Raw genomic sequence first — 132941 nt, forward strand, 5'->3', positions numbered from 1 at the left:
TAAACTAAAAAAACCCTGTACCCATTAAGCAGTTTCTCTCCACCCTCTCCTCCTCAGTTTCTTTTTTTTTAAATTGCTGTTGTTATTCTTGAATTGTAAGAGCTCTTTATATATTCTAGATACCAGGCCCTTATTCAGATATAATTTGCACTAAGGTACTCTCTGCCTCTATGGATTTATGTATTCTGAATGTTTCATATGAATAGAATAATACTATATGTGACCTTTTGTATCTGGCTTCTCTTACTTAACAAAGAGTTTCCAAGGCTTATCTACATTGCAGCATGTGTCAGTACTTCATTGCTTGTTATGATTGGTAGTGGTCCATTGTCTGTATACACCATCCACCTTTAGTTATTTGAGTATTTCCACCTTTGGGCTATTGTGAATAGTGCTACTATTATTCTTGTACAAGCATTTACCCGAGTACCCGTTTTCAGTTATTAGAGGTATATATCCAGGATTGGAATTGCTGCATCAAATGGTTTTTAAGGAATTGTCAAACTATTTTCCAGAATGGCTGAACCATTTTACATTCTCACAAGAAATGGGTGTGGCTCTAGCATCTCCATAACCTCACCAATACTTGTTATTTTAGGTTTCTTTTTCTTTTTTAATCTTTTTTTTTTTTGGAGGGGGATACCAAGGATTGAATTCAGGGGCACCCAACCACTGAGCCACACCCCAGACCTATTTTATATTTTATTTAGAGGTAGCATCTCACTGAGTTGCTTAGCACCTTATTTTTGCTGGGGTTGGCTTTGAACTTGAGAACCTCCTTCCTCAGCCTCCTGAGCCCCTGAGATTACAGGCATGTGCCACCACGCCTGGTTTGTATTTCTTTTTTTAAAATTACAATCATCCTACACAGGACTGCCCTCAGGTGCTGTGATAAGTTCTCAGTTATGACGTTTCAACATAGTTTCCTTCTATCTCTTGACTCTATCCTCTGCTGGACTGGCAGGTTTCACTTCCTGAGTTCAAGTTGTTCACAGAGTCCACATCATCTGTCTATGCCTGCCACCCCTAACTTTCTGACCTCATTCCTTTGGCCTCTGTCATACTGACTTCCTTTCTGTTCTTCAAACATGACTAAGATGTTCCTGCCCCAGGGCCTTTGCACTTGCTATTCCTGTGCACCCTTTCCCCTGATGTACATATGATTTGTGCCATAACCTCTTCTAAGACTCTAGTCACATAAAACCTTCATTGTGAAGCCTTCCCAAACACTCTATTTAAATTGTAGCCTAACCTTCTCCCTGGAACTTCCTATTCTGCTTTATCATTTGTCTTAGCCACACTGAAAATGTATATATTCCTTTATGTGTGTGTGTGTGTGTGTGTGTGTGTGTGTGTGTGTGTCCATTTATTTTTCATAGCTCCCATTAGCACACAAATTCCATAAGGGCATGATTTTTTTTTTTTAATAGTGGGGTTGAAATCTGGGCCCTTTACTTCTGAGCTACATCCCCTGTCCTTTTTAGAAATTTTAAATTCTGAGACAGGATCTTGCTATTGCTGAGGGTTTTACAGAGTTGCTGAAACTGGCCTCAAATTTGCAATCCTTCTGCTTCAGCCTCCCAAGTCACTGGGATTACAGGCATGTGCCACTGTGCCAGGAGAGGGTATAGATTTTTTTAAAAATATCCCTAGAGATGCAATTCATATGCCATACAATTTACCTTTTATAGTGTACAATTCAATGGGTTTTAATATAATCAAAGATTTGTCCAACAATCATCATCATCAATTTTAGAATTTTTTTTACCCCTCCCCCCCAAACCCCATTCACTTCTCCTTCTTGCCTTCCCTAGGCAACAGAGAATCTTTCTGTCTGTAGAATTCCTTATTCTGAACGTTTCAAGCCATTGGAATTAAACAGTGCATAGCCTTTTGTGACTGGTTGTTTTCACTTCCCATCATCTTTTCAAGGTTCAAGTGGCAACACATATCAGTACTTCCTCTCATCAGTAAATCATATTCCATTGTATGTACATGTCACATTTTATTTATCCTTTAATCAGTAAATGAATAGGATAATGTTGCTATGAAAAGTTATAGAAGTTTTTATGTGGATCTGTGTCTTCAGATCTCTTGGGTACATACCAAGGAGCAGAATTTCTGGGTCATACGGCCACCTTACTTTGACCTTTTGAAAAACTGTCAACCATTTTTCAAAACTGCTGTACTTTTCTACTAGCAATGTATGAGAGTTCTGATTTCTCTAACACTCATTCTCCAATACTGACACAGAACTTATTTTCTCCCTTTTAGATGACGTCCATCTTTGTAGGGGTGCAATGGTATCTCATATGGTTGGGAATTGCATTTCCCTAATAAGTAGGATGCTGAGTACCTCTTCGAGTACCTCTTGGACATTTGCATATCTTCTTTAGTGAAATGCTTGTTCAGATCCTCTGCCCATTTTTAAATTGTGTTGTCTTGCCATTAGGAAGTCAAACAGCAACAAGTGCTGGCGAGGATGTGGGGAAAAGGGTACTCTTGTACATTGCTGGTGGGACTGCAAATTGGTGCGGCCAATTTGGAAAGCAGTATGGAGATTTCTTGGAAAGCTCAGAATGGAACCACCATTTGATCCAGCTATTCCACTACTCGGTCTATTCCCTAAAGACCTAAAAAGAGCACACTATAGGGACACTGCTACATCCATGTTCATAGCAGCACAATTCACAATAGCAAGACTGTGGAACCAACCTAGATGCCCTTCAATAGACGAATGGATAAAAAAAATGTGGCATTTATACACAATGGAGTATTACTCTGCATTAAGAAATGACAAAATCATAGAATTTGGAGGGAAATGGATGGCATTAGAGCAGATTATGCTAAGTGAAGCTAGCCAATCCCTTAAAAACAAATGCCAAATGTCTTCTTTGATATAAGGAGAGTAACTAAGAACAGAGTAGGGAAGAAGAGCATGAGAAGAAGATTAACATTAAACAGGGATGAGAGGTGGGAGGGAAAGGGAGAGAGAAGGGAAATTGCATGTAAATGGAAGGAGACCCTCAGGGGTATACAAAATTACATACAAGAGGAAGTGAGGGGAAAGGAGGGAAAATATAAGGGGGAGAAATGAATTACAGTAGAGGGGGTAGAGAGAGAAGAGGGGAGGGGAGGGGGGAGGGGGGATAGTAGAGGATAGGAAAGGCAGCAGAATACAACAGACTCCAGAATGGCAATATGTAAATCAATGGTTGTGCAACTGAAGTGATTCTGCAATCTGTATATGGGGTAAAAATGGGAGCTCATATCCCACTTGAATCAAAGTGTGAAATATGATATATCAAGAACTATGTAATGTTTTGAACAACCTACAATAAAAATTAATTAAAAAAAATATTAAAAAAAAATAAATAAATTGTGTTGTCTTTTTGTTACTGAGGTATGAGACTTCTTTACAATGACTTGAGAATATTTCCCCCATTCTGGAGGTCATTGTCTTACTATCTTGATGGAATCTTTGGAAGCACAAAAGTTTTTAATTTTGATGAAATTTAAAATTTTTCTTTTGTTGCTTTTCTTTTTGGTGTCATCCTAAGAAACCATTGCCTAGTCCAAGCTCACAAAGATTTATGCCTTTTTTAAAATGAATTTTATAATTATAGCTCTTACATTTAAGTCCATGATTTTTCTGTATGGTGTGAGGCAGCTGCTCCATTTTATCCTGATGTTTGTGGATATCTGGTGGTTCCGGGACCATTTATTACAAAGCCCATCCTTCTCCATTGAGCACTTTGGGAATTCTTGTTGAAATCACCCCTCCACAAACACGCATAGTTTTATATCTGTGCTCTCAATTCTATCCCACTGATCTATGAGTTTGTCATTATGCTAGTACCATAGTGTCTTGATTACTGTAGCTTTGTAGGAAGTTTTAAAGTCTGGAAATATGAGTCTTCCAATTTCATTCTGATTTGGCATTTCAGAGACCCATCAATTCCCTTATATAAATTTTTATTTGTTTTGCTAATTGCTATGCCCCTGGAGTCTCACACAGTGCTTTTAGGGTGCATAGTAAGGGGTGAAAAAGTATTATATGAACCAATGAATATATTCTCACAAAAATAACAACAATAATTAGATATCCTGTAAAATAGATATCTTAATTTTTTTTTCTGCTTAGCTTTCTTTCTCTATATTTGTCTGGAAACAGCACTCTCACTTTCTCTGGGGAACTGCCCCTCCCTTAGTAACTTCATGTTGTTCTTTGTGGGCTCCCAAGCATAGTATCTAATACTCCTGACCCCAGAAGAAAGCATATAATTCAGCCCTGGCCAATCTATCCCATCCCCTGCCATACTCTAGTCTTGGTGTAAGCCTGTGATTTGAGCCTGCTAATAGGGTTCTGGGATCACTCGTTTTAAGGAATGAACCCAAACTGTAGGAGACTATAATCCCCACTAGACTGAGAAGCATGTGAAACAAACAAGACCACCACCATAACAAAACAAGTCAAAACAGGTTGAAGAGAAACAAGACAGAGTCCTTTGAGTTCTAGTTTCTGTATCCTATTGACACTACAATTGGATTATCTCTTCTGAATGTGGCAGAATTCTTTGTTGCACATGACAAATGTGACTCTAGTTAACTCATGCAGAAGAAGAATTCGGGGGAAGGACATTGGGAGCTTGCAGAATGCAGGGGAAGGTTGGAACCCCTAGCTTAAGCAAAAACCAAGCAATTCAAATCCTGCCCTAGAAATGGTCTGCTTAGGATGTTACCGCTGGCAAGTCCTGCACCATGCTGGACCCTGCTGTTCCTGAGTTCCCTGCTTTGCCATTGGACTTTGCAGCAGGCGAGTGACCATCTCTATTCCTCCTCACACCTTTAGTTATTCTCTTTAAGACAGAAATTCCTAGGCAGGAGCAGTATCTTTTCTAATGTGACCTCCAGTCAGCTGCCAAGACCCCTCTTAGTGCCAGGGATAGTGCTCAATAAATATTGGTCAGAAATGAATTACCTCTGCTTTGGTTTGTTTCAAATTATGTGAGCAAAATTAAAAAAAGAAATTACCCTAACTTTTAACCTAAGGTATATAGGTCGAACTTTAGCCATTTATAACAAAAGAGATCTGTTATGGTTCAGATATTAGGTATCCCCCAAAAGCTCATGTGAGAGACACTGCAAGCAGGTTTAGAGGTGAAATGATTGGGTTACAAGATCCTTAATCCAAATAGTGAATTAATCCCCTGATAGGGATTAACTGAGTAGTACTGAAGACCGCTAGGGTGTGGCTGGAGGAGGTGGGTCCTGCGGGGTGTGCCTTTAGGTTTATATTTTGTGCTTGTTCAGTGGAGATTTCTCTCTCTCTCTCTCTCTCTCTCTCTCTCTCTCTCTCTCTCTCTGTTTATATTTTGTACTTGTTCAGTGGAGATTTTTTTTCTCTCTCTCTCTCTCCCTCCCTCCTTCCCTCCCTCCCTCTCTCCTTTTTTTATTTGTTTTAATGGCAGTAGGATGCATTTATGCACTTTGATATACCATACATAGATGGGATATCTCTCAGCTTCTTGGTGTGATGTCTTGAGCTGCTTCCCTCTGACACATTCTGCCACCATGATGTTCAGCCTCACCCCAGAGCCCTGAGGAATGGGGCTGTCTATGAACTGAGACTTCGGAAACTGTGACCCCCCAAATAAACTTTTCCTCCTCTAAAATTGTTCTTGTCATGTCTTTTAGTCATAGCAGTGAAAAAGCTGACTAAGACAAGATCTGACTAAAGGAAACGAAAATAAAAGTAACAGCCTCCACAATGCATGGAAAATAACCAGTGCTAGAACAAGTGCTTCATGCACTGTACTGGGTTCTTATGCCACTGTAACAAATTGCCACAAATTTAGTGGCCTTAAATAGCATGCAGTTATTGTCTCATCATTCTTCTTTTTTTTGTCGGGGGCTACTGGGGATTGAACTCAGGGGCACTCAACCACTGAGCCACATTCCCAGCCTGTCTCATTGAGTTGCTTAGTGCCTCACTTTTGCTGAGGCTGGCTTTGAATTTGTGATCCTTCTGTCTCAGCCTCCTGAGTTCCTGGGATTACAGGGATGTACTACTGTGCCTGGTTGTCTCATGGTTCTTGAATCAGAAGTCCCAAGTGGTGCAATGGAATCAACCATTTGACCCAGTTATCCCGCTCCTTGGCATATACCAAGGGAATTAAACTCAGCACACTACAGTTATACGGCCACATCAATGTTTATAGCAGCTCGACTCACAATAGCTAAACTATGGACCCAATCTAGGTGCCCTTCAACAGATGAATGGATAAAGAAATTGTGGTGTATATCTATCTATCTATCTATCTATCTATCTATCTATCTATCTATCTATCCATCCACACACACACACACACACACACTGGAATATCACTCAGCCATAAGAAAGAATGGCTTTATGACTTTTGCTGTAAATGGATGGATCTGAAGACTATTATGCTAAGTGAAATAAGCCAATCCCCAAAACCCAAAGGTTGAATGTTCTCTCTGATATGTGGTTACTAACACACAACTCAAGGAGGAGAGGGAAGAACAGAAGTTCACTGGATTAGACAAAGGGGACTAAAAAGAAGGGTGGGGGTGGGTGGGAATAGGAAACCCTGGAGAATGAATCAGACATAACTTTCATATATTCTTATGTGAATACGCCACCAAGGAAACTCCACATCATGGGATCCTAATTAGGATAAGTTATACTCCATGTATGTATTATATGTCAAAATACACTTCAGTGACATGTTTATCTAAAAAGAATAACAACAAAAAAGAAGTCCCAAGTGGGTCTCACGGACTCAAATCAAAGTGTTGTCAGCACTACCCCTTTGGCAGCTGCAGGGGGCACACTGCCTTCCTGCGGGGGTTCTGGAGCTGCCTGCATTCCTTGGTGCATGGCTCCTCCAGAGATCACCTCACTCTGACCCCATCACATCCCTGATGCTGACTCTCTTGCCTTCTTCTTTCACTTTAAAGGACCTTTGTGGGGTTGGTGGTGTTACTGTGCCAGCCATGGTTTGAATGTATGTGTCTCCCCCAAATTCACACATTGAAATCCTCCCCCACCCCATATGGTAATATTGAGGGTGAGGCTTTTAAGAGGTGATTATATCATAAGGGTGGAACCCTCATAAATGGGAACAGTGTCTCATAAAAAGGCTTGAGGAAACTTGCAAGGTTCTTTCTGTCTTCTGCCTTTAGGGGACACAGAAATTGGCTTTTATGTTCTTTTTACTCTTTCCACTGTGGGAGATGTGGCAAGAAGGCCCTCACCAAACACTGAGCACTGGTGCTTTGATCTTAGACTTTTTACCTCCAGAACAGAAATGGTGCATTTCTGCTCTTTATAAATTGCCTAGTCTAAGGGCTTTTGTTATAGCAACAGAAATGGACTAAGACAAGGCCCAATTTGGGGCTGGGGTTGTAGTCAGTGGTAGAGCACTTGCTCCACATGCATGAGGTCCTGGGTTCAATCCCCAGTACCCCATAAAATAAACAAATAAAAATAAAGATATTGTGTCCATCTGCAACTAACTAATTAATTAACTATACACACACACACATACACACACACATACACACACACACACACACACACACACACTCAAGGCCAATTTTAGAGATAAGGAAATTTTGCCCAGAGAGGTCCAAGGTGAGTGGAAGAACCCATGTTCAATCCTTGGCAGCTTTGTTCCAAAATCCGAGTGTGAATGCTTTTTGCAGCCCCTTCCCCTGGTTTCTAGAGTGTTGGTGAGAAAGGTAAGTAACCAGCAGATAGAATCTGGTAGATGTGTCATCTCTGCATCCTCTCTTCTGATGAACTGCAGAAAGAATGGCAGAGATTTTGGGGACCCTCGTAACCCAAGATACAGCAAAGAAAAGCAACATATCTCTGATTCTTATTCCCAAATGCTGATTTATTCTGCAGACCCATAGGGGTAGTCTAGGTCTCCGAGCCAGACTCTGGCTTATTAAAAAGGGATATGAATCCACAAAGCCTCAAACACAAGTTTCTCTAACAAAACTTAGCAGCTGGAGATGCAGCAGGAAGCTGAAGGGCTTCAGGCCCTGGAGTCAGAGGAGAAGGCTCTGCCCAGAAGAGGCTGCCCTTTTATATGGTGGCAACACAAAGACTAGTGGGAAAACAGACTTCTCTCAGTGGACAGAATCACAGAGGATTTCAAGTTGCCTGACTCCCCGCTACAGCACCCTCATAAATATTAAACACAGACTGAAAACCAGTTTGAACATTCAGCTATAGACTTGCAGATCTGGAAAGTGCCTCATCTCAAAGGCGGCCCACTGGCTCTCAACATGCTGAGGCAGAATAAAAGCTGCTGACGCTTTTCCTTATGGAATCAATCCCTCTAGCTATCCATAGTCAAATTCTAGACAAATAAGAACCAACTAACCACATAAGCATCAGCTTGAGACCACATATGTCCAGGGCCAGTGGAAACCCATGCATGAACTCAGTTGGTGACAAGAGATGTATAAAAGAGGCACCCTGTCCCTCCATACTTCATCAATTTGTCCAGCCATGGTGGACAAATGACCACCAGTAGAGATTTGGTCAACTCTTGGTTCATGAAATATTAATAGAGTTTCTACTCTCTGCTGGAGACAGTGATCATTCATCAAGGACAGAGCTCTTGTGTTGAAGGTGAGAGTAGAAGTTTCTAAGGAAACTTCTATAAAGGATGGGGCCTGGCAGAGATAATGAAGGCTGGCTGGAATAGGGAAAGGACAGCCAAATAAGCTTTGATCTATGAGCTAGGACTCTCCTAATTGCAAGGGACAGAAACCTAACTTGAACAACACAGGGGGATGTTTTGCTATGAGACAATCCTCTGGAAGATCAGGGCATCAGTGAATGGAACCAGGGACTAGAGAGCCATTGACAAGGCCATTTCATGGGCTGCTCCCTGCGTCTGGAAAGCTCTTTCTTTCCACTTGACTTATCTACTACTCACAGTTCATGTGACTCCAGTTACCCCCTCAGGGAAGCCTGCCCCTCCCACCAACTCATCTCTCTGACTGGATCATACCCTAGAGTTTCAGTTGGTCTAGTCAAGTCTTCAAAGGAAACCAGAAAAAGGTGACCTGTTTGGAGGATAGTGCCAGGGTGTGAACAGGGTGGGAAAACATAGCTTCACACCAGGGCTCATGGCATGATGGGCAGAGTCAAAGTGGGATTTGGGCCCACCTGCCCCCTTATCTTGTGCTCCTATGTGCATGTATAAACTGAACACAGTACAAACTGAACACAGTAGCTGAGCCAGAGTTTCTATTACATGCTCTCTGAAAAACTGTACCTGTTCTCCTTACTTACTGATGCGGTGGCTTAACTTTGCTTTCAGGATTATTTAAGGAATGCCCCTGCAAGCTCCTAAGACCCATGAGGACAGCAACCAAGACTGTGTTGGCTTAATGGGTCATTCCTAGAGCTGAGTGCAGTGTCTGTCACATCAAGAGCCCTTGTTTTATGAATGAATGAATGAACAAGCAAATGAGTGTTCTGTTATTTCTCTAGGACTGGCTTCTTCAATGAGGTGGGGGTCACAGTTGCTGGCAGCTAGGAGTTCACAGACAGAAAAGGCTGCTTTAATTCTAACTTTAAATTTTTCAGGGAAGGAGATAAATCAGCCCAAATGAGATCACGTGTGCACTGGGAGTGACTGGCATTCCCCAGCCCAACTTTGTTGGATAAATGGCAGCTGAGCAGTTCCCCAAAAGAAGAGGGGGTCCTTCCCAGTGAAAAGGGGGAAAGATAAACAGAAACAACTCCTGGTGTCCTCCAACCACCCCTAGTGTGACGTGGGATGGTCACTTCTGCGTCTTTGTTTCCTCATCTGTGAAATGGAGGAATGTGCCAAGCTTACCTCTGAGATGGCCCGGCCCCAACATTCCATTCTCTTTTGTTCTGGTTCTGGTTCTGTTGCCAAATTCTATTCTAGTGCTTTAGGCAACAAGTGGAAAGAGACATGACTGTGGGCAGCCTCAGTCAAGGAAGGCTTAATGGAGGTGAGTTTTAAGAGTTGTATGCTGAGAGGGATGGGGGAATTCTAATGGTGGAGAGCCTGGCTTGGGGAAGAGCATTGGGGGCTAGTGTGGAGCCATTTGTTTGTTAAAAAGTCTTTTTTTTTTTTTCTGGTAGATACCTTTGTAAAGGGTAAAATCTTAACTTATCTGTGTTGTCCCCTGAATTAGCTTATGCAAGAACACCAAGCCGGTCATCCAGGAGGATCTGAGGGGATGCAACGTTGGACAGGCAAGTTTTGATAAGGTCTAGTTAGTCCCAATAGGTCCAGAATAGAAGCTTCTCTAGGGTGAATGACTCAGGCTGCTCTCCTTGGGGTCTATACTTTTCTGGAGGTGTTTTGTGCTCCAGTAGAGTGTTTATGTTAGTCAGTTTTCTGTTACTATAATGAAATGCCTGAGATAAAAATGAAAAAGGTTTATTTTAGCTCACAATTTTGGAGGTTCCATAGCATGCTCAGTTGGCCCCAGTGCTTTGGGCCTGTGGCGAGGCAGAACATATTGTGGCAGTACCTGGTAGAGCTAAACCACTCACATCACGAGTCAGGGAGAAAACAGGAGAGAGGAAGAGCCCAGGGTCCCAATATTCCCTTCGAGGGCACATCCCCAGTGACCTAAGGACATCCCACTAGGCTTTACCTCCCCAAGGTTCTAAAAGCACCTTCCAATAGCGCCACTTTGGGGACCAAGCCTTTCACACATGGGCCTCGAAAGACATTCAAGATAAAAACCATAGCAAGGTTACTCAGGGACTCAGGGAAGGAAGAAGTGTCTCCATTTTGTGATGCTAAAAAGACATGAGGCTTTTCTTAAACACACACCTGGTCCTAAACCTTTCCCAGCATCATTAAGTCTTGGCAGCTGTCTGGCTCCCTCTAGGTCTTCATGCTACCTACCCCTCTGTGGCTTTTTTCAAGGATGCAGCTCAACTCATCTCAGTCTTCTTTAGCTTATTAACATGGTTAGGGAATAGACAGTGCAGTTTGCCTCATTCACTAAGGAACCACAGTGAGGAGCTCTGGGCACCAACAGTGAGGAGCTAGAAAAGGAGAACTGACAAAGAGGGTGTGGGAGGAGGGGAGCCAGGGGCTGGTGCCACCGATGGTGGCAACTGTTTAAGCCTGCAGTGTCTGTAACAACCCTCTGCTACTCTGCGCTCCACTCTTAAATGCTCCTGTGTGGTCTTGTTTCTGGTTCCTCTAATCCACTTAACAAGGAAGAGAGCAAAGGCCCATACCCTGGAATTGGGGAAACTGTGATTCATGCTGCCACTAATGATGGGCAGAGAACACAGACTCACCTTGGCTCCAAGGACTGTACATTACTGGGACTAGAAAAATAGACACAGTTCCACATCTAAAGACTTGGAGTGTGTGAGGGAAGGGAGACGGAAGTGGGCAAGCAACACTGTAAAATACTATACCAAGCAGCAGCATAGCACAAGTGATTAAAAATACAGATCTGAAGCCAAAATGTTGGGTTTGATTCTCCCAGTTCCACCACTCACTGGCTGTGTGACGTGTAAAGTAAGTAAGCAACTTACTTTACCTATCTGTGCTTCAATCTCCTCACCTGTACAATCAGTTTTAAAAAAGTTCCTACCTTTTGGGATTGTTAGAAGGATTAAATGAGTTAACATGGGTACACTCAGAATGGTACCTGATGCAAAGTGAGTGTTCTGGGTTTGCTGACATATCTCTCCCCAGCTATCTGTAGATCTGATTGTTTTAAAATGTGAATGGACGTTTCGAACAAACTCAGGTTGTGGTGATAGAGCTTTGAAGCCAGAAAAAGTGATGTTGAGGCAGAGGGATGAAGGATAAAATGCAAGCAGTCGCTGGGACTCAGAGGTGGAATTTCAAGGTGACTGACTGTACTCAGGGCTGGGGAAGTGTGACAGTTGGGAGGCCAAGAGTGTGTGCATGGTGATGGGGGGACATTACTGGGCTCAAGAACTGATCAGAACCTGGGCTCAGGAGGTGAGAGATGGAAGCACTGAATGGGAATGAAGGCAAAGGGAGGCTGACATGGGAACCTAGAGTCTAGGTCCGTGTTTTAGGCAGCCTTTTCACTGTCGTGATCAGAAGACCTGGCAAGAACAATTTTCAAGGAGAAAACTTTTGCTTCTTTGGTGCTCAGGGTTTCAGAGGTCTCAGTTCACAGAAGGCTGACTCCATTGCTCTGGGCTGGAGGTGAGGCAGCACATCATGGTGGAAAGGTGTGGAGGAGGAAACAGGTGGACGTGGCAATCAGGAAGCAGAGAGAAATTGCTTTGCCCACCAGGGACAAAATATAATCCCCAAAGGCAGCTCCCAGTGACCAGCATCCTCCAGCCATACCCTAGCTGCCTACAGTTACCACCCAGTTAATCCCTAAAGGGATTAATGCACTGATCAGGTTAATGATCTCATTACTTAATCATCTCACCTCTAAACATTCTCTCATTTCTCTTACATGAGCTTTTGGGAGGATACCTTATATCTAAACCAGAAAAAGCAGTTTTCCCTAGGACCCAGTGTTGAACTGGAGGTGAAACAAATTGAGGCAGAGATGAAGTTTGTTCTTGGCATCTCCTCTTCAAAGAGCATTCCTCTTCTCTTGCTCCAAGTGCAGTACCTTCACACCACTCTGAAGATGTTGTTCCTGAGTTCTGCCTTCCTCCTCTGCTCACCTCATACACTGGTTCCCAATAAAATTCCCATTATTTGAGTGCAGGCTTAGATGTCTGCTGAACTCAGGGAAAAAACTAACAGAGTGGAACTAATCTTCCACTAACGGAATTACTGAGAGCCACTGACTATTGCTGAAAGCCCCTGGATTTTAAAAAGGAAATACTTGCTCACTCCAATGAATACCTAGTGCAAGGGCCTGATGGGGTGGCATGGTTGGGTTGCTGGCTTTTCATAGAAGATCATCATTTCAATGATCTTAAAGAAAGGGGTCTGTGATCCCATAATGTTAAGGGCATTCGCTTTAACCCATCTTGACCAAGGCAGGGTAACAGAGCAGAAGGGTAAGCATTCAGGTTAGTTGGAAGAAAATATTTTTCAATAAGGTAAGCTAGTGATTTTTGTGTGTGTGTGTGTGCATGTGTGTGTATAGGTGTGCATGCCTGCATGTGCACATATATGTATGTCTCCAAATTCCTTTCTTTTTCAATGTTGAAGCCATCCATTTTTCTCTTAAAACTGTTTAAATTCATTGCTCTCCTCCCACTAACATGGCTCTGGTGGTAGCTTCAATACGGGGTTCAAGGGTGAGTGTTGGGAGGTGTGAGGTGACTGAGGCCGCTGTAACCAGGTTGTAGGGACTGGAATCTGCTTAGTCATGACATCCCATATACTCTTCCTCTCTAGAATAGGAAGTCCTTACTTCCATAACCTGTTCCCATCACCACGGAAGTGAGCATAGATTTTCCACAGTTCCTGTCCTTCTCTTCCCTCCCCCTTTCCTACTGCTGTCTGCCTTCTCTATCCACTCTCCCAGAATGCTTCACTTTGCCATAATGAGATGCTCAGCTGCGGAGTAGCCACTGACGTCTGGAGATGGATGGGGTCTCCTGCACTGCCCTGAGAGGGATGTTGAAAAGACATTGTATTCATGGAAGCAGGCTAGAGGAGGTGAGGAGAAATGAAGAGCCTGACAACACACAGAAGCCATTGTCCAAGTAAAATGGTTATTCTTTCTGTCCATTCCCTCTAGCTGGAGTAATTGAAGCAATGCTATATTTATGGAAGCCACCATAAAGGTCATGCATTGTTTAGATTCAATTGGAAAATTATACCTTCTGAAATGGAATTAAATGCAGCATCATTAGGACTTGATTAGCTCGATGAGTAAGGTGAAAATACCCAATTCAGAGAAGAACATGTGATAATGAGTGAATATATTTTAATTCAAATACTCTGTTAATTCTCGAGGCAGGTGTGATTTCCGTAAAGTAAAAGGCCCTGGGTACAAAGGAAAAGAGTTTAAGCATCCTATAGCTGTGCCAGAAAAAAAGATTAGCAAAAAATTAATGCTATCCTGATAATTATGTACCAAGAAATTTTGAAAGTTAGTTTTAAAAATAAATGAAAATTTCTTGAGAGCTAGAAGTAAAAAAAAAAAAAATCGTTGTTAAACGAAATTAAAATTGAAACACTAATATCGAATCTAATTAGAAAATCCCTAGTTTTTCAAAGGGATCCCTTAGATGGTTACTTTATAAAGAAAGAAAGCAGAATTATCTAGAAAATTTTAAAAAATGTGCACAATTTTATTTGGAGTTTTCCCTAAGCGGGAAAATTAGTCAGGTGTACCTCAGGGGCTTGCATTATGTTCACAAGGGAACCTGGAAGCTCCTGCATTCATTCCTGCTTCCTCTTCTACTCTTATAAATGCTTTTACATATTTTATCTTGTTTAGCCCTTATTCATCCCTTGAGGATATTATTCCTATTCTTATAGAAGAAGGAATTGTGGCCCAGACAAGTTTAATGCCTTGTTCAATGGTTGTAAGTGTAGGGTCTGCATCTTAATCCAGACTAGCTCAAAGGCAATACTTAAAGACATTTGCCTTCACCTTGGGCATAGCAGATTAAAAATGCTTTATGCTCTCAGAGAAGGGTAATATTACTTCAAAGTACAGGGAAGAGAAATTATTCTTTATGGGAACACAATGTGTCTCTATTCACTTCAAGTCCCCTGTAATTTACTACAACATGTTTACTTTTTTAGGATGCCATCTTTCTATATTCATAGGAATTTTCCATATTTGTCTGAACTCCCAGAATCAATCAGTCGTTGTTAAGCTATTTTTCAGAGAGTTTGAATGATGCAGTTATTAATATGGGGCGCACAGCTTATTTCTATGTAAAGTCTCATATTTCGGCTTCGAACTAGGCAAATTTCACATTGGTGGCATGTCCTGGTGAAGGATGCTTTTGCATCCTAACTCAGTTCACTGTAAATTCTAAAATCCAGGCAAGAAGGAAGCCAAGTAATCAAATATAGTGACCATGGAGTTATGGGGCAGTTTAGAGGAAAAGCTTTGTGATGGGGAAGGGTTTATTGCAGAACGTGATGGAACTGTAGTGTTACAACAACAACATTGCTTATGCAGCATGCATTGGGCATTAGTATGTGCCTTATTATATTCATTCATCTAATGTGCACAATGTCCTGATGAGGGAGAGCCTATCTTTTTCACCATTTTGCGATAAGGACACTGAAGCACAGAAGCAATTTCTTCTTACATGGAGGAGCAAACAGGATCTTCACCCAGGCCATCTTGTTCCAGAAGGACTATGTTCTGCTTCTGAAAAAAAATGGCAAAAGTGGTCCACAGGTTCAAATGTCTAGCAAAGAGTTGCCTTTAGAAGATTCGTCTCCATTGCATGTATTAAGGTTTTTATTTGGGGATACAGTATTGCCCCCCAAGGGAGTCTGATGAAAAAAAATGTAAGTCCCATTAATGTACACTGTAAGTCCACATTACAGGAAAATACAAATTTTAGAATTTTAGTACTGATTGTAAATAGGTCACTTCTTGTGCTAAAATTCACTTTTCTGATCGTTAGGGTAAATAAGACAAGTGGGGGGTGAGGCGGGGAGGAAACTAATGAAAGAATTAGTATAGTAAAGGATGACAGCAAATGATGCCATATTTTCGTGGGCTGGTCACTGCCAGTGTGAGGCAGGGATGTCCTTGTTGGTACAATGAAAAAAATGTTTACCTCTATTCTCCATTCACCTGATAATTAGGACATGTATATATGCAGATATTTAAAAGCAAAACTACATATGTCATATGTAACAACAAATCCCATCATTTGTACAACTGCAATGCACTAAAAAAAAAAAAAGTGAAAGAGAAAAAAATCCAATTCATTGAGAACCCAACTTACAATAAATACATAAATAAAAGCTAAAAATAAAAAGTGAAACCAACAGTTTTATTACCCTTGTAGCATCTGGCAAGTGGCTGTGTGCAAGACTGTTTTATGATATATGTGAAAAGCAACATGCTACAGTGGCATTCTTTGTTATTAAAAGCTTAAAAGATGCAACTGGTTCTCAATAACACAGGCCTCATTGGTTAAAAGGTTAATTCCAGTAAGGCTGAAGAGGCTGCCCCTTCTCAGAGAAAATACCAAAGGACAGAATTTACTACGTTCAGCAGAGTCTCATTAGGTACCCTGGATAAATAATCTCATTAAGAACATACCATAGAGTAGAGAGTTGCTGTTGAAATAATGTCAAAAGAGCAAAATGAAGAAGGACTTAGAAATCTGGAAGCAATGCTTCTAACTCACACTTTCCATAATATATAGTTATTTATCTACAAAGACCTCCAAGAGGCTAAATGTTCAACCTGGTAAGAGGCCTGGTTTCATTAACTTTTAAAAACACCTTCATATCTATGTTCTTGTATTTTATAAACAAATCTCTGAGTTCTGTAGGGCATATTCTAACCTGATTAGAAAGAGAAAGAACCAAAGCCCAGTAATGGAAATATTACATGCAGGAGTGGCTACTTAGGGGCACTTTTACTTTTTAGCTGGGTGGTGAGTTGCTGGAGCTCTCTAAGCCTCAGTTAACTGATCTGTAAATTGGGGATGACATTAGTATCCCATTGAGTTGTCATGAGGTTAGGTAGAATAGTTTGCAAGTAAAGCAAATGAGGTTAGGTAGAATAATGTATAAATAAAGTGCTTATTTTGGAAAACACTTTAAAAGGTTGTCATTTTTATTTCCATATCGTGGATACTGACTTCGACTGACTTTTTATAATTAGAAGAATTCTACACAATTAGTGAATTCTATATAGTATGTCTATCTCTGTCTCTCTCTCTCTCTCTTAAAATCTAACTAGGGATTTAACCCATAGGGCATTTTACCATGGAGCTACATCCCTAGCCTTTGTTATTTTGTATTTCGAGACAGGGCCTCTCTGAATCACTCAGACTGGCTGTGAACTTAGGATCCTCCTGCCTCAGCCTCCCAAGTCATTGGGATTACAGGTGTGTACCACTGTGCTGGCTTCCACACAGTCTTTTACTGTAATCTTAGGCTGCATTAATTTCTCCCTGCTGGGTATTCTTTCTTATTCTCTATAAATCTTCCCAGAGACACATTTATCTATATGTCCGAGCAGACCCAATTTCATTTCAGCCTTGAGGGCTATGCTTTCTCCATTTTTGTACTCCAAACCCAAAAGCACACTATAGTGGGATTTATCAAATTTGGGGGAAAGTTTAAAATTTGAAGAGGGCTGGTGCTGTAGCTGAGTGACAGAGCACTTGCCTAGCATGTGTGAAGTATGGATTTGATCCTTAGCACCACATAAAAAAAATTAAAAAAAGAAAGGCATGCTGTCCATCTACAACTACAAAAAAAAAAAAAAAAAAAAAAAAAAGGATTGATTGAAGAGCTCTGCTGTTCTTTTTTCTTACCAGATTTTCCATATAGAATTCTAAGCTTAGGGTACTTCAAAATATATATGATTAAAACTAATACCATATAACTAAAATAGGAAACTTCCTAATAAATTAGATATCGGTTAACACGAGGTAACTTTCTTTAATAAAGCATTACGTTAAAGTAGTAACCAAGTGAAATGAAATGGCATACCTGTATCCCCAAATCTCTACCTATCACATCTCAAGATACTCAATTATTAATTCTCTCCTAAATTTGAATATAAATGCACAGAAATATAACATTATTATTTTAGTAAGCCTCCCCTCAGGGGTTATTTAGAAATACAACCAATGAGAAAATTGAAATAATGTATATTATTCAATATATTATATATTGAAAAAATTCCTTATTTACATTTTAAAAGGTGATATTCCAAATAAGAAGCATAGAAAATGCTGACATAAAAACTTTCAAATAGGAAGAAAGAGTTGATTGCCTATCTTTGGAATTTGAAGCTTTGATATTGGACAATATGGTGTTGCAGCGAAAGACCTGGATCAGGAGATAGGAAACTTGAATTTTTGAGTATGCTTTGTTATTTACTAGTCAAGTGACTTGGATTAGACATTCAATTCCTTTGAACCTCAAGTCTCATTTCTTAAAATAAGGAAGTTGGATCTGATAGTCTTCAAGTTTCCTTCCAGATATACAATTTCACATTAGTCAACATTCAGTTCACTTTTAGGAACAATTACCAGTGCCTGCTATTTGAAAGCACCATACTAGGTACTAGGGAAATGAAAAGATAAATATACCAAGTTTGTTGACCTCAAAAGTATATAATATGGGCTGGGGGTACAGCTCAGTTGGTAGAGCGCTTGCCTTGCATGCACAAGGTCCTGGGTTCAATCTCCAGTGCCACACACAAAAAGTACACAATCTTGTGGATTATTAAAATGCCCAGGTAATATTTGCAGGGCATTATATAGTCATTTTATTATACTGTTTCATTATTCATAAAACATGTGGGGCAGTGAAACTCAGCAGACTGAGAATGAGCTCTGCCTCTCGATCCTCAGGCTGTACCTGATGTATGTACCTCAAAGATCTGGCTACTCTAAGTCTGTATTTTATTTGAAAATAATTATACTGGCTCAACTGAAAGGTATGTTGAGAAATAGCAAAGGTTGTCCATTCTGTACGTTTTTATGGATACCATTTATGCTTCAAAGGAGGGCTAAGAGCTAGGAAAATATCAGCTGGCAGATCCTTCATATAGCTTAACCAGTATACAATTATAAAGTTTCTGCAAATAAGTCAATATAGTAACTGCTAAAACAAGTTATGGGCTTATTTTAGTTTAGAAGTGTCAAGAAGCAAGCCCTTTTCTATGCAAAATATTATGTCTCAGCCTTGAAACACCATGATAAATAGTAAAACAAACAAAAAATTTAAACAAATATTACACTTACCAAAAATTAGGACTTACATAAAATATATATGTTTTATTCCCCGTGTGTATATTAGGCTAAAACAAACGGGATAAATAATGCAGGAGCAGCATGCCTGCTCAGATTAAGGATAGGCTTTGTTGTCCAACAAGAAACTATCTCAGAATCCAAAGTTACTCATCTCTGTGGGGCCTAGCTGAAGTTCTATCATATATAGAGATGCTCTATGAAAGATTCTTGTCTTAAGGAGGAACCTTAAGTAATAACTTCAAGTAAAATTCTGAGATTCTGTGATTAAGCAAAGTATCTGAATGATAATGAAAGAGATAAAATCATAAGAATGCCATTGATTAAAAAGAAATTAAGAATTAGGAGGGACGAAGCATATGACAAGGAGAGTTATGTGGACAACAGAAACTGGTTTGCTTGAGCCCTACTTCAAATATCTTGTTTTTGGCCTAACACTTATGTCCTGACTCGAAGCCTACATTTCAGAAACGCGCAACAAAAGTCTGGCCTGTAGAAATCAAAACGACTGCCCCTTTGTACCTGTCATTTGTGGTGTCATCCATGTTCTGTGGCGGGATCTGCAAGATGCCCGGGCTGTCTTTGGCAGCATTTAGAAATCTGGGGAAAATGGAGTGTGTGACTTGGGGATGGGGGTTGGGCGTTTGTCTGAGAATGTCTCGAAATATTATTCTGTTACCACAATGTGGTGAGTGTGGTGAACTGGTTTCAAGAGTTGGGAAAACGTCGAAATTCATACGAATGGTGCAAAGTTTTGATTTAGGAAACAAGGATCAGAATTCATCTCAATTAACGCCTCTCTCTGCCAAACTGCCAGTTTCGTTTTCTGGATGGCCTCTCCGCGTCAATGACTTAGGTTTTCTTAGACGAGTAACTTGTCTTTCGTGGGTTGGCGATCTGCCCCTGGACTTGCCCATGTGCCAACCTGACCTCGGAGCGGAGTGGCCCTGGATTTTGGTGCACGTTGTCTGGAACATGCGGACGTTTCTGACGGACAATGCCTGTAGCATTCGAAGCGTTTTAAACAGTCCATTTGTGACGAAGGGGGTAAAGGTGCGTTGACTTTGGAAAAGAAGTGCATTTTGCGAAAGTGGAAAGAAGATAGCTCGTTGTGGGAGAGATGGGTGTTTCCAGCAAAGGATTTGCTAGAAATGAAGACGCGGCAATTCTTTTTCCAGCTTCCTGCGGTAGGAAACAGCTGGCCAGAGAAGTCCCAGTCCAAGTTGGGCGCGGACTGGGCTTGCAGAGAGCTGCTGTAAGGCGTGCGGGACAAGTGGTGGGAGACTGGAACGAGAGGCGCTGGGCGCTAGGGACGTAGGGGCTTCGCTACTCTTAAGCAACGGGATTCAAGGTCCCGCAACTGCGCTTCCCCTTCTCAGTTCGTAGGGGAACACTTCGCGTGCTTTGTTTCAGACGCCAACCCATCTTTCTCGGTTGGTCTCCAGCTCCACCAATCCCGCCCGCCTCAGGGCGGGGCTTCAGGGTCAAGGTGGACCAATTCCCCAGCCTCGCCCCTACACGCGCTTTCGGACCCCCGGGGATGACTGACAGCAGTCAGGCCCAACCTGCTACTCCAAAGCGGGGCCTCCGCCAGGGGCGTTACGGGGACGAGGAGCCCGGACCAATCGTATTGGACATCAGGGGGCGGGGCCTCGTTGCCAGCTCCAGACCGGCACTATCGGCACACCCTTTGTCAAATGAGAGACGAAGAGGGGAGGTCCCTTGGTCTCGGCTCAGCCAATGAAGAGGGCGAGATGGGCGGGTCCGGAGTGCCTGGCGGCGGCTCCTCAGCTCTGAGCCGAGGTGCGGTGAGCCGGTGGGGGGACCGCGAGGCGAGCGCGGGAGCCTGGGCGGCGAGCGGGGTGTGAGCTGCCCGAAAATGCACTCGGATGCCGCAGCTGTCAGTGAGTAGTGGAGAGCCAACAGGCCGGCCCGAGCTATTGCCAGCACTCTCCACTAGGCTCCCTCTGTTCTCGCCCCATGCCTCCTGTCCCGAAAAGCGCCGGGAGCCCCTGACGGAGAGCCACCCCTTCCCCTCCCGGGGCTCGGGCGGGCGGTGACGCCGCGGGCGGCGTGGGGCGGGGGCGGGCGTGGGGGGAAGGGGATGGCCTGCCGGGGGCGGGAGGAGGTGAGGGGGGTGGGGACTGGCTCCATTTCAATGTTGGGGGAAGCGGGGGCGGGACGTGCGATGAAGGGCCCGGACCCGAGTGTCCGGGGTGAATGGAGGTGGAGGCTGTGGCGGCGGGCGCTAGCGGGCAGGGCTGGGGGTGGCACCGGCGGGGGAGAGGGAGGGAGCGAGAGAGCGGGGCGCAGGGGTGAGGATTTCCAAGGGGCTGAGCGGTGCGGGTGGCTCCGTGAGAAAGGCGGGTGAGTGCGAGGGGAGCGCGGGGGCGGGGACAATGGGAAGAAGGGCTGGATGGCGAGGGTGGGGGGAACAATGGGGTGGGGGAACGGGGGCAGTGGCCGTGCGGGGCAGGAGGGCGGGCTAGGGACGAGGGCTGATGTAACGGGAGAGCGAGATAGTGGGAAGCATTGGGGTGTGATGGAATAGTTGGGGAGTCCGGCGGGCGGGAGGGGCACTGGAAGGGTGGTTGGGTAACTAAGAGTGGTAAGGGTTTGGGGGGTTGGTGTTGGGACGGTAGGGTTATCGGGAAGAAGAGAGGAACGTGGGGAGGATGTGGGGTGGGAGGGTGGGGGCAGGGGTGGGGGTGAAGAGCTAGTTAGGAAGGGGAGGTAGGGAGGGTTTGGGGCAGGGGGAGTACTGTCACGTCCAGATTCGGTTCGCGCCGGGCCGGGGGGCGTCGGACTGTGTTTGGGAGGGGTGCTTCTTCCCCCCCCCCCCCCCGGTCGAGCCAGGGTCCTTTTGAGGGGGGAGCCCAGAGCCTCGGGGCAAGCAGAGAGGAGGGGGCGGGGCTGGGGTGGAGGGGACGGGGGAGGTGTCCCGAGGTTGGCTCTGGCCACGGTTCTCCCCGAGCGGCGGGAAGCGAGGTCAGCGTTGGCGCGGGCTCGGGCTACAGGACTGGGAGGCGGGGCAGGGGCGCGGGCTGCGGGTTTTCCGCGGCGGGAGCCGGAGGGGTCGGGCCCTGGAGGCCGGGCGAGGGTTTTGCGCATGGGAGGTGTCGGGGTCCCTGGCGGTCCGTGGGTTTGGCAGTCTGTGACGCAGTTGTCTAATTTGTAGCCATCAGGTGTGGAGGCTGATGTCTTGGGACCTGGTTCCCTGGAGAGAGGGCCGAGCTGCAGGCCGGGCTCAGCTTCTGGGGAGCGCGACCTCACCCCTAGCGCGGGGCGGGCGCTTAGGGGTTTCCTTTAGGGTCTGGCTTCAGTCGCCGGGTGTGAAGGGGAAAGGCAGTCTCGCGGAATTCTGGGACTTGTAGTCCGGGCCGCGCCGGGCCGCGGTTGGGTTGAGTGCACGTGGGTAACTGTGGAAACGAGTCCCAGAATGCAGCGCGCCTCTCAGAGCCTCCCCGCTCTGCTAACTCGTGCTTTATTCCCTCAGCGACCCGAGCACGCTCTCGGGAGGCGCTCCAGTCCCTGGGGACTATCGGCCCGAGAGAGAGAGAGAGAGAGAGAGAGCGAGCGAGAGAGAGCCCAAGTCAAGCCCAGTCCTTTTTTACTTGGGCTCTTGATCTCCGAGTTTATTTCCCCCTGCATTTCCCCTTGTAGAATAAATGCTTACTCTAGAACCATCTAGCACATAGGTTCAAGAAGCAACGCAAGGCAGCGTTTAGGAAGGTGTGTTTCTCCGCATCTTGTATGTAAGCTAGCCTAGGTTGAAAGGCGCAGTCTTATATAAACCTGGGAACACAGTAGAGACGGTTCTATCGCTTATGAAGACGATATAAACTATTTGTTATTTCTTGGGCTATTTCGATTGCCCAAGGATAAGGGGAATTTTTGAATTGAATTGAGTGATGGAGGTGGCTTAATGGAATTTGGGTTGGAATTGTCCCATTCATAAAGCTAGCAGAAAATATGAAAGTGAGTAAAGGTAATATGTGATGTCTTCATCTTTCAGTAAGTGTGGAAAACAAATGAGTGTTTGTTTCCTTTTTAGCTGTGGGCTGAATTCCTTCAGTCTTTAGTATTAAAAACGTTCCTCTCAGTTTGTAGATACTCGACCATAACATCTTCTGCCAGTTCCCTTTACAGTGGTAACTCCCAAGTCTAATGTAGAGGTTAGTAAGATGAGGTAGAAATAATAGATTATTTTTGTGATATGTCAGCTAATGAAACTATTGGTAACATAGTCATTAGGTACTTTAGTGATCCTTGTGAGTAAAATCTTAACAAGAAATCCTAAGATTTGGAAACCTTTTGATATAGTTATAAATATACTTAAGTTGCGTATTTACTGCATGATGGTTCTTTAAATGTCTAAAAAGGTCAGTGTGTGAAATAATGAGTATCTTTCTGTCATATTTGATTTAAGTCTGTGGTTAAAATGTCCAAAAAATCCTTTGAAATATGTAAATGTATAATACAGGCGTTTTTCAAAAACATGCATTTAATTCTGGAATTTGCTCTTGCAAAGAGGTTGAAAATATATTGCTATCTATAATTGTTCTCAAGATTTAAAGAAAATATTAGTCTAGTCATTTCTACCTTCTTTGGTTCTAGTATATCTCAAAGGAGAAGTGCCCATTGCACTTGTTTAACTCCTGTCTCCAGCCCTAAAGGCCTGAACTCTTGCACAATATCAGCTTATACTTTCTGCTCTGGTTTTTAGCATCCTCTTTGATTTTGGTTCCTTGGAAAGATCCTTTTTTTCCTTGTGAATTTACTCTGCATTTAAACAGGTGTTTCTTATACCTTACTTAGCAGTTTTGACAGTTTTAGAATGGGAAGCTTTTTAGGTAATTTTATCTGTAACAGAAACAGAGAAGAAAGTTCCCTCATTCTCTCTACCTTAGAGGACTTCTGTATACTTACTTACTCTTCATTCTTTGTTCCTGGCTCCAAGATGTGCCTCTACAGGACTTGATCAGATCATTTTTTCAAACTTTATTATTGTCTCCTTTTCTGCTTTTATCTTACCTACTTATAGCAGCTCTTACTAACATATTGCCTTCTTCCTGTGTATGATATATGTTTGCATTTTTCTCATCTTAATAATAATCATCCTCCTGATAATTTTAGCTAATAATTAATGTTTAATGATCCTATTAACTCAGCAGTATAAAAATCAAGTTTGTCAGAAACTGACCTTCTGATAGTTTATATTGTCAGTTAGGGTGCTTTTGGCAAGCAGCAACACTCAACTAAAAATGACTTAAATAATAGGGCTTATTATTGTCCAGTAGCAGGAAGTATAGAAATAGGTGTTTCTTAGACTGATGCAGTGGCTTAAAGATGTCATTAAGAATGGGGCTCTTTGTGCTTCCCAGAGTCTTCCCAGCACTTAGTATCACAACTCAGCCCTGGGTCTTTACTCGGCTCCAGATAGAGATCATGAAGAGACCAGTAAAGAAAACCATCTGAGCTTTATTGTTGCTTATTCTTAAGCAGAAGGGAAATGGAAAACAGCATTGGGCCTGTGGCATGCTCTCCAAGGACTTGAGGGGTAAAGCTTGAGTAGACAAAAAGAGTGGGCTCCTGCAGGCACACATGATGCCACTATTTCTGCACACATCTTGTCAGGTTTTTAACTTAGCATGGGTTTGCGTTTGATATAGTGATGTGCTCTGTGTTTGATATAGTGATGTGCTCATGTGTGTTTGGTCTGTCTGCATTAAACTCACAAAAGACCATGGAGGTAGGTACTCACTACTACCAGCCCATAAAGGTTGTATATATTGGCAGGCTTTCTATAGTGGGGTGTTGTAGAAAGCTTTGGGGAGGAGTAGCAGCTCCCAATCCTGGTCATTTGGTAGAAATATCTTTTGAAGGCAGCTTACAGATGGGGGTGGGGGTGGTTCCTAGAAGTGTGGGGGGCATTGTTGAGGGCCTTTTTTGTCTCTTTTGCATCATTTCTTCTTATGTATTTTGACTTTTGATCCAAGCTCTTTGCCTCACATTTGCAATATGATTGCTGCAGCACCAGACATCATGCTTATGTAAGGAAGAAGGGAAGGAAAGGAGCATATTTCCTTAAAGTTCCCTGTTAGGGCTTTTTTCCCTCAAAAGCTCTCCCTGGAGACTTTTGTTCCAGTGTCATTGGTAGAACGATTTCATGCTACTCCTTGTTGTGAGGGAGGCAGACAAAGTAAAGACTGGCATTTTTCAGCTTCTGTGATAGGATGTGGCTTTTGTTAGATTGGAGTAGTGATGCTCAGATGGCTCTGGATTGGCAATAGGTACACATCTAAGCCAACTACTTAACAAAGTTCTCTCTGGCTTGGTCTCATTTTTTTTAATCTTCCTGATGTATTTTCTGCTTTATTCTAAAAGAATTAGAGATGACTTACAAAATATTAAATCCTATCAAGTGAAGGAAAATAAATTGCATATAGACTTAAAAGGTGCACTAAAATTCTTGCTGTCTGTTGGAAATAGACTATGTATCTGGCTCTGAGCTTTCCAGTAGTCAAAGAGGATACCAAAACCAATTAATTTTGTTCATTTGGTTAATGAAACTGCAGTGACTTTTATTAACGCACACTGTAACCTTAGTTAGGCATTTCTTTATCCTCTCTTTCCCTGGCCAGTAGTGAGAGGGAGAGGATGCTTCTTCCTGCACCTATGGCCATTACCTTTGGTCTGACCCATTTTTCTGTTGTGATAATCAGTTGTACTTTTGTCGGGCTCAACCTCTGTTTCGTCTTCTCTATTACCATTTGAGTGATCTTTGTGCTTAGGATTCCCCCTGCCTACTTGAGAAACTTGGAGTCTCCCAGCTGCTTAGTTAAATATGGACTCTGGTGTGGATGAACAGCCTCTGCTGACTGCCCTTGGTTGCTGCTGTGGAGCTGCTTTACCTTGCCCTCTCTCTCATGGACTCTCGCCCTTAGATCTCCAAATTTCTGACTACTTCTATTCTGTTGCTCAGTTTCATGTTACATGACAGTGACTGCTTGCTTACTAATTTCTTCTCTCCCTAATTAGATTATTACCCCCTGAGATTGGGGACTGTGTCCACTTAGTGTCTAGCATGATTCCTTGCCTAGTGCTTATATGTATTGGATTGAACTTAAACAGCTCCTGACTAGTTAGTGAATTATCTATAAAATTTTGCATGCTTCTGAATCTTTTTTTTCATTATCTTACATTCCCACCCCCCCAGGGAATGCAAACTTGCTTTTTCATTCTTCACCTTTTTTTTCACAAAGTCAGCCATATGCAAATTAATTTAAATAGTATTTTTTAAAAATACTATTTAAGTTATCAGTCTTGAAGGTGTGGAGAGATTGAAATGCTGGTCATGTGGGAGGAACAGAAGGAGTCTGAATGTGTGTGTCCATTTCTAATCTCATGTCACAGAGTCCTGTGTGCAGAAGGATAGGGTGGTGATAAGCAGGTCTTTTGTTTAGGAAGTCTAGAGTATTTAGGCTTTTCTTGCTTTTTGTCTTATCACTATATCCTGTTCCTAAGGATTTATTTAAGTTAACATGAAAAGGCTTTCATTTAGAAAAACTAAAATATGAGTTGGAGGTAAATTTTTAAAGTAAAATTATCTGTAGTGAATTCTACATCATTGCTGCCAACTCTACAGTTGGTCAGCCTGAATTGGTGTTAATAGCTTTTCATAGCTTGTTCTTTTTCTTATTTTGAAATTCAGGTTATGAGAGGAACCTCTTGAGGATTATTCTTTAAAGCAGAAAGAACATGTATTTAAAATTGTGTTTTAAGAAGACATGGAAACATTTTAGATAGAATTATGTGTTTTAGTAAATCGTTGTATGACAGTTTAGATCCAAGAATTTGTTTTTTTCTAGAGTGCCTGCTAGTCCAGTTTTGAATTGCTTTTCTTTAGAAAACATTGTTAATAGGTTATTTTCAGGTAGGCTTGTGGGTTTTGAAACTAATATGCTGAATAAACCACTAAATGTTAGGAAAAGACCCCTGCCTGCCCCAAATAGCATTACCTCTAGGTATGACTTTTTTTCTTATTCCATCTTTGAGGATTTCTTCCTCTTTTTTTTTTTTTTTTTTTTTTTTTGAGAAAAGGGTCTCACCAAGTTGTGAGACTGGCCTCAAACTTGGAATCCTCTTGCCTCAGCCTTCTGAGTTGCTGGAATTATAGGAATGTGCCACCATGCCTGGATTGAGGTTTCTTTCTTTCTTTTTATTTCCCCCTTATGAATATTTTTGGAAACCTTTTTTACTTGCTGGCCCGTGTCAGTAAGATTTGCAGAACAGGGGTTTGTGTGTATAGTGTGCATTGTCAGTTTTCTGGGACCCTGGCTCTTTCTCTGGGAATTCCTACCTTTAGCAGGTGGGTTAGATACACATCCCCAAATGTGAACCTAAAGGTGGAGACAGATGATGGGAAGAAGGCAGGAGCTAATGGAGGCCATTTTGGAGGGTGTTCAATGGTGGCAGCTTTCTATTTTTAGAGGCCCAGGCCAGTTCTGGCACTGTCTGTGGGGTACCTTGCTATGTGTCCACAATGTTCTTTTGGTTGTATAACTGATAGGCTTAGTTCTCTGTATTCCTGAGAGATTCTGTGAGCTCTCCAATAGCCCTTTTTAAGAAAAGTCACTTTTCTGTTTACACAATCCAGGGTTAGTTTTTGATGCTGATAATTAAGAATTCAGACACTTCAATATTCAGACCTGTCAGTGGTCAAATACATAGTAGAAGCCCTTGTGGAGAAGAGTAGTGGTTTCCTTTTTTATTCTGGCTACCTGTGGGCTCTATTCAGAGGTTACCCAAAGGACTGAAGGGGGCACAAAGGTACTGTCACTTGTAGGTGGTTCCTGCAGCCTTTGCCTGGGTTCAGACAGGTTGAATCACATGTTCACCAGTTCACTGCATCTCATTAGATGGAACTGTTTTTTCTGATTACCGATCGATGCTCAGGAGCTAGAGCATTGTTTGGGATCAGACTTGGGAAAATCAGCTGTGGAAATATTTGTGTGTGTGTGTGTGTGTGTGTGTGTGTGTGTGTGTAATATTTATTTCATTTAGCCAAAACTGTGTCTGATAGTTGTAATGATTTACTAGTCAACTATATTGATGTATAATGTACATATTATAAAATTGTACCAATTATGGTTGGGTGGATTTTGACAAATATATACTGTTCTAACCACTATTGAGATACAGAACATGTTCTGTATGTGTGTCCTCTTGAGGCCAGTGCTTCTGCTCCAGCCCCAGATTTTTGGCTTCCTGAGGCTTCCTTTATATTAGTTGATGATTTGTCATTTTGCTCTTCTTAATTATAGTTACTAAAAGGAATGATAAGTCTCAGTTTAGATTTAACTGAACTGTTAAATCTAAAGAAAAACTATCAGTGCTGTGTAAATGGTAAATCTGATAATTAGTATTTTACTGTGTAGGATTGTCTTGAGTTGGATCACTTGCTCTGTTGGAAGGTTTTCCAGTGGATGACTTTTCTTGCCTTTCTGTGACCCAAAGATATGCACTGTTAGCACTTGCTCTTTTGATGCGATAATGTCTTTTAATTGCCAAGTGAATCAGATTGTAGGCAGGAAAGCTCTGTTGTTAGGTGTGGGCACTAGAGTCAAAATGTCAATTCATATCCTGCTCTGCTGTCTATTAGCTATGTGACTGTGAGTTACTCAACCACTCTGTGCGCTGAGTCCTCATGTATAAAACTACTTGTTGTCTATGGTGGGGCATGGAGTTGTATTGTCACCAAATGTTAATACTAAGCATCTGCTCTGCACCAGGTCCTGTTCTTCATCTTTCAAGACTTTTTCATTCTTGTGTGAGGCAGGAGACAGGTAGTAAATAAATCATGGTAAATTTTGTATAGAGAGGTAAAGAGGAGAAGGGGTGAGCACAGGCACCTGGATATATGTGTGTGTGTGTGTGTGTGTGTGTGTGTGTGTGTGTGTGTGTGTTTTAGAGGGGTTTGTAGTTTTAAATACTGTGCTCAGGGAAGGCCTCACTAACTAGGTGTTAAAATTTGATGGGGAAGGGGCCACTCCAGGCAAAGGGAACATCATTGTGGAGGCTCTGGCAGGGAGAGTCCTGGATATGAGGGACAGCAAGGAGATGATGTGCTGGGAGTAGTTGGGTGAGAGTGGAGGGGAAAGAAGTAGGAGGCAAGATCAGAAGTGGTCCTGAGGAGTAAATGAGCTAGAACACATGAAGTGTTTTTGTTGCTGATTACTGTGTAAAGGCCTTACAAGGAACCAGTTGAGAGGAAAAGAGGTTACAGGAAAGAAAGAAGACTCAAGTGAGACATTGCCTTACTCAGCCATTCAGCAAACATCTGAGGGGTTCTTGTTGCCAGTGCTGCTATAACAAACAAGATGGAGAAGGAGCGTGGGGGCCAGTGTTTAAGGAGTGTTCTTTCCGGGGAGTTCAGTAGGGCCGAGAAGTAATGGACAGGTGAAGTCTCGATGGATGACAGCTGCTGGGTCAGGCGGAGTCAGGTGGGTAGGAGGGTGGGCTCCTGAGCTGAGGGAACAGCAAGGGTGGGAAGGAGAGTTGAGGCAGCGGGAAGAGTGTGTGGTGAGCTGGAGTGCAGGGGAGGGTGAGGCCTGACTGAGAGGAGGGGCGCAGGGCAGGGGAAGCTGGGGGGGAGGGTGTCCGAGGTGGGGTGCAGGAGAAAAGGAGGGTGCAAGGGCCTGGGGGGACAAACACAGGCATGGGATCCTCAAAACACCCCCCAACCCTCAAAGTGGATTTGGGCCTCTTGTTATCCCCAGTTCACAGGTTTAGAAAGTTGTACTGTTCTCTAGGTCACATAGCTTGGAAGTGGGGAACTGAGTTTCTAAGGCATTCTGACTCCAGGATCTGGGGTGTCTCTCCACCACCAATGAAATTATTCTTGACATTTGTGCTTTTCATTTAATATTTTGTGTAACCCCTTGAGCATTTTGAAATTCCATTTTTTTTTTCTTGGTTTGTGAATGATGATAGCAGAGCAGGTTGGTACAGTTATCTCCATTTTGCCTTTGGTTCTGTTCTTCTTGGAATGGTCAGGATTGGGATTTCAGATGCCTTCTTTTACATTCCTCTTCATCCCCTTTCCTGTTGGTCTGCTTATAAGACAATAGGCACTTAAAAAACCAGATCTCACTGGGCAACTGAAGAATTATGGCAAGGAAAAGTATTTCTATATTAACTTGCTGATGAAATAGTCATTTTTGTCTTCTTAGATTTTATTTATTTTAGGTGTGTATTGAAATACTCTTGAAACTTATATTTAATTCAGGAGATATCTCACTTGCAGAAAAGCTAGGAAATATAAGACTTCTTAGTAGAGCTGCTAATAGCTTTTGTGTAACATTTTTGAAATTATTTTCTTCCTGTAGTTTAGGGTAAATTTAAGTATTTTCCCCTTTTAATATCTCTTTTCTACAGATGCCATTTCCAAAATTTGACTACAAAATACTCATTCTTAATTAAACAGGAAATTGAGGATAGTTGTACAGAGTCAAGTCTAGTGGTTACTGAATTAATAGTTTTAAAGATGCATCATCTTGTTATTCCTCTGCCCTGTCTTTACTTTTTGCTGTTTTAGGTTTTGTGTGTCTTAGTCTCTTCTGCCTTATAGGAATTAAAATAATTAGCCTCATTTTGTGCATGATAGTGGCCTGCACAGTGCTAAGTGTTTTTGACTGTATCATCTCATTTCATGCTCTGAGTATCCTTGTGGAGAGGAGCCTGTGAGTTACTCCAGCTGTGTATGGGGAACATGGAGGCAGGCTATGTTAGGTTGGGTACCATGTGCAGGGGAACTCAGCTAGGACACAGCACTACTGGGATTCTAACCCAGGCTCTGATGCCACAGCTTACCTACTCTCCGCTAAGTCTGGGACCTTGTAACATTAGCAAGATTTCAGTATGACTTTTCCTCTGAATGACCCATGGATCTGTGTTTTCAGTGGGTAGGTGGGGTGGGAAGAAATCTAGAGCCTTTTTATCTTGTCACTTTGGGAATGTAACCAAATTGTATGTCCTTACGTGACTGTCTCCTTGAATATGGCACCAGCAGGGCAGTGTGCTGGGTGAGCACCCCCTTCTCTTGGGTGGCTGTTCTCCTGTCCTTTTCTGTGGGTTTTGTGAGAGACTTGGGAGGAAAAAGCCAGGTGTGGTTTGTTTGGATGGCTTTCACTTTGGATGTTGTGCTTGTTGAAAATGCTGAGTCACCTGCAATGACCTGGTTTCCTTATCAGTTTTCCCTTTCTCTAAGCACCCCTTTTTGGCTTTTGGGCCTTATAAGTAGCAAATATTTATTGATGAGGTGAATGAAGCTAATACCTCCTTTCCCTGCTACCTTTGTTTTCTTTTGCTGTCACCTGGCTTTTCAGTCCCTGAGCCTTTCCCCTGGACCTTGACCTTTATTCCACGCACTGATAGGATACCCCCAGTGAGTTAGAGTCCTGTGGGGCCTCCACTGAGGTTGTCCTAGGGGCAGCTTGACTGCTGGCAGGATAGAATTGAGTTGCAGGTGCTGCACATTAGAATCACCTGGGGCTGCTTGAGAAAAGATTGACCACTCACTTCCATTTGTATTTAATTGATCTGGGTTGGGACCTTGGCATCAGTGTTTTGTGAGCTCCCTAGGTGAGTCTCCTGTATAGCCAATCCTGTATGGATTCCGTAAGAAGATTAGTGAGATGGGTTTGGTTTGGCCCTAAGGGAGAGGGCTGAAAAGGTGCAGCAGCTCTTCAGTGTCCCCACCTTGGGAGGTAGGCAGACCATTCCTGCTCACCTTCTGACATAATAGCCAATACCAGGGCAGTGCCTATTCTGTGCCAGGTTCTGTTTTAAGCACATGTTAGCAGTAACTCATTTAATCCTTCCAATATCCTTATGGGGCAGGCACTGTCATGCTTTTTATAGAAAAAGAAATTGTTAATTCTAGATGAAGTCCATGTAGTGTGAAACTGATCCATAAACCTAGCTTGTGGATTTTTCTTGTCTTCCAGTATGGAAAAGTCATTTCAAATCTTCGTTTTAATAACTTAGCCTCAAATATGAATGTTTATTTTACAAATGAAACTAAGACTTGTCCCATCTCATATAAACTTATCAATTGGTATGCAAAATTGTAAATTGGTATTGTAGATCATTTAAAACACTCTTTTTATAGTTTGAACTAAAGTATGCTTCACTTTATGACAGTAGATTTTATATTTAAGTCATTTTGAGGTAGAACTTTTTTTATTTAATTGATTTTATTTTTTAAATACACCATAGCAGAATGCATTACAATTCTTATTACACATATAGAGCACAGTTTTTCATATCTTTGTATATAAAGTATGTTCATGCCAATTTATATCTTTATTTTAATGTAATTTTTTTAAATTGCATTTTATACTTTAAAACTCATATGCTTTGTGTTGTTGAGCTCAGATACAGGTCTGCACTGACTTGTGGTCTGATCTACCTCTTTATCCTCTGGCTATGGTAGCCTTTCAGGATATTAAGCAAATCTAAGATTGGCATTTTAAACATGCTCAAGTCCTGCCATATAAAAACCTGTATTCCACATACCATCAAGTCCACAAGCATATCTAGTCTCCCCTTCAAAGCCAAGCTTCTTGAACAGGTTGTTCATGGTTGGCATATTTTGTTTCCTCATCTCAGTTTATTATGACCTCAGTTCTGTCATTTCAGTCTTTGCTGAGGTCATGGGAGTAACCTCCATGTTGCTAAATCCAGTGACTTTTTAAAGCATTAATTCCCCTATTTATTCATACTTAACAATGTACTAGGTAGGCTCTTGCTGTTCTAGGTATTGGGATAGGGTGGTGAATAAAGGAAAAATGTCCTTGTCCTCCTGAAATTTTGACTCTGGGGATAGTGACAAAGATGTAAATGTACATAATTCAGTGTTGGGATCATGAAAGACCTCATATTGTATGATATCCACAAAAGGCAAATCTTTAGATTTAGAAAGTAGATTAATGGTTGCCTAGTATGGAAGGGAGTTGGGGGGAATTGAGTAACTGCTAATGCAGTGATAAGTGTTTCATAATTAGATTTTGGTGATGGTTGTGTAACTTCTTGGATTATCTACTTTAAATGGGTGAGCAATATGAAATGTGAATTAAACCTTCAAAAAGCTTTTAAAAATATATCAGGAAGTGATAAATGCCACAAAGTCTGAAACCGGTGGTGGTTGAAGGTACTGCTTTGGATAGAGAAGGTAAAGGAGACTTCTCTGATGAAGTGACATTTGAATAGATATTTCAGTGAAGACAAAGACAACTGTTACGCCTTGTCAATATCAAGTGTCATTGAAGGAAAGGACATAGTAAATGCCATTCCTGAATATATGAGGAAGAGTGTAGCTGGAATAACAGTGAACAAGGACAAAAGAGTGGGGTTCCATAAGACATCATGTGGGGTCTCATAAGGACTTGATTTCTTTTCTTTTATGCTGCACTAAGATATCCAGATTTTCAGTAATTGAAATTAGGTTGTGACATGTCCTTTGTGAGGTGGCACCAAGGTCTCTACTCAACACCATTGACATCCTTATCCTGGGTCTATCTGAAACCTAGAGGAAAGAAGGCTGTGTTTCTAGAGGGTTTAAAGAAGCAAGGCAAACCTGAACAGTGGTTCTCAACTATAGTACACCCTTGGCTTTAACAACAATTTTTTTCTTTTTCTATGTCACATAGTAAAATTGTCAGGAAGATGGCTATGTACTCCATGGCTTGGAGTACCCTTTAAGCATTCCATGTCGATTCCCAGTTAGAGAGGCATAGCCTTGCATTGCTAGATTGTTTTGTCCTGTCCCAGAGACATTTAGAATGAATGCTGATTTTGATAACCTTTAATTTTTTCCAGTTTTGTTTTACTTTTTTTGGCAACAACATGGTCATTATCTACCTTTACCTGTATTATGTAAATGTACATAATACAGTGTTGGGATCATGAAAGACCTCATATTGTATATATCTACAAAAGGCAAATCTATAGATTTAGAAAGTAGATTAATGGTTGCCTAGTGCCGAAGGGAGTGGGGGGAATTGAGGAGTAACTGCTAAAGCAGTTACTACTTTTACCCTGCCCACCACCAAACTTTACAGGTTTGTTTCATCATTTTCATTGTCATCAAAAAGCATTTATTAAGTGCATAGTGCTGTATTTAAGATGTTTATATCTGAGAACATTGCTCACAGATTGACAGGCTGGAGTTTAGCTAATAATACTTTTATGAACCTTTAGTGACCAGAAAGTGTCTATAACACTGGTTTTATATATCTTTTCTGCACCCTCTTTTTTTAAAAATGTTTATTAGCTTTATTAAATATTTTTACTAGTTTGGTTCAGAAATAAATGGACAGCATTTTTTATCAGAAAAACAATATATGTTATTTTCATATACCAAATACATGCCTTTTAAAAATGTATTTTGTGTTTAATTGACACATAGTAATGGAACACATTTATGGGATGACATTTCAGTACATGTATACGATGTATAATCATCGGATCAGGGTAATTGCCATATCTAACCCTTACACGCGTATTATTTCTTTGCACTGGGAACATTTGAAATCTTCTCTTCTAGTTATTGATTGTTGTCAACCATATTTATCCTACTGTCATATAGAACAGTAAATTTTTTTCTATCTAACTGTACCCCTGTACTCCTTAACTATCCTCTCTCTATCCATCCCTCCCTCTCCATATCCTTCCCAGTCTCTGGTAACCACTGTTCTATTCTGTACTTCTTTGAGATCAACTCTTTAGCTTCTACATATAAGAACATGAAGTATTTGTCTCTCTGCTGACTTATTTTGCTAAATATGAAAGTCCTCCAGTTACACTCATGTTGGCTGCAGGCGACATAATTACATTTGTTTTTATGACCGAATAATATTCCCTTATGTATATATGCATATGTATATGTGTGTCTACACATATATACCACATTTTTATTCATCTTTTGATGATGATTGATTGCATAATTTGGCTGTTGTAATGCCACAGTAAACATGCCAAAGCAGATGCCTCTTTGATATTTTGATTTAATTTACTTTGGAGATTTTATATATATATATATCTGGTAGTGAGATAGCTGGACCAGATGTTAGCTCCATTTTAACAAAATCATACATGGAAGGAACTTGATTTCAATCGCCAATTCCCCTCTCTTTTTCCTCCCCTCCTCCCTCTCCCTATTATCCCTCCTCTACTAACCTTCCTTTTGTCTACATATCATTTCTAGATTTTTGAGGAACTGCTTTCCATATGACTGTGCCAGTTTACATTCCCACCAGTAGTGTATAAAAGTTCCCCCTTTTTCAATTCCTCAGCATTAATTTTTTTTTGTCTTTTTGATAATAGCCATTCTACCTGGAGTGAGATATCTCTTTGTGTTTTTTTTAAATTTTTCTTTTTTCTAGTTCTCGGTGGACACAACATCTTTATTTTATTTGTATGTGGTGCTGAGGATCGAACCCAGCACCCCGTGCATGCCAGGCGAGCGCGTTACCGCTTGAGCCACATCCCCAGCCCTCTCTTTGTGGTTTTGATTCTTGTTTCCCTGAATGATTAGTGATGTTGAGCAGTTTTTCACATACTTATTAGTGATTTTTATAATCTCTTTTGAGAAGTATCTTCAGGTTATTTGCCCATTTTTTTTCCTTAAGTTTCTTTTTTTTTTTTTTTCATGTGCCCATTTAAAAATTGTATTATATGGGTTTTTCTTTCTTTTTGCTGATGTGACTAAAGTCCCTTATATATTCTGGCAATTAATCCCTTGTCAAATGACTACTTTGCAGATATTTTCCTCCTTCTGTAGGTTGTCTTTTCTCACCTGTTGATTGTTTTGCTCTACAAAAGCTTGTTAAATTTGATGTAATCCCATGTGTCAGTTTGTGCTTCGGGGGTCATCCAAAGAATCTGCCCAGACTAGTATTCTGAAACATTTCCCTGTGTTTTCTTGTAGTAATTCCATAGTTTTGGGGCCTTATATTCAAATCTTTGATCCACTTTGAGTTAAATTTTTATATATGGTGAGAGGGATCGAGTTTTTTTCTTCTGAGTATGGCTATCTAGTTTTCTCAGCATCATGTTCACGTATCGAAGAGACTTTCTCCAATGTATGCTCTGGCCACCTTTGTTGACAATGTTTGCTGTGGATGTGTGGATTTCTTTTTGTGTTTTCTGTTCTCTTCCATTGGTCTGTATCTGTTTTTACGCCAGTATTGTGCTGTTTTGGTTACTATTGCTTTGTACTATGTTTTAACGTTAAGTACTATAATCTCTAGCTTTGTTCATTTTGCTCAAGATTACTTTGGTTATTCAGGGTCTTCTGTGGTTCCACACAAATTTTATGATTATTTTTTATTTCTGTAAAGAAGGTCATTAATATTTTGATAGCAATTGTATTGAATCTTTAGATCATTTTGGTAGTATGGACATTTTAACAATATTAATTCTTCTAGTTCATGAACATGGATGTCTTTCCATGTTTTTGTGTGTGCTTCAATTTCTTTCATCAGAATTTTGTAATTTTCATCCTGAAGATCATTCTCTTTTGTTAAATTTATTTTTAGGTTTTTGTTGTTTATTTTTTGTAGTGCTGTAAATGGGATTGCTTTTTTGATTTCTTTCTCAGTAATTTTGTTATTGGGGCCTAAAAGAACTATTGCTTTTAGTATGTTGTTTCTGTATCTGCAGTCTTATTGAATTCATGCCAGTTCTAATCATGGCATGGCAAGGTGGAATCCTTAGATTTTTCTATAAATAATATCATATTATCTGCAAAAAGGGGTAGTCTAACCTCCTCCTTTCCTATTTGGGTGCCTTTTATTTCTTATTACTCTGGCCCATTTTTTTTTCTCTTAAAAAAAGGTTGATAGATTGTTTTATCCAGTTGTAATATTTATATTTAATTACTTTAAGTTTGTGGACTTGATGATTAACAACTTTGGGTAGGAAATGCTGCTGCTTTTTTCCCTTCATGGAGTGTGAAAATAGCTTAACAAAAAAGTTAAGCTAGAATGAAAGAAACAGCTAGCTTTGGATTAGCAGTTAGAAGATGTGATTTATTCCCAGCCTGGCCACAGCCAGCTAGCTGTCTGATCCTGCTTGGGCTACTACAACAAAGAGAATCCGATGCAAGTGCATGGCGTGGAGGAGGTCTTCTCTCTCACCTCCCATATGCACTCCACTTGGTCTTATTCTTGCAGTACAATCACATTTTATATAGAAATTGTTTCTAAGGCTCCTATTTAAGGTGCACATCACCTGTATTAAAAATACCACTGAAAATAATTGCAGAAGGCACCCCATTGGAGAATAGCTTGGACGAATCCAGCACAGTCATTTCCTTCTTCCAGTGTTGTAATAGATCACTGGCTCCTAAGTTGAAGCACCTGGCAGGCATTTAGGGACCATGTTTTATGAAAAATGTATCTCTTTAAATACTAGACTCATACAGTGTTGTGATGCACTAAGATTGGCCTGTAAAAACTGAAACTGAGTGACTATTCATGTGTCACATCTTGGTTTAAATAGAAAAGAGGGCAGTTAATGGGACAACTGAAATGCCCCTCCCTCCCAAAGTGAATAAAATTGAATTTACTCGAGTTATGTGGCTCTTTTCTGCAAATCCAGTGTATGGAGGATCTTTCCTCTCCACTTTTACTGCCATTGTCTAACTTGAGGCCCTACTTATTTATTTCCCACCTCAATCACTTCCAGTTCTCTCCATAAATGGCCACTCTAGATCCAGGTTGCCTGTCATCCATGTTACACTCTTGTCCTAGAGTGGTCTTTCTAGCAGATTCCTGATTAGAATGCTCCCACAGCATCCAGACTTCCACAGGAGTGCTTCTCATACTTCTCCAGCAACGTTCTGCAGTGCATAGGTTTGTGAGGTAGGCACTCCCAGGGTTCTGGAATTATGTATGCACTCAGCGTGTTGAAATTTCTTTACAGTCTCATGCCATAATCATGTAAAATTGTTGAAGATATATTACCATTGAGTAGAGTTGGTGTTGCTTGAATGTGCCATGTTTATCTCTTAAATTTGCATCCCTCTGGTAGAATTATATATTTTAAGGATATTCAATCTAAACTCAAAAGCAGGTTCTTTATTTTCTGATCTTTGCTTTTCTTTTGAATTTCTTTCTGTCTCTCTCTCTTAACCTGACACTTCTTAAATCTGAAAGTCACTTGAAATCCTCTGAACATATCAAGTTTAAGTCTTGGTACCTTTATATCTGCATTGAATCATTTACTGAACGTTTATCGAACAGTTAATATGTGCTGATACTATTCTAGGCACTGGGGACATAGCAGTGGACAAGATCAAATTCTTGGCCTTTGTGGAAGTAACATTATAATTCATATAATACAGATATGTGATATAGTGTCAGGTGTACAAATGCCATAAAGAGAAGTAAAATATGGTGTGGTGGTAGAGTGCAGAAAGGATCCTGTTTTTTGATCTACCAAGGTTCTTTGTGGAGGTGATATTTAAATGGCAACCTGATAATGTGTGAGAGCAAGTTGTGTTGTTACTGGAGGGAAGAGCATTCAAAGCAAAGAGAACAACATGTACAAAGGCTCTGAGGAATAAGTGTGCTTGGGAGTGTCCACTTAACAGCAGGAAGTCACTGTGCCTAAGCAGAATGAGCAAGGGGAAGATGAGTAGAAGCAGAGTGTACAGGGTCCTGAGCCTGTGATAGAGCGTTTTCTTTTGCCATGAGTAGCTTCCCCTTTCATCTGTAATTTTGGGATGAGATTAGGATTAATTTTAGTTTGTTCCACAGGCTAGCCATTTACCCATCTGTTACTGAATAATTACTGTTTTCTATTGATTTTCACATGATATTTAATTACATTAATTATATATGTTTACTTATACATACATGAAAACATACAAACATGTTTATCAACTCCTTTCATGGATTTATCCTCCTGCACACATACCGTACTGCTATAGTTACTGTATTTTTATAGCAGGTATTGGCACACTAAAGCCTACAGACCAAATGTAGTCTACCACCCAGCTTATTTATAAAGTTTTATTGGAACGCAACCATGCTCATTTATGTATTATTTATGGGTGCTCTTGAGCTACAGTGGCTGGCTGAGTAGTTGTAACAGATCAAAGAGGCCCAGGCAGCCTAAAATATTTATGACCTGGGCCCTTTACAGAGGATTTATCAACCTCTGCTTTATAATATCTATTGATATCAGATGGAGTAAGTTCTTCCTCACTCTTCTGTATCAACAGTTTCTTGGCTATCATACATGTTGTTTTTCCATAAACTTTAAAAATCAGTCTACCAAGCTTGCCTGACCGCTTTCCCTATGTTTTTTGGGGGCTGAAGAACTGCAGGGCAGGTGGAATAGGTATTTGATTGCATTCAGTTTATATAGTTTAATGAAGGGGGAGAAGTGATTGTTTTACAGTTAGAGTCTTTCCATTCCAGGAATTTATGTCTTTCAGCAAACTTTTATTGTTTCTTCACTTGTATCTTACATGCTGAAGTTTATTCCTTTTTGTTGTTATTATAAGTGAGATCTTCTCCCAGTTATATTTTATAAGGGACTATTAGAGTATAAAGGAAAGCTTTTGCTTTTTATATATTTAAATTGTTTTTGGCCCTCAGGGGCCAAATTAACAAAACTACTTTCATATTTAATTCTTTTGTTTGACGGGCATTGTCTGAACTTACCCATTCTGTGGAGAGGATAGTTTAGGAAAATGGACTTTGACCTCCTTAGTGGTGTTCATTTTTCTTTTATATTGTGCATAGTGAATATGAATTAAAATGGAAAATAAACTAGATAGTTTTGTTGTCAGTCTGCATTTGTGGATAGTTTAAAAAATATCCAGAAGATCATTTAGGCAAGCTATTTGTCAAGCAGGCTATGCCTCTTTGCAAAGCCAGTCGTTGCTTTTAATGTAGGACTATAGAGCTGTGCTTGTCATTCAGGAGAATCAAGCCCAAACACCACCTTACTGTGGAAAGCCATTGGATCATGGAATACAGTTGACTTAACCTGGCATTTATCCTTTGGAATTGAAATATGAGCCGAAGGAGATTTTTATGAATCAGTTAGTGCTTTCCTTAAATATGTTCTCTATAAAGCATTTGATCTTTACCCCTAACATCTATGCCTTAAGGATGTGAAATCTGTTTTAGATTTCAAGGTCTATTACTTGCCCTGAGCACTGAACAGATGAACCATAAATCCAATATGTGTTAACCTTTGTGAATTTATCTTATAATGCTATTTTTGTCCTTTTCCTCTCTGAATTCATGTCTTCTTAACTTCTTATGTTGGTGAAACTAAAGAAAGATTATTAATTTTGGTTTCTTTTTTCTTTTTTGTATGTATTTTTTGGGTGACGTGATGGTCGGTGGTGTCAGAGTAGGGTTTGGATATGGAAATGAATAATTGCTGGCTTTTACCACGTGATTTCTGAAATGAACCGTTATACCTTTTTTTGTGTGTGTGTGTGAAGTGAAACTTCACATGCAGAATCTGGTTGTAAACACTCCTGTACTTTTTCCAGTGTGTTGAGATCACTTGCAGCTATTATTATAAACATCACTTGGTGTATATAAATATAGAAATGCTATCATAGGCTGTAGAGATGTTATCTGGCCACATGCCTCAATCATAAAGGGATTTCTGACTTTGGACCTGAGTTGGACCTAGGGAAAATAGATACTATTTTAGATGGCCGTTTGGTATGTAGAACACCATAAGCAAATATAGTGGTCATCAGTGACTTTTATTTATTGTGTCCCAGACATTGTGATGGGTGCCTGACACAGATAGGTATTATGATAGGTGTCTGATGTATTTTCATCCTTCCAGCAACACTATGAAGGATTATTTCATAGTCTTATTTTTCAGATGAGGAAATTGGGATTTAGGTTAAATAACTGTTAGACCTGAGATTTAAGCCATGAGTTAAAACTCCAAGGTGAGGTGATAAAACAAAATGGTATTTTGGGCAGGAACAGAGTGAGTGTGCATGTGCACACGCACTTATGTGTGCACATTGGACTCTGTTGGAATTAGAGAGGGCATTGGACAGAATGTGAAGGTTGAAAAGAAGGGTTTTGTGGGATGGAGTGGCGAAAGAAGTTGGGTAGGGCTCAGCTGAAGTTCCAAATTGAGGACAACTTCTGTTTCTTTTCTACTTCTTTCATAGCTGTATAAAGGAGAGAGAAAGATTTAACAACTTGACTTCTTCCCTTAGATTCTCTTATGTGAATTTTGACACTGACTTAACAGTAGAACAGTGAAATGACAAAATGTAGCATGGGGGTCAGGAGGACCTCACTGCATGTATGACCTTTGGTGTGCCCCATTCTCTCTTCCTCCTATTGTGGCCTCAAACTTTATGTGTTAGTTTTTGGTTTTGTGGGGGTCCCAAGTGTTTAATTAACATTCCAAGGTGATAATGGAATGTATTGTCTTCCTGTTTCTAAATTGAGAAGTACAAGAAGGGGTTATAGTGTGGTAGTAGATGGGAGGCTGCAGAAATTGGACTTTCTGGCTCCTTTGGTCAGGAGAGGGCTGTCAATTTTGGTTTTAGAGATTGTCATTGGTGTTCATTAAATGTAAACATAAGTAATTAAGTGCATGCACATGCGCGCGCGCGCACACACACACACTTGCACACTCCAAATGCTTTTCTGAACATTTGTACCAATTAAGATGAAAGATCTAGATTCTGTGCCACTTAATGTCATAATTTTAAGCATGGCTAGATTATTGAGAATGCCAAACAAAATGTGTCTCCATTTGAGGCCTGTTTAGAGCCTGAGGCCCTCCTCTGCCTGTCTCTCTGCCCAAAATTGGTTCTTTGAACCATTCTAGCTGGCTATGACTGTGCCTGAGCAGTACGTGTGTATATGTATAAATAATGGCTTGCTGCTCCTGCTGCTCCTGTGTAAATGTCAGGGGCTTTGCTATCCTGGATCCCTTTGCCCCACAGGCCTGCCCAGAACTGGATTCCTAGTAAGACTTAGAAAATGAACCGATGAATCTTTCCAACTAGTGGCAGGGAGGCAGCTTGCTTTCTTGATTTGAAGTGAAGTAAGTACCAGAAGGTCCAGCCCCAGCAGACAACTTAAAATGTGGTACTATCTCATCTTTGGATCTGTTCTTTGCATCTGATGCGCATTCCAAAAAACATTTCAGTGAAGGGTGGCTTCTTTTTCTTTTCTTTTCTTTCTTTTTTATTAGATTGTTGTTGGTTGGATAGTTATAGTATTTTTTCAAAGATTTTAACTTTTATATTGGAAAGAAAAGGAACTTGGGTTGGGGGCTGCTTATTAGTGATATTAAAAAGTTCAGGTAGGCTGGGGCTGGGGCTCAGTGGTAGAGCGCTTGCCTAAGGTGTGAGGCACTGGGTTCAATTCTCAGCATCACACATAAATAAAATAAAGGTCCACCAACAACTAAAAACAAAGAAAACCTAAAAAAAGAAGAAAGAAAAAGGAAAAGGAACTAATGTAAATCCTAATGTTTTATGAAAATACTTCCATTGATGCTTTTTCAAATAGGAAGTTATTGATAAACTTGTATTTTTACTGCCTAATATACATGGCAGCATGGTTTACAAAAATGAGAAATTTGTAAGACTAACAGTTTATTAGTTTTATATTGTGCAGGATTCTAGGATGGAGCAACTTCATCAGTCTTTTGACTTAATGGATAATTCTGAAATGATTGGGGATGAAGCATGGGTATATTTTTTGATCTAGGCCTGTTTCCTTAGGAGTATGATTTCTGCTTCTGTGGTACGCTTTAACATTGCAGTGCCTGCAACTATACCCATAGACCCATCATTGGGCTCTGGCCTGCAGGAGAATTCTTTGATTTATCTGTTTGTTTAATGGGAGAGATTTTGTTCTCTCTGTTGTATAATCAACCACAAAATAAATATATTGTAAGAAATACTGGCCTTGGAGTGCTTTTCTATCGTTGTTTTGCCAGGACTTACTCTTTGTACCACAAATTCTGGGGACAGGAAAGAGAAAGTGAACACATTTCGAGATCTGTCTTCTATTTGCTAACATTTATATCTTTCTAATAAGTTTAAGTTCCCTGCTGACAGGATTTTACAATTACTGTAGTATTTTCATTTTACCTTAGAATCCACACGAAAATTTCATGAACTTTAACATTTGGTTGGGAATTTAATATTATTGTCAAACTTTATTTCTAGGAGTCAGGTCAGTAATTGCATATCATTTTGTATGTATAAATATAAATTAATTGATATCAAAACATTTGTTTATTTTTACTTTTTAAAACAGTCTCTGTAGTGTGGAAATAGATGACACTGAATTTTTTTTTTCTTTTAAAGACTTTCAGCTGAACTCTCATCTCTCAACACTGGCAAATATCCATAAGATCTACCACACCCTTAATAAACTAGTAAGTCAGTCATTTAAAGATAAAACTATGGGCTGGGATTGTGGCTCAGTGGTAGAGCACTCGCCTAGCACAGGCGGGACTGGGCTGGGGTTCGATTGTCAGCACCACATAAAAAATAAAGGGCATTGTGTTGTTGTGTCCATCTACACCTAAAAAAATAATAAAATAAGTTTAAAAAAATGAACTATTCATTTTGTGCAAGTGTATTTGCTGAAAAAATTTCAATTGTGGATAAGATAGCAATTGCTTATAAAACTTGCTGTATGCTATGTGATTTCTTGGTAATGATGAATGTATTTCTTGCAGAATTTAACAGAAGACGTTGGCCAAGACGATCACCAAACAGGTATCTGTAAATGCTAACATTACTTAATTTTTTTTCTTTATTCTTTTGAGACAGGGTCTCTCTTTAGTTGCCCAGGTTGTTCTTGCACTTGGATCCTCCCACCTTTAGTCTTCCAAGTACTGACTGCTTAATTTTAAATACCCTTACTAATACAAATTATGAAAGAGAAATACTAGCCATTAATGCTTTGTGTTATCGTAACGCTCCATGAACAAGTACTTGGTTGAGGAGATCTTTCAGGGTGTAGTGAAGGTAGCCATATTTCAGCTCCTTCCTAGAGGAAATCTATTTTGGGGTGCTGGTTTATGGCAAAGCACTTTAATTCCTTTAAAGGGGCTAAAAATTCTCTAGTGGTCTTAAGATCTCATTTTTTGGTTAATTCAGCTGAAAATGTGATTTGATTTGAAAGGTAGGGGTGTGTGTGTGTGTGTGTGTGTGTGTGTGTGTGTGTGTGTTTTGTATAGGAAATGAGGACTTATGAATGAGAACACTGAAGCTAGATTATTCACAGTTACTCTCTAGCCCTGCGCTCTTCAAAGTGTAGCTAGCATGATAGTCTTCTAAGGAGGGCTTATTTAAAACAGGTTGTCAGGCTCTACCCCCAGAGTTTCTGATTCTGTAGATTGGGGATGAGTGGGCCCCCAGAGTGTGCTTTGCTAACAAGCTTTGAGATGATGTTGCTCCTCCTGGATCTGGAGACCATATTTTGAGACCATTTCTTTAAATTGTTAAGAGAAACTGGCATTTGGTTTATAGTCACTAAACTTCCAGTGAAAATTACTAAAATCTATTTTAAAATTAGAAAGTTACTGCACAGTATATGAACTCCTGCTTATTCTAGTCTGTTTGGACTACTATAACAAAGTACCTTAGATGGGGTAATTTATGAACAACAGAAATTGATGACTCATGATTCTGAATGTTGGGAAGTCTAAAATCAAGGCACCAGCAAATTCTGTATCTGATGAAAGCCCGTTCCTCAGTGTTAGCTCTTCTTGCTGCATCCTCACATAGTGGGAGGGAGAGGCAACCCCTTGGGCTTCTTTTATGAGGGAACTACTCCCAGTCATGAGGATAGAACCCTCCCAAAAGCCTTACTTCTTCATACCAACACATTGGAGATTAGATTCATGTCTCCCAATCCCACCCTATTTCCCCAGTGCACTATTTAATGTTGGTTCTTTCAGATGTTTTTATGCATGCATATATACTTGTATATATGCTTGTTTTTTTCATTTAGCATCCATGATTTACTATGTATATTGTTGGATTTTTTTCATTTAATTAATTTTATTTAATCTAGGGGGTCATTGATTTGGGACTCCCACCCCCTTAAATTAGTTCAGAATCAATTGAAAATTATGCATAAGAAAGAGATTAAAAAGTAACAGTTTTGTTGGAAAACTTGCTGAGATGTGCAGCAAGACTAATCAAGCTTTTCAGTATTTCTCGTTAAGGCTTAGCCACAACTAGGTTAAGTATAGGCTGGCATATCTGCTGCCCTTTCACACCACCTACTGTGATGGTGGAAGGCTTCATATGTCTGCCAGCAAGCAGATCTGAAAGTTGCTTCAAGGAGTGGGGCTCTCTGCTCAGTTTCCTCTCTGTGGATCACTAATTAGACCAGATATTCCTGCTTTCAGGGAGGAATGAGACAAGGGGGCAGGAATATTCTAGGGCACTGTGTGTCTTTAGTAGCACATTTATAAAGCATCTTCTCTCATTTTAAATGGCTACATAAATTTTCTAGTTCATAGATACATTATAATATGTTTTTTCTAGGCTCTTAATAACACACATTTGTATGTTTAACTTTTAGCTACTTTCAGTAATGCTGGAATAAAATTTTCAGGGCCAGTCTTAATAGCTAAGGGGAAAAAAACACTTGTTTCTCATTCTGAAATGTTTGTGGAACTATGAGGATTTATTTTTCATCTTATTCTTTAGTATTGTTTTATTTTTAAAACTATGTTTAAAATAGTTTTTATTTTTAAAACAATTTTGCATTTTTAAAGCCCTAAAGTTGTATTTCTTTAAGATATGGTAATATATCTTCTTAAGTTCTGAATTCTACACATTATATTGTTAATTTGAAGGTTTGATTTAAATGCGTAATTATAGTAATTTCACATTCATATATTTAACCTGATATGTGACAATTTAATAACTGTAAGTCATATTTAAGGATGAGGAAATTGGAAAAAGTATTTGGTCTCATGCCTCTCTTTTGCCCTTGGGAACGGCAGCTATGTCTGATGGTTGGTGTATTGCATACGGCGGGTACAGTATCTGATGACTTGTGAATGTCTGGCATTTTCCTTTCTGGTTATACGAAGCATCACTTGTGATTTTCATACCCAACAAAATGGACTTAAAAACTTAACAGTGTAAAACTATGATGATTGGAATCTGAGAAGGTTTAGTTGCTCAGATGCTTCTTTGACTATCTTGTCCCATCACAAGAGTCTGAGCTTCATCTATAAAAATTGCATGTGGAAGAGCCAAACCCAAGTCAGAAAAGGCTTCTCTAACACTTTTCTTTGGTGTTCTTAATCTTCCTCCCAAGGTAGAGAATTATAAGAATCCATAAGATCTACCACACCCTTAATGAACCTGAACTCCAATAGTTAATCTTGGAGAAGTGACCCAAAATAGAATGAATGAATAAACAAAGGAAAAAAGAACGGGACAAAGAAATGTGTAAGGAAGTTGATTCTAGTTGTCAGAAGTCAGTATTATTTAGAAAGAAAGGAAAAGGAAAACTTTTTAAATAGGATAAAAATTGTTCATTTAGAAATTAATAATTTTATACTCAAGCAGGTAAGTAGTGCAGTGATCTGTTAAAAAAATTGAAATAAAACATTAGCTACTGGAAAGATATCTTAAAATGCTATCTTTTTATCTACTTAAATTATTAAATCTTTATGTCATTGTTCAGTGAGTAGTGAGGCTAAGTAGCCATGTAAAAATAACTGAAGTGGCAGAATGAGCCCTGTAAAACATCATTAAGTGAACCAAACCTGCGATACATCAAGCTCACTAAAATGACAAATTAGGTAGTAGTGAGTTTTTAAAAAATTGCTTTTAGATATGCATGACAGTAGAGTGTATTACACATACATGGAGAGCAACCCATTCCAATTAGGATCCCATTTTTGTGGGTTTACATAATGTGAAGTTACATTGTTCGTGTATTCATTTATGAGCAAGGGAAAGTCAGGTCTGATTCATTCTACTGTCTTCCCTATTTCCATCCTCCTCCCTTCCCTTTATTCCCCTTTGGCAGTGAGGTTTTTGTATTGGAATATGCATTTATTATATAAGTTTGGAAAAGTCAGAAACACTTTTTAATTTGGTAAATCATTTGTTTGGGGATGATTGGAAAATGGACACATGAGTTGATATGTCTTATAGGAAATCAATTCTGATAGGAACTCACTTTACTGAGGCCCATAAAGCAAGACTATATTTTACAAGTATGTAAAATCAGTGAAGCACCTACTGAGGCATTATTTTTTAAGGAATAACGTGTTTAATTAAACTATAATCAAAAGAGCAAGCTGGATAGACTTATTAAAGGACCTTTGCTCTGATCCAGGTAACTCAGGTTGCCTTTCTGGGGCAAATACTAGGATAGACCTGTTGAAGAGTATTGGCAGTGTTTCTAATTGTTTAATTTGGGGAGTAGCCTATATATTTTCATTGATTTATTTGTTAGGAAAAAAAATGGTAACTTATAAGATACTTAATTTGTTCTTTTGAAATACTGAACCAAAAAGAATGAACCTGAACTCCAATCATAATCTTGGGTTGAAAACTATACACAATTTTTATTGCATTCCTAAGGATCATACAAACACCACGGCATTAAGAAAGAGCCTAGCAGTGAGAGGATTGTTTTCAGATCCACCGCCCATCTAGTATAGAAATGTTAGAAATACCTCTCAGATTTGTGAAGGTAAATACTCTAAAAGTTGTGCTGGGGACATTGCTCAGTGGTAGAGTGCTTGCATGAGGCCCTGAGTTAAGAATCCTAGCACAGGGTTGTCAGGGGAGGGTGTCGTAATTATTGTTGATGTGTTAAAACATCAGTCTTGATATTTGAAGCAAATAAATACTCCATAATATTCTTGTGTATATTATTTACTTTTGAATTTTTTTGTAGTTGAAAGATAAAGTTTAATTGAAGTAGATGAAGTGATACAAGTTGTTGGTTAAGTCTAAATGATACAAATAAAAACAAATTTTTGCAACATATCTACTTAGATTTAAGTGTTTCTATTATAAAAAGACTTAACCACTGAGTTACTTCAAGGAGCAAATACTCTGCTAATATTTGTGTTTAAAAAAAAAAAAAAAATTCTGCCTGCCAGGAAATGTAAAGTCAAGTGTTTGTTTTGCTGACAAATGGTAAAAAAAAATCAGAAATGATGGCATATTATCTACTCATTGGTATTTTAAGTCTTTGTACATGTACTGATTTTTAAGCAGAATTTGATTTATGTGTGTCATCAGAACACACTCAACAAATATTTATTGAGACTATTAAATGATTCAATAATATATATATGTTTTTATTGTAACAAGATACTGCATTAGCTGCTTGCTGTGTATGTACAAGTGAGCTAGACAGGATTTCTGGTTTTTGCTCTTGCATGGTTAGGATCTGCCAGTGAGGGTAGAGTGGGGACAGGGATCTGATCTGGAAGAAATAGCCTTAATTGTGCTATCTGTGTATTTGGTTGATTTAGTTCATGTTGGTAAATTATTATTTTAAGTAAACTTGTTTTCCATGGCATTAAAACATTGCTCCTTCTGTAGCCTGAAACTTTCCTGTCATCCTGGGTTCTAGGTGGTTATGCCTGGAAGGGCTGAACTGTGTGTGGTCCTTGGGAACTTCCTTCCCAAGTCCCAGTTTGTTGCATCCCTGCTGTGAGGTGGCTGTGAGCAGGGCAGTAAGTCAGAGAGTGCCTGGGCTGTGGTTACTTCAGGGGGGGCAAAGAGGCATGGGTTCTTTGTAAAAATGGCTCTACAACAACCACTCACTTATGCTGATGTTTAGAATGGAAAGACAGAAAAGGAAGTCATGCTTCTTAGCTAGGAGATAATGTTTTGAATAAATAGAAGAGTATATTGCTGAACTTGGGATGGTTTGAGACTCTAATATGATTAAGTTTTACACAGACACAGTGATTTGTGAATCTTTTAACAGAAAGCGTTCATCAATAAGAAAAAGTTGGAAAAGTGAATTAACTTACAATGTTTACCAAAAACGTACTACTCTTGAAAGGTAGGAGTAAGCGAAAGCCAGGTGATACCAGTGTTCATGAAGAAGCAGAAGGTAGAAAAGCTAGTATGAAGTGTTTCTTGGAGAAGACATTATTTTGGAATGTACACTTCCTGTGGACTGACGAGATGCGTGCCTTTTCTTCAGTGTTTTGCAAGTACTTGCAGGTAGAATAGGTTACCGCCAGACTAGACACCCAGAACCAAATCATGCCTGCTCTTGGAAGAAGATGGCTTTCCTTCACATGTCCACATCCAGGGAGAAGCAAGCCTTCCAGTGTTGTGCCTGCTCTTTCATTTCTAGGCAGTGCTACTGGCTTCACAGTCAGGCAGTGTAGACTTTTTCTTCCTGTAAACTCTGTCATGAGGCATTAATAGACAAGGATAAATCTTTTTCTTAAATACTGGTGATCTGTGAAAACTTGGGTCACTGCAGTTCTTTGGACCTTTGGTATTTTGGTGTTGTTTATAAACAGGACACTGTTTTCCAGGGAAGATGAATGGAGTATCGGTGTGGGGGTAGCACTCTATGTCTGGTTATTCTTTTTTTTTCCATTTTTTTCCCCTGTTGGGGGGAGAGACATATTAGGGTACTTTTTTTTCTGAAAGGATAGGTCTTGTTGGGCCCCCTGGAAAGGTAGCTGGAGGTCATCTTGTTTTGACCTGCATGCAATCTGGGCTGAGAGAGCAAGCTGCTTGAGCTCAGGGGCTGGTAGAAACAGGCTCTGGGCTATAGTCCATTTGGGTGGTCATCTCGCCTCATAACAGAAAGGGTGTTTTCCCCTGGTATGTCCCTAAAGGCTGTCACCAAAGAAACTTAGCATAGTGGTAGAAGCCTAAATGTGACCTGGGATTCAGGTTTAGCCCTGATCATTGCTCTTAGCAGCCTTATAACTTCAGCTACTTAGAGCCCTCTCCTTGTCTTCAGAGCAGGTGTCCTTAGAGAACTCTGCACACATACCCTGTCCGCTTCCTCACCTCACATCCCTCCCCAACCACCTTCCGTCTAGCCTGCTCTCTCCAGGTCCATCTCTGCTGTACTTCATTGTTAAATGCAGTGTGTGCCTTCACTCCTTACCTGATGGACCTCTGTGCAGTATTTGAACAGTCCCACCTTGAAACTCTTTCTTTGGGCTTCCAGGATATCATAGAGGAGAGGAGAGCTTGGGTTTTCTCCCTGCCAAGGTTGTCACCTTCTTTTCTTAGCCCCTTTAGTATCCATATTACCCATAGCTTTGCTCTTAGTTCTCTGCTTCTCAGTCTCTACTTTGCTGCTACCCATCTTTTCATTAGTGGGACCAAAATAATGTAATAAGAAAGCTTATTTGAAACTCAGGATTTCAGAAGTTCAGTCCATGGTCAGTCAGCTCCATTACTCTGGGCCTGAGGTGAGACAGAACATCATGACAGAAGGGTGTGGCAGAGGAAACTGCTTTGCTCATGGCAGCCAGGAAGCAGAAGAGTGAGACCAGTGACCTACTTCCTTCAACCACACCCACATGGTTACAATTACCACCCAGTAGTTCATTCACATTATTAATCTCAAATGTATTAATCCACTGATGAGGTTACACCTCTCATAATTTAATCATATCACCTCTGAACATTCCTGCATTGTCTAACATATGATTTTTTCAAGGAACTTTAAAGATCCAAACTATAATTGTCTTTGAAGGAGTGGTAGCAGATAGTGGCTGAGAACTGGTTTGCTGTAGGGCTTCTTGGGTTCCCTTACACTTCTGCTGCAGGTACCTAAACACAGTGCTTGCTTTGGTACCTATGTATTTACTGAATGAATATTTTTCCTCATGAATATCCTGAGAAATATCACTGTCCCATTCTTCAGATTACAATCAAGGGACCCAGAGTAAGTTAGCAATTGCTGCATCGTTAGCAAAGAGCTGGCAATGGTTCATTGAGTGCAGGTTGCCAAACTCCAGCAGCATTCACATGCTCTCTTGTTTTCATGGCTCCCTGAGAGTCCAGGTCCCTCAACCAAGAGCCAGAGAAAGGGGGAGGGATGTGTGGGGACCAGAATTCACCATTTTTTGCTTAACAAATCTTGAAAAGTCACTTGAATGCCTTGATTTTTTTCCCATCTGTTAAGTAGATAATTATCTTTGCCCTGCCTGTCATTCAGGGTTATTGTGGGAACCAAATGACATATCTGATGGCACTTGTGCCAAAATGGGATATTTAATTATCTTATAATTGTCTTGTAATTTATAATGGTTTAGGACAATCTGAAGCAAGACCGTTTGAGTTTGAATCCCAGTTTTCCACTTTAGCTTTCTCTGTTTTCTTCCCTGTGTGAGGCAATAGTGGTCCTTTCCTCAGCGGCTTGTTATGAACTTACCTGAGTTAGTATCTGCAAAAGTTAAGAGGAGGACAGACTCCCAGTAAGTGCTCACTGGGTGTCTTTGCAATTCTTATTGTCTGTTATTAAATTTTAATACCTTTTTACCAAACGAAAGTTTTGCTTTCCTGACTGGAAACCCTGACTGAAAAATGGCAGAGTTTTCTTCAAGTGGCAGAAACAAGAAAAGGTATTGTGAAAATTTTGTTCAGGGTCACATCAGATTCTGCACACCCCCCGCCCTCCGCCACAACACCCCAATCTCTCCCCTCTGCCAATCATTTCCCTTGTAGCTTGTGAGCATTAGGATTGATGTGCTTATATGTATTTTAGAGTCATGGTTCCTGATTGAACTGACCTTGCCTAATGAAATAGATAAACGCAATAGCAGTACATTTCTCTTGAAGGAACATTGACGTGTAAGAGAAGCCAAAAGTTTAGGTGATTTCCATTAGTATTTCTGGAGAGTAAATTAAAATTGAGCTTGCTTCTATTTCTGGTATGATTTGGGTGGTGGGAAGTAATCACTTGTTTTGTGTCATTGCTAGGTTTTTTTCCTTGACTAACATCTTTTCAAAGAGGATGTATAAACCATTTTCTCTCTAGTATTTACTGATAACATCAAACCCTTCACAATACAAGCCATGGCTGTTTTTAAATTTAGCAGTCATACAGTTTGTAGGAGTTCCTGTGCAGCATGTTTTAATTTGTATTCTGAATTTTCTTTATAGGAAGCCTGCGGTCTTGCAGTTCTTCAGACTGCTTTAGTAAAGTGATGCCCCCAAGGAAAAAGAGAAGACCTGCCTCTGGAGATGATTTATCTGCCAAGAAAAGTAGACATGATAGGTATGGTTCAGAGACTGTAGATTCATATTAATGACATGCATGTTGAAAATACTGATAGGGTCTTCTTAGTGTGTAGATGCCACCTGGAACATTGTTTTGATTCTGCCAGATGATCTTTCAAAGTGAAATTATTTAATGATGCTTATTTTTATGTCTGGTTTTATAAAACAGAAACAAAATAGATAATTTGAGTTTTTAGAGATTAAAGTTTTGTCTCAATTCGTGGATCCATTAAAACTGGAGTAGCAGTAGTTTCTTTCCTTTGAAAGCCTTACTCTTGGTGTCTCGTGAGGACCACAAAATTATCTGTTCTTTCATAGTGTCTCACCCTCTGACTACAGCCACAGGGCTGGAGCAATGCGCCTGTACTGCATGTTCTACACTTACCCAGAATGTTAGCCACATGGAGGTTTATTCTCAGATGGTTGACGATTTGACAAAAACCATGAAAAACTAGACTGTTCAAACCACTTCCCTTTTACACAAGTGAACTGTTAATTTTGGTGACTCCAAAGGCCTGTTAAATGTTCATTTTAGGCCTGTTAAATGTTTAATCTTTATTATCTCACCTTGATTTTAATAAGCAATTTTTTTTCCTGTGTTTTTCTTTTTGAGACGGGGTCTCACAGTGTTGCCCAGAGTGCTCTTGAATGCCTGAACTTAAGTGATCCTCCTGCCTTAGTCTGCCAAGTAACTGGAGCTACCAGCACATGCCACCAAACCCTTATCTCTTTTTTTTTTTTAAACAATGTAAAACATCGTAGTCTAATATTTTCTGTCTTTTCTTGTCTTTCCCCATTCTGGCTCTGTGGGTCACTTCATTCAGCCTAGAATTTTCACATCTTAAATTGAGGGGATTTAGATGAGATTTTTCTGTTTCTTCCTTGCTGTGATATACTTGCTACAACTCAGTTGGAGGAATACAGAGATGGACTCTGAAAATGTGAAAATAATGTCACTGTTCATATTTCAAATGAATAGAAAATATTATGTAAAAAGGAAAATTTAGAAGATAATCAGTAGCAATGTGTGGGGTTTTTTTGTTTGTTTGTCTGTTTTGTTTTTGTGTGTGTGCGTGTGGCAGTACTGGGATTAAAACCAGGGGTACTCTACCACAGAGCTATGTCCCCAGACCTTTTAAATTTTTTTAAAATTTGAGGCAGGGTCTCACTAAGTTGCCCAGGCTGGCCCCCAACATGGGTTCCTTCTGTCTTAGCATCTTGTTGCTGGGATCACTCATAATCTTTAGGACAGTGTTTTTTAATTTTGTTAAACCAAGTTACTTGATGTCTTCTGGTCAGTATGAAATGTTATTATCAGGGAATTATTTAATTCTAATAACCACTTAGCATTTTGTGCCTTTGAAGTCCTTGTTATTTTTTCACCACAGTCTAATATAATTTAATATGATAAAATCAGATTAAAAACTGGCAGTTGCAATTTCTGAATTTTTAGTCTTTTTTTTAAGCCAATTTATTTATATACCTTAAAGTTCATACATTTTAAGTCTATAAAAGTGGTTTCTTCTTAGCTGAGTTGTGAATCATTATCATTACTGTAGTCCAGCTTGGAACATTCCCATCAACCCAGAAACATCCCTGATGCCTAGTCACAGCCACTCCCAGTTCTACTCACTGCCCCAAGCAATGCCTTTGATCTACCTTCTATCCCTGCAGATACATGTGCTTTTATGGACATTTTGTGTAAATGATGTTTTGTATCTCACTTCTTTTCACTTATGTTTTTTAGGCACATCTGTGTAATAATAGCAGTTATCCATATTTTATTCATTTGCTGAATGATATTCCACTATATGATTTTGGTCCATTTTTTATGTAGAACATTTTTAAGTAATTCAGAATCAAATATTATAGTGTCATACAAAGGACTCCAGGTTTTGACTGCTTATAGGCTTTGAGCTATGACAGGAATGTCTGAGCCCAGGATTAAAGAAGATCTGTCTAAACCCTTGACCAGTATCTACCTTTATTTCCAGGTAGTATTCCCATGTTTTATAGGAAAAGTTATAAATTGTGGTTTGCAGGTTTTTTTTGTTTGTTTGGTTTTTGGTACTAGGGATTGAACTTAGTCGTACTTTACCACTGAGCTACATACCTATCCCTTTTGCTGAGTTGCTGAGATTGACCTTGAATTTACGATCCTCCTGCCTCAGCCTTCTGAATCCTTGGGATTACAGGTGTACAGTACTGCATGTGGCTATGGTTTACAGTTTCAATTACTAAATATCCTTATAGCTGTGTTCTTTTTTTTTTTTTTTTTTTTTTTTAAATAAAAACCAGGAATTTCTATTCAGAGGTCTATACAGATAATCTGATTGTGTAGGTCAGGAGTAAATGTACACTAAAAAAGGAATTTCATCTTGTATATTCTTATATAAATAAAAGTTATTTATAAGTGTTTTTAACCATAACTCTCTAGGTTATGGTTATTATTATATACAAATAATAGATTCAAATGTCTATACTTATACTTTTTATATGCAAGTCATGATTTTAAAACCACTACCTACTTACTCTCCCCTCTCCAGTGAGGAAGCTCTAGGACCTCCATCCCTGGTTAGGAGATAAGGAATTGTTGCCACATAGAAGGAGCATTGGCTGTGCTTCCTGATTCAGTTCTCCAGCTTAGGCTATGTGGCCACAGTGTGGAATGTGGGAGCTATGCTTCTCTCTTCTGAGGCTTTAAGACTTACACTAATCAAGGACTCATCCAAGACACTTTTTCTTGTCAACCTTATGATTGAATTTTTTTTCCCCCTTGGAAGCTTGAACATGAATTAATGTTTCTTTGTACTTGTTCAGTGTGCTCTTGAGTTGTCTCCTATTGACAGGTCTTTCTTATATCATATCATGCTCAGCCTGACTTGTAAGACAGAAGTCAGAACTTAATGGAGAGACACAAGTGATTTTTAGGATCATTAACTGAAGAAAACACCTTAGACATTTGTTGCTGTGTCTTATTATCATTCTTTTTTTTTTTTTTTTTTGAGAAAGAATTTTTTTAATATTTATTTTTTAGTTTTCGGTGGACACAACATCTTTGTTTGTATGTGGTGCTGAGGATTGAACCCGGGCCACACGCATGCCAGGCGAGCGCACTACCGCTTGAGCCACATCCCCAGCCCCTTATTATCATTCTTTAGTAAGTTCTAGCTCATGAGAAGAGAGTATATCAAATAAATGTTGTAGTTCTTACTGATTACTTGTTCCTCAGCAAAAAAATCTCATTTTATGTTAAAGGTGTATGACCATATTTTAACACCGTAGTTAGAAAAGCTGCTGTTTGCAAATCCAGGGAGTAATCTGTTTAAAATACTTAAAATACTGATTGAGTGAATGTCTTGTTTATATAAAAGTAAAAATTATCTGCTACTTAAAAGAACTCAGTATCTTTAAATAACTTACAACTACCTTTTCAATTTCTAGCATGTATAGAAAATATGATTCAACTAGAATAAAGACTGAAGAGGAAGCCTTCTCAAATAAGAGGTGCTTAGAGTGGTTCTATGAATATGCAGGTGGGTAATCATTTATATCATGGAAGACTGCCCTTAGGAAAATAAAGAAGTACCTTAGAGGAGGTTAAAGAATTTAACAATTTTTAAATTCAGTGCTTGTATGTTGTGTATTGTGTTTGTGTCCCTGTTGAAGAGAGGAGAACGGAAGGGAGGGACGTAGTTGAAACAAATCACTAAATGTCCTATTTATAGTCAGCAGCTAAGCCAGAGAATTCAGAACATTAGAAGGGAACTGAAAAGATGAAATGCACTTGGGAGAAATACTTTGGATTGCTAGGAGACCTATTTAGAATGCTGATAATGGGTAATTATTTGATTTAAGCACTGAAGTTAAAATAAGCTTTGCCATCTTGATCCCTTTTGTAGTACAATGGAATTTCTTTATATTAAAATGTCTCTATTTTGAAAGATCATTGGGCATAAAATGTTTGTTTTTTCATTTAAAATGTCTAAAATTTAGTTTTGCAACTTACTATAATTGGTTGGATATTTTAATATTGCAATCTAGGACTTGTATTGTGTGAATGGTGTAAAAAAGAGAAAAGGAAACATTTTCAGATGAAGTTGAATTGTAAGCTCTTTAACCTTTTTTCTTCCTCATGTTTTTCATTTCCTTTTCATAAAAGTTCCAGCAACCTTCAAGCCAATTTTCCTGTTATAAGTCTTGTTCTAGACCAGGTCTCTTGTCTTAACTTAAAAGTAAATAAACAGAACAGAACATTCATGTCATTCTCTAACAATATCTGCCCTGAAAACCCTCCTGCCCTCTGTTTAGAAATTCCTGCTATCTACAGGTTAAAAGACAATTATGTCCTCTTGCTGGAAGATTTCTCTCCACTTTTCTATCCAACAGTAGTAGTTCTGTTTAGTTCTGAAAAACCTGCATTGAGTTCTTATTTAATTCTTAGTATTGTATATCTTTTAAGCCCCTTAATTATATTAATAACCCTCTTTGTCCAAAAATTAGGACTTTGTTCATAACTTATTTTGATCCCTTTTTATTGAATATAAAAATTAAGATCTTTCTCCTTGATCTTATCTGGCAATTTTTTCCTACCCTCACTATCCTTTTTCTGATGAGCCTTTCCCCTTTGGTTACAGGGGTTGGTTCAGAGGGATCATATTTTCTGGGGGGGAATTTTTAGATTTAAGCTGGGAAACAAATGTCGTGGTGTGTCGTCGTCGTCTCCCCCCCCCCCCCCCCCCCCCCCCCCGTTGATGAACTTGAAAAGCTACATCCCTGATTCTGATTCCTCTAATTTTCTTTGGATTTTGGGAAGTTCTTCCCAATATCTTTCTAGTAAATTCTCCTCATTAATTAGATTCAACTGGATTTTGTTTGTTAGGGCATGGACACTGTACATACACTTACATGGTATTAAAATTTATCTTTTCATGTGTACTTCCTTAGGTCATGAGTCTCTTGAAGACATTTTGTAATCCTAGTAAAAAGTACTTGACACTTTGCCAAGGGTTTAGGAAATGGGTCCTGAATAAGTGGAGCATTTTTCCACTGAAGAAAAATTATGAAGATCTTTTGCTTTCCAATATTGATTCACATTTATTTGTATGAAAATATAGTATAAAAAGGAAATTTTTAATAGAACCCCACCATAGTAGCACAGCTATTTTGACTTTTTGTGTCTTCCTTTATAGGCAAGTGTAAACTGTTTCCTTTAAAGTGTTTTCCAGGGAATAGAGTGGAATTTTCCTTTTGCTTTTTTTCTGACTGAAGAAAGGTGACATTTTGAAAGTAAAAATTAAGCCACGTTTTTTAGTTTCCTTGGGATTCTTGCTGAGTGACTCCTTGTAATTCATCTCAGCAAAACGTTTCTATGGATATGGCTGTTCCTGAGTTTATACCTACCCTTGTTTTTCTTTCATTTTTTTTTTCCTTTTATCTTATCACTAGGGAAATTTGCTTCAAATTGGGAATCACTGAAAGCTCTAATTACTTACTTTTACTTTGAATGTCTCAAGCACATGAGTTGAAAGTGTGGGTCAGTATTATTTAAGAGTAATGAACTGTGAGAAAAACCAGGATAACTGACAGAATGTGCTGTAGCTGTAGCTGTGATCTGCTGGCTGTTTGGTTACCTGAGGAAGGCCCGGGTGCCCTGGCTGTGGTACTGTCTCTAGGAGAGAGCCAGTTGGTTTGAGCTGAGGATAAAGGCTGACTTCGTTATGCTTTTAATGGGGGACAGGGATGTGGAGCCTGGGGTCCATCAGTCAGTTCTTTCCAGAGTTCTCAGTTCTATTTGTCATCCTGCCTCCTGATTTCCTTGGCTCTTGCAGCCTGCGCTCAGCCTGTCTCAGCTTCAAGTTAGCTGGTTCACCCCCGCACTGCTTTGCATATTCTGGAATGTAGCTTCTCACCTTTCAGAATCCCTATCAATTCAATTGTGGATTCTCAGAAGATTGATAAATAAAGCCCTCCCACCCCTTTGTGGGGCCTCTACCTGCTCTTTGTGATTGTATGTTTTTACTCCCTTTTCTATCTTGGTACTTCACTTCTCTGAAATTTGAGATAGGATTGTCTGGGAGGTCAAGAACTGTGTTGTTTAGACCTCCATCTGAAAAAGGAAACCCATTTATTTTCGTTAGAATGAAAATAGCCAGTTTTACATAAATTATTTATCAAGTAATTTCCACTTTCTGAAATACATCTTAAGAAAAAGAAGTTAAGCCAAATACACAAGTGCCAACATTGATTTTTAAAGTTACACTAACACCCACATACATAGGTCATATTAGTTCTGCAAGCCCTGACTGTAGTCCCTCCATCCATTTTAGATTAAGTTCTATAGCAGAATTCTCTTTTGGTTCACAAAAATGAGATCAGAGACTAGGAACAGGTGCTAAAGTTAGGTATTGACAGTTGCAAAAAGTGCCAAAATGGTCTGACAGTGAAGGAAGAGATGTATATATCACATATATAATTATAGTATAATTAATAAATTTAAACATGTTATAAATGGTACAATAAACATCATTTTGAATATATATTTTTTTAAAAACTACCAAAGAAGACCCTTTTGCCTCAGTGATGCAGCCTTGTGTAATAATGGGAACTTCAGCATAAAGGTCTTGTTGGGCTATCTTGTTTTTGACCACTTTATGTTATCCAGTAGCATTTATTAGATTGATAAAATTATTATCTTAATTCTACAGATGAATTGATATATTGCTATAAATTTGCTAAAAAGTAGAATTAAGAGCCCAATGACCAGTATCATCACAACGAGATTTAAATGTATGGAAAAGATAAAAAAAATAAAGAGAGAGAAATGATAGGTGGCAAGACTATGGGTAGATTTTAAATAATATTTATTGATGTTTAAAATAATGTTTGTTTTAATATATTTAGGATAAAATATACTTTTGGTAGTATAAACTCAGTTCTTCGTAATATGGTCACAGCAGATATTTTTTCCTCCATGCCACTATGTTCCTTTTTATCACAAATTTGTTATTTTGATACCAAAAAAAAAAAAAAAAGTTTTGTTGTACATATTCAATTCTGTTACCTTCTTCTGGGATTTTTGTTTTTTCCACTTTATTTACTTTTTTGATACTGGGATTGCACCCAGGTGCACTTAACCACTGAACCTTTTTTATATTTTGTTTAGAGACAGGGTCTCACTAAGTTGCTTAGGGCTTTGCACAGTTGCTGAGGCTGGTTTTGAATTTGCCATCCTCCTGCCTTAGCCTCCTAAGCTGCTGGGATTACAGGTGTGTGCCACTGTGCCCAACTTCCTCTTTATTTTTTATATATTTTTTCTATATATTCTTAGTTTTCTTACTTCAACCATTAGGAAAGAACCAATTAAAAGTTTGTTTAATTTAGGATTTTTTTGGTATATTAATACATGAACATAATGCATAATTTCATTTTAAAGTAAGCAAAAATTTCTGAAAAGAAGGTGACACAAGACTTTCTGGCAAGTGCTCAAGGTGATTTTTATGTTTATCCTTCATTGAGAACAGCTGCCTTAACATTTTATTGCAGTCCACTTACTACTCTGTATTGAAAGTAATTCCATGCTTTAAGCTCCCTTCATGGAGGGCAGGAGCCATGTTTTTCCCTCTTTGTCCTCTAGGCAATTACCACAGTGCACACTCCAGGATGTGTCTAGTTAAAGTTAACTAAATAAAACAGTAAGATGGTACATTCTCTTGGACTTGACAACTTGCTAGATCTAGAGGCTAAGGAAGGATTGTAGAGTGTGATCTTGGTTTTGGTTCATCATTCAGTAAACTTTTATTGAGCAATGCCAGATGTTGAGGTTGTGGAAGGAGTAAAACAGCAGTTGCTCTTGAGGAATTCTGAGATAAATACTGAGGGCTGGCACTTTTTGAATGCAGGATGCTAAACACGAGAGACCATTCACATCATCGTATGGGATCACAGAGGACTGCCTGTTTGGGTCCAGTCTTTTTTTTTTTTTTTTTTTAAGAGAGAGAGAGAGAGAAAAATTTTTTAATATTTATTTTTTAGTTCTCGGCAGACACAACATCTTTGTTGGTATGTGGTGCTGAGGATCGAACCCGGGCCGCACGCATGCCAGGCGAGCGCGCTACCACTTGAGCCACATCCCCAGCCCCTGGGTCCAGTCTTAAAAGTTGAATGAGGTAACCAGAGAAGATGAGGAGAGGTGAGGAAGAGGATAAGAGGGAGACAGGCCAGGGTACAGAGTACAGTATGGTGAACTGCAGGTCAGTGGGTGTTTCTGGACCTTAATTTTTATTCATTCAGCAATAGCTATTTGGCTAGAAAACTTGATTTTCAGGTAGGAAAAAAGGAGGCTGAAGAGGAAGGTTTTCTAGATCATAGAGAACCTTACTTGATGTGCCAAAGACTTGGACTTTATCTTTAGGCAATGGGGAGCCACTGATGCATGGGATTTTGTTTGGGAAAGAAGATCTCATGTTTACAGAATGGATCAGGGATTTTAAGAGAAAGAATAAGCCCCCACCAGGGAGGTACAGGAGAGATACCATTAAGAATTTTGAGCAGTTAAATTGAAAGTTCAACTAGTAATCAATTGGCTATGGACAGTGTGGGAGAAGAGGAATATAGGATGACTCCCAGGTTCTCACTTCTGTTGGTGCCACCAGTTGAGACAGACTACATCAGGATAAGCAGGCTTGGCTATATTTTATATGGATAGGTGATGGGTTCTATTGTGTGAGGTGGTGTTTGAAAGTGAAATGCAGTAGGAGTAGGATTGGGGCAGAAGAGAGGTCTAGTTGTGGCAGTTAAACAGGAGGTGGGGGTAATCAGCAGGCATACAGTTCAAAAGTAAGGGGGGCAGTGCGGGCTAGAAAGAGACATAGGTGGTACCTAAAAATCTCAAGAATGGTTGAAATTTCCTAGAGAGAATGTACTAGAATGGACTAGAAAAAGTTTGAGGATGGAACTCTGCACATCAAATTTATCAAGTTAGGAGAAGCAGAAGAAGCCAAAAGAGGAGGAGGAACACCAGATGAGAAGGCACTTAAAAAGCCATGGGAAGAGACAGTTTTGTGGTTAAAGAACCACTTCAGATTTTCAGAGGTTGTAAAGAGGTTAAATAAAGAATGAATGAATGTATCTATTAGACTTGACAATTAGGGGGTTATTGATGATCTTAGAGGAGTGTCAGTGAAAAGACAGAAGTAGAAGAAAGCAAATTGCAAGACTCAAAAAATGAATGGGGGAGAAAGTAAAGATGCAACATATGAGCAGTTCTTCTAGAGGGAAATAGAGCTAAAGCTAAAGTAGCTTGTTTCCTGTATCAAGATCAAAATAACTACAGACATCTCTTATTCGATGGGGATTGGTTCCAGGACCCCTGGAGATACCAAAAATCACAGTGCTGAAGTCCCTTATATAAAAATGACACAGTGTTTGCATGTAACCCATGTACTTCCTCCTGTATACTCCTAAGTCATCTGTAGATTACTTATAATACCTAATACAGTGTAAATGCTATATTAGTAGTAGTTATGCTGTATTATTTAGGGAATAATGATAATAAAAAAGTATATAAGTGTTTAGTTAGACACAAGGGGGTTTTTTTTGTTTTAATATTTTTGATCCCCAGTTGGTTGAATCCATAAATGTAGAACAAATATAGAAGACCAACTGTACTTGATTGTTTATTTCTGTGTTAAAGAAACATTTGTTTTCCAGTTAATTTTGTAGAGATTAGTATGTGGTTATTTGCTGTGTTCCTAATAATTATTGTATATATTGAAATTATTACCAAAGTAAGAGTGGAACTTTTTAAGCATAGTCTATAAAGGACATAGTGATAGACTGTGGTTGTACCAAGGGCTGGGAGTGTTGCTCAGTGGTAGAGCACTTGCCGAACATGCATGAGGCCCTGGGTTCCATCCCCAGCACTGCAGAAACATATCTAACAGAAAAAACATAACAGAAATCAGTCTGCGGGGCATAGTGGTATGTGCTTATAATCCCAGCTGCTTAGAAGTCTGAGATGGGAGGATCACAAGTTTAAGGCCAGCCTGGGCAAATAGACTCTGTAGAATCTCAAAGATATGAAGGATTCCAGAATATTTTAAATTTTATACTTGATTTCTTTCTTCCAAAAGGAGTTGGGGCCTGTAAGTCTTATTCAATGACGATGTAATATTACTACAGTAGTAATCATATACATGGTCAGATTTAATTTATGTAAGATTGTATTCATTGCAGGTACTGATGATGTTGTGGGCCCTGAAGGCATGGAAAAATTTTGTGAAGACATTGGGGTCGAACCAGAAAATGTAAGTCTAACTTACTGAGTTGTGTGACTCAGTCATTTTTATTACTTAAATTTTTTGTTCCTTTACAAATAAAACAAAAATACAGAAATAATGATAGGTTAGTTTTTTATGAGGTCAATTAAGAAAATGTAGTTTGATTTGTAAGTGGCATGGTGTAATGATGGTGATTTTTTTTTCCCCTCTAGTTTAACTTCTTGTATCTAAAAGGTACAGTGATTAAGTAATTGGATATTTTAAAAATGTGTGGGCATGTGTGCCTATAATGACAGAGCAACCGGGGAACCAAGTCACTTCATGCTGTGTACCTTGGTCCCCCTCAATAGTTTTTTCAGTCTAATGTAGAGTTAGTCTTAAACTTTGAATAATTATTCATAAAGGTTTTGAGTAGGTTGTAATTACCATGAATTTTTCACAGATCTTTTACTTCCAGTCGAATTTAGCTCAGAAGGTGACTCTTTTTTTAGTATTAATGCACTAGAATATTTTCTTTACAAAGATCGGAGCTATTTTATATGCTTAATTATTTTTGCCTAATTCTTAGCATCTTGTTATCGTTGAATTTTTTTTTATGTTTCCACAAAATATCTTTTAACATTAAAATGAAAAATTGTGCTCATACACGTGCTCTAGTTCATAAACAATGCAGTTCAGTTTTACACACGCCCCTAGTTTAACAAATGTATCCTAAATAAATGTATTATCTAGAAAAGCCCTCAAGAGGTCATCCCTTCATTCAGACTTTACAAGAGGTATTGGTCCCATGCATGTTTGTTGTGCTCTTAAAATTGGGAATGAGACTTGACTCTTTCTTTAGATTTTTTTTGTACCTTTACCATTTTTGTGCCTCTGTTGTCCTCTGCCTCTCACCGTCTTGCCTCAAATAACATTTAAATTTTCCAAAGTGCCTTTGGGATATCTTTTTACTCATTCATGTGGATTTTTGTCTTGTATTTTAGTGGGTTCCAGTTCGGGTAACTTGATAAATTATTCACTTTGGCATAAAGGTTTGGGGACCACTGACTGGATCAATAGTATTTTCCCTGATCTAGTCCATGGGCATAAAAAAAGACCATTTCACTAACTTTCAGAAGGAAATTTTCTGCTGGAAGCTGGGCTAAGCTTGATTATTTTCTAACAGTGTTATCAGGGAATGAGTTGGGCCTGGCTGGGGATCTAGGGGTCCTATCCAGAAAACAGAAATGGGCCTGTGATCAGAGGAACCCACAGCAGGCCCAGGCCTGAAGTAAGATGAGATGGAGACCAGAGTCAGTTTGCAGGTATGTGTAGGATTATCTGAGCATTTAATCTCAGAGGCAAGAAAGCGTGCTTCAAGGGAGTAATAACTACTCAAAAAAGTTATTATTGCCATTGGGTTTTTTTTCTGTTTTTTTGGTAATTTGATTTGGAACTCTTTAGAATTCTGTTTCAGTAAGAAGAAAGCCTTGAAATGTAAATTCATGTTGATGACTAAAAGACCAAATTCAGAATATTGTTTCAAGTATATATTATTGTACTTTAGTTCCAAGATGACACCAATAGAAGTTAGATTATTTTGTATCATCCCTAAGAAAGAAAAAGTGTGGCTAAATAAATTTTGATATGCTGTTAATTGTGGATACTTCCCAATTTCAGAGATGTTAACATTTGAAAAATGAGGTGACAGACGATGCCTTGTCTTCACTGAAGAGCAGGCACTTTAAAAATATTTAAAACCCTCACTTCGCCTGTCTTCATAGCTTATGAAATTTAAGGAGGCCTATAAAATTCTTATCTACTTTGATTTATGAAGCTAAGGGCAAAATCCTTTATTTAAGGACTTGGCTTTCTTGTCCGTGAGCTTGAGGAGGTCTGCTTGGTGAAAGGCGGTTTCCCTGTGTGAATGCCTGCCTTGGCTGGATCGCCTTGCTTCTTGCAGACTTGCTGTGTTTGCTTCTTCACCCTCACACTTTTTGTTTTTTAACTTAAGTTTTGAAATGAAATTTTTAATCTTTCTAATGAAGGGCTGAGTAGTGATAAAGCTCATGAACTTACATAGTATGTGTTAGGAAATGTGGGCTAGTTCACATGGGTAAATTGATGTATAGGAGTCAGAATTCCAAGAAATGTGAGGACTGAGGAGAAAATCCATTGCTGTGTGAATAATTTAAAGAACTCATAACCCCTTCTTTAGGGGAAATTCTTCTTAGTGCTGATTGGACTCTAAGTGACTTTTTAAAGACTCTTTTTAACAGTCATTACTGTTATCTGCCTAATAATCTAGATTTTTTTAAGTCCAAAAAAACCCTAGTGACTTAAAGAAAATTGTAATGTAGTCATTTACTTGATGAAAGGTCCTAGAAATACAGTAGGTTCTTACTGATAAAATTTCCCAAGTGGAGAACCCTGGAGTCACCACTTGTTGAAGGCTTTTTCTTAATCCCTCAGGCATCAGACACAGCTGGGGATTTGCAGCTTGAGGACTAGCCTGTGGCCAACAGATAAAAGGGCAGATCTTTTGCATCTTCTGAATACTCCCTAACCTGGAGTTTTTAATGTACATGTGGGCTTTCAGAGGCTCATTAAGTCATCTAAAATTGATTTTCTAAACGACTTCTTGCCTCATTATTTCATGTTTTTATATCACTCTAATTCCTTTCACCACCACTGTCATCTGATTCAGTTGGACACATGGATGATGGTGTGGTGGTTTGGGGCTCTTCTTCCAGTTCCGGAAGTGACCCCTTAGGGTCTGTGTAAAGAAAGCACAATAAGAAATTGCAAGTATCTTGGTTCCTGGCTAACTGCATCTTAGAAACATGTATTTCTACCCAGCGCCTTTTTCTGCAACAACTGAGTGCCCACCAAGTATGTAGACCGGCCCCAGTCTAGGAATTGGGTGTATAAATGACTGTCCAGAGATGGCCATCCCAGTAGAGTGGCAGGATGGTCCTAAGAAGGCCTTGTCCCTCTTGTTTACCTTTTTAGGAATGATATGCTTGCTTAGTTGTTCCTTACCTTTCCTTGAGGTGGATGAGAAGGAAGACTTCCTGCTCCTGCCCCAGTCATGGTTGGCTTCAACTCTGTTCCTGTGCAGGGCTCTGGATAACTTGAAGCTGGGTGCTCTTTTGAAATATAGGCTTGTTTTTACAATGCAGGTGTTTGGTATAACACTTTTGTTCTCTGTGCCATCTTTCTCTTAAGTAGCTGCATGACATATTGCTAAGCAGTGAGTAACATAAGCTGAATTGTCATAGTTCTTGATATCTGCAGAATTTTGGAAAACTCAGTAGAAACAAGAATGGCACTGAGGGATTGGTTCCCACTGGGGAGTGATTGGGCCATCCCACTCATCCTGGGCTTATTCCAGGCATAATGCTCTTTCAGTGGAGTATCCGGCTACTTGAAGATGGTTTTCCCCAGTGTATATGGCCCAATTCACAGACTAATAAGTATGTGTGGTACAGTGTACATCTCCAAGCAGCCATCTACCTTTTAATTTTTTTTAACAGTATTTTGGACCTTGCTATTTCACTTAATAAAGCTTGGAATTTATTCCATATTTGAACAGTTAGCTCTACCTCATTCATTTTAATGGTGTTACATTATTCCTTTGATTGGAATATATTTAATGAAGAAGTGTTTAACCAGCCCCTCATCAATCAACACTTGGCTGTTTCAACCTTTTGTCACTACAAACAGCGCTGTAGTAAGTATCATTAAATATTTATCTGTGTGTACCTGTGCAGGTATATCTGTGGAATACTGAGGAGCAGCTGGGTTTAATTTGGATAGATCCTGAGGAATTGCCCTCTGGTGAGGTTGAGCACTTTCTATTTGTACTGTAAGGCATCACGAGAGTACATGTTTCTCCTAGGCTCTTGTCACAAAATGTTTTATCAAGATTTTTAGATGTTTGCCAAACTAGAACTCAGTTTTGAAGTTATTTTGTTCAATTTCAATGACTAAACCATTGAGACTAGCAGCATTTGGCAGGATGCTGATGTACTTAATTTGTCTTTTGTTTTAATAGGTAGTTATGCTGGTCCTAGCTTGGAAATTGGATGCACAAAACATGGGTTATTTTACTCTACAGGAATGGTTAAAAGGAATGACTTCTCTACAGTAAGTTCTGAGGGTGCCCTAGTGGGGACCCTGCCATCCCCAGGAGGTTGCCTCTTCCCTGGGACTTCAGGGGATAGTTGAGTGTATATAATGGCTCCGTTAAAAATGTACAAAGAAACAAATAAAAACAGCCTTAATATATCGTACTTAACCCAGAATATCCAAAATATTATCATTCCAACATTTATAAATCAGTGAGATATTTTACATTATTTATTTAGAGTATAATGTCAAAATTTACTCATGATATGTTTATGGTCCACCTGGTCGGTTTGTATTAGCCACATTCCAAGCCCTCAGTAGTCACATATGTCTGCTGGCTACTGTATTGGATGGTGCATGTTTGAAGCTTAAAAAGAAAAGGCGTATTATAAAAGCATGTCTCTGATTTTTAGTTTAAGTTGAGTGAAGTATAACTTTCTGGGTAAAAATACTCATTTTAGTTCTAGGCAAAATTAGAACTTCATTACTCTAGTGATTAAAAAACAATATTTTTGTTTGTGTTACTTGGCCCAGAAAAAGAAGAAAAAAAAAATCAGTGGTTCTATGCATCCATCTGTGCTTATTGATGTGTGTACTTGTATGTGTGTGTGAAGGTTTTCATTCAAGAAACTAACTGTTCTGATATATTATGTCTTGAAGGACACAATTGGGGTGAAGGCTGAACATTTCAGATGGTATTGAGGATCAAATGCTAATTTTTAACCTAGTAATTTTCACCTAAAATACTTGGAATGACTTTTCTTTTCACTTTAACTAGGAATAACAGACCTTGATTTTTACTTGAGTAAAGTTGGAGTTGAAATGGCTTTATGATTTTATTTAAATAATGTTTGAGTTTGTCAGCTTTTTTTTTTCCCTTGTAGTGCTGGGGATTGAACCCAGGGCCTTATACATTCAAGGCAAGCACTCTGCCAACTGAGCTATATCCCCAGCCCTGAGTTTGTCAGCTTTTAATACTGACATTCTCTTGTTAATGTTGGTAGTGCTTTACTTGCATTGTGCTTGAGTAGTTCATGAGACCTTTTTACTGTTTTCCATTTAAGCCTCAGGGATACTTTGTGAAAAAGACACGTCAGGCTTCATCCAGAATTTTTTTTACAAATGAGGAAACTGAGCATAGAGAGGCTAGTGACATAAAGGTAACAGAGATGGGAAGAAAACCCAAGACTTTTTTTTTTCTTTTGATAACTGGAGATTGAATTCGGGGGTACTTGACCACTAAACCACATCCCCAGCCCTGTTTTTTATTTAGAGACAGGGTCTCACTGAGTTGCTTAGCACCTTGCTATTGCTGAGACTGGCTTTGAACTTGTGATCCTCCTGCCTCAGCCTTCTGAGCCACTGGGATTACAGGCATGTGCTACCACGCCCAGCTGAAAACCCAAGACTTCTGATTCTTAAGTCACATTCTTCCTCTTACAAAACTGTCTGACAGCAGATGATTTTTAGGTAAAAGCCCAACAGTCCTTTAATAGATAGTAGTTCCTGTCAGCTTGCTCTAGGATTGTATGATTAAATTCTCTGAAATCTCTTTGTAATTATGTTTGTCACATTGGAGAAAACATCACGTTATGATTTGAAGCCTTAGGATTGTTTTCCTCACTGCCTTTCTGGCTAGAACATCCAGTGGCTGCTCTTTATTGCATGTCCTTATGACGACGAACGATTGGCCATATTAGGATTTTATTTTAAGCCTTCAGAGGCAGCACCATCAATATTTTTCAGGTCCATTTTCATTTGTTTTAAGAGGATCTGATATCCATTTTTTAATAGTTTTAAGCTCTTTTTTACCTTTGTCTTTACAAAAGAATATTATTGGGTTTCAGGACTTGCCTGTGTTTTAAGGGCCACATTTTTATTGGGCTTCTTTCACAAAAGAGACAGTTTTCTGGAAAAGGTCTGCGGCTCTATTCTAAAGGCACAAGACTCTCCCACAGGCTCTTTGTCAACTCTTGTCATGATGTGTGATGCAGGTGGTAGTAAGTGGATTCTCACAAGTGGCTGCCACCTGGTCTTTTTAATTTAGCCTGGTCCATTATATATAGGCATACAGGAATCTGCTTTCTGTTTCTGATATGAAACTCTGAGACTGTTTCCTTATCAATGAGGTGGAGATAATTACTTAGAATGACCTTTAAGGTTCTTTGTAGTTTAAACAATTTCAAGAACCCCCCCTCCAGCCTCCCTAGATTAGTCACTTGCTCAGCAAATATTTGAAAGGCAGTGATATGCCAAGCAGAGTATTCTAGACCTGGGGAAACAACCTATGAACAAGACAAAGTCTGTTAAGGGCAGGGACATAGAACCAGTGTTCAGGTAAAAGACCCATAAGGAATAGGCTTGTTTTTCTTATGCTAATTAAATTAACTGTGTAATTATGCTAATTAAATCAGCCTGTATATTTAAGGTATGTGTATCTAATACATAACCAAACTCAGGTAATTTACACTAAATGGAAAGTAGTTCATCTTTTGAATCATCTGTTTTGTCTGCCATTTTAGATTTTCTGATTTTGCTCAAAGCTGGAATTAGTGCATATGTGATAAAACCTGTATTTATATACATTAGTATATGTCTTAGATGATTTGGATTACTATAACACAGTATTTTCAAGGGGATGAGGATGTTAACTCAGTGGTAGAGCACTTGCCCACCAACACAAAACAGATAACAACAACAACAAAAACCCAGAAAAAAAGTACCTTAGACTGGGTGACTTATAAACAACAGATTTTTATTTCTCCCAGATTTGGAGGCTAGAGAGCCTAGGTCAAGGCACCAGCATTCTGGTATCTGGTGAAGGGCCATGTTTTGGTTCATAGTTGGTGTCTTCTAGCTGCATCCTCACACAGTGGAGAGGTAAATGAGCTCCCTCAGGCCTCCCACTCAGGAGGGCTCTTCCCTCATAACCCAGTCACCTCCCAGAGGCTCCACCTCTTAGTACCATCACCTTGGGGATAAAGATTTCCACATATTAATGGTGGGGGAAAGGGCAAAGATTCAGACCATAGTAGTACATTTGCTTCAAATGCTGAGTTTAAAAAGGAGGTTGTTACTGAACAGGGTGCATGATAGAAATAGAAAGGCCATGTATTTTGGAACTGGAGCTTAAGTCAATTTTGTCACTTCTTGGGTGTTTCTGCTAACATTTCCAAATTGGGAGGGGAAAGTGACAACATGTGGCTTACACCTGGGTGCTCAAAACTGAGTCTCCTTGATGCTATCCGCAAGAATTGCCTGCTGCTCCCCAACACTACCCCTGCCCCCAGGCCTGTTGGTGTGGAGCAGGTGGTGCTAAGAGAGGATGAGGAAGTAACAGCACCTGGCTGGCAGGCACATCCATTCTGCTTGGCCCAAGAAGGCACAACTCTTGTTTGGACTGACCGTTTTATTTACCACTGTGTCCCAGCATGCAGGTTTACCACTATGAATTAAGCTGCTGTGGAGGGTGGGGTTTAAATTTAAGGAAGAGTGGGAGAAGTGTAGCCGACTTGGGGTAAAACTGATGGTGGGCTGGAGAAGTATATTTGGGCTAAGTCAAGGGGTGGGAGGCCTTTTCCTGGGTAATAGGGGAGACCAGTTTTGATTTTATAACCTTTGAGGATCATTGTGCTGATGTGTCATTTCTGAACCTGTTACAGCAGCAACATTCATGGAAGAAATGACCCCATAAAGTGTGGCACAGTCACTCTGACTTCTGTGACTGTTATTCTGTAGGGTACACTGAAGCGCACAGGGAAGAAAACTGGGGTTGAAGAGATAGCTACTTTCCAAAGTTCAGGTCTAGGGCTCTTACTTGAACTTTACCATCATTTCTTCATCCGCTGTTAGTTGGAATAAAGTCCGTCGAAGGTGTCCTTCTTGCATGGCCACTAGATGGCAGCCTCTAGTTCTGGACAGTTGACTCAGCAGCCTTTTCTCCATCGTGGGGGGTTAATCCAGAGGCTCTCTTAAGACATGGACAAGGCCCACTGAGAGCAGATTAAACTCTTTATTGGCAGTGTGCACTCTAACGCCATGTAACCACCCTTACTGGGTACTGAAGTGGAACCCTATGCATTTTATGTTTAAAACATGAAATCTCTTCATTTCCTGCACTCTGTAGTATCTTTCAAGCACAGGGACATCTCTTCCCAGGATTGGGGTTTGGTCCCAGACTTAGCTGCAGAACTAACTTCATGATTCACCTTGCAGCAGTGCCCCAAAACCTGCAGCTATTTTATTTTCTTTTTGCCACGTAGTAGTTACCTCCATGAGAGGTCCCTGATCTTCAACCCATGAAAACAAGCAGCTACACTTCTTGCTCATTGCACAGGACCAAACTAAACTGTCAGCCCAGTGGCCTGTGGCCTATGGCTCTGGTCCTTGACCTTTCTAGTGAAGAGCAGGAGCTTGGTGTTGCCTAGCTTCCTTCCTCTTTGACCTTCCTTCATTATTAGTAATAAATATTATAATTTATATAATAACATTGAGTGTCCACTGCTAAGTAATCCCTGCTACTGCTCCACCTCCAAGACTTTCTCCTGCTCACTGCTTTCTTGTGTGTTTTTCTAGTCCCTTTTGGCCCTCATTTGGATTCTTGCACCGGGTCTTTTACTAGGCTTTTAGTATCTCTGATTTTTCTTTCCAAATCCTCTTCCACAAGGGCCTAGAGTGAGCCCTTCAGGATTGCAAACCTGATCTCCCGTGATTGGAGGTAGCCTCCATGGTTTCTAGGATTTATAAAAAAAAAGCCTTCACGTTGGGTCACAGAAGCTCTTTATAGTCTTACCCCCTACCTCCCTTGCAGTTTCTGGTTGTACTACTTTCCCTCCTATTCTTTCCACTCTGGCCACAATGGTTTTCCTTGAGACCTGGTCTGCCGCTGGGCCTTTGCACATGCTTTTCCTAATATCTAGAGAGCCCTTCCCACCTCCCCGCAAACACCTAGGACCTGTGTGTGTGTTTTACCTCTCAGCTTATATGTCAATCCCTTGAAGAAACCTTTCCTGATATCTTCTAAAATACTCTAATTTTAATGTTTTTTTTCCAACATCAAAAGGAAATAAAGGAAGGACATTCTAAATTATTCTGTTCCATTGAAATTAAATATTTAATTTTGGGCCTTTAGACAGTTAATCCTCTTTTGGCGGGGAGGGGTCTCAGGGATAGAACTCAGGGGCACTTGACCACTGAGCCATATCCCCTGCCCTATTTTGTATTTTATTTAGAGACAGGTTCTTGCTGAGTTGCTTAGCATCTCAATTTTTTGCTGAGGCTGCCTTAGCATCCTGATCCACTGGGATTACAGGTGTGTGCTACCTCGCCTGTTAATATAGTAATCGTGAGGACTTGGTAGTTAGCTACAAAAAAAGCTTTGACAAATTTATTGCTAAAAATCAAATGTGCTCTATTATTAACCATATTTTAGTGCATAAGGTAGGCAAAATACTTACTTTGATAATACTTCCTAAATGTATTATATACTTTTAAAAGTAGGTAAAAGTTCTACAGAAAAACACAAGCAACTATATGCAGTATTGAAAAGCTTTAATGTTGCTAGTGAAAATGGTGATTCTTGGTTCTCATTTTTAAGGGCTGCATATTGCAAATAGTTAATTTGTAAAAATAACCAATTAGTCTCCCTACTTATAAAAAGTGGACACCAAGCCCGGCGCAGTGGCGCACACCTGTAATCCCAGCAGTTCGTGAGGCTGAGGCAGGAGTTCCAAGCCACTTCAGCAAAAATCGAGGTGGTCAGCCACTCAGACCCTGTCTCTAAATAAAATACAAAATAGGACTGGGGATGTGGCTCAGTGGTCGAGTGCCCCTGAGTTCAATCCCCCCAACCCCCCAAAAAAGTAGACACTGTTACATACTGGTAAAAATAGGTTATGGTCACCAGGGTTTCCTGGAGAATGGCTGATTTTAAGTCTGGGGCAGGCAAAGAACAAGATAAGCTGGAACTTCTTGTTCCACAAAGAAAAGAAGTGCTCAGAGAGTGGTTGTGACATGTTAGGGAGCACTGGAGCCAGTTTTAAGGGGCCACTGCCTAAATGGGGACAGTTTATATATCAACAAAGAAAAAAAGTGAGGGGGGGGGACAGATCATTACATAGTGAATTAGAAGGAAAACAATTTAAATGTAGAAAATAGGAACGGTGGGACATAGAGCTCTTTATAGAATTGTAGCCAATAAAGGTAGAAGGATGATAGATTAGAAAACCACCATCTTGTATCTAAGGATGTACTAATTGATTGAAGCAGGTACCAGCAGTGAATGCTAAAACCATGTGTATTTTAAATAGAGGAGTAAGTCTCCCTCGTGGGGTCTTTAAGGATCATTCCAACACTGCTTCAGAAACTACTGGGAGAGGCATGATTCATTATACCTCCCGATCTGGAGAGAAGATAGGCAGGCACACCACAAAGGGGCCATAGGGGAGGTGCTCTCAGGGAGTGGGCTTGGATCCATGGGCAAGTGCCTTCATTGGGAGCGAAGGCAAAACACAAGCAGAAAGGAAGAGGGAACTTCATTGGTGCATTTCAATATCACTAGGTCAGTTGAGGAGACCAGGAAGGGAATTTGTGGCAGGGACCATCTGTGTTACATTACGCACCTGGTCTCCTGGGCAGACTACTAACAGTCTTTTTGTGGGCATGTCGGGGCATCAAGAAAATATGAAGTTTAAAAAATTTACACATTGAGCAAAATGTTGAGGAACAAGACAATTTAGTCTCAAGGTGTCAACCCGCAGAGTACTTAACACTCCAAAGGGAGACAAGTACCTTTAAATGGAGAACCCGGTAGACATCACCTTAACCATCAACTTAATATCAGCAGTAATGAGACAGGCGACATGATGAGCCTCCCCCTGGGGTATCCTGGAAGGATACAGTGCGACATGGAGTGGTCCTGTCAAGTGTTGAGCCTACACAGAATTGTGGAGAAATTACCTGACAAATTGATGTGCTATAAAAATAACTGGTCTGTCTCTTAAAAAATGACAGTCACTGTAAAGGAAGTTTGGAGAACAATTGAGAAATGTGCATGTGGACTGTATGTTAGCTGAGAAAGTGAAAGTGATAGACTGAAGAGGGTTGGCACTATCCAAGTGTTTAGTGGGGCAGTGGCATTATGTTTGCAGCTTCTACACGTATAGAAAATAGTCACAGGAAAACATAAATGTGCCAGAAGCAGGGGTGTGGTAAGGAGGTGCTTATTTACTATTCTATCAACTTGTCTATAAATATGAAATTTATTTTAAAAAAATCATTTTTGGATATGTTCCATCTTCAGGGTTTTTTTTTTCTTTTTCCTTCCTTTGGTGTTGTGTTTTATGTTGTCCCAGTTTCAAAACAAAGATTGTAATTTGCTGTTTTCTTTTTTCCCTAGATGTGATACAACAGAAAAACTCAGAAATACTTTGGATTATTTACGATCATTATTAAATGATTCCACAAACTTTAAGCTTATTTACAGATATGCATTTGACTTTGCACGGGTGAGTTCTCTGGAGCCTATCCAGATGTTTCCCTCCCCCCCACCACCACTTTTTATTGCCTTTTGAGGTTTGTTTTTACATACCACAGCAAAGATCATGAAAAAGTTACTCCCAGGATGCTAGTTAGTATTTCTTTATACATGTACAATTTAAAAAAAATAATTGATCTGGGTAAAGATTTTGGTATATAAGCAAAAAGCTATAGTGGCAGACCTTGACCTTTACTAGCTCTTGTGATAAAAGTAACATACATGGGCATGTGATAAACTGTTTTAAATGTTTCTTAGGTAAACTTGAAAAAGCTCTTCTCATAGAATGATAAACCTTTGCCCCTCATGGTACTAGATAGAATCAGCTAACCACATCTAATCTAGTTTCACTTGGTGCTATCATATTATTTAGAAATTGTGTGAATTTCAAACAGCTTATTTCCTGTTTACTACATAGTGAGTCAAGTCCAAGTATGTGATAGCAGTGGTTCTTTGGTGTGAAGTAAGGCTTATGATTTGGCCTGGTCACCATAGGTAGTGAATCCTCAGGCACCAGTTGGCATTGTCATTCAGACACAAGCCAGCCCTTACAATTAGAATTTTTTCTATAGTGATGTTTTCTATAGTCTGTGTGTTTAGTGGATTTGAGTGACTAGACTTTCTTGATTGATTGCATTCTTCTTCTTCTTCTTCTTTTTTAATGCAGAGAACTTGGTGATGAGTTATTCTTTCTTCAGCATCATCATTTTTTTCCCCACTTTTTACTCTTTCTGGCTCTGCCAATTTAGTACCAAAGGTTTAATCCATGGTGAATGCTGATGCTTCTGTAGTAACACATTAGTAGCTCTCTGTGGTGCCCTCAGTGCATTTTTCCTTTATTGCAACCTTCTAATAAAATCACAACATGCATGGAAATACATTGATGCTAGAAATAAGGTGAAATTCAGATGTAGTGTTTGACTAAATGGTACCTGATTGTATATAGAAGTTAGTTGCTATATGTTTTTAGAATAGATACTAGTTTCTAGGATTAAATAGTTCATTACAAGAAGGTTGTTTTTCCTCCCCTTCCATAGTCTGCTGTTGTTTATGGTGTGGGTAGAAGTCCGTTTAGAAGCATCATATTTCCTACACCTAAGTCAGCTGTTTTCTGAATACTTTGTTTGAAGCGTGGGTCAAAACTCTCCCAGATAGCTGCTATGCTTTAAGATTCATGTTGTTTTACTCTTTTCTGACTTCACCCCATGGTGGCTCATCTTACAGGAGCTCTTGGCCTTCTGTTTCTTGATGCCACTGCAGCCTCCCCTGTTGAGGCCCTCGTTACTCCTAACCCACACTCTTGTATTTCTCCTGTTTCCATGTTTTTTTACTTTCATCCAGCATTCACATCAGTAGGGTGTCAATACTCTTCCTTCACTCATCGTGTTCCCCAGAGACTTCAATAACTTCCCATTGCCTTTATGGTAGCAAAGTGCTTCCTGGTATTTACAGTCCAGTTAGCCTCATGGCAGCTCTCGGGGACAGCCAGAGATGGTTTCATGCACTTCACAAGGGAGGGAAGTGGGCCTCAGAAAAGTGGAAAAATTTGATGCTGGTCACCTTGTTGGTAGACAGTAGATCCACAACTTAAACCAAGGTCTTTTGACTTCAGGTCTAGTCTGTGGCTTTTTTCTGGGCCTCCCAGTCGAGTCCCAAGCTGCTTCACCTCGCAATGCCTGTGTCATGGGGAAATTGTATTAGAGGCTGCTCACTGAGCCTCCCACCTGGCCTCTCAGCCTTTTTGCTTTCTGCCATTGCTTAGCTTATCCAGGGTCCTTGCTTAGAGCCCTGTTTGCACTGGCATGACTTGCTCTATCTCCAGTCTGTCTGGATCCCAGCCACATGCTTTTGCTCCTAGGTAGCCTCCTAGATCTTCCTGTCTTGGAAGGCTCTGCTGTCTTCTCTTATGTTACCCTAATATCTCCTCTGCGTGGCTTTGGAGTTTGGTGCAGGCCTTCATTTTTCCTGATTGGTTGAGAAACTGTGCGTTTTCTTCTTTCATTTACCAACAACAGCCAGCACAATTCTTTGCTTTTAAGGTGGATTTCATAAAAAATTTGTGAATTAAGCCCTTTTATGTAATGCTGAAAACAGCCACCCATATTGAATCTTTGTTTAATTATCATAGCACTTCAGTTCAGCTTCAGGATGTTGTAAGATTAATTTGTTAATGAATCTCTTTTTTTTTTTTTTTTGCTTTGTTTTGTTTAGTTGTATCCCTCAGTTTTTGAGATGTTGAATTTTCATTTGCATTCAGTTAGAAATATTTTCCATTTTACCTTGTGATTTATTTCCTGACCCATTGGGTATTTAGAAGTGTGTTGCTTATTTTCCTAGTATTTAGGATTTTTTAGATAATCTTTCCATTGTGGATATCTAATTTAATTCAATGGTGGTCAAAGAACATGTACCCTTTGGGATTTCAATTTATTTAATTTATGATCCAGAATATGGTCTGCTGTGATGTATGTTTGATATGTACTTGAAAAGAATATTTTGCTGTTGTTAAGTGGAGTGCTCTATAAATGACTATTAGGTCAGGTTGGTTGATATGTTGTTCAGGTCTTCTGTCCTTGTTGATTTCTGTCTACTGGTTCTTTTCAGTAACTAAGAAAGGAATGTTGAATTTCCCAATTATAATTTCTAATGATTTCTTCTGCATTTCTTTTGTTAGTTTGTTTCTTCGGGTATTTTGAAGCTTAGATGTTAGGCTTCAGTTTACTTAGTATTGTTCCCTGTGGATGAAATGACCATTTAGCATTGTGAAGGATCTCTCTTTATCTCTTGTAGTATTCCTTGTTCTGAAGTCTGCTTTGTCAAATACAAATACACCCCCTCCAGCTTTCTTTTCATTATGTTTGCATGATTCATCTTTTTTCCTTCCTTTTACTTTTAACTTACTGGTTTCTCTATATTTAAGGTGGATTTTTTTTTTAAATAAATGGCATGTAGTTGGGTCTTACAAATTTCTTTCTTAATTGAAATATGCAAATCATGTACACTTAATGTAATGATTAGGATGGTTAAGTTTCTGTTTCTCATCTTGCTATGTTCCCTCTATCCATCTGTTTTTGTTTTTTCATTACTATTTATGTGTTTTGGGGGATGAAAGGTATTTAGTTTCATTGATTCCACTTTATTTCCCCTATTGCCTTATTAGCTGTATCTCCATTTTATTATTTTGGTGGTTACTCTAGGCTTTGCAGTATTCATCTTTAAAGTTTTACCATCTATCTTGAAAGAATATTTATTATACCTCTTCATGTAAGAAACGAGAACATGTGAATTTGCCCTCCCATACTTAAAGCTTCTATAACATATTTTACTGCTATAAATCTCACAAGATGTTATCTTTTTTGTATTAAATAGTCAAACATGTCTGTTACAGGTACTCAACTTGATGCCATTTCTGTGCTCTTTATTCCTTTTGTATAGATCTGGATTCTATCTGGTATCATTTTCCTTTTGCCTAAAACAACATTTCTCACAGTGCAGATCTACTGGTGATGAATTTAGTCTGATACTTCTCAGAGAAGTATTCTAGGTTGACATTTTATTATTTCAGTGATATTTCCTCATTGTCTTCTGTATTGTATACTAGTTTCTCATGATAAGCCTATTGTTCTTATCTTTGTTCCTTTGAACATAATGTCTTTTTTGTTTGTTTTCTGACTGCATTTATTCACTGCTTTTCAGCATGTAGTTGTGATGTTCCAGGCATTGTTATTTTCCTTATGCTTATTTAAGTTGGGATTTGTTGAACTCTTTGATCTGTGAGTTTTTAAATTTATATTAAGTTGAGAAATCTTTCAGCTGTTATTTCTTCAACAGTTTTTTGTTGTTGTTGTTGTTGTTGTTGTTCTTGAACAACAACAAAAAATATTTTTGTTAGATTGCTTGATACTGTTTCACAAGGCACTGATACTCTGTTCACTTTTTATTTTCTCTTTGTTCATTTTGGTTAATTTTTACTACTGTGTCTTCCAGGATTAATTATTTTTTTTTTTATTTTGCAGTATCTAATTTCCTATTTATCCCAGACAGTGTATTTTTCATTTTAGATACTATGCTTTTCATCTCCAGAGATTCTATTTGGGTCTTTTTATATCTTCCAATTCTCACTTCATCATGATGTTTCCTTGTACCTCCCTGAATATCTAGAGTATATTCATTAGGGAGTGTTTAACAGCCTTGCCTTTTGGTTTCATAATCTGTCATTCCTGGGTCTCTTTCGGTTGGTTGATTTTTCTTTTCATTATGAGTCTTACTGTTCGATTTCTTTGCTTTTCTAGTTTTTTTTAGGTATTATGGATTTTACATTGCTGGTTACTAGATTTTGATAGTCCTTTAAACAGTGTTGAATTTTTTTCCCCCCTGGTGCGTAGTTAACTTACTTGGAATTAATTGGATCTTTTGAAAGGGCTGAGCCAGAGCAGCTTTTATTCTGTATGTGTGCCCTGAATATCCTGAGATTCTTCCATGCTGGCTAGTAGAAATACGAACTATCTCCCACCCCTGTAAGCCCTGGGAGTGCCTGCCTCATTGTTTGTGGTGTATCCTTCTCCAGCGTCAGGTTCCTTCCCCTTGTGTGTGTGCAGATGAGTCCTCAGCCCAAGACTGAAGGAGACTGCTCTGGAAACCTCCAGATCTCTCTGATGCCTCCCGTCTCACTGATATTTTTCCTCACACAGTATAGTTCCCTTTGCCTCCCTGACCTCCAACCTCTGTTTTCTCCAACTCAGCAAGACTGCTGGGCTCAGTTTGGGTTTCCCTTTTCCTTTTTTTTTAACCTGGAAACTGCCTACGCAGGGTAAACTAGTATCCTGTAGGACTTACCTTGTTTCATTTTTCTCAAGGGTCATGGTCCCTTGCTGCCTCTTGCAGAGAGTGAAAGCTGGCACTTCATTCATATCTTTTGTCCAGCTTTTTGCTTGTTTTAAATGAGAAGGGAAATCTGGTCTTGGTTGGAAGCAGAACTCAACTCCACCCCCAATATATATTTTTTTCTAATAGAAAAATGACTACTGAAGGTAATATGTTATAATCAACACAGCAGGTCTTTTAAAAATCAGAATTTTAATGAAGATTGAACTTCTTGACCATTTTAGTATCCTAAATACTATATTGCAAACAATAAAATAACATGTTAAATATTCTAAATTACACTTTAATATATCAGAAAAGGAACTAATGTAATATCAGAAAATGATAAAATGGACCTTCTAATACCTCTCTACCAAAATTACAGTCCCAAGTGGGTATTCATTTCTTTCCTCACCTCTGAACCTTGTAGCCAATTAAAACTGGTAATTGGCTATAAACTTGTATTACTTTCCCCCAATTTTTTCTTTGAACTGTACTTATTTATAGTTTTATAACTATCACAGAATCATGAAACTTCCAAGCTGAAAGAAACCTGGTCCAGTCTTGTCAGTATTCAGATGATGAAACAGAGCAAGAGAGAAGGGAACAGCTAATGGCACGAGGTCAGCCCTTGATATGTAGGCCAGAGTCCTCCCAGAGCCATGCTGTCTTCCTCAACTCAAAACTGTCACCACACGGTTGTGTCTTATTAGAGAAAGATGGTGAGATAAAAATGTCAAGAGCCAAAAAGTCAGTTCTCTCATACAATTGGATTTTTTCTCAGTGTTTTCATGCATAGGGATTTTTTTCCCTCGATGTAAATTATATTTATTATGTAAACTATTGCATGGAGTCCTTTAAATAACACACACACACACACACACACACACACACACACACGCTTTGGTTCTTTTTCTTTTTTGAGATGGGGTTACCCACGCTGGTCTGGATCTCTGGGGTGAAGCAATCATCCCCACTCAGCCTCCTAAGTACCTGGTACTGCAGACATGCCACCATGCCAGCCTTGGTTCATTTTTGAAAAGGACCTAATGAGAATAAGAAGATTGAATAAAGAGAATGAGATGAAAGACTAAATTCAGTTATTTTTCATTGTGATTGGGAATAGTCAGTACCAGCACAGTTGATTTTCTTTTACATTCTCAGTTACTGTGAGAGTCTGGGGGAGGTTGGCACTTGGCATTTTGAGAAGGGTGAATGTTGGTTGGGTGGAGTGAGGTGCTGACTAGCAACATCAAGGACCAGATAAGAGCAGAATCCATGCGTTAACATAACAGTAGGGCTTCCCCCCCCCAGCCCCAGCAGTGTAATCCTTCCCTGATACCAAAAGGAACAGATTCAGAATGAGAAGTTTGTGGGCTTGGAGTACAGAAGTTGAGAGGACCCCTGATGGAGTGATTAAGGTGAACCAAAATAGGACCAGAGTGGGTCAGGTAAAGCTGCTGGATGCAAAGGAGAGGCCTGGGCAAAGGATAGTGAGCCCAACAATGAGAGATGGGGAGGGGGGTAGCATCTTTGTTTTTTCAAAGCATTTTAGAGCAGTCAGATGTGGAGGGGTCTTGTGGACGCAGGAGACACCTGGGGGAATTCATTTTCCTAATGCTTTTTTGACAAGTGAGTTTGTTACCAGATCAAACTAGTTTCTTGATGTTCTCACTATTCCAACAGAAGATGCCATTGGCTTCTATTCATTGTCTCTGAGGATGATTCAGGAAGATTTAAGAGGACACATAAAGCCAAAGTACCTTCTTCTTCCAAGAAAAATAACAGTTGAACTAGAAATGATTATGGATGTTACTGACAGAATTTGCTAAGGAAACTTGCTAGGTCTTGTGTTCAGCAATTCCTGGTATATCAAGAGAATTCTTCCTGCCATTCACTTTTGTCTGTGAACATTTGGATTTACTTTCTCTTCTAATTTGAAGCATTTTTTCACTTATTGTCTAGTTTCCCTTTCTCTACAACCCCCAGCACAGGCTCTCACATGTGTGCACACATTCATATTCTCTCTCTCTCTCTCTCTCTCTCTCTCTCTGTCTCTGTCTCTCTCTGTCTCTGTCTCTCTCTCTTTCTGTGCTTCTCTGTGTGTCTCTTTCTCCTCCCACCCCTTTCTCCTCACATTTCATTGTAATTATAAGGAAAACAGAAGGTAAGCCCAGATGAGGTCAGGTATAAAAGTAATATGAAGTAGTCATTTAATTGCAGGCCCATTACCCCTAACAATCTTGTTAGTTTTAAGATTCCTCTTTGGCTGTTGCAGAGCCACTCAGATTTGCTCAGCAGTTAAACTAATTGGCCTCTGTTTATCTCTTAATATTTCAATTGTTCTTCCTTTTTTACCACCCCAGCAAGCAAGATGGTATTATATGAAAGAGCTCAGGCTTGGAATCAGAATTCCTGGCTTAAATTCCATCTCTACCATATATTGATGATTATTTAAGTCCTTCTGCCTCAGTTTCTTTAAAATAATTATAATTGCTCCTATCCTAATGGTATTAAAAGAGTTTAAGAAACAGTACACTCACTGGCTCAAGGTAAAAGTTAACCATATAATTAGAACTAAGGGAGTTGCAAATCTCAAGTTTCAATAATGACTTGTTTTTTGAGAGTAGTGCTTATTAAATATAGTAGAATATGATTGTACCAGACAAAACAATAAGCAAAGTGCCTTTCAACAGACTTCTCTTCTGTTTTAAAGGAAGTGTCAAGAGTTGAGTTTAGCTGGGTATAGTGGTGCACGCTTGTGATCTCAACTGCTTGGGAGGGTGAGATAGGAGGATCATGAGTTCAAAGCCAGCCTCAGCAATTTAGTGGGATACTAAGCAACTCAGCAGAACCCTGTCTCTAAATAAAATATTAATAAGGCGGGTGGGTGCTGGGGATTGGCTCAGTGGTTAAGTGCCCCTGGGTTCAATTCCCAGTACCAAAAAAAAAAAAAAATGAGCTTAGTAAATTGTCTTACAAATATTGTTATTCATAAAATATTGTTGGCTTAGTTCTAAGAGCATAATTATTTTAGATATGTTTTTTCCACCAACAGGAGGGGCGGGTACTTTTGGATTTTATGACTTTTTGCTTTTTTACTTTTTGTTTTTAACCCATGCAAAAGCTACTTTGCTGTATTTTTAGTTTCTAAAACTGAACCACAGTGTTTAAAATTGAAGCCTTGAGAGCCTATTTTACCTGATGTTTATTGATGCAGGTAGCTGTATTAAGAAGGACTGCATTTTCTCTGTGGTCTCATGTGATGCATGCCATAAGGCTTTTGAGGCCTTTTGATTTCACATGCAATTTCTAACTTCGTCTTCACCATTTATTTTTGGAATCACAATAACTAATATATATTTTCTTGAATCCAATTAGTATCTCTTAAAAAGCTGCAGGACTTTATTTCTGCTGTTTTTTTAAAATTATAATTTTAATAAAAGGTTCTTCTTTTTGCATATAATTTTCAAACTATTAAAACTTAATGAAAATTGGAAGTAGATCACCTGGAACAGTTAGGGGTCTCTAGAGCAGATACAGATGCCTAAATATTTAAAGATCCATTTTGTGACATACTTTACATTTAATATTTATAATTAACTTTTTAAATTTCATTTCCATTTTTATTTTTTAATTCATTTGTTCCACTTTAGGAAAGAACTGCACTGGAACAGTCTTATGTAAACAAAGGCACTTTTTGAAGAATTAGAGTTCTAAATCAGACCTTAATAAAACCTCTTTATTCTCTATCCCACATTGTTTGTTGTTAGTCTTCAGCTTCAGGGGTGCATTTATTCCACATATAAAATATAACTTCTTCCACTATTTCTAATGGGATCCTTTGATTTTTAGCTGCACTGTTAAAGGCCTGATCCCTTCCATCCTGCTGTGCCTTTAATCCATGTTTAAGGAGGACAGTGAGAATCTGGTTGTGTATTGTACAGGATTAGTTTGTCCAAAATAGTTCATTTTCTATTATTATTTGAGAAATGACTCAAAATTATTTTTTCTATTTATCTTAGAAAATTAAGGTTTAGTAAACACATATAAATTTTGTATTAAGAGACAGATAGGAAGAAAAGTCTTCATTTCCCTCTCCTTTAACCTGGATGGGTCTTCTGGAAATGCTGGCTGGCTCTTGGCAGGCTTTCTCAAGGTACTTTCTGCTTGGATACTGACCTTGGGATGCAGAAATCTGTTGGTCTGTCCCTTACTTCTCGGTGCTGCATGAACAGAAGGTTACAGGATTGATGTGCACAGTGTACTATTTTAATTTCTTGTGAAGAGTTTTTTGGATTCCTTTGCTGTACTCCTTGAAATGGTTAAGGTGATTTTTTTTTTTTTTTTTCTTTTTCATGCCCATAATGTTGATGGCTGCCTGATAGCATCCTGGGAAGTTCATTTCACTTTTAAATTTGGAACCTCTTTGCAGAGAATTCCCTTAGGGATCATTGTAGTCAGAGAACCCTGGGGAGTGTCTCCATTTTGATGTTTAGTTGGCATTTGCTGTGGGCTCTCTCAACTGTGTTGTTCCCAGGAATTTTTGAGTGTTTCCGGTTATGGTCATTTGCACTTAGGTACAAGTCCCTACACAGGCACTGTTGGTTGTCAGTGAGATGCCACTGTTCAGACTGTGAGTGCATCCATAATATCTCTCTCTTATTTGCTAGGCAGAAGATGGTGTTAGTGATGAGCTGCTGGCTGGCACCCTGCAGAGCAGGAGTGAGTGAGTGCTGTTCAGCTCTCCGGTCCTGTGAGTCTGATGCCTTTCCTCCATGTTCTGGCATCACTGCCAAACACGCGTTGAAATCCTTCATGATCATCAGTTTGTCGGATGATTATATTGTTGCAAAGAGTCTGTCCAGGTCCTTTTGTATCTCTTTTCTTTTTTGTCACCTTAGTGTTTGTCTGTTGTGATGGGGGCATAGGCACTGATGATGATGGAAGAAGGCCCGGTATATTTCACAGCCAGACTAGAGATTTGGGGATTTGGTGAATGATGACAAACTCTGCAAAGGAAAGCTCTTTAGAGCACCACTGTCATCAGCCCAGTGCTTCGTGAACTTTTGTTTGACAAATGGACTTTGGCCTGGTCCTGTGGTGCCGCGTGTGCTTCTCAACAATTTACTCATTTTTCTTGTGGATTGCTTCATGGTGTGGTGTGCTGTTGCTGTCTGCCACACCTGTTACAGGCTAAGGGATGTTTCCCATTTGCTTTCACAGTGTTTCACAGAAGCATAAGCACAAATGCAGCAAGCCAATGAGGCTTGTTTGGTAAAAGACAATCTAAGTCACCTCTTCTACTGTCCTCTTCTCCTTTGTGAATACTACAGCCCTAGCAGGACCATCTGCATGGCCAAGGGACAGGCAGAGAAGGCTGTGAGAAAGAGGCCTCCTGTTTGTGTAGAATTGTGGAATTGGGATGCCCCTGCCATCATCAGATTTGAGTTGGGTGGCCTCTAACAGAGAAGGGTGACACAGTGCCATTTGAATTGACCATTATACTATTTGACTAAGAACAAAACAGACCTATTAGACATTTTCCTTAGCAGCATGTTTCTGTATCTTCATCTCCCTCATTTGCTATTGTGTGAGGCTCTTAACATTCACTGATTAAGTTCTCTTTTAAAGTCAGTACCCTGTGTAGAAATTTACTGTGCACCAAAGAGCACTTCACTGGTGGAGTTGGAAAGTATGTGTGATATAAAGCATATGTGACAGATGAGGGTGGTCACAGCATCCTCCCTTAATGTGGTGAGCATTTAAATTGCACATTTGGGGTAGCCAAGCACATCCTTCCTTTGTAATACTCTTGTAAATTTCTTCAACAGTTCAGGTACTACATGGAGGCTAGCTTTGGATGTGTAAGGTATATTGTGGTCCCAGACCCTCTCGATTCCTTTCATGTAAACTGCCCATTTGTAGTTCTAAAATGGAAACTTATAAGAAAGATGAAATGAGAAATTAGGATCTTTAATTGCAAAAGATGAGTGAACATAATCTACCTTTGTTTCTTTTGTGGTTTCCTTATGAAATGTCTTTCACTTGGTTACTCGTTAGGGACAATCTGCTAAGAAATCCAAGGTAAGAAGGATTTTAATGATAGACATCCTGCTTTCCCCCAGCACAGGTGGCTGAATACATCCTCTGATGAGGAGAGAATCTCCAGGGCTCAGCATTTATTTTAAGTGGAATTTAATTCCAGCATGTTTAGGTACAAGAAAAATATTTACCCCATGAAATAAAATTGTTGAGAAAATGATTTTTATTAAGGAAACCTGATTTCTAAGCATGGCAATCAAACCTTTACACTCCATTTAGTTAAGTATAGGCTTCAGGATCAACAATTATGATTTTTATAATTATCGTAAGTGTCAAGCAAGTTAGTTATAGATTTTTATTTATTCAATGAAATGATTGTAGATACTGCTACATAATTAATTTTGCATTAGGGTAATCATTCAATTGACATGAATCTTTCTTACAATAAATTTATATAATATCAAAATAATGAAGACTTCTGTTATATATTACTTACTCTCCTTCTCCCTGCCTTAGTCTCTATTTGGTTTTTTATGGTGTATGGTAAATGAGTTGTTTGAAATTTTCTTGTTGAAGTGAAATATAAATTTGGATTATTGGAAGTTATTATTTGGAGGCATCTGGCTCATCCTTGTTTTTGTTTGTTAAACAGGAAAAGGACCAGCGCAGCCTAGACATAAACACTGCCAAGTGCATGTTGGGACTGTTATTAGGAAAAATCTGGCCCCTTTTTCCAGTTTTTCACCAATTCTTAGAGGTACCAAATTGTTATTTTATGAAATGTATATTTGCTTGCTTAGAACTACCAAGTATACTTTCCTTAACCATTCTGTGTAATTTTTGTTTGTCGTACTTTATCACTCATAGTAAACATGGTGCCATAACTGCTGTCAGTCAGCACTCCCTGTCTTCTGGAGCTCGTCCGTCCGCGTTGCTTGGCGGAGCCTCATTCTGCCTTACAGTGTATCACGTGCGGCTGCAGCTCTGTCCTTGCCTCGCCCCTCTCAGCCCAGTTTTTTCTTTTTTAAAATTTATTTTGTATGAGCCCAGTTTTAAAAGCTTCATGGCTGCTTAGTTGCCTGCTCTTTATAACAATAGAAAAACAACATTTTCTTTATTTAATGGCTTTAGATGAATTTCCAGCTTTGATTTATAAGCAAAAGTTAAAAAAACAGCCATCTGCCTTCTTACCAAAATTAGTTTGTAATCTGTTCTTATTTACTCTTATCTCCAAGTCACTTGGGGAATTTAGATCAACTTAAGTTCTGTATTGAGAAAACTGACAGTGTCGCCTTCATTTTAAATTTTCTTCAGATGTGTATTAGAAACAACCAGCACTACTCCATCAATCTTTGTTTGTTTTAAGTATTGATGATCAGAATTTTTGAGCTGCTGGTTATGAGGAGCTGGTTTTGTTGAAATGTCCTGCTGCTGCACCTGGAAGTGTCTGAAATATTTGAGTTACTTGGGCTGTCTATGGCATTCTCCTTGCCCTCTTGCCCCAAGCCCTTTTAAAAATGCCCCTTGCTTGCAAGAACACCATAGACGTTGTTGGGTCTTGGAGAAAATCCTAGATCTTCCCTGACTCCAGCTTCCCTCTTGCATTAATAATCTTTCTGACAACTGGACAACGGTCCAGAAGAACCTAACAATTGATAGAATTCTTTGAGGACTGTTATCTCTGAGACTCAAGAAAGTTGTAAAAACTGGTTTTAATGTAAGTATTTATTTATTTATATGATGGTCCCCTCCATGTCCAGTCTGTTGTCATTTCTCTGACAACCCTGTGAGATACAAGCTCACTATTTGGAACAAAGATGGAACTAGGTTCTCGATTTTAGTATACTGAGCAGGAGTTGAGCTGAGTGTGAAGGGTCCTTACTGAAAGACCTGGCTGTGAGGAAACTTGATGTTGCACAATCCCAGGATCATTACTAGCTGTTTCAAACTGTTCTTTGATTCCACTTGCTTAGAAAGGTAAACTTGTAGTCTATGCTTTGCTCTTAAACAAATTTGCATTTTCTTTTAAAAGGAGACAGTGATACTTTGATTCTAGCTTTTCTTATGTTTATATCCTCAAAACTATTGACTTAATTAATTCTCTTTGTTTTTTATGCATTTGTATTTTCCTATGTTTTAGTGGTGAGGAGTTAAAAATTATTGGTTGTGGATTTTATTTTAAAATCTATGTTTAGGAATACTGTATTTTTTAAAAAGCCTATATAGCATATTTCTTGTCTAAGAGGATTTGAGGAACTACTTCACAGCTATTCCGGTTTCTTTTATGATCAGATTCAAGTTCTTAATTATTTGAATAGTAATTTTCTTCAGTGGCAAGAGCCCCCAGTTCTGAGGTCACTAACAAGTTCTCATCAAGTGACCCACCGCTGCATGTGCTTCAAGCCAGCAGCTTGGCAGTGAGCTGTGCTGGTCATGTTGAGGATTGTTAAGGGGAGCTACTCTTTATGTAACACTTTGTGCCAAGGACTGGATAGAGTGCTTTGCATAAATTTATAAGTTCTCTCTTAATTCTTGTAGCATTGCCATTTTACATAAAAGAGCTTCCACAGTATAGAAATTTCACTTCTAGGAATATGAAATTGTGTTTCTTTGATGTTCTTGCCACCTTGAATTGCCACTCCCCACCCCCCACCCCCTGCCCCATATTTTGTAAGGAAAATTATCATCTTAAATTCTACTCTTGCTCTCCCTTGCTTCCTCCTGCATCAGTGTTTGAAATGGAAAGGATTAGCTCTACATGAAGTTTATTAAGTTCATACAGGAATTGAAACTGTCTCACTTGTTCATTTTAAGTGTAATCATATTCCTTTTCCCTCCATCAGCAATCAAAATATAAAGTGATTAACAAAGACCAGTGGTGCAATGTGCTGGAATTCAGCAGAACAATTAATCTTGACCTCAGCAACTATGATGAAGATGGAGCATGTGAGTACTGGGTGCAGAGTGTCCCCTCCCTCCCTCTCCCACATCCTTGGACATAGCCTGCCTGCCTCCCCAAGAAAAGCCTTAGAGCCACTGTGTTTTGTTTTGTTTTTTTTCCCTCTCTCTCCAGGGCCAGTTTTATTGGACGAGTTCGTGGAGTGGTATAAAGACAAACAGATGTCCTAGGACTTTATGCATAGCAGCGAGAGAGTCACTGTTACCACAGTTATGTCACCCATTAGCCATAAATTGCTGTTTGTATCAAAGCGCATGCTGCTTTTCTTGCACTGTCTCCCTTTCGCAGGGATGTTTTGGTGTTTGCTATTGATGGGCCAGCTCTGCTTGCTGTGTAGCATTGTTCTCTTGGAAGGCTGCTTTGCAGTTTGTTATTTACACTACAGATTGGTGAATTTGCCAACGTCCTCACTGTGATTATGTGTATATTGCTGTTTAAATTTTGTATATGTGTATAAAAAGAAAAAGCTTCACCTAGAGATTATTTCTGCAAAAATGTATTGTAAAAATAATTTTGTGGCATATTTCTAGTCCCTTTTTTCAAATGAACCAGTTATACTTTATTTGGTCTCAAATGTAGCATTTCAGAAAACAAGACAAAACAACTGTTACCATAAGCAAACATTGCCAGAATTAACCGTACTGTTTTAAGAGGCCAACTTCTGGAAGGAGGTAGGAGTCATAACTTTTCCATGGCATATGCCAAATATCATTTGGTTTACTTGACAATATTAGCTTTTTAAAATGACAAAAGTTATAACTATTTGACTACTTAGACAGGTAACATGCCACAGATCATTTCCACCATGCAAGGTATAGAATTTTTTTTTTTTAATGTTAAAACTATAGTAGGTTGAATATAGGTACAAAGGAACAAATTAACATGCACCTTTTTTGAAATTTGGGGTTTAAATTCTCATGAACTTTCTTCAGTGGTCCTCCTACCCCGCCCTTTGCATTCTTGTAGCCAGTGTTGGTCTGCTGATGCTTTCTGTGCCACTCAAAGTCAAATTTATTTTGCCTCCCCCATGAAAACCTACTGGTTTGCTGGCAATTTATAACTGCAGAGCACTTTTAATTGTGGCTTGAATTTTTAGTTAAGCTTTCATGGTGTCTGATTTCCTTGTTTTTTTGGGAAAAGGTATACTATAAGTGAGTGCTGTTTCCTTTTGTTTTCTTTGTTTCTTTCATGCTAGGCTTTTCCTGGCAGCGTGTCCATTGCAGGCAGTGGACATCAGACCACCAGCATTGAGCTAATCCTATCATACAGTAGGACCTTTCCTGGAGGGGCCACTTGTCATTACCTGAGTCATTTGTACTGAAGGGTGATAGCCATTATTTATATGGATGAGGAAATGAGTAAGTGGGATGGTATTTTTAGGTTTGTATTTTATGTCTTTTTTCTTTCTTTCTTTCCTTTTCTTTTTACCTTGCCTTCTTGAGGAAATGTATAGATAACATGTTTTCACCCTAACTATCTGGTGCTATTGAGTGACTAACTCAGTCCCTAAAGTTTTGTGAAAACACAAAAGTCTAATGATTTAACCAAGTGAAGAGCTAATGGTGCATTTGAACAAGTGATGCTGTAGTTGTAAGAAAGATCCAGGCATGAGCATGTAATGATTGGAAGATGTTTGGATTATTGGCCAAAAAAATCTTTTCAGTTAAATGTGAACTTTTCAATGGCATTAAATGAGTAAAGCACACAGACAATGCTACTCTTGACCACTGTTTTACAGTTTCTTTGCAAACGGTGTTCAGATTTTCATATTTCTTTTTCCCTAACTAAACCACCAAAGACAGAAATTTTGTATGTATATACAGTGTGTGTGCATATACAAAATCATGATGTGGTAGAATGCAACTACTTCCTTTTTCTACCAAATAATAAGGTTTGGTTTGCTGTGAAATAAACCACAAGTTTAAAAAACTCAGTAGTGACTAAGCATACTTAACCATTCCTTGTTTGTAGTCTCACTTTTAACTTTACAAATGAATATTTGCATACATTAATATCTGGAAAGAATAGAAAATGTTGATGGCAAACAACAGCTATTCAGACTGACATGTTGAAAAGGGTTAATGCGTGTGTCATACAGTGTTGACTAGCCATAGGCAGATCATTTTCAGATGTACCCCAATGAAGCATAAAAATCACACTTTAAAGGCCACAATTCTTAAATTTGATCCCTTATTGTTTTATGCAAAACATATCTAAATCATAGATGAAATTATTTTAAACGTGCTAGCATCAAGAGTTTTGTTTTAAACACTAAGCACAGTTATTCCAAAATAAAAAAGTTGTTATGAAGGGAAGATTTTTCATTTCATCCACAGTAAACATTTTGGTGATAAGAAGAACTCTCAAGTAAAAACAAGTATCTCATGTGATACTAAACTAAGTATTCCAAAGGGATAATCTTGCATAGTTAGAAAACTCCATATCATCTATAAACTTTCTTGGGAAAAAAAAAAAAAAAACCTCTGTGACTGCTGGTACAGAGTGCTTGCCCTTGTTTCCTTGATTTTTATGTAATTACTTTGAAGGGGAGAAAAGGGGGTCAGACACTTCTTAAAAATTTGCCTCAGTCACACAGAATTGAACAGTCATCAAGCACTTATGCATGGGCTAATGTTAAATAAATTAGGGTGCCTTCTTCTGGGTTTTCTTTAGTACCTGAGTCTACACCCTATCTCTCTTCCCTTGTGTTTTGAACTCAACTCCATATTGCAATACTCTGTTGTTGGGGAATACAACTTTTACTTGTTTACTGCTGCAGTAGGTCAGAAATTTCATTGTTTAATTTGTTACAAACATCCACTATAATGTTACGTGCATCTTTTTGAAGCATGACTCTCTGAAGTTTTTATAATCTGACTAGACAGACCTCTAGATTTCTGGTTTAACAACAGATTTCTGTTGCCTCTCAGTCTCCATTCTAGCAGTGCTTTTGAAGTTTATACAGAAAGCTTTAAAAGTTAGTTTTTGCCCTTGGTTTTTATTCTTACAACTGCTGAAATACCTCTGTACGCCTTATCCTTTATTCTTTCATATGTTGTATAATAAATGTATAGAATTCATTGACCAACTGAAATGTTGGGTATCTGTAAATGAGACCAAAATGTGGGTTGCTTTTTTCATAAAATAATTTCTATTGGGGGTTACTGTTAAATGAACAGCAGCTAACCTATAACTGTGAATGCTTCGTGTCGTCAGTATTTGCATTACATTCATAAAAGTGTGCAAGTCCTGTGACTCCCAGCTTAACTAAAATACTGTTATGCCACCTAACTTGAGTACAGCAAACTGGTTTTAGGTTTTAATGGAATTGATGTAAAATGATATCCCATAAATAAAGAAGTATTTGTGTTTGGTTTCTGAACTGATTTGTGAGTTATTCTCTCTCTCTCCAAAGAGTGGGGTAGTTTTAAAGTATAATTTTTTTTTAATCCTTTTTTCCCCCTCAACTTTTTCTATTGAAAAATGTCAAAGCTACAGAAAAAACAATGCAAGAATTACACACTGAACACCTATCTGTATTCCTGTCACTTCAAATTTAACATTTTACCACATTCCTTTCCCTATTCCCGAGTGTGTGTGTGTGTGTGGACTTCTTTCTCTGTAGGTAAATATTTCTTTCTGAATTATTTGAGAGTAAGTTACATTATGGCATGTCATACCTGATATTTTGAAATAATATTCTGTTCCCATGATAAAATGATCACACTCAAGAAGTTTAACACTGATGATATTATCTGATCAAAATTCCCAATAATGGCCTTGATAGCTATTTTATTTTATATCCAAGGATAAAAGTATTGTATTTAGTTGTCAAGCCTCTTTAGTCTCTTTTAACCCAAACATTTTCAGATACAATATTTTAAAGGTTTTGTAGTGTAAACAGGCTAGGGAATGCCGTTCAGTGGAGGAGCACTCACCTAGCATACACAGAGTCCTGGATTCAATCCCTGGTCTCACCAAAAATAACACTTCTCAGACAAATAGTGATTTGGTACCATGTGCTGTACATTGAGCTAATAATAGAGTGCTTGGCATGGACCATGAGCAAGGCAGAAATGACCATTTTTTCCATGCCCAGAGCTGCCACCCAGTTAAACTATATTTATCAATCTGGCTACATACCACAAGGTTTTATACTAGAAGATAGCTTCCTGAGTGCAGGACCTCTGGCACATACTATATGGTCATTGTACAAGGAAGCAAGTTAACAGAGTTCCCAGTCTGGGCAAACACTTGTCAGCACCCAAGAAAATCCTGAAAGAACTAACACATAAAGAGTTTAAGAAGTTTGAATGCAAGAAAGAGGAGGTAGCAAACAAGATTGCTAAAAAGCAGATCCAATTGCATACTGTTTGGGTTGGTGATACAGATGTTCCTCCAGTTGTCGTTAGCCAAAAGCTAAGGTTCAAACCAAGAAAATCGCACATTCCTGTATTCCCAGCAGCTCAGAAGGCTAAGACAAGAGTATCGAGAGTATAAAGCCAGCCTCAGCAAAGGCGAGGCACCAAGCAACTCAGTGAGACTCTGTCCCTAAATAAAATACAAAAAAGGGCTGGGGATGTGGCTCAGTGGTTATGTTTGCCTAGGTTCAGTCCCCAGTACCAAAACAACAACAACAAAAACAACAAGAAAAGCTCTTCAAGATATCCAGAAATAGGATGGTGGAGATAATGGAAAAAACTTAATCCCAAACTGATCCAAAGGAGGGGAGGTGACAAGCCTTAGAATAGGTCATTCTCAACCTGGAGTGTGATAAACAGAAATAGAATGTGTTACATCATCTAGTGCTGGAAGACAACAAAAGGTGAGCTCTGCTGGACGATACTAGTTCACATGGAAATTGACAGGAAATGAATGTTTTCCAGCAATGCAATTGGAACACAAAGGACTGGTGAGAGAATATGTAACTAATGTCTACTCAGACAGCCCAGCAGAGATGCACTGCAGATAATGCCTGTGAAGGAAGGAGATACAGGAAGGTTACTCTAATGGGCCTTTTAAAGCCCTTTAAAACAATGGGGGATACAGAGGAAAGTGAACTGAAAGAAAAATGGAGAACGTTACTCATAGAAAAATAACGGAAGCTCATTGGATCAACCCTGGGGCTACAGAAGAGGGAGGAAAATGTGCTATTTCTGGACAGCATCTTTCTTCATTTGCAACTACACAAAGGCCCAACCTGCTTTCCATACTTGCTGTAATGGGTAACATCAGACCAAACTCACTGGAGTAGGATCTTCAAATCCTCCTGTGAAGAGTAACTTTTATGCAGATTAGAGAAAAGCTCTTATGATTCCATTACAAAAGAATTATCTTTGGAACTGTTATAGCCAGAAAGAAAAACTATCCCCGTGGGGGAATAGCACATCAAGCTTTCTGGCCCTGTTTACTTATCTGAGCTAGTTGGCAGAAGATAATCCAACATTGGGCACGTTCGCTGCTTTTGGCACATTCAGAAGAATAATGTGCGGCTTTTCCCCTGCCTGAATTTGTTCCCGGCATTTATCTCCAATCGCCTTAAGAAGAAATAAAAATGATCCCATGTATAGAAGTACTTGCTTAGAAATCATTGTGAATAGGCTGTGCCAGGAATTGGAAATTGAAAAACAAAAATTGACAATAGTAACTAAATGGAATTTTTAAAGGGGAAAAAAACATTTAAAATGTAAATCTCTTCTTCCAAAGAAGTTCAGTACTTTGAAAGAAATTCCTTTGCAATCATTCTCTGAGGAAAGTGGACTGTGAAGAATCCTAGCTGTGGGAAAGGAGGAGGCTCAAGAGGCTTGGTGTTTTTTCCCTTTGACACTTTCCAGCAGTGACATCTCAGAATTGCCTTAATTTGAATATCTAAAATTACAAACCAGTGTTCTCTAGAATCTTAGGACAAATGTGTGAGGACAGAAAGAGCTGCAGCTGTACTCATTACCAGTGAACTAAGTCACTAAAAAGTTGGGGACCAACTTGGAAAGCATATTGAAAGGCTTTGCTTTTTTTTTTTTTTTTTTCCTGTCTCTGCTTGGTCATTCGTTTTTGCTTCCCTACCTGTGGTGGCTCCTTTTTATTTCATCTTGAGAACAGCTTGGACAGGGAAGTAATCCTATCACAGATGCTCATGAAATCATTGGATAAATAAATACATGTCTTTTAGCAACTTATTCTGCATGTCTCACAAAGTGCTCAGAAGTCTTTCCTAGTCCTTATTTTTCCCACATTAAGGTTGATTTTCAGGTTTGAATGTAATTGTGACATCAAAAACTTTCATGGTGTTAGGCAGAATTCCTGTGTGGAATTGGTAACAGGCATTTAAGTTTGTAAGAATGTACAGAGAAGACTAGGGAAATGAAAAACAGATTGAAGAATTAAGCAGGCCCTCTTGAATGGGAGGTCTTAAATCCATTGGCATCAGCCACATATAAAGGATAGATTAGAAAGACATTGACTAGGTTGGAGCTGAGAGTTCCTTCTGGAGCCCAGGGCATTATAGGAATTAAATAAGGAATGAGTGAAGAGCTTTCTTTAGAGGTCAGGTACACATTCATGGATCATCTTGAGGGTTGTTTCTCTAGAGCCTGGATTCGCCAGCAAACTGTAATGCATTTAGGGCTATAGTCAAGAAGGCCATTTGGTGGTTTTTGACATTATTTAACTCTTTTATCAGGGAAAGTGGTTAACCAGGCAACATGCTTTATACTAATCTCATTGAACACTCTTCAACATTCATGTGAAGGATCTAGAGGGAAAAGGAGGTTTGAAGAGTATGATGGTAAATATTTTTTGGTTTTCATTCTGGCTTATAACACCCTCCCCAAGGATGGTCACACAATCTGTGAAATTGTATCTAGAATTTCTCTTACCAAGGTAAGTTATAGAAACTAATCCTCCTCTGCCCTTTTGTCTTGGAGCTGGCTTAAAGAAATGCTCATGCTGGGTGCAGTGGCACACACCTATAATTCCAGCGGCTCAAGAGGCTGAGACAGGAGGACTATGAGTTCAATACTAGCCTCAGCAATGGCGACATGGCTGAGCAACTAAAAAGTGAGACCCTGTCTCTAAATAAAACACAAAATAGGGCTAGGGTTGTGGCTCAGTGGGTGAGTGCCCCTGAGTTCAATCTCTGGTACACAAAACAAAACAAAAAATTCTTAATTACCTTGATAGTCACAAGATCTCCGTTCTGGAGGGTCCTGCCCCAAACTCTGGAGAGAGGAATGCTACTCAGAGGCCAGAAAGAATCTGAACATTTAGGCCTTGCTTGGTTCTCAACACAATCTTTTAAAACTTTAAAAACCCAAAGGGGTTTAGACAGCTTCTGGGTGACGGAACATGTGAAGGTTCCTGGAGGGTGGCATGCCAGGAGAGGGCCGGGGAGTCCAAGCCCTTTTCCAGTACCTCACCCTGTGCATCTTTCACCTCCATCCTTTGTAACATCCTTTATAATAAACCGGTAAACACAAGTTTTTCCCCGAGTTCTGAGAGCCATTCAAAGTAATTAATGGAGCCCAAGGAAGGTGGGTGTAGAAACATTGATTTTTATAACCAGTCAGTGAGAAGAACAGGTGAAGCTACCTGAGACTTTGTGACTGGCATCTAAAGGGAGATAGAGGGAAGAGCAGTTTTAGGGACTGAGCCCCCAACCTGTGGGATCTGATGCTAACTCCCAGTAGATAAGTGTCAGAATTGAATCAAATTCGAGGACACCCAGCTGGTGTCCACTGCTACAGAATTGTTTGCTTGTGGGGAAACACCTATGCATCTCAGAAATGATCTGTTATGAGTGTATAGTAGGTGAAACTGATAGGTTTGTTTTTCCAACAGAGATTAAGTGACTGCTTTAAAGTCACTTAGCTAGAAAGTTGGGAAGCTGATATTTAAACCCAGGTTCTGTCTCCACCCCAGCAATTTGGTGGGGAGACCACAAGATATCACAGAAGTCTTCCAGGAACTAGGAAAATTGAGATATGTAAGCTCTGGACTGCTTGACTCATTCAAGGATCTCGCAGGGCCATTTTGCGGGAAATCCCCTCCCTCCATCCTCAAGCCCTGGCAACCACCGATGTGTTTCTCTCTTTCACACAACTTTGCCAGAATGTCATACCAACAGAATCCTACAGTATATAGCTTTTTATTTTTTCCTACTTTCATTTTTAATGTGTTTGAGATTTGGTCTCACACTCTTGGTTCATTCCTTTTTATTACTGAGCAGTGTTTTGTTGAATGGTTGTGTCTTGACGTGTTGATGGACATTTGAGTTCCCAACTCTGGGCAATTGCGAATTAAGCTGCTATAAATATCCACATATAGATTTTTTTGTAGACATGTGTATTTATTTCTCTTGGCTCTTTTGGAATTTAGTGTAACTACTAGGCCTTATAACAAGTGAATATTAAACTTTAGAAGAAATTGCCAAACTTTTACACAATCGTTATGCTATTTGGCATTCCTGAGAGTTCTAGGGGCTCCTCATATCCTGATCAGCATTTAGCACTGTTGAAGTTTTTAATTCCAATTTTTAAAATTTTAACTAGTAGGTATGTACTATATATACTTTCTGACTTGAAAACACATCAAATGTTATAGTGGTGCTTTCATTAACCCAGGTTTGGTGAATTCATTAATACTTTTTGAGTAAATTCATTTTTCTCTAACAAATATTTCCTAACAAATAAGTAGAATATATTCCCCAAGGAGCTTTACAGGATCTGTGGTCACCATGTTTCCTGGATCAAGGGTTAAGGTGGTCAGTTCCTATGGAGGACAGTATTTGGGGCTGCTTCTTGCTCCTTTGTGACACTCTGAACAGGAACTATAACTTTATAACTGGAGACTGCCTGTGTTGATTCCAATATAAATAAGATTTTATACTCACATTTGGTCATCAGAAAGTGATTTTTTTTCTAACCATCTCTTCCTTAAGAGGTGTGTGAGGGTGAGGGTGTGTGTGTGTGTGTGTGTGTGTGTGTGTGTGTGTGTATTTGGAAAAAGCACCAATGAGAAGATTTTCTCTCGAGTTTTGAGTAACTCTTATTTACAGGTGGATCCAAGTTTGAAAGACATATAATTACATTCCACAGTTTACAAAGTGCTTTTTCTTCCCACAGTCTTTCATTTGAGTCACACTACCACCCCCATGAAATAAAATTTTTTAAAATTTTTCACTTAACAGATGAAAACAAAAAACTAATGGCTCATAGAGTTTCGTTAATATATGTACTACTCAAATTCACACTTAGTAATTGAAAGGGCAATGACTAAGACCTCCATCTTTTACCTAAACTATGTGTTCTTTCTCCCATCCCACCCTGCCTGGTGTGCTTGCACTGTTCTGCTCTGTGTTTAGTGCTGAAAGCCATAGGTCAAGTCTACATTGAGGGGCAAGTGAGGATGGCTGGACCCAGTCCTGACATCCCTGCAGCTGCCATGGCTCCACTCAGCCATATCATGCTAGAGCCTGCGCACCCTCATTGCTGGTCCGGGGAGACTTAAAAAGTACTGCACAAAGGATCAGAGGATATGCACAAGGTAGCCCACAGTATAGTCCAGCCAAAGCTGTCCAATGCCAGCACAGAATCACATCAGCCATGAACCCAAAAGCAGAATGTGGACGCTAAAGAGATGGACAATCAGGCATATAGTTAATTGTGTCTATGTACTAGGCGTGGTGTTGGGGTCCAGGGATAACACCTGGTCCCCACCCTAAAGCTCAGACTGTGGAAGAGCCCTGTGAATGTACACTGTTAAGTGACACTTCAGACCATTCAAAGCTATGGGGGGAGGGTGGGTGTGTGAGGAGTCTCCAGAAAAACCGTGTGTGTGTGCGTGCACACATGTATGCATGTACACACATTTATTCATTTATTTAGGAATTGTCTTATGCAGCTGCATAGGCTAAGAAGTCCCCAGCACTGCTGTCAGCAAGCTGGAGAGCCAATGTATAGCTTGAACCTGAGTCTAAAGGCATGAGCACTAGGGAAGCCAATGGTATAAACTCTAGCCCAAAGGCCAACAAAGCCCCAAGAAAGGTTGAGGTTCTGGTATGAGTCTGAAGGTCAAACGAGACAGATGTTCTATTCCATGTAGTCGGGCAGGAAGAGTCCACTCTCAATGGCATGTGTGTTCTGTTCTAGTCCAGTTGCATTGATGAGGCCCACCCACATTAGGGAGTGCAGTCCTCTTTCCTTAGTCTACAATTTCAAAGGTTAATCTCAATCAGAAATACCCTACTGACACACCCAGAAGGTTTGACTGGACACTTTGACCCAGTCAAGTTGACACATAAAATTAGTCATCACAAGCCAATCACTTGTACACCTTAAACCATAGGCTCCAAGTAAAGATAGTAGGCCATTGTGACACTTACCATGATACAACTATTCTGCATACATACCTTCAGAAAAGAACAAATATTTTTATGTTTTCTCTTCTTGATGTATATGGCGATATAACGTGAACAGTACTTAAATATTTGATGTAAATTCAATTTATCTTATAAGATAAGGAAATTACAGAAAGAAAAAAAACAGATTATAAATACATAGAATAAGTTATGCACTGAATGCTTGTGACCTCCCCAAAAGTTATGTGTTGAAATCCTAACCCCCAGTGTGATGGCATTAGGTGGTGCGGCCTTTAGTAGGTAACTAAGTAACGAGGAGGGAGGGCTGCATGAATGGGGTTGGTGCTTTTACAAAAAGCGACCTCGAGATCTCTCTGCTGCCAGAGGATACAAGGAAAAGTCAAGAGTCTGCAGACTAGAAGAGGGCACTCATCAGAATCCATCCATGCTGTCATCCTGATCTTGGACTTCAAGCCTCCAGAACTGTGAGAAATAAGATACCCAGTCTGTGGAATTTTATTATAGCAGCATTAAAACTTACACACACACACACACACATTTGTGATAAAATAAGGAGTAAATACTCATGTTAATTACAGTTCTCATTCCTGTGACTGGTTGTGGTTGTAGGTGGTGTCTATAATTACCTTCTTCTCCTACCCAGTCTTCATTTATTTTGCCTTCAGAGGCACCTCAGCTGGCCATGGTGATTTACCTGGCCAGGTAACCAAACCTTCATTCCTGAAGTATCTTGGCCATTAGTAGTCTTGCCTAGATTGAGCGGTTGTACTTTTCTATTGACCTTGGTAACAGGGCGTAATAATAGAGAAGGATCTGCCATATTCCAGACAGTCCCTTCCTTACCTCCACTGTGGAGGAGGAGGAGTTCCACTTGGACCAACTGTGACTTCTTTCTTTGCTCATCAATTCAAGGACATGAAGAGTCCCAAGTGGCCAGTGACTATCTAAATTTCCAGCTCAGTGGAATCATTGTTCTGTCTTCTGGTGTCAATATTCTCCCTTTTGGCACTAAGACCTCTAGGCCAACAGAGTAAAGGTCACCAGAACTAGAGGCAAATATTTTGCTAGTGAGTCACTAGGGATAATAGTGAGTGGTGCCACTCCCATTTCTATTCCTTGATTCTGGACCCATGAGTACTGGCTGTTAGGGGAATAGCAGGGTAGTTTAGATGCTGACTCAGAACAGGGACAGCCCTCTGGAGAACCTTTCCCCAGCTTTTTAAAGTATTTCCACCCTCTGAGTTTTCAAAAGGCCATTGCACAATTCTGTTGAGCCATGACTTGAGGATGGCAAGGAACGTGGTACAAACAGTAAATTCCATGAGCATGGCCCAGTGCTGTACTTCTCTTGCTGTGAAGTGAGTTTCTGCTCAGTAAGAATGCTGTGTGGAATACTATGAAGCACAGCATTCTATAAATCCACACACGGTAGGTTTTTGGTATAAGAATTGCACGCAGGGAAGGCAAACCCATATTCAGAGTGTCTGTTCCAATAAGGACAAAATATTGCCCCATCCCTAATGGAAGCAGCCCAGTGTAATCAACCTGTCACCGGATCACTGGATGACCAACCCAAGGAATGATTCCACATCAGGGGCCCAGTGTTGGCCTTGCTGATGGCGAACTGGGCCCTCCACAGCCACAGCCAGGTCAGCCTTAGTTGCTGAGCCTATATATAAACTCCATCTTTGTTACCATGGCCACTTTATTCATGAGGCAATTGGGGAAAACAGAGTGACCAGGGAGAGGCTGACTAGAATCCACAGAAAAGGTCATCCTATCCATTTGATTTTTAAAATCAAACTCTGCTGAGGTCATCCTTTAGTGAGCATCTGCATAGGACACAGATAACTTTACAGTGTTTGCCCATTCATAAGGATGACATCAATTTTACAATCAGGTTCCAAGTCTGAACACCAAGACAAGATACTGGCCATAGCCCGTGAATTCATATGTAATCATATCTGGCCATATCTCACCAGAGGCACAGGTCAGGAGAGAAAAGACAGGAACCAGATGCCCTTTGGGCTACTTCATGTAACATATATAACAGGGTCTGTTCCAGCTTGATCTCATGTTTTTCACTTCCCTTTAATGGTTCACCTTCCCATTGGCCCTTACCCACTCCCTCTCTCAGTTTCCTTGTTGCCATGAGGAGAGCAGTTTCTCCCCACCACACCTTACTCCCATAATGTTCCGCCTCACCTTGGTCCCAAAGCAATGGAGTTGGCTCATACTGTGAGCCTGCCCTAAACTGTTCTTGTCGGGTATTTTGTTCACAGTGTTAAAAAACTAATTGAAATAGTAATTTCAAAGAACACCTGAGGTAAGAACCAGAGAATCCACGTGAAACAAACACAAACATCATCTCTCTTACAGTGATTAAGGGAGACCAGCCTTAATGCATTGTGGGGTGGGGCATATAAGGAAACAGCAGGAGGGATGACAGTTTCTTCTCTTAGGTAAGACCCACATCATGACAGCAGACAGGATCAACTCAAAACTTCTCAGTTTGCCCAAAATATCCCATTAGTTTAATGGAATTAACTTGTGTTACACATGTCCCAGGAAAAGTAGAGGAAATCACAACCCTCATCAAAGAAACAAGTGATGGTTAGGATGGGGTAAGATCTATGTATTGCACTAGACAGTTTCTCATTATATTCACAAGTTGCTCAGGCTGACCTTGGAGTCTCACCTTATGGCAAAAGCAGATAATATGCTTCATTGGCCTATGTTTCCAGAAAGCTCTTTAAAAAAACCCACTAGGTGTGACTGTTAATAAGAAAGTTAGCTATAAGATCCTCCATAATAGGGAGGGACCAAAGACCTAGGAAATAAGAACAATTGTTCCTTCTTTCTTTCTTTTTTTTTTTTTTTTTTTGGTGGTGGTGCTGGGAACTGAACATAGGGCCTTGTGTATGTGAGACAAGCACTCTACCAACTGAGCTATATCCCCAGCCCAAGAATGATTGTTGTTCTAAAAGTGATGACATTTTGAAAATGTGTGGATTACATACTTTCACTTTCCAAAATGGCTGTTATCTTAGACAACCTCCTGCTAAGAATAACTGGAAAATTTAGGCAAAATGTTTTTTAAAATGTTTGAGGGAATTGAAAAGTTACTAAGGAAGTGAAAAGTTGTGGAGCAAATATTTGAAAAAGAAGCCAAAAGAGATGAGCCCAGTGTTGAGATCACTTTTTCTCCTATAAGGCAGTTATTAATTGTGAAAGTAAAGGTCTTAGTGGAGTGGAGTGACTAAAAAATTAACAGAAGCTAGGGTTTACAGACTTCAAAAAGGATAATATTTGGTAAACTCCCAGACTTAAGATTAGGATCCTGAAAAACTTTGAGGGGTCGGAGTGTAAGGATGAGCCAGAAATAGACCAGTACTCGCAGGGCCAAAACTCACTTCTAAATTAGTTCAATCCTGGATGGGATCAAGGAGGACATCACTAGCTTAACTGCTTACCAGAACCAGAAGTAAATTGTGGAAAAATATATCATCCATGAGTGATAATAAGTCAAAGAGCATCTGTACATAGGATTGACTAAAGTCTTTCACACTCAGGAATTTGAACTAAGATACAGTGAATCATTCAGATAGTAGTTGGTGGGTGGAAGATCTATAATGTCCTGAAGATACAGGGTAGATTAACATTTTTCCTTGAGAAATTGATGGGGCAGTTTTAGTCTCCAAAGTTCTAGGTCTAGAACCTATTTTTTCAGCTGTTTTTGGCCTGCTTGTTGGTATTAGTTTTTGATTTTGTTTTGAATGTATATCTGTAATAATATTGAAGGCTTAAAATAAACATTTTTTCAATAGTTAAAAAAAAAACTTTACATTTTCTTAAACACAATGTTGGCAATCTGTAAAAAATTAACCAGGTCCACAAAACAAAAAATAATTATTTTAAAAGGAAGAAAATTTATAGAAAAAAAGATTCATAGGAGACTCAGATATTATGGTTATTAAATGTGGAATTTAAATTACTATAGCTTAATATGTAGAAAAATTTATGAGACAGAATTTTAGCAAACTGGAAACTAAAAAATAATCAAATGGAAATCCTAGAACTGAAAAAAACCTAATATATGCAATTAATAACCCTGTGAACTGGATTTAACAGAAGATTGGACACAACATAGAATTAATGAGAAGAAAATAGGTCAGAAAAAAAAAATCTACACTGAAGCAAAGAGACAGAAGAAGTAAAGTAGAAAATACAGAGAAGAGCCAAGAAATTAATGGCACAGTGTAAAGATCTAAACTATGTGTGATTGAAGTCTTGAGAAAAGAAAAAAGAGAAAGTGACAGAGGCAAAATTTAAAGAGATAATGTCCCAAGAATTTTCAAAAGCTGTTTTTTAAAAAAGACCCAGTTTAGGATTGCTACAAAGCTCTAAGTACGTTAAAAATAAAGAAACCAAACTTAGGCACATATAAGTAAAATTTCTGGAAAACAGAGACACTATCTTAAAGCAACCATACCATAGATAGCAACTGTAAATTGTAGACAAACTACAAACTAGTAGCTAAAGACACTGGAAAGTAAGTAAACCAACCAACCAGAGTCCAGAGGAAAGTCTGCACTTGAATCAAGAGCATGGCACAAGACAAGTCCCCGTGTGCCGCAGTCTCTGGCTGGGCACAAATCACGAGTCTCCACACAGCTTGTAGATTCAAACAGCAATTCTTTATTCCGGAACTCACAGCGGCCGTCTACAAACACGCTCTGGGGGAATCCACGTTCTCTGCCCAAATCCACTCTCTCCCAAATCCACTCTGCATGGGCTTCTGTCTCCCAAAATATACTGTCTGACCCTAAGAACTCAAGAGGAACTCAGCAGCAGGATACACCCTATTCTAAAGGGGAACACCCTAATCTCCTATTATGCTAAACTGCCCTATTCTAAAGGGGGAACACCCTAATCTCCTATTATGCTAAACCGCCCTATTCTAAAGGGGGAACACCCTAAACACGGATCCTGCCCTGGTCCTTGAGCAAGGTCACCTTTCAGAAGTCCTTCCACTAGACAGCATGGGAGTAAGCTGGCAAGGAATTTGTCATACCTACTTGGCTGATGGCTCCCAGCACCCGTGTTTTTGTTTTGTGTTTTGCTTTGTTTTATATAGTTCTTAGCCTAGGGCATACCCTAGCACTACACAATGACTGAAACTTTGATAGAAACTTCAGAGTATTTCAGAGAATTAGAGAACAGATTTCAGGGAAACCACAGCCTCTAGAAACGGAGGAAGAGTCCCAGAAAGCCCCAAATTCTGAGTATAAATTCTGCCCAAATCTTCAGCTGATCCCAGAACTATACATGTACAGGGCAGATTGCAAGTACTCCAGCTGAAGTTAAATCTACAGAAGTGAATTTTGAGTTGCTACTCAATAGACAAGGTTTACCATTTGAATCCAAGCAAACTGATCAATAGTCGTTGCAGGAATTTTATTCAATACAGAATTTCCACAGCAAAATGATCACAATATCCAGGATAAAATATAGGATTACTTAATTTATGAAGAACCAGGAAAGTATATCCCAATTACCCAAGAGAAGACTCTCAGTGAAGACTGATCCTCAGGTGATTCAGATGTTAGAATTAGTAGGAAAGAATTTTAAAGGATATATTATCGGGCTGTGTCTGTAGCTCAGGGGTAGAGCACTTGCCTGGCATGTGTCAGGCTGGGTTTGATCCTCAGCACCACATAAAAATAAATAAATAAAAGTATGTGTCTTTTAAGAAAAAAAAAAAAAGGATTCATTATCACTAGCATGGTAACATCATTTTTGTTGATTCTTCTCTCACTTATGACTAAATATGTTAAGTGAAAACTAAGAAATCTCAGCAAAAAAAATAGTAACTATAAATAGGAATTCTAGAGGTTAAAAGTGCAATACCTCAAATAGCAAATCCATAGGGAAAGATTCAATGTGAAGAATAGGGGAAAATAGAATTGAAAAAATAAACATTAGCTCAGGAATCTATATGTCAATACCAAAGATAAGAAGAGGACAACTAAGGAAAGGAAGGCCGGAAGGAAGGAATGAATAAATTAAGGGCTAGAAGCCCCCCAGATTTGGTAAAGCATACACAGTTACAAATATATGAAGCTCAGAAAATCCAAAGCAGGACAAATATGAATAAAACTATGTCTAAGTATATCATGGTCAATCTGCTGAAAATTGAAGACAGCAACCACAGTGACAATAACATATTATATACAAGGAAAAACAACTGCAATACCATTTACTTCTCAGCAAACACGATAAAGGTCAGGAGACATTGGACTGATACCATAGCACTAACACCAAAAATAAGCTTGTCAATTCAAAGAGTTTTTTCAGTGAAAATATCCTTCATGAATAAAGGTGAAATACAATTTCAGAGAATGGAAAAATCAAGAGAAAAATGTCCTTGGCAGCTTTGCAGTACAAAATCTGCTAAAAGAAATTCTTTAGGCTGAAGTGAAAATCGTAGCTATAAATGGTAAGACTAAATGACAGGTTAATAGAAGGGATGGCAGTGGACTAATAAAAAAACCCCATCAAATCAGGATAGGAAAGGAGATGAAAATGAACAGAACACATGATATAAGTAGAATACAAATAGTAAGATGGTAGACTTAAGCCATCTTATCCATTAGTTACAAATAGATGTTACTCCCTTTAAAAGACCAAGATCTTGAGAATTTCACCCTAACTAAATGCTGCCTACAATAAACAAATCTTAAATACCAAAAGAGTGAAATAAAAGGACAGATATAAAGATAGACCATTGCAAACATTATCACAGGGAAGACTGGTAAAGCAGTTCTAATAGCAAAGTCGATTTTAAAGCAATTGACAATACTAAATGTAACTGACATTATTGGTAATAATGAAAATTTTATATTATAAATTGTTCAATTCATATAGAAAATCTAACAATTCTAAATGTAATACATCTAATAACACGGCTTTGGAATAAAAGAAGCAAAACATGACAGAAGCAAAAGGAGAAATAGACAAGTCCACCATCACAGAGGGAGATATTAATACATCTCTCCCAACAGGTGATAGAACAAATGAAAAAAAATGGACATTAAGGACATTCAACATTTGAACAACACAATGATAAAACTTGCTATAAGTGACTTATGTAGAATGCTGCTTTTAATAACCCCAGAAGAGATGCATTTTTCAAGTGTATGAAAAACAATACCAAAAAAAAAAAAAAAAAAAAACAGATGTTGAGCCAAAAAGCAAGTCTCAACAGATTTCCAGTAATGTACAAACGAGCAGAACTAAATCAGGATCTTAGAAGTCAGGATAGCCTTTACCTGTTGCAAGGGAAATAAAGACTAGAAGACAAGAAGTGCCCATAGAAGGTGATGATAATATTCTTTTCTCAGTCTTGGTGCTGGTTACATGACTATATTCAGTTTGTAAAATTGTATTACAGGGGCTGGGGCTGTAGCTCAGAGGTAGAGCGCTTTCCTAGCACATGTGGGGCACTGGATTTGATCCCTAGCGCCACATAAAAATAATTTTTAAAAGGTATTTTAAAAATGTATTACACTATATAAATATAAATATGTGTGCATTTTTTAGTATGTTCTGCTTAATAAGAATAAACAGCAAAACCTACAAAACAAAATTAAACACAACTTTAAGCCCAGATGGTCTCACTTAAGGAGACACTAAAGGAAGAGATAACACTAACATATGGAAACTTTTTTTTTACAACATTTTGAAACTTTACAACAAAGAATATTGTGGGCCAATTTCTTCCATGAACATAGATGCAAATATCTTAAGCAAAATTCTATTAAATCAAATTGAACAAAAAGTAAGTTTTCATTCTAATAAAACTTAGATTTAACTTTTGGTAAGGAATGCAATATGTTATATTTACAAAATAAAGGGGGAAATCACGAAATAACCTCAATAGACATAGAAAGATTATTTCATATAGTTTAGCATGTAGTTATCTGCAAGAGATCTCCAGCAAGACACATCTACTGTAACCCTAAGATAGTTAAAGTTAAAAAATAGGATGACTGGCAGTACCCAGTTTTGATGAGAACATGGAGCAACCGGAATTCCTCTGCAGGTTGGCAGGAGTGTACTTTGGTAGAAATGCTAGAGAGTATTGATTGATATTCCATACTATGGTTAAATATATACACAGCCTGTGATTCATCAGTTCCTCCCAGGTCTATACTCATCAGAAATGTTTACATAAGTCCTCCAGTGGCATTGAAATGCATTATTCCAGCTAACTACCCTTACCTGCCACGACATAGACGATTATCACAAGTATAATATCACAAGAAAGAAAGCAGACAAGATCATTCTCTGTGATTCCATTTATACAAGGTTTGAAACAGAAAAACTATTTATAGTGTTTGAAATCAGGGCAGAGATACCTCTGAGGAAGAAAGAGGGTGTCTGGATGAGAAGAGTGTGGGTGAGGGCGGATTTCTAAGGCACAGTTGTGCTGTGTTAGCCCTGGGGTGAGGGTTGTACAGGTTTCCTCACTTTGTGATAATTCATGCACCTTTACATTTAATGTTTATGCCTTTATTTTTTTGGTATATGCCATTCTACTTCCATAAAAGAAGGTGTACACTGACATGATATCATATGAAATCATCCATTTAACTGGAGTTCTAAAATCTTTGAATCACTATATAATACTGTTCATGTTGTTCTCTGAGGCAGCAGCAATTCATCCTGTGAGTGTGCACTCTAATACAGTCCAGGAGTCAGCCAGGCTCATGGGCACAGTGAAATCCCAGAAGGACCCCCAGAGGTCACAATGGAATCCCAGAGCAGCCAGGAATCTCAAAGACCAGGAGAGGACAGTTTTGAAAAAATCCTTTATGAGTTAGGGGCTTTGATGAAGGCTCAGTAGTTAATAAATACCCTATGAAACTCCGAGCTCTGCCTCCTCCAGGGATTCATAGAGGGCACCTCCTGGATCAGAAACAACTGAGAGGAAATTTTTGACCCCCAAGTATTATAAGTAAGATCTGATGAGTGTTTTCAATGAGCTGGGCCCTGTCCAAAGCACTTTGCAGACAGTAATTTTAAACTTAGCTCTCTACAACACTGTGAGGTGGATATTTGCGTATTATTAGTCTCCTTACATAGAAAGATGGACTTTGTGTTCATTACACAGATGGAAAATATCAGAGGCAGAGACTGGTTAAGCAATTACCCTACAGTCACACAGATAATAAGAAGCAAGATTTGAAGAGAGGTAAACTGGCTCCCGGGGCCAATCTTTTAACTTCTATGCACACAACTCCACTAAGCTAATTAACACCTTTACAAACTGCTCTTGCCTACCAACTCAGTAATGATACAGGATACAATTTTTTATGCACTGGAAGAATTTTTTCCTGCCCCAAAGAAAATACTATTTTCCCTTCCCTGGTTGTGGTTAGAAACTCATTTGTGTGGCAAGCCTTTGCTTTGGCAGCTTTGTAACAGAAAGCCCTTCCTCCGGCCTTGTCCAGGATGGGGAGAAGGCCCTGTAGAACATGCTGACCTCAGGGGGGCTCGGGTGAAAGCAGTGGGCATTGTACTAGTCAGCTTTCTATTCCTGTAACGAATACTTGAGATAAGCAACTAATAAAGAGGAAAACATTGATCTTGACTCACAGATTCAGAGATTTAAGTCCATGGTCACTTGCCCTGTTGCTCCTGAGCTTGTGGTGAGGCAGCACATCATGGTAGGGAGCCTGTGGTGGGAGGGGCTGTTCACATCATGGTGACCCAAAGTGAAAGAGAGCAAAAGAGGTTGGGGTCTCCTAACTTCTTTAAGAGCATGCCCCCCCATGACCTGAGGCCTTTCACTAGGTCCCACCTCTTAAAGGTTCTGCCACCTCCAATAGCACCGCAGGCTGAGGACCAAGGCTTTAATACATGGGCCTGTGGGGGACATTAGAGACCCAAATGATAAAAGAGCCTTCTTTGCAAAGTGTTTTTGTTCTCAAGATCCTGAATTCCCTGGTAAAAAGGGCAATCATAAACTGCATGTCATTTTGTAGTATCAGAATTTCCTAAGTGGAACATTGTTTTTTTGTTTGTTTGTTTGGTTGGTTTTTATTGACCTGTTTGAAGACGCATGAAATTACACAAGTGTAAGCTTTTGTTTCTCTGATGAGCAACTGGGTCATTGTGGGAACTAGAGATGCAGGATTTTGACACCTTTTTCCCCTTTAAGGCATTAAGAGTATTCTGCATTTCCAAGGTTTCAAATTCCTGCTTGACTGACCTCATCTTACAGTAAGTGAAAGCTAGTGGTGTCTCCAAATTTTGTTCTAAGCAACTAAGTGGAAGACGTTCAAGAAATTTGCTAACAGCTAAAATATTAGCACCTCATACCATTTTGACTCATTTCTTACTATGACTCTGTGTTTCTGGAAGTTTTTGATTAAAGAAATTGCTGCAAGAGAAGACAGAGGACCCTGAACTGGATCAGATAGCCCAGGGGTGTTGTGCTGTGTGGGGACTCTCTGGTTCCTAACCAGTTAACAGGTGTCAGCAGAGGCAAAGCCACTGTTTGCTGGAATGAAGTTTGAATGAAGCCAACACGAGTCCAGTCACCTCTCCTCACAAGGTCCAGAGCCAGTTCTAAGGACTCAGCTCTGAGAGTCTTACCCATTGGATTAGGAAGACCCCTTTCCTGCCCTGGTGCTCAGGCCACAGGCTTGCAGTTGAAGACAGGAGGAAGTGAAATATTGAGAGTGAAAGGTTGGGAACTTGCCCCTTGTGTTTGTGGGAGGTGATCAGAGAGGAAGCAGGAGACAAGTGACCTACCTGACTTTCCTGAATACAGAGTGAGGGCGTGGGTTAGAGAGTCCAGGGAAATGCAGAGGCCTCAGTGAGGACCCTGAGAGGGCTACCACCGCAGACACTCAGCCCCATCCCAGCTGAGGAGACTCACTGATGCCCATGGCCACCAGAGAGGTGGAGGACTGGAAGTGAGCTGTCCTGAACTGCCCTTTCCTCCAGGGTGGTGTGGCTCAGACCCAGAAAATCCCACAGGGACCCAGCAGCTCAATCAAGGAAAATTGAAGACAGGGCAAGTGACCGCTGATTTCAGCCACAGAATGACAAAGAGAAGAGTGGCCCCTGGGCAATCCAGAAACACATCCTGCGGAACCCAGTCTGGAGACCCCTTCCCCTCAAAGCCTTTCAAAAACAGAGTGTGGCTCTCCTAATGTCAGACACCAGCACAAGAAGAATGGAAAGAGAGAAAGCCAGAAATGAAGTCATTTCCATGAAGTGGGCTAAACCAGGACTGATAAAGAATCCAATTTTTAGTAGATTAAGATTTTGAATAAAAGGGAGACAATTTAGATCAGAAGAGATACATATATTTTTTTTGCGGGCCGTCTAAGTTATTCCTGCTGTCCTGGGTGGCAGGGTGCCCCCTGGAAGAAGGAAACTGCATTTGCTCTGGGACTCTGCGAGCCTTGGGAGTGACTTCGTGACTGTGCTGTGATTCACTGAGGTAACAGGAGAGACCTTTCCTGTGGGCCAAGATTACAGACACACAAGATGCCCTGAAATGGCACCAGATGGCAGAAAGCAGGCACGTGTGAGGCAGCTTGGTGATTGAGAGGAATTTTTTCTCCATCTGCCCTCCCCTACTATTGAGGATTAATCTCGGAGCCACTGATTAAACCACTGAGCCACATCCTCAGTCGATTTCTTTTTTTTCCACTAAGCTGCCAAGGCTGGCTTTGAACTTGTGATCCTCCTGCCTCAGCCTCCCAAGTCTCTGAGATACCTCAGGACTGGAGTGCACCACCACACCAGCTTTCTTTTTCTCTAAATATGGCTGTTTGAGCCAATCCGTGATTCTAAGGTAGGAGACACAAACGGCTTATCTGCTCGGGTCTCAGGCAGATGACATAAATGGGTTAAAGGGACCAGATAGGACCCTCACCAACTGACTGTGGCAGAAAAGAAAGTATGATTCTTTGAGATAATGACTTATATTTACCATGTGTTGGGCAAATTTTAAGTTCCCTACACCCCCATGAGGAAGATACTATTATCATCCCTAATTTTACAAATGAAGAAAATAACTGGAGTTACTTCCAGTCCTGAGGTATCCAGAGGTTAAGTAACTTGACCACAGATGGTTAAAGCATAGAAAGTAGCAGAGCTGGGATTCAGACTCAGGTGGTCTGGGCTCAGGGCATGCCTGATAAACAATGGCACAATTCTGCTGATTTTTCTTTAGTCAGAAACTGATTTTTTTAAAAAGTAAAATCTCCTAAGTAAAATAATTAAAAATTTTAAAAAGGAGTATTCTGCAAATAAGAAAACCAAAGTGTGGGCCAGATATGACCTGTGGGTTGCCTGCCAGCTTGTGTTTGGAATTCTGAGAGAATTATTTATGAGGTATCCATGGAAAGCAATGTTTTGTACTTCATTTCTTCCAAACATTCACACCAGAGTTTAAACTTGTATATTTTCCTTTAGATTAGTCAAGTTGGGGCATCTACAAACTTCTTGAGATAAAGCTTTGATTGCTCAAAATATTTTCAGAAGTTTTTTTTTTCTCTCTCTCTCTTAGAATTGCCTCCAGAAAGGTTTACAAATCACTTAAATTCTTTTGGAGTCATCTCGGATTTTTGATGAAACTAGATTTTCCCTGCACAATTCCAATCATCTTCTCCAGATGTGGTTCTGAATCACTTTTAGTTATTTTCAGAAATCACATCCATTTTGAATGCATAGTGATGTACCTACCACCCAGGGAATCATTCAAGAGGGTGTTCCAAAATCTTTAAGACACATTTATAGCCTTCAAGATAACAATGCTTCCACCATGCGGCCAGAGCAATGGTTTCATTAATGAGGTTCTTGGCATAAAAGTTAGCTAGTGAGATCGAAATAAACACACAGACTCAGTTACCTTTTTCTATGGCCAGGTCCGAGACGGCTCCCCTCTCTGGTTCCCACCTCTAACCCCCAGGCAGGGCAGCAAGGATTACTCAGGGCTAGCAGGAGAGAGAGAGAGCGTGAGCACGCCAGGGAGTAGCCTTTTATTGGGGAACAAGAAACTCAGGGGATAATTCCATTCAATGAAGGTTGAAGGGGGGCCGCACTCCAAGGTCAGGGTCAGTGATTGGGCCTCCGGGGTCAGTGGTCAGTCACACCCCCACACGGACAGGTTCTCTCAACAGGAGAGGGCCGGGAAAGCTCCGACACAGCCAGAGCGCCTAAGACCCTAACCCAGAGTCACCCAGTCACGTGTTAGAATGGCTCCCGACAAATGCTTAAAGTGACACACCAATTCATCTCTCCACACTCTTATTAGTTCAAAACCCAGTCACTAATGTAAATCTTCATCTCATTAATTTTACCTGAATTTGATATTCTAAGTGGCGCTGTGATATTATACCTTGTAAATTCTGCCATCTGAAATTAGTCATATCTTTTTTTTTCTAGTTCTAAGAATTATCAACAAGGTACAGAAGCATGAATAGCATTGTCTATAAAATAGGATAACATCAGATTTTAATATTTAAAATCTTGAAAAGCTGAGCAGTGTGCATTAGAATTTTTTTTAGACGTTTTGCTATTATATGGTGGAAATGTGTAGCATAGCATATTTGGAAGGACCTGCTACATGCAGATTCCCCTTAGTTCCTGTGCTTTGGGAACAAATTCCAAGGTAGTAAGGAATGCAATTTTCTATGGGTTACTTAAATGGCAAAGATCTAAAGAAGACTATAGACCATGGCTAGGTGAACATGTCATTCTGCTTCTGTTGTGTCTAATCTGAGTTCAAGGACTCACTGAAAGTGGGGTGGGTGGGCTTGTGTGCTACCCTATGGTGGCAGATGTTGCTGACATCGATCCAATAACATTGTTAGAGTTGGTAGAATAGCTTAAATTAGGCAATCTATTATTCTGTATCTATTTGATTTATGATGGAGTTGATTCATTTTCTCTCGTTTTGTTTTTTGAACATTCTTTTGATCTTGTGCAGTTGCTAATGTGTTTATTGCTCCTTCCTACTCACTAGATTTGAATTTCAAGGACTAACATAATAAGGTCAACTTAATTTTTTCATGTAAGGATATTTTAAAAACAACATTGCTATCATTTGATGAAAGGAGATTTTTAGCTTTTAAAAACAAAAAGAAATGATCCCAAATAAAAGACAATGGAATAAATTCATCTTTCAAAACACACCCTATTCGAGCACACTTATTAGGATGGCTACTAAGAATAAACTAGAAAACAACAAGTGTCAGTGAGAATGTGGAGATATTGGAACTCTTAAGCATGGTCAGAGAGAATGTAAAATGATGTAGCCATTATGGAAAACAGTGTAGTGGTTCCTCAAAAAATTACTAGTAAAGTTATCATATAATTCAGCCATTCCCCTTTTGGGCATTGTTAGAAATAATGAGGTGATGCAAGAAATCAAATGTGCTCAAAAATGGGTGGGTAAGGCAAACCTTTACTCCTGGCTAAAGGATGGGTACCACAACCTGGCTAGCATGTGCACCTGGGCAGGCAGTCTGCCTATTTTTATACATAACTCAGCGCTGCCCTTCACTCTGATTGGAGAACTCGGGTATAATCTAGTAATTGGTTGATTTTAGAATTAGGGTGGGCAAAAGGGAAGCGCTACTACAGTTGAGTCCCATTAAGGCTGAATACTGTGTTTTGAAAAATGGACCACCTGACTTTCTATTTATCACAAATTCCTCCCCACCATGCCATCCCAGTGATCAGGAGCACTTAGGAAGGTCCTTTCCAGCTTGGTTGAAGATTGTCTTCTCTCCAGGGCTTGGTTAAAATCAAGTCACAAGGCTGGAAATGTGTATTGCAAATTCTAAAAAGGGAGTCTGAGCAGTAATTTATAATAATCATACCAGAAAACAAAAAACAACAACAACAAAAAACTACAGATAGGTCTCAAATTGACCCAGAACAAACATGTACATTAGGCACTCGTGTATAAACCCTCTCCTCCTCCTCCTCCTCCTCCTCCTCCTCCTCCTCCTCCTTCATAACTTCCAGGTTTTACTCACTTTTGGGAGAATTGACACTAATGTACATCTCTAGTTACATAAAAAGAACCATTGTCTTTTCTTTTAAATGCCCATGTAGGACTGTGCTTTAGTTATACTTCTCCTGCCAGGTATTTCAGGTCAAGTTGGTCAAAATTGACTTTGTTCCTTCCTATCTATTACTAAGAGTCAGCTGAGATTCCTTAAGGGGTAACTCTTAGGAACTTGTGAGAAGCCTCTTGTTTCTCCAGTGCCATCTGCCAGAATGGATTAGGATCTTGCTAACCCACATGTGGCTTCCCTTGGAAGCATCAGGCACATTTCCCTCTCCAATGACCCACTCTTTGCAGAATGTGCACTGGTTGGTTTCCTATTCTCCAGGGTCCCTTTGATCCCCCTGATTCGTAGGTCATGTGACCCAGAATTGCAAAGCCCTTAGAGAAGTCATGTCATTCCCTGAGTCCTAGCTGACCTCAAAGGGCAACAGGCAAATATTAGCTTTTTTTTCTCCCTTTAATTTCCTTGCCTTTGTTTCAGTTTTGAACATCTGGCAGGCCAGTTTCACCAGTCTTTTTTTTTTTTTTTTTAAAGAGAGAGTGAGAGAGGGAGAGAGAGAGAGAGAGAAAGAGAGAGAGAGAGAGAGAGAGAGAGAGAGAGAGAGAGAGAGAGAATTTTTTAATATTTATTTTTTAGTTATCGGCGGACACAACATTTTTGTTTTGTATGTGGTGCCGAGGATCGAACGCGGGCCACACGCATGCCAGGTGAGCGCGCTACCACTTGAGCCACATCCCCAGCCCAAGTTTCACCAGTCTTAAAGTGGGAATACTGGGTTTTAACTTTAATATCTATAACTTTGCAGTTACTTATCATTTACATTTAACTGGAGTCAGTATTAGTACTGGAAGTCAGCCTTATATTTTATCTGCCCTGTAGGTGATGGCTTATTTCAAAATTAATTCAAATTGTCTTGTTAGAAGGAATATTTCTTCAAAACACTAACAGATAGAAGTTATAAAGTTCTACAAGGAAAATACAAAATGAAATCAACAAAACCAAAACCATATTTAGTTTGTATAATAGCTTTGAACCAACAAACACAATTTCCTTTTTTAAAAATTTAGTTGTAGATGGACACAACACCTTTATTTATTTATTTTTATGTCTTGCTGAGGATTACACCCAGTGCCTCACACATGCTAACCAAGTGCTGTACCACTGAGCTACCACTGCAGCCTCAAAACATAATTTCTATAATAACACTAATATGTCTTTGGTATCTATATTACCTCCACAGTGACATATAAATTTATCAGCTCAATCACACATGAGACCCTTCACAAATATTACTTTCTTTAAAAACTCTTATAATATTTCATGTATTTTCTAATTTACCCAAACCTTTCTGTAATTTTGTATTATATTCTTGGTTATTTTGAGACCACAGTAATCTTTACAACAACTTTAAATAAGCTAAAGTCTCATCAATTTTGGAGCCATCCTAAAGTGGAGTAGGGAGAGAGGCAGAGACTTATCTCAGGTAAGGTGGGGCTCTTGACAACACAAGATTACATCTGAAACATGAATCAAACAAAAACTGATTTTTTTGTGTGTGGAAAATTTAAGAAGTGACAAAACGCGTCTATGTTCCATATTGTTAACCTTTAAACAAATTAGGCTCTTCTTATTACCTTCCAAAAATACATGTAAATTTTCATTTCAGTGTAAGGAGTTACACAAAATTTTAGACAAATCACTTATTTATTACAGGTTATTTTTAATCAATTATAAAATATTAAATGACATAAATAAACCTCCAACTAAATTTGCTATTTCTATATAAGTCTGAGAGAGACTACTGCTATAGACAACTTTAGTTTGGACAACACCAGCTTGGTGAAGTGCTGCAGGAAGTCAAACACCAGCTCATTTCACTTGGAGGACATGAATACATATAATACACAAAGAAGCCAGTAATAGCATCCCAACTATACTGATGTTTTTATATTAACCAAGTGTAACTTTGAAAGAAAATTCAGAATCCATAGTGTAGGGAATAAATTCACAGATAACATTCAAAGGATTGTTTCAAAATATAAATTTAAGATATTGGCTATAATTAGCATCATCAGCTAAAGTGAGTCAGGTTTTAATGTACAGATAGGAAGCAAAGTCTGAACATTGATCTGCTCTTGTCAAGAGCATTTTCTTTCTTTTTTTTTTTTTTAAAGAGAGAGGGAGAGAGAATTTTAATATTTATTTTTTAGTTTTCGGCGGACACAACATCTTTGTTTGTATGTGGTGCTGAGGATCAAACCCGGGCCACACGCATGCCAGGCGAACGCTTGAGCCACATCCCCAGTCCCAAGAGCATTTTCTTGTATCTGTTAGGTTTTATTACTTAGGGAAGCTAAGCCTTAAAGGATTTAGGCTTATACAACTCTGGTTAAACAAACAACTGTTATTTTAAGTTTTCTCTACACTATGGATGGAAGTTTCCTCCCCTGCGCCAAGGCCACTTCAACATGCTCTACTTGTCTTCTCTAAGGACGGGGTCCACACAACCCCTAAGCGATGTATGGAGTCTCATGCCAGGCACCAAAGTTGTCAAGAGTAAAGAGGTGCTGCAAGAAGTCAAACACCAGCTCAAAAGTGGGTGGGCAAGGCAAACCTTTTATTTCTGACAGAACAGTGTGCCACAGAACCTGGCTAGCAAGAGCACCTGGTGAGGGGGCAGTCTGCCTATTTATATACCTAACGACAGTGCTGCCCTTTGCCCTGATTGGAGGACTCAGGGGTAATCTATGTGATTGGTTAATTTTAGAATTAGGTTGGGCAAAAGGCAAGGGCTACTATAGTTGGATCCAATTGAGGATGAATACTATATTTTGAAAATTGACTGGTGCGCATGCACACAAAGAAAGAAAAGAAAATGGACCAACAGACTTTCTATTTTTCACAGTATATACCCTAAAGAATTGAAAGCAGGGACTCAAACAGATACATTTACATGCACATTCATAGTATAGTAGCATTATTTGCAATACAGAAAATGTGGAAGCAGTCCAAGTGATCATGGACAGATGACTAGATAAGCAAATCATGGTGTACATATAAGATGGAAAATTGTTCAACCTTAAAAAGGAAGAAAATTCTTCCATGGATGAATGAACCTTGAGAACATTATGCTAAATGAACTAAACCAGACACAATGTAACAAATACTGTGTGATTCCACTCATACAAGGTCCCTAGAGTAGTCAGGGTCATAAAGACAGAGCAGAAGGGTGGTTGCCAGGGGCTGGGGGGAGGGAAGAATGATGAGAGGTTGTACAGTGGGCACAAAGTTTCATTTTCAAGATGAAAAAGTTCTACAGATCCGTTGTACAACAATATGGTTATAATTAACAGTACTAAACTCTTAACAATGTTTAAGATGGAAAATTAAGGTAAGAGGTTATATTTATTTCACTACAATGAAAATGAAATAAAATAAACAAAACCCTATATGAGTGTATTTCTTGTATTACTTATATCTTTATTTATCTATTTTTGGGGGAGGGTACTAGGGATTGAACTCAGGGGCACTCAACCACTGAGCCACATCCTCAGCCCTTTTTCACATTTTATCTAGAGACAGGGTCTCACTGAGTTTCTTAGTGCCTCTCTTTTGTTGAGGCTGGCTTTGAACTCGTGATCCTCCTGCCTCAGCCTCTGGGGCGGCTGGGATTACAGGCGTGCACCACTGCACCTGGCATCACTTTCATCTTAACAGACTGGTAAAACCTTCCCCACAGGTAGGCAGTATCCTCAACAACTGGGAACCACTGAGCCACGGCTTCAATGCCTATGTTTTAGGCTGGAAAGATAAAGGCTTGCCTGGATCAATAGGGGAGTTAGTACCTGAGTCCAGGTGATTCTGCAGGAAGAAAGTGGGTGTGTCCCCAGGCAGTGGAAACATGCCAGTCTGTCCACCTTCAACTTCCTGTGGGAATCAGAATTGGGAACGTGTAATTTTATTTATTCCCAGTAGCACAAGGTGATATCCAGCTGTTTTATTCCGTATGCTTGCTGAGTGCTGGGGCAAGATCTAAAGTTACTTGCCAATATACCAGGTGCTCCATCTTTGATGAGAACTCTTCAGGAGAAGGGGAGGCCATAGAAAGAACACCAGTGAACACAAAAGTGTTTCAATGTCTTTACAACCAGTAGGATCATACTGGGGATCAGGCTAGCTCAAGACCAGCCATGTTTTAGGTTCTTAGTTAACTCTTTCTGAACATTTACAAACCCTGCTGCATTGAACCAAGGAAGCAGGAGCCTGGTCTGTACTTGAGCAAGTTAATTAGGGCAAGCAAAGTGGATGGGTGAGGTGGAGAGGGCGGGGAGGGAGTAGGGAGAGGGGACGGTCGGTCAGCAGCTAGCCCAGTTGGAAAATCAGGGAAGAGTGGGTAAGCACAGAAAGCACGCTGGCAGAGAGAAATTGGAAAGATTGAGTGGAAAAATACCTCTCCTCCTTTCCAAGGGCACATGCAAAAAACAGCATAAATAAACTTGCAAGCTTTAAAAGTAAAGACGGTTCATGGTTTCCTCCTCCTCCCACCACTCTGTTGGAGCTTGTACCAAATCACAAGGCAGATTTTCTGAAGTCAGCAAGTCAATAAATAGCTGGTTAGTTCAGGGAGAAGTTAGTGTGTACTCCTGGACAAAAACTGAATGATAGGCATAGCACCTTCCATGACAATTCAAACCGAGAATCATTCCTGCTTAAGGTGGGGTAGGGGTGCACACCTGCCCTCGGGCACACAGGTGCAGCTGCTCCTATCTTGCTGATGGATAAACAGACACATAGTGAACATAGTGATGTCACACTTCCAGGACAACAAAGAATTAGTGGAGAGTCCAGGAAGAAGACCTAGTCCCCTGGGTGGGAAAGCTGTTCTTTACTGCTACATTTAGTCTGTTTTCCCTTCTTCTTATGTATCCTCCCTTCCCCTTGATCACAGAATCTATGATTCAGAATAGAGCTGCAGTATCGTTGGGGGTGGGGGAAATTATCATGGTCACTAGGAAGGTGTGGGAAGATTGATGTAAGGTTTCCCTGGAGGATGGCAAGGCCAAATATGTTTGTTGAATGAATGAATGATGGGATAGAGTGGAGACGGGTTGGAAGCTGTGTTTACCTGTGAGTGTTGCTGTAACAAAACACCTTAGACGGGGTAATTTATAAACAATAGAAATGTACTGCTCCTAGTTTTAGAAGCTGGGAAGACCAAGATCAAGGCTCCAACAGATTCTGTGTCTGGTGAGGGCCACTCTCAGCTTCCATGTGACTTCACAAGTCTGAAGGGGCAACTGGACTCCCTCAAAGCTCGTGTATAAAAGCGCTCATCCCATCCATGATGGAGGGCTCTCATGACCTAATCATCTCCCCAAGTCCCCACCTCTTAATACTATCACATGGGAGTTAAGTTTCATCATATGAATTTGGGGGGAACACAAACATTCAGACCACAGCAGTGGTACTGGTCTCATTAAGAGGTGAATACTAATGGCAGGACATGAGCCTCCTGTGCCAGATGCTTCCTGAGCATTGCACATATGTTTTCTCATAATTCTCACAACGACCCTGTGAGGTAGGCACTATTGTCATTGCCACTATGCGGATAGGTGTCTAAGTCTTGGAGGCAGTAAGTGCTGGTAAATGCTTAGTTTGGGGAGGGAGGGGATGCTGATTTGTGGTTATGCCCATTTCCGTGGTGTAAAGCATCACTGTTGTGATTTGTTAACTGAGACATTTAGGTTAGGGTAGTTGTAGTCAGGTGCAGCACAGTGAGGGATATTTAGACCAGAATGAGGCTGTGTTACTCCTGGATCCCAGAGTTGGGCAGCATGCCTTCCGGGGTCAAATGGGAAGAGGGGGCCACCCGGGATGTGGGCCAACCAGTAGATGGGAAGCAAGAGAGAGAGGGCAGGATCCAGGGGACAAAGACTTTACTGGAATCCAAGTTATTACAGAGGTGAGTTTCTGGCGACGGGGTTGAATTTGTCATTTTTACAGGGAGGGAAAGGCTAAACGTGGGAACTCAGGAGTTGTGTTATTGTGTCCACCAGGCTTAAAGCAGAAGTAGGGAGGTCAGGTGGTTCAGGATATGGCCTTAGCTGTCTAGAACATGAAACTAAGAACTGGGTAGAGACTGTCTCAGGCCAGGAAGGTCAAAGATGACAAGCTTGGGGCAGGACGAGGAGGTGGATGCTGAGGCAGCATTAATGTGAACCAGGCTATGACAATCCGCAATCTGCATGGGTAATCTCAAGCTTCCAACCTATGTCACTGGACAGAGTTGGAAAGAAATGCAGAATTTGCTCCCGTGTGCTGGTTAGAGTCAGTTCTAGCTCTTCTCTGCCTAGACAAGTTAAGCAACTTCCTCAAATACTCCTCTCTGCCCATTAGTGGCAGAATCAGGGCTCAAACCTAGATCTTACCCCTGCCATCCTCTCAACCAAAGCTCTAGAGCACCTGTTGTAGTTGGCTGTATAGTGTCTTGATTTAACATCTGAGCAGCCATCTTAAATGTTAACCACCATCTTGTGAGATAAGTTTCGCTTTCCTTACCCCAATTCCCCCCACTTCTCTTAGTGACCTACCCCATGGTACCATGACCCTAAGCCAATCCCAAAGGACATGACCCCTTGACTCTGGAAAGCCCCATGGTGCCGTCACCTAAGCCAATCCCATGCTATTCCCCTCCTCCTAGCTCTGAGGCAAGCCTCTCCCATAGCCCCACAGTTACAACTCCAAGCCCCTACCCCACAAAAGCTCAACACCCGAACGTCTCGGGGGCTCCTCTCCGTCTATGGAGAAATGGCCTTTATTTCTCAGCTCTGACAAATAAACTGTCGTGTGTATTTCTGCCTGGTCTCCATCTTTCATTTCTTGCTCGCCCATCTCCAGGTTCCTCGCTTTCCTTTTGAGCTTTTTACATTGCTGTGACCAAATGACATGATAAGAAAAATTTTAGAGGAGAAAAAGTGTATTTGGGGCTCATGGTTTCAGAGGTCTCAGCCCACAGATGGCCAGCTCCATTTCTTGAGGCCGGAGGTAGGGTAGAACATCATGGAAAAAGAGTGTGGTCCAGGAAAGGGCCTCAGAACATGGCCATCAAGAAGTAGAGAGAGCTCTGCTCAATAAGTACAAAATAGACACCCCAAAGGCACTCCCCAGGGACCCATCTCTTCCAGCCACACTCTACCTGCCTATAGTCACCAGTTAATTCTATCAGGGGATTAGAGCATCGATTGGGGTAAAGCCCTCATAATCCAATCACCTCACCTCTAAACCCTTTTGCATTGTTTCACACAGGAGGTTTTGAGGGACACCTCATACCTAGACCATAATAACCTCTGTGTTAAACCCCCCAGGATGTGAAAAGAATCCCCTTGGGGCAGAGGCTGTGACAAAGAAGGAAAGGATGGATGAGAGAGAGTTTGGGGGTTGGCTTGTTTGTTTTACAGAGTGCCCTCTAAAAGACAAATGTTCTTTCATTTTTCTCAGTCTGAAAAAAAAAATAAAGCAGATTCAAAGATCAATGACTAATTAACATTCAGCTGCCAAAAGAAAACAGCCTCTGGGTTCAGCAGAAGGTGACATGTACTCTTCCTGGGCAAGAGCTTTCCTAGGGCAATCAGAGTCCTAACCAAATTCACAGGAAGAGCTGGGAGAACTTTCCTATGTCATTCACAGAATTCCACAGAAGTTGTGGAGGGTGGAGCCTAGAATCCGGATGGATGACATTTCTTCTTTTTTTTGGTGGGGGGTGGGTACCAGGAATTGAACTCAGGGGCACTTGACCACTGAGCCACACCTCCAGCCCTATTTTATATTTTAGGTAGAGACAGGGTCTCACTGAGTTGCTTAGCACCTCACTTTTTGCTGAGGCTGGCTTTGAGCTTGCGATTCTCCTGCCTCAGCCTCCTGAGCCCCTAGGATTTCAGGCATGCACCACCCTGCCTGGTGACATTTCTTGACATAAAGACTTGTCAGGTTTCCATAAGTGCTCCAAAACCCAATCTAGAAGGGTTGGTGGTGGTGGTGGAGGAATTTACAGCTCTTTCTGTTTGTTTCTGTCTTGCCTTCTGTTCCAAGCTTGATTGTTCCAGTAAAAGCCCTGGCTTTCCCAGGGCCAAATGGCACTTTCCCAGGGCCAACTGGGTGCTTGATTTGACCTGCAGAGAGTAAAGGATGACACTGAATTCTAGCCTGAGCCCTGCCACACTGGACTACCTGATCTTGGGTATGGTACTTTGAGCTGGTTTTTGTCATTTGTAAAACAAAAGAATTGGACTACATTGATTTTTTAAAATCCCTTCGATTCTAAAAGGTTATGATAAAAATGACTATTTCCTAGTGGTATGTTGTTGGTAGAAACTGTGATGAGGTGAAACTAACTTGGAAATAAAATACAAGTAACAAGAAATATTTATGTGGTGCTCATTGGTGCCAGACACTGTTTCAAAGTGTTTTACATGTTAATCTTTACAATAGTCATTTGCAGTAGGCAACATTATCATGTCTATAATAACATTATATACAGACGAAGAAACTGAGGCACAAAATAGTGATGTAAGCCTGTGGGGGAGGGGCTATTCCTATCCCTGTTAAGTGGATGAAGAAAGGAAGGCTGTGGTCAATGGTGTGCTGCTAGCTTGTGGCAGAAAAGGGAAAGGTCCCCTATTTTGGGCAGCAGCTCCATGTGTGGGCCTAGACGCATATGACCAAAGGAAACTGGAAAGGTAAATAAATCAGGCCCAGGCCACCCTGCTTCTGGGTCATTGCAGGATTTTCTGGATCTTAGCCACACCACCATGGAGAAAGAGCAGCTTGGGCCAGCTCACTTCTGACTCTCCACTTTCCTGGCCATGGGCACCGCTGAGCCTCCTTGGCTGCGAGAACCTGGCTGGTCTGAGGAAATCGCCCTCCCAGGTCCTCACTGAGGCCTCGGCATTTCCCTGGCCTCTCTAACCCATGCCCTTACCTCTGTCAGGAAAGTCAGGTAGGTCACTCTTCTCCTGCTTCCTCTCTTATCACCTCCTGCAAACCTTCAAGACACAGGGGGCAGGTTTCCAACCTTTCACTCTTGATATTTCACATCCTCTGTCTTCAACTGCAAGCCTGTGGCCTGGGCACCAGGGCAGGAAGGGAGTCTTCCTAATCCAATGGAGGAGGCTCCCTGAGCCGAGTCCTGAGGACTGGCTCTGTACCTTGTGGGGAGAGGAGACTGCCATGCAGGACGCTGTAAGTTCTTTCTGGGGGAGTGTGCCCAGAATGCAGAGCTCTCACCCTTGTCTCAGGCTGCTTCTCAGGGTAATGTTTGCAGGGAGCAGCCTGAGGGAGGAGGTGACAGAGAAGAGGCATGCTGCAGAGGAAGCAGACTCCCTCAACTCAGGGTTCCCTCAATTCAGGGTACACACCATGCTCACCTACTCCATATGAACACCTGCTGAGGGTGAGTGAAGGACTTAGGCAGGAGCTGACTCGTTGGCACTCTTCCTACCATAGGCAGCTACATGGCTAATGTCCCCAGAGAGAACCAGCCATTTATTGGCTTTTTGGCTCCAGAGAATCTGATTTGTGAGTTGATAGGAGTTCCAACAGAGTTGTGAGTGGAAAGTGAAACTCTTAACATCCTCACTTCTAAAGGTCACAAGATTATTTATTCCTTCAGGGTTATGCACACTCCCTTGAAAAGGTAAATGGTCACACATTAGATGTAAGGAGGCTATCAGTGGCTTGATTATACTCCAAGTCCCAGTTTTTTAAAAAATATTTATTCTTTAGTTATAGGTGGACACAATACCTTTATTTAATTTTTATGTGGTGTTGGGGATCAAACTCAGTGCCTCATGCATGCTAGTCAAGTGCTTTTCCTCTGAGCCACAACCCCAGCCCCAAGTCCCAGTTTTGTAGGCTGAGGCACTGCACCCAAAGAATGATAGAAACCTGCCCCATGCCCTTGAAGAGTGCTGAACTCCAGAGAGGCTCACTGATGAGGCCACAGAGGGTTATTATAAAGCTTCCATTGATGTGCAACTGGGCCCTGATGGGAGTGCATCATGTAGAACACAGGGAGGTGTCCACGATTGGGGAAAAGCCCAGGTAGGTGCTTTGGTTAAGGCCCTGGGAAAGGAAAAGGAAGGCGTGCAGACTCGAGGGACCAAACCAAAGCCAAGGGAGGGCATGGTACCCCCAAGGATATGGAATTCCCAGGAATCCTTACCCAACTCCTTTCTAAATTACAACTCCAACTGTGCTTCCTTTCTCCAAAGCATATAGAAGTTGGGACAAGGAATTATCTGGCAATGATGAGAACTGTCAAGGAGGTGGTGCTTTGTGGCCCTTTCTGTTGAAATTTTATAAAAATGTTTTAACTAAAGAAAGAGTTAGACTGAAAGTCAGAAATTGTAAACATTCTTCTAATTTTCCAGTTTCCTAGAACATGGGGATGCTTCCAAGAAATCACACAAAGTTGTTCCAATAGGAGATTGAATGGCATTTTTCTTTAGTTATTTCTGAAATTAATCAGTCTGGGACTTTGTTCTGCAATGAATAGGAGTGTCCTTTCTAATATGAGTAGTTGAAAACACTGTTTCCATTTGGTTTATCTGGAGTCATAATTTGTCCAATCAATACGTGTTTGTTGAGCACCAACAATGTACCAGGCACTGTCCCCAGCCCAGGGGATGCTTTAGTGACCAGAGTATAAGACTCTTGCCCTTATGGGGATTATAGACAATTCAAAAGGAAATGCTTCAATAAACAATAATTTTGTAGATCATTTTAGAAGGCAGAGATAATAAATGTCAAAATGTGCAAGACAATGCTTTTAGTGGGATGTGCACTATCTAGATGGAAGATATTACAATAAGAAACCAGAGTAGGAGCGAGTGCAATCCCAGTTGCTCAGGAGGCTGAGGCAGGAGGACCTGAGTTCAAAGCCAGCCTTAGCAATTTAGCCAGGCTCTCAACAACTTAGTGAGAACCTGTCTGTAAATAAAAAATATTTTTTAAAAAGGGCTGGGGATGTGGCTCAGTTGTTAAGTGCCCCTGGGTTCAATTCCAAGTATCTGCCCAACCCCCATCCCCCTGCCAAAAAAAAAGAGAGGAAAAAAACAGAATAGAAACTACAGATAATACACTCAATGCTGAGGAAACAACAAACATAAAGACCCTGTAATGGCACCAGCAGATGTGTTGTAGGAGCAGAGAGAAGTCAGTATGGCTGACCTGGTACAACCAAGAGGCTAGTGTGGAGACTGTGCAGTGGGCAGCCAGGGGTGCTGCAGGCAAAGGAGGAGCTGAGCTGGAAGATGTTCTGCAGGGCGACCACGTGATCTGCTACCTGGTGGGAAGTGTGCTTGTCCCAGCTGTGTAGCAGTGGAGAATAACAAAAAGCAATCTGTGCATTCGATTCTGGGTAAGGAGTCACACATTTTTTAAAGGAAATATTTCCCATTATGCTTAATGGTAGCCTTATTCATATACAAATAAATGTACATTTGCATTTCCTCCATTGTGCTTTAGTTTGCTCACGTTGCCATTTAATAACATTAGGTACCTGAAGACAAATTTTCTACACACTTCCATCTATAGATTTAGATTTTCCTAAGTGGTTGGGGCTTCGTAACTAAATGTAAATAGAATCTTGTTCATGAATTTGCAAATTGATTTTTCCTCTACTGACCCATGTATGGCTGTAGCCCATCACATTTTGAATGTAATTTAACAGCTATTATTTAGATCTGTGGTCTAAACAATACACTGTCGTTCCTTTTGCATAAATCCATAAATCACATGAAAATATGAACAAAAATCTGGCTTGCAGACTTCCCATCTCCCTCACCTCTCATTCCTGCTTCCCCTCCTCCACCACTTAACTTCCCGAACTTGGACTTGATTTCCCTAGGCAGCAAGGGTTTGTACTTCTGGTGGAGGAATTTGGTCTTGGTGAGTCTCTCCCACTGGATTCTAAGCTCTCTGAGGGCAGGACTGCATTGGTCCAGCTCCCACTTGGAGCCTCCCTCACGTGGCACCCTCATCCCTGGATGGACACAGCATTTTGCACTTTAGAGGTGGTCAGTGGAATTGAATGGTGAACACAAGAGCATTTCCCTGTGCATGTGTGCACAATTTAGCAAACTAAAGCAGTGCTTATGGTCCTTTTCCATTGTGCCATGCAGTTGATAGAACGTAATTCCTTCCAGGCTGGTCAGGCAAAGCCAGAGCTGATATATTTTTGAAACTATGAGGTTGTTAGGGAGGCTGAGGGTGACTAAGGGAGAGTACGACCACTAGTTGTAGAACTAACAGAATGGAAGGCTCTGAAGAAGGTTCTTCTTTTTGAAATTGTGCAAGCTTTTACCTAATACACCCTCCCTGCAAGTAATGCTGCATCTGTGCAATGAAACACCTTTTTTTTTTTTTTTGCAAGGGTTTGTTTTGTTCAATTTTATTTGGTTTTTCCTTGGCAACTGCAGGCAGGACTTGATGTTCTGGAATTTCTTCCCTCTGGATCTGGTGTGAGTGAATTTCCATTTATACCTTTTTGTAAATCATTGCTTAGGCTTTGACAGAGGCACTTTTGCAAGCATGGGTGGTATGTGCTTACTGCCTCATGCAGAACATACCAGCTAGCTAATCATTTCTTTACTGCAGCAAATGACATTCAGCAATATCCTCCTCCCTTGTTGGAACAGGAGAAGCTTTCGGAACACTGCATGGAAGATTTTTTAGTTTATTTGAATATTAAAAAAGGGTTGCCAAATAAAACGTAGGTTATCCAATTGAATCTGTATTTCAGATAAACAACAAATAATATTTTAAGTATAAATAGGGACCAAATATTGCATGGGACATACTTAAATGCTAAGAAAGTATTCGTTGTTTATCTAAAATGCAGGCTGGACTAGGCATCCTGTATTTTTATTTTAGGAATCTCGCAGCCCTGATTGAAATCACAGTCGCAGCCAGTTATGCAGGCTGATCTTCTCCCTCAGGAAACAGGGAGATATTTGATGGAATATTTCTCTTTTCTCCAAGATCTTCTACACTGTGCAGTCTTTCCTGGTGAGGGCAAGGAGTCCCACAGAGGGCAGGCTTCAGTGACATGTTGGAGGAAGTCTGAGTGAGGAGGAAGGGAGGCTGGTCTTAGAGTACAAGGGGCCACTGCCAGCTGGGTTGAGGCCATCTTTAACAGAAACAATTTCAGAACAAGCACACTCCTGCTGCTAAAATAGCAGAAGGCAGTTGAGGGTCATTGTCATTGTTACTGTTCTTATGGCCCCAGAGGTACCCTGCTGTCTGCTACAGTATGGCCCAGGTAAACCTGAGGGAAAGAAGGTACAGGAAAGATGCAAGGAGCAGGTGATGGGGGTCTGCTGAGCTCCTTGGATCTGGAGGGAGTGGAAGACCTGATATTGAAGCTGGCTCTGTAGGGCTTCTCAGATGGCAGGAAGATGAAGGTTCAGGCAGGAACTGTGAAAAGCACACGGGTAACTCCAGCTGAAAGACACAGCCTGCTTTCTCAGGGAGGGAGCAGCAGGGTGCCCAGCATGGCATGTGCTTCTGCAGGCACCTGGTTCTTCTGGGAAGGAGTGAGGCCTCCTCAAAGAAATGCTTCCTAAATCTCCTGGGTGACAGGGTTCCCTATCAAGCCAGCCAGCCAGCAGGGAGGCAAAGGCCCGAGAACTGGGTACAAGGACAGAGTGTCCTCTTTGAAGGCAGGTGTCCACAGGGAATTCTGTTTGGACAGTAGAATTATCTGGGTGACCTGGGCATAGAAACTTACTATCTGTGACAGAACAGTTCAGTTTTCATTGTTCAACTAGAAACTGCTCCAAACGAGAATAATGTTTCTCCAGCGACAGTTCAGTTACCTACATTAGCTATAAGAAAGAACAGAATGACAAGTTTAAAAACAACAGGGCAGGGCTAAAGATGTGTTATTCCCTGCATAATTCTCAACGTTATTTCTCATCTTCCAGCATCAGAATTTTACTCCTCAATTGCCAAAGGGTGTGTGGATGGCCTTCAGGGAAAGTGATAAACATTAATGAACTAATGCTCAGGCAAGACAAAAATGCATCTGGAGTGATTTTGATATTGACAGGGTGTCCAAAGACTCTGGGAACATACACAACATTGTTTCAGATGGAAGATATTTGTGACAACATTATGTATATTCACCTAGACTACCAGATTTTATGGACAGCTTGTATAGTTAGCTGGTTACATATACTTATTAACATATAAATCATAATTTTAATGTATATAAATTTTATATAAATTTTAAAAATATAAATATATTTTTCAGAGAGAGAGAAAAACATTCAGAGAAAGAGAGAAGCAAAAATGTTAATGATGAATCCAAAAAGAGTTGATGGTGCTAAGGTGTAGCACAGTGGCAGAGCTCTTACATGCATGAGGCCCTGGGTTTGATCCCCAGCACCACCACCAAAAAAAAAAAAAAGAATGAATGTGTAATTCAAGTTTTCCTTCTTATAGTTGTTTTCATGTTATTACTGCATAAATAGACAAAGCGTTGAATTTGAATGGAAAATTAACTCTTACTTTGATATAAGAAATGACTGCAATATCTGCACTAGTTATTAAAGTCATCAAGTACAAAGAAAGGTTTAACTTTACATGAGAGTGAAGAATTAATGGAAAATAGTAGTAATAAATGTTCTGCTTCTCAAAAATAGATACTGAGGGGATTTTTAAAGTTCTTTGGTTCATTTTGGAACTTTACATCTGATTTAAAAGCATTTCTAATCACATTTGCACCAGGTCCTGGGCAAAAGTCACAGATACCCTTGGATCCATTCCTTCCAGCTGCATCTGCATTGAAAGATTTAACAATGTTCAATCCAGAATCCTTTGAGGTTCTGCCAGTTCTCCTTGTTGATTAGCTACAATGTAAATACTTTTTAATAAAATGGAATAGTCAACTCTTTCTTTAGTTTGAGGAGATAATTCACCAACAAGGATTATTTGAATTTGACTTTCCATTAACTTCTGTTCAATATGTAGTACTGCAATGTAGGGAAAGGCAGGAAGGTTTCTACTTTCTACCTTGGCTTGGCTGACCTTGGCTCTCATTGAACTTAGTCCAGGACACAGGGTGCATTAGCCTAAGGACAGCTTTCTAGCCAGGGACAGAATTGGAAGTAGGTTCTTTTTCTCTAAAGGAGTAGATCTTAGTGCAGCCCCACAAAGTATAGGTAGAATCCCCTGTGAATTTCAGTGCCATTTCCAGCCCTTCTGGGTAGAGCACTGAGTATTTTCAGAGAAGGGCAGGGGAAGGAATTGTTCTGTTAGCTTGGGGTCTCCAAGGGTAACAGCAGGGTCTGGTGCACATCTTGTTCCCTCTGGCTACCCTGGAGAGAAAGTCAGAGGGCCCTCTCTATTTATGGGGTCTCTAGCGTGGTCCTGACCCACATTGAGACAGGCCTGCATTTGGGACCTGGACTGCCCTGGAAACCCAAAAGCCCACCAATCCCATAAAAATATATGGCCCAAAGTCAATTCCACTCTCAAGTTTCAAACATAACATTGAGGCCTAAATTTAGGCTGTGATTTAGCAATGAAATTTAATTATTCAGGTTTTTGTTTTGTTAAGTTTGGGGAACAGGCTGATAACTAAAAAAAATCAAGTGGAAGTCTTAGAATAGCAGTTTTAGGGAAGAGGCTGGCTCCCTAAGGAGATTATTCAGAGACATCTACTGAGACGTAGCTCAGCCAGAAAAAGGACCAAGTGCAAGACAGAATGAAATAAAGGCTAAATAGAAGTGCAAGAAATGTGCTTGGGGAACACAGAGAGAAGGATGAGGAAGTTTGATTCTGGAACAATCAGGAGGGTCTTTATAAAAACATGAGAAGCTGCTGGCCAGCCTGGACGGGTGAGCAGGACATTCAGAGGACATTCAGAGGACAGTAATGGGGAAACACAGTCCCTGGGACAGAACAGCAAGGATGCCAAGTAACAAAGGTAATGAATGATACCAGAGAGCAATCAGCAAATCCAGAATATGGGTCCCTCTGCAGAACAATCTCTCTTGCTTCTTTAGCTTCTTTCCATTGGCATAGAAAGATGTGGCGATGGAGTAAAGATTAATCTAGGATTAATGTAGATTATCAACCCAGATTTTAAAAGACCTATTATACCTCACTGTATCAGGATTTTCTTTGTTCCATCTCCCTGTCCCTGCCTTGCTCCCTCCCTCCCTCCTTTCATTTCTTTATCCATGTAGTTGACACATATCTACTCAGCAGCCACCATGTGACTGGACCAGGTTAGTAGTCAACACGGGGATTCTACCCCTACAATGTCTCTCAAGTGGGTTTTTCATTCCCAGGCCTCTCCCTCTGACACTGCTTTGATGCATACCTTCATGAACTGATGCCCAAATCATAGCCATTTGACCAACCTTGGTGACCTCATTCCCTCCAATATGCCTTGTCCAATCTGTAAAGCTCCTGTAAAAATTAGTCTAGAATAACCAAATCTCATAGTGCTTGAGCAGAGGTGGCCTGGAAACAGCCAGCCCCATGTAGACTTACATGGTCAAGGGCATGTGTGGAGGGCCATGGAGCTAACAGGGAAGGTAGTTCACAGGCAGAAATGACAAGACATGGCAATGTTGCATGACAAGAAAGTCAAACAGAGTACATGCCCCAGAGTACTGGAAGTAGTGGAAGTATCTTTGAGAAAAATGAAAAACCAAACAAAAAAATATAAGTCTCTTTAATATATATATATTTATTTATTTATATATTCTATTCTATTTATTTATTTATTTTTTAGCTTTAGGACACATATCTTTATTTTATGTTTATGTGGTGCTGAGGATTGAACCCAGTGCCTCATGCATGCTAGGCGAGCACTCTACCACTAAGCCACAATCCTAGCCCCATGAAAGGAATATATTTTAATCAGAAGAAATCATAAGACAAAAATCTCTTGCACCTGAATGTACATTTGTTTAATGGGGCTATGTAAATGATATGTCTTTATTGAGAAAAGAAGATGCTGTAATTAAGTGTATAATTATTAAATAACAGGGTGGAGACATGCCTCAGGTAAGAATAAGTGTGATAGTCCTGCCTCTGTTGACAACCTTTTTGTCTGTTTTCCAGCTATTCATTGTAAAGCTATCAGAACTCTCTTGTTAATAAATTGTTCTATGACAAAAGCCTCCTTTTTATTCACATGAAATGTAAATTCATTTTTGTTTGTTTGTATGTAAGTCATCATGGAATAGATTTTGAAAAAGTTTCAAAAGTCACAAAATACAACTATGGTAAGAGGCAGTAATAGATATTAAGTGGACAGGCCTGGTGTGGTTGCATGCACCTATAATCCCAGTGACTCAGGAGGCTGAGGCAGGAGGATCACAAGTTCAAAGCCAGCCTCAGCATTAGTGAGGCGCTAAGCAACTCAAAATAAATAATGTCTCTAAATAAAAAATTCAAAATAGGGCTGGAGATGTGGCTCAGTTGTTGAGTGCCCCTGAGTTCAATCTCTGGTACTCCCTTACCCCCGGCCCCCCCAAAAAAAAGATACTGAGTGGTGTTTGTTAATTAATATAAATGTAAATCTCCTTAAAGCAAATTGTGTTTTTTCTTTTTTCTACTAAAATCTATTTCTGGTCCTACCAATACTTTAGAAAAGATATTCTGATTTCTGGTATTTGAAACAGTAGCTAATCCAAAACACAACAGGAAGCATTGTTTAGATTTCAACCCTGATAAATCAAAACAAAGAAATTTGAGAAGCAACCAGTAATAGGATGTTTTTAAATGTGGTAGCTCATTGTGGTTTTAATTTGTAATTCCCTGATGATTAGAGATAGTGAACATTTTTTTTTCATTTATAGCTGGCCATTCATCTCTCTTATTTTAAGGAATGTCTTTAGGTCCTTTGTCTATTTTCGAATTGGGTTATGTCATGCTACTGAGTTGAGATCCTTATATATTTTGCAGATTAGCCCCTTATCAGATTATAGTTTGCAATATTTTCTCCCAATCCTTGGGTTCTCTTTTCACTGTTAGTTGTTTTCTTTCCTGCACAGCAGTTAGATGCAATCCCATCTGTCTATTTTGTTTTCCTTGCCTGTGCTTTTGGACAAAAAAAAAAATCCAAAAAAATCATTGCCTAGACCTATGTCATGGAGTTTTTCTCCTATGTTTTCTTTAGATGCTTTATTGTTTCGGGTCTTACATTGAATTCTTTCATGAATTTTGAGTTGATTTTTGTATATGGGTGAGATAAGAATCCAATTTCATTCTTCTACTTTTGAATCTCCAGTTTCCTCAACACCCTTTATTAAAGGCACTGTCCTTAAATTATAAATGATTCTATAACTTGGCAAATTATGAAAGAAAGGGAATTAAAACTAAAGTTTGGAATAGGAGTTAAAATTTTAGTGTGTATGTCATAGAGCAAATCTAAAACTAAACTTAATAAACACTAACATGCATTCATGAATGCAAGAGATCTTTTCCAGTTGCACCCCTAAAGTAGCTCAGCAGCAACTACTACAACATGACTCTCAAGACAAAGAATCTTATGCGTCCCCATGCCTAACTTTTATAGAGTACATACCTAGTATAGTACACACCTTTATTTTTGGGTTGACTAATGTGTAAACAAGTCTTTCTTAAACTTAGGAGCTTAAGACAATTTGTTATTATTTTTTCACATCTCTGGAGGTTGATGGGCTTGGTCAAAGTGTTCTTGCTTCAGGGTTCATGAGATTGCAGGGGCTGGGACTGAAATCATCTTTATTCAAATGTCTGGTATCAGGGAAGGGTGTCTGGAACCACTGGGAGGCAGTTGGGCATCTCTCTTTCCATGTGGCTTTTTCACATGGCCAACTTGGGCTTCCTTATATTATGGTGGTCTTAGGGTAACTGGACTTACAAGGCAGCTGGCTTCATCCAGAGTGAGCAACCCAGGCAGAGGCTACAAAGCTTCTTATGAAAGACTCAGAAGTCCTGTGGCATCACTTCCACTGTTCTGTATTGGGTAAAGCAGGCACAGATAAGCTCAGGTTCAAGGTAGAACAACTTCTACTTCTTGGTGTATCTCACATGCACAGGGAGGGAAGAAATTGATGATTTCATAAAGCAGTTTATAACATCCATCAGGTCTTACCCATTATAAAATGATGTCAATCTAACTTAGAAGTCAAGTTGGATCATGGTAGATTTCTCCTAGGCAAGGGGAGCCAGAAGAGCTGTAGCAGACTAATACTCTTCAGCAGGAAGGGAAAAATTCCACAATTCGGCTGCTGTCTGGGTAGCAAGATTCCTTGAATTGTGTTTGAACCCATTATGTCCTGATGTCCCCTGTACAGGACACCCATAAAAACTTAAACATGAAGTTGAATATGAAGTTTTTATAGGTGGCCTATACATGGGATATTGGGATATGATAG

General features: G+C 39.8%; 1 protein-coding gene across 1 annotated transcript; it reads left to right on the top strand.

Annotated features, from left to right (window-relative positions):
• The first annotated feature begins 21148 nt into the window (after nucleotides 1-21148).
• Dcun1d4 (defective in cullin neddylation 1 domain containing 4) lies at nucleotides 21149-91405 on the top strand. The gene is given in 12 exon segments (XM_076864740.2): nucleotides 21149-21188; nucleotides 21191-21295; nucleotides 43326-43396; nucleotides 43703-43742; nucleotides 52116-52230; nucleotides 55677-55768; nucleotides 62469-62539; nucleotides 66549-66640; nucleotides 74019-74127; nucleotides 85717-85821; nucleotides 87908-88010; nucleotides 88138-91405. Coding segments are annotated over 12 exon segments (999 nt in total). The 3' UTR covers nucleotides 88194-91405.
• Nucleotides 91406-132941: the final 41536 nt, after the last annotated feature.

Source organism: Callospermophilus lateralis, chromosome 8 (assembly GCF_048772815.1).
Source record: "Callospermophilus lateralis isolate mCalLat2 chromosome 8, mCalLat2.hap1, whole genome shotgun sequence".
NCBI lineage: Eukaryota > Metazoa > Chordata > Mammalia > Rodentia > Sciuridae > Callospermophilus > Callospermophilus lateralis.